The sequence below is a fragment of the Podarcis cretensis genome (genome assembly GCF_951804945.1).
Source record: "Podarcis cretensis genome assembly, chromosome: 15".
Lineage (NCBI taxonomy): Eukaryota > Metazoa > Chordata > Lepidosauria > Squamata > Lacertidae > Podarcis > Podarcis cretensis.
This window is the reverse complement of record NC_137185.1, coordinates 25,549,855-25,694,033: the sequence shown is the minus strand read 5'-3', so window position 1 is coordinate 25,694,033 and position 144,179 is coordinate 25,549,855. Positions and strand designations below refer to the sequence as shown.

At 43.8% G+C, this 144,179-nt stretch overlaps 3 protein-coding genes across 10 annotated transcripts in view; 1 reads left to right on the top strand and 2 right to left on the bottom strand.

The window, feature by feature from the left end:
* The window catches only part of CFAP68 (cilia and flagella associated protein 68), a 13,847-nt gene extending 4,905 nt beyond the window's left edge, over positions 1 to 8,942 (bottom strand). The window contains exons 1-3 of one of the 4 annotated variants that reach the window (XM_079954882.1): positions 6,547 to 6,783; positions 5,679 to 5,730; positions 5,114 to 5,341 (exon numbers count right to left, since the gene is read on the bottom strand). In XM_079954882.1, the coding sequence (XP_079811008.1) occupies positions 5,114 to 5,341; positions 5,679 to 5,730; positions 6,547 to 6,602 (336 nt within the window). In that variant the 5' untranslated portion in view covers positions 6,603 to 6,783. Of the gene's footprint in view, positions 1 to 5,113; positions 5,342 to 5,678; positions 5,731 to 6,546; positions 6,787 to 8,087; positions 8,182 to 8,822 lie in introns of those variants that run through there. The other 3 variants (XM_079954880.1, XM_079954881.1, XM_079954879.1) reach the window with 3 other exon arrangements.
* On the top strand, positions 8,900 to 41,907 carry LOC307203713 (alpha-1,2-mannosyltransferase ALG9-like). 4 transcript variants are annotated; one of them, XM_079954724.1, is made up of 18 exons: positions 10,437 to 10,631; positions 11,547 to 11,703; positions 12,398 to 12,601; positions 13,475 to 13,633; positions 20,651 to 20,789; positions 21,102 to 21,236; positions 21,897 to 21,967; positions 22,984 to 23,072; positions 24,557 to 24,692; positions 25,715 to 25,802; positions 26,423 to 26,528; positions 30,224 to 30,346; positions 32,928 to 33,082; positions 33,748 to 33,877; positions 34,816 to 34,963; positions 37,275 to 37,404; positions 37,930 to 38,060; positions 40,899 to 41,907. In XM_079954724.1, the coding sequence occupies exons 1-18, from the start codon at positions 10,448 to 10,450 to the stop codon at positions 41,020 to 41,022; spliced, it is 2,409 nt and encodes an 802-aa protein (XP_079810850.1). In that variant the 5' UTR covers positions 10,437 to 10,447; the 3' UTR covers positions 41,023 to 41,907. The 4 variants fall into 4 exon arrangements, with proteins under 4 accessions (XP_079810847.1, XP_079810848.1, XP_079810850.1 ...); XM_079954723.1 differs by lacking the exons at positions 10,437 to 10,631; positions 11,547 to 11,703; positions 12,398 to 12,601; positions 13,475 to 13,633 and adding an exon at positions 18,988 to 19,218; XM_079954721.1 differs by lacking the exons at positions 20,651 to 20,789; positions 21,102 to 21,236; positions 21,897 to 21,967; ... (9 more) ...; positions 37,930 to 38,060; positions 40,899 to 41,907 and adding exons at positions 8,900 to 8,968; positions 9,528 to 9,785; positions 14,229 to 15,599.
* Positions 41,908 to 53,893: 11,986 nt separating this feature from the next.
* Positions 53,894 to 135,825, bottom strand: SIK2 (salt inducible kinase 2). 2 transcript variants are annotated; one of them, XM_079954662.1, is made up of 15 exons: positions 135,127 to 135,825; positions 124,041 to 124,157; positions 118,166 to 118,229; positions 92,924 to 93,085; positions 85,640 to 85,764; positions 82,307 to 82,430; positions 75,980 to 76,200; positions 73,882 to 74,034; positions 72,034 to 72,198; positions 63,530 to 63,758; positions 61,455 to 61,739; positions 60,190 to 60,353; positions 59,345 to 59,458; positions 58,936 to 59,024; positions 53,894 to 58,172 (listed from the first exon to the last, which is right to left on the bottom strand). In XM_079954662.1, the coding sequence occupies exons 1-15, from the start codon at positions 135,613 to 135,615 to the stop codon at positions 57,605 to 57,607; spliced, it is 3,069 nt and encodes a 1,022-aa protein (XP_079810788.1). In that variant the 5' UTR covers positions 135,616 to 135,825; the 3' UTR covers positions 53,894 to 57,604. The 2 variants fall into 2 exon arrangements, with proteins under 2 accessions (XP_079810788.1, XP_079810787.1); XM_079954661.1 differs by having other exon boundaries at positions 58,936 to 59,027; positions 135,127 to 135,824.
* Positions 135,826 to 144,179: the final 8,354 nt, after the last annotated feature.

Genomic DNA, 144,179 nt, shown 5'->3' with positions numbered 1-144,179 from the left:
ATTTTACCGGGGATAGTAAAAGCAACTGACATAGCCGCTATAGAGTATCTACATCAAGATGACTGCTCGGTACGAGCACTGATTACCTTTTTAGATCATAATCTGGCCAGCCTTATTTTTAGAGCTAAAAACCTATTCAAAAAAGAAAGAATAGTCCTATTAAGAATATTTGAAAACAGAGCACCTTTAACCTCTCTGATGGGGACCAAGGGCATAGGAATGGAAGTTCACAAAAGGGAAAAAACCAACTACCAAAACCATCAAAACAGAAAGCATAAGTTCCAGCAGGATCATCTCCTTCAAACAGTATCAAATGATAAAAAGGAAGCTCCACATCCAACTGGCATTTGGCCTCCCACGTGTGATAGTGAGGACTCCTTTTTGGAGGAAGAACTCTCGCTGATAAAGCGATTCTGGTCACTGCATCCACCAGCTCAAACTGAGATCCTGAAAAGACTTGATTTACTTCGAAGCAGACTAGAAAAAAAGGATGACCAAGGTGAGACAATGAAGGACCTTTATGTGCAGCCCATATCTCCCAAATGTCTAGTGGATAAGAAGACAGTGGGAGGCACCTTTAAATGCGTAGACGTGGAACTACAATCTGAGCCCCCTGTGATGTACAATAAAGTAAGACCAAATCAAGGTGTGAAATCTCAAAGCTCCTGGCACAGCTATCTTAAATTGTCTCCGAATGAATTAGCTTCCCCCCCAACTCCAAAATCTAGCCCCAAATCACCAAGAAGAGAGGACCACTACACTCTCTCCAAGCAGTCATCCTCGAAAAGAGCCAACGGGTGTGTTTTTTTTTTAGACACCAAAGAATTGCTGGACGTGGTGGTGACATAGACCCAGCTCCCCGAAGGGCCCGGGGCCTAAAAGTGCTGTCTTGGAATATCGCGGGTTGGCACGCCAAGAAAAACACTCAACAATTTTTGTGCTACCTTAAGCAATTTGACATCATCCTCTTTCAGGAGACATGGCAGAATGACCCTATATTTCTCAATGGGTATAACTGCCACTACCTGCCTGCCTCTCCATCTCTAAGGGGCGGCAGATCTAGTGGTGGCCTAGCTTGCTTCATTTCCACGGAGCTGGCGCACTCTCTAACAGCCCTACCCAGCTGCAATTCTTTAGCAACAGCCGCTCTACTTAGCTTCAAGAGAACTACTCTTTTGCTGGTCAATGTTTATATTCCCCCAGGCCAAAAAAACTCCGTGGTCAAGGCTATATGGGCTGAGCTAGAGGCGTTTTTAGAGCCTCTCGAATCTACTTACCCGTCTGCCCTGACTATTGTGTGTGGAGACTTTAATGCTCGCATAGGAACAGATGACAACAGTCTATACACTCACTTCAACCTATTTATGGACCCTGAAGAACTGACGGATATTGGTGCGACACGACTGTCCAAAGATAGCAGAAGTAATTTTTCAGGTCTCTGCTTAGTGCAGGCTGCCAGACGGAGGGAACTGCTGATATTAAACGGCAACATAGAGGGGGATCGCCCCGGGGAATATACCCATTTCTCCAAGGCTGGGGGAAGCGTTATAGATTATATTCTAATCTCAAGATTTGCTCACAGCTTTGTAAGGAAGTTCCTAGTGGGCCACAATACTCTGAGTGATCACCTACCTCTAATTTTAGAGCTTGCAGGTCGGCCTTTTGACTATTCGATTGCCGAGCCACAATATATACCTTCTGTAAATTTGGGTATACCTGCTCCCAAAAGACTCAAATGGTCCCCAATACTGAATGAAAACCTAACCCTCCTTCTTCAGTCAGTGGAGTTAAAGCTTATTCGCTCCGCTATTGTGTCAGGCAATTCAGTAGATGTGATGATGGAACGCTTTAAATTACTTTTGGAAAGACTGAAATCCCATTTAACAACAGTGATACATAGCGCCGCTACAAAAAGGGCAAAGGACGGAGCTAGCTGGTTTGACCTGGAGTCCAGGCAAACAAGGAGACAAATGAGAACTGCCTACCAGAGATATAGGAAATCAGGGACTGCCCCCCTACTTAATGCTTATATTGATCTGAGACGGTCTTACAAACAATTACTAAGGAGAAAGAAACTGGAAGCTGAAAGAGCCGCATGGCACAGTTTGGTTAAGGCATCACACGAGAAAGATACCACTTGCTTTTGGCGAACCATATCTGGTCTACTGGACCAGGAGCGTACTAATTCCATCTGTACAGTGGAACCAATGGAGTGGTTGCGCCATTTTCAATCTGTGTTCTATGACCAGGAAGCCCAACATTACAAATTATGTATTCAATTGGAGGACCTACCTCACTGGCCACCAGTAACTGTTAAGGAAGTTGAGAACTTAATCGCACAATTAAAGAACAACAAGGCCCCAGGGATTGATTACATCCCTGCCGAACTTCTGAAGTCCAACATTGGCTGGTGGGCCCCCCTGCTGGCGTCTCTATTTTCTTGGATCGACTCAACGGGTTTACTTCCAGATGGTTGGACTGAGGCAATAGTTATTCCAATCTACAAAAAAGGACCTACGCCAGACCCGGCGAGCTATAGACCAATCAGCCTTCTGCCTATACCCAGCAAACTATATGCCAAACATCTTTATATTAAGCTAACTAGCTGGCTGGAAACTGAAGCTATTCTAGCGGAAGAGCAAGCGGGTTTCAGGCAAGGCAGATCCACCATAGACCACTGCTTCACCCTAGCCTATTTAATTGATAAATATGCCAAAAAATCCCGCGGGGTGCTATATGCAGCCTTTATCGATCTAAAGGCTGCCTTCGATTCAATTCCACGTGCAAGACTCTGGGATAAATTGAGCACATCAAGTATAGACAAAAGACTATTATTCCTGATCAGCTGTCTATATAAAGACACGGTGCTGCATGTAAGAACTTCGTTAAATGGCCATCTTATAGGACCAGTTCCTGTCAGCAAGGGGGTCAAGCAAGGTTGCATCCTGGCCCCAGTTCTATTTAACTTTTACATCAATGATATGGTCAACTGTTTGTCATCTCCGGACTTCCACGCCCCCAAACTGGCTGACAAATCAATATCAGTACTTTTGTATGCTGATGATGCGATACTCCTATCTCGAACAAGAATAGGCTTAAATAGGCTCATAGGTGAATTTTCAGCATACTGTAGGAGAGAGCAACTGGCAATAAACTATCAGAAAACCAAAATTATGGTTTTTGCAAGGAAACACAGACAGTACAGCTGGAGGATGGATAACCAGACAATTGAACAGGTTAAAGCCTTCAAATATCTGGGTATCGTGTTCCAGTCGACCGGGTCCTGGGATGTCCATCAAAAATGTGCCAAAGAAAAAGCAGCTCAAAGTATTAAGATGCTGTCCCGCTTCTTTTACACAAAGGGGGGCAGATACATCCCAGCAGCCCTTGAAGTTTTTCAAGCAAAACCTTTGGCGCAGTTACTGTATGGGGCACAAATCTGGACGGGGAACCACTGCTCCAGTCTTGAAACTGTTCAGTCTAAATTTCTAAGGCAGATATTCGGCGTCCCCCCCTGTGTTCCAAACGCAGCATTACGACTCGAGGCCTGCCTTCCATCTGTAGAAACTCAGACTTGGCAAAGAACATTCAATTACTGGCTTCGTCTTAATCTAAACCCACCTGGTCTACTGCCTCTAGTAATGCAAGATTCTCACAAAAGCAAGTGGTTCAAAACTGTGCATCAAAAACTCCTTACATGCGGTTTGCATTCACAGTCCCTACTATCAATGGGCCTCATTAAAGCAAAGAGTCTAATTGGCCAGCGCCTGAAAGACATTGAACGGCAAAACAACCTGACCATCTTAAAGAAACTGTGCCCATGGTATACCTACTTTCCCCCTTCTCATTTTGACTCCCCAGCCTCATATTTGTCTAAATTAACCATCCCAAAATACAGACGTGCCTTTACATTGGCTAGATGGGATGTTCTTCCTTCTGCCGTACTCGAAGGTCGTTACCAAAAGACTCCATCTGAAAAACGACTCTGCCCATGTGGAGATGGTAACACGGAAACAGTGTCCCATGTCCTTCTATCTTGCCCTATTTACAAAGACCTAAGGAATGAGATTATTACTCCACTTATTCTCTCCAACCCCGGCCGTTCACCAGACATTACACTGTATTTTCTCTTATCTGATACGGATAGTCAGATAACAGAGAAGGTCGCGAGGTACATCGAGAGAGCTGTGAAATTGAGGGCCACCATCTGAGTGACAGACTTGTTCATCTGACGGACCCCCTTTTGCCTGTTCTTTTCTTCTTTTTATTCTTATTTTTATTTTTATTTTTAATTCTTGTCTAGCTGTGGCCTGTTGGCTTTGCTAATAAAGTTTTGATTGATTGATTCTTCCTTGGAGCTTGGAGCAACAGACATGAACTCCTAGGTGATGCCTGATTTAGGTCAGCCAAGCTCCCCTTCAAATATAAAATACAACAGAACATTTATATCCCACCTTTCCACCAAGGGGCCTACATGGTGCCCCCGCCTTTTAAATCCTCATCACAACACTGTGACATAGATTAGCCTGAAAGAGAATGATGGACTCCAGAGACCAGTAACTACCGAGGCCGAACAGGAAAGTAAAGCAGTTCAAGTATCTTATCTGCACACTTGCTCTTCTAAAGCTGGGCTGGAATCATTCAACAGGTTATAAGATAAATTAAACACAGAGTACTAGAGCAGGGGTCAGCAACCTAAGGCCCATGGGCAGGAAGTGGCCCGTGGAGCTCATTTGACTGGCCCACGAGCCACCCCCGAACTGAGCTGCCTGCTCGTGCGCTGCGCTAAACTGGCACAGCGCAGCGCCTCGCTTCCGTGGCACTGAAAATCGCGTCTGTGCAGACGCAGACGCCAAAAATCATGGGGGCGCACGCTCACGCGGGCGCAATCCAGCCCAGGCAAGATAAACCTTGCTGACCCCTGTACTGGAGCATGGGTGGAGGACCTTTGGCCACCAGATGCTGCTGAATTACATCTCCCCTAATCCCTAACTGGATGCTGGTGTTGATGGGAATGGAAGTCCAAGAACATCCAGAGGGCCGCAGAGGGTTGAATATTTCACTTTACGTTAACAAGCTAACAAACAGGGCAATGTGAATATGGTACTCTGACCTGGGAAGGGAGAGGCTTGGGCTGCAGTATTTTCCGAATGTCATAGCGCTCTTCGTTCCAGTTCCCCAAGAGGGTTTTGTTGGTGTAGGAGTCTTCGTTGGTGGTGCACCTCCAGCCATACTGGAAGAACTTGGCAGAGCTGTTCCAATCTGTCCACACTTCTCCATGACCATTGGCGCGTAATAAACAGCCATGATGGGGGTTAAAGAAGCAAGACAGGGACATGGTCTAGGAAGAGGCAGAAAAGTCAAATGAGGACAGGAAACAACTTGTATTAGGGAAGGCACAACTACACTACAAAACTATCAAGTGCCATGTCTTCTCTCAGCAAATTCTGGGAACCGTATTTGAAGATGTCCTGAGCTGCCTTCTCAGAAAACTCCTAATACCCCCTAAGGAAGTAACTATTAAAGGAGGTTACGGCTATAATCCTAATCACACAAACTGTATGCCCCAATATAGTGGTTTACATCAGGGCAAACATGTTCAAGATGACCTTTTAACACTGCAGACCCATACACACTGACTTACTAGACAAAGTTCAGTTGAAATCAGTACAACTTACTTTTGAATAAACCTGCACAGGCAAATATTCCTTGTCTGTTGTGTAGGTATGTCTCAGAAAAAAAGACAGTATTAATCACTGTTCCTAAAATTATGTTTCTCCTTTAATACTACTTTTTAATATTTATTTTATACCACTAATATGGTACATACTCCTCTACTACACCTCTTGCAATCTAATTATAAACTTGTGTACTCCTGAAAACCCACCTTTAGTGGGACTTACTTCCTCATCACTTGGGACGCGGGTGGCGCTGTGGGTAAAAGCCTCAGCGCCTAGGGCTTGCCGATCGAAAGGTCGGCGGTTCGAATCCCCGCGGCGGGGTGCGCTCCCGCTGCTTGGTCCCAGCGCCTGCCAACCTAGCAGTTCGAAAGCACCCCCGGGTGCAAGTAGATAAATAGGGACCACTTACTGGTGGGAAGGTAAACGGCGTTTCCGTGTGCTGCGCTGGCTCGCCAGATGCAGCTTTGTCACGCTGGCCATGTGACCCGGAAGTGTCTCCGGACAGCGCTGGCCCCCGGCCTCTTGAGTGAGATGGGCGCACAACCCCAGAGTCTGTCAAGACTGGCCCGTACGGGCAGGGGTACCTTTACCTTTTTACCTTTACTTCCTCATCACACTTGGGATTTAACTATTTCTACATTTTAGAACATAACTTTACATTCTTTTAAAATTTGTTTTTCAGCCCTATGCTTCTCCAATTCTTTCCCCACATCAAAATCAGTCTGATTCCCTGACACTGGACAGTGATATTAACTGCTGAAAGATCTTATTTTAACCAAAACATATGGGGATGGTTTCATCATGTGGATAGGTTAGAAGGATGGATTGTGCTGAAATTTGGAACTGGAGTTCAGTAGGGGAATACCTCTGAATCAGAAAAGGTTGTAGCTGATAAAACTGAAGAACTGAGCTGATCCACATTTTCCCACATTTTCTTGCTTATTTGTCTTGGTTTCAATTGTAATTTTGCCTCAGGATCTCAGCCAAAATGGGCAGCCTCAGTAGAGTGAAGTTCAAGGCTGTAGCTGATGTTAAAAAGTGCTGAAGGTTTTTTTTGGCAGCCCTTACAAAGGAAGGTGGCAGGAGGAACTGGAGCAGGCAACCAGAAAAACTGATTGCTTTTGTTTGTGATGCAACTTCCTGATCATCAGCTAGTCCTGATGTCACTGGTTTCTGAGCATCCATGGGGTGAGACACTTTTATCCAAAAATCAGTATGACCGGACCTTGTCATCAAGGAGGTCAAGCACTAAGATGCAGCTGTATTCCTATACAGCCTCACTAGTGAGTAAGGGCCATTGAAATAAGCAGCATTTAGATTTGCATAAACACACTCAAAAGGTTGCACTGCATAATAATATGCAGGCAGAAATACTACCAAATGTTTGAAGCAGCCACTTCAATTGCATATTGATGAGATTTGAAACCTAGAATTATTTAAAAAATGATTTGTACAACTCACCGCTCGAGTTCTCTAGAACCATCTTTTTAATTAAGGGTAGTATTCAGTGGCCCCACTGAAATTAATATACATGTCTAAGTTACATCCCCTAATTTCAATGGAACTTCTCTGAATAAAATTTAGTTGAATACCACCCCAATGCTACAAGCCTTGTATCTTAATATCTTAAAATTAAATAAGCACAATATTGCCTGATATATTTATTTTCCCAGAAACATTATTAGCACAAAGGTGTGCATATGAAATACTGCAACACAATCCTGCCATACACTCAGGGTGTGTACCTGAAAGCTCTCACCTCCCTTTTGATAACGCTGGTTTTGATGGCTCAGAAACAAAATGGAAGGCAATCTGTGCATGCTTAAAGGCAGGTTCACTCCCTTATTGCTCTTTTGAAAAAGCTTTTAGGGATGAGCAAGTTACCTGATTTGAAAACAGCCTACAGCAGGTAGCGCCGTGGTCTAAACCACTGAGCCTCTTGGGCTTGCTGATCAGAAGGTCAACGGTTTGAATCTCCACAATGGGGTGAGCTCCCGTTGCTCTGTCCCAGCTCTTGCCAACCTAGCAGTTCAAAAGCACGCCAGTGCAAGTAGATAAATAGGTACCGCTGTGGTGGGAAGGTAAACGGCGTTTCCGTGCGCTCTGGTTTCCGTCATGGTGTTCCGTTGTGCCAGAAGCAGTTTAGTTATGCTGGCCACATGACCCAGAAAGCTGTCTGCGCACAAACACCGGCTCCCTTGGCCTGAAGCAAGATGAACGCCACAACCCCATAGTCGCCTTTGACTAGACTTAACCGTCCAGGGATCATTTACCTTTTTTTTTACAAGCCTATACACACTTGTAAGCACCATGGAGGCTATTAGGACACACTTCTAATAAATGTGCATTGAACAGTACTGCACACCCCTACGAGCAATGCATCATTGAGCCCAACCAAAGAATCACCTTGCTGGATCAGATGGAAGAGTCTGTCAAGTGGAAGAACTTTGGCCAGTCACTCTCAGGCTAATCTTCCTAATGTAGTTGCTGTGGAGACCTATGTCCACATGTGTGATATGGACATGTGTTTTGGATATATTAAAAAGTTCCCTTATTTTGTTATTTAATTTTGCTGCTTCTGAGGCTTCCGTGCTCTCCTGTTAGCTGTGATGGCCTCAATAATATTGTCCAAAAAATGATTATGATGGCATAAATCATTGAATGTTATTTTTAATATTGCAATTGTTGTATAAGGGATTATCATGATCAGAATGTAATTGCAATTAATAAGATTTTGGAACGCAGAAATAAAGAAAATCATCAAAGCATCCATTCTAGCACACGGGGGGCCACCTAAATTATATCATTCGGTATTTGAACGATTGGTATTAGTAATTGTATTATAAATTGGTATTGTTATAATGTGGCTGTTATTGGAATGTAACTAAAAATTAATAAAAATTATTTTATAAATTGTCCCAAAAAAAAAAAAAGGAAGGAAGGAAGGAAGGAAGGTTAAGAACAGGAAAAGATGGTAGGCTGCATCTGCATATGGTGGCTCCAGTTCAGCAGCATCCCTAAAGACTCCTTCTTTCCTCAGCTCCCTTCGCCAGGTGGCCCCTTCCCTTCCGCCCCCCCTCCGCCCCGCTCCATCCTCTCCTCCTCGGTCTCAGCGGAGGCCGGCCCTTTCCCTATGCCCACCTGATAAAAAGGCGGAGTAAGGGGAAGGAAAAGCAGGAAAGCCGTTTCCAAGGCAACCGCCCAAACGGCGCGCGCCGGAAGCGAAGGCGCACGCTGGCGGAAGTGACGTAAACATACCACGACGCCGGCTTCGGGAGAGTGGAAAGGTGTGTTTGCGGGGAGACCTAAGTGGGTTAAAAGACCCGATGAAGAAGGGAAAAGGCGGGGGGGGAGCAGTAATTTGCCTCCTTTATGCCCTCTGCGTGAGGGAGGGTCCTAAAGAGAGGGACGTGGTCAATCACATGCCACGCCCCCTAGGAACCCCCTATTTCTTTGTTTACATACAGTCACATAGCTGTCAACTTTCAGATTTGAAAATAAGGGCTCAGCAGCCTCGAAAATAAGGGATCAGCAGCTTCACCTGTCCCAGGGAGCCTCGAAAATAAGGGGTCAGCAGCCTCACCTGTCCCCGGGACAGTCTACGGGTTATCTAACAATCTGGGATAGCAGCAGGAAACGGTGCTGGAATAAGGGGATTTCCTGCCAAAAAAGGGAACGTTGACAGCTATGTACAGTCAGTGCTTTTTTTCTGGGGGTACGCATACACCTAAACACTTTGTGAATCTTTGCACTTTTGTCCGTTTACTGTTTTTATTTTCCCGATATGAACTATAAAATGGTGATTTTCTTGAGTCAAAATGAGAATAACCCAAACATTTTTTTTAGGAAAAAAAGCACTGCATACAGTATATCCTGCCAGTTCGTGAAGGAGCTCCAAGGCGGTGTAAACATAATTCTCTCCCAGCTCAACCTCCTCCAGCTTGTTCTCTCACAACATGCTTTAAGGGACTGGTCAGGAATGAAGGGGCATCATAGTCCCAGCAGTGGCTGAAGGGCAGCAGAGTGGAGTGGACTAGCTGAAGAAAGGTCACCTCATGGCTTCAGGGTATTGACCCTGGATCTCTCCCCTAATCTTAGTGTGAGGTACTGAGTTACTACAGTCTCATACCGACTCACCACTGCTTCAAGGAGGGGGGAATCTACTCACCTGTATATCCAACCTTTAGAGAGCCAAGAGGACTCACTTTTCTAAATTTACTAATTTTTTAATGCTCAATCTTTACTGTACTCTTCATTATTGGTATTTAAAAAAAAATTGTACAGAATATTTGCAGTGTTGGGAGTATAAGGAATGAAGGTGTGGTAAACCACGGCATTGAATTAACATGATTAATGAAACAATCTAAACCGCTTGCTGCTAGTTTGATTCACATCTTGGCTTTGTCTCCAGCTTCCTGTCACCATACACCTTTTTTCAGCATGTATTTGTGTATGTTAAAGTAAGATTAGAATACTTGCTTGCTTATGAACTTGAATTTTTGACCTGCACATTGCTGTCATGGCAGCTAGGCTGGCCTGGTGGATATTATTAGCAAATGCTGCTTTTTCTGACTGGAGACAACTCTAGATGTTTTTGAAACCAGCCTGATTCCTATATTTTTTGTTTTTAATGCCTGACATTTTATTATGTTTTTATATGTGTTGGAAGCCACCCAGAGGGGCTGGGGCAACACAGCCAGATGGACGGGATATAAATAATAATAATTATTTTTATTACATTTCTCTCCACTTAAGGTTTTGCCACCATGAGGCCTCTGCCTCACCAGCCCTGTCTCCTCCTAGTTGGAGAAGGAAACTTTTCCTTCTCTGCCAGTGTGTGTGAAGCAAGGAGTTGTGAGGCTCACATTGTTGCTACTTGCTATGAGAGTGAAGCTACTGCAACTAGACAAGCTGTTGCCAAGTCCAACATACAATATCTGAGGGACAGAGGTAAAAGGAAGAAGAAAAATCAAAAAAGAAAACTTGTTTGTTGCATAATTTCTGATGGCTGTTGTTGGAGAACTATTTTCACCAGAGCAAATTGGCTTCTTGGGACTCTGATAATGGGCTTGCTGGGATGCCACAGGATAAATGGGGTTGCTAGGATCCTGCCTAGACATGTAAACCTTCTAAATAAGTAACTGGAAGTCCATCTGTCCTCCTCTTTATAGCAAGTTGGACTTGCCCTGCAGTAGGTCAGATGGAAGAAGCAGGATTAAAGGACCAGGGAAATGAATGGTGTGCAGAAGCCACGGTTGCATTTTCACAATATCTGATTAGAGCAAGTTGAAGAAAATTGAAAATAAAAACATTATTAGAAACTGTAGGAGGTAGAGGAAAAATTGGATTGTGCTTGTGGAAGTTGTTCCACTTGTTCAGTGACTTCCCAGAGCAGTTAAATGAAAACAAATCATGGCTCCACCATAGCCAGGCCACAGTCACACAGTCAAAAGGAATCAGTTACAGCATTGTCATCTACATTCTTGGCACATTTAGAGAGCTGGAAAGGATCTTGTTTCAGTCTAGCTTGACTTGCTTCTTGAGTCACTTGAAGCTATTTATTGTATCTGCTGTGTACTTGTGGGCACAACAATCAGGTTTAGGTGAATTAATTTGTGGAAGACCTTGTCCTGAAGCAAGGAACTGTGATGTGGGTATTGGGTGAGGACCCTGCAAATTCAAGCCTAAAGAATATATAAATTTGCTTTCAGTTGTTACCTTTGTTGCATTGGGAATACCCTTCCAGGCAGTGTCTCATTAAGATAATGATAATAATAAAGATTCTGCCTTTTTCAAGTGCCCATTAAAGTGTGTATTGCATGATCTCCTAGTATCTTACATATCATTTTTCTTTTACCATTCCAGGGGCTAAAGTTCTCTTTTGTGTTGACTGCACAAAACTGAAGGAGCATTTTTTGCCAGCTGATTGGAAATTTGATTGCATTTATTTCAACTTCCCCCACTGTGGGAGAAAAGCTGGAGTGAAAAAGAACAGGGAGCTTCTTGCCAGGTTTTTCTTTAGGTGAGGCCAAAATGAACCATGTCAATGTACTCTTGTTACTGGGAAGGTGGTGTGTGTTAATTTCAGTTGATGTTGCTACCTAACACCAAAACCTGTCTTCAATATAAAATTGATATAAATGTGAGCCAGCTAAGTTCAGATGTTCTGGTTTTATACAGGCAGGCATATTTAGTTGATGCGCTTTCTTTTAAACACTATATACAAATAAATGCTTTGTTGCAATTGGCTGTTTTGTGCAACGAGGCAGTGTGGTAGCAGATGGTCTGTATAAGTAGGGGAAATGCACCAGGGTTTTCATGCAAGAGGTGATGGGCAGAGAACTAATAATTCTGCGCCTTGGAGTTCCTATTCATTTTTGCAAGTTTCCCAGCACCTCCTGTTAGAGGAACTATAAAGATCCTATTTGGAGCTGATAAGGTCTAGTGAGAAAATATAAGCACTATGTGTTTCCCTCTCTTTGTAATCTTTCTTTTGCTGAAAGTTTCTTGTCATACCTGCCCAAGCACAGTAACCAATCATATAACACACTCTTTCCCCTCTCAAAGTGCAACTCTCACAATCCTTCCCCCACCCCCTAAAATATTGCTAAAAGCAACACAATCCAAGGACTTCTTGGAAACAGCTCAATAAGGCAGCAGAGTGTTGCCTCAGGCACAAAAGAATGCTACCCATTACTCCTCTGTTCCTTTTCCAGCTGTGCAGAGGTCCTGGCAGAGAAAGGCAAGGTCCATGTGGCACTTTGCAGAGGGCAGGGTGGTACCCCTGCAGACCAGCCTGTGAGGGAATGGCATAACAGTTGGCAAGTAGTGGCTATGGCAGCGGAGGCAGGATTTATTTTGAGCGACATTCATCCATTTAACATCGGGGATGCTTGCGGATATAAATGTACAGGTTACAGGTAAGTTGCAGCACAGCACAGCAGATGGTGGCATTCCAGATGTCATTGTGGGTGTTGCCATGGTAACCAGCATATTAGCATCTGCTCTTGTTTCTGAAGCTGCCTCTGTGTTTAAGAAACAGCAAGGAAGTTTCTTTGCTGAATGTTGCAGTATAAGATTCCTGCCTCTAGCAGAAAGAGTGCTATATTTTATACCAGCCTTTCCCAGTCTGGTGCCCTCCAGATGTTTTTGACTGCTGACTCCCACCAGCCCTGACTCACTGACCTTGCTGGTTGGGGTAATGGGAGTTGAAATTAAAAATTCATGGAGGACACCAGGGTGGGGAAGGCTGCATTTTAACTGTCTTTGGTTCTCAGGACTTCTATCAGGTTAGTTGATAGAGGGAATGGATTGGATCTCAATCTCCAGTTCAGTGCTACAGAGACGCTGGGGGAAAGAGTCAGCACTCCAGTAGTTTCCCATGCCTTCCTTCCACCATTTACTTTCAGCCAGCCTGGCATTTATGCCAAGGCCCTGAATCTACAGTCGTACCTCTGCTTATTTCCCTCTGGATATGTAAACTTCGGGTTGTGAACGCGGCAAACCCGGAAGTAATATACTTCCGGCTTTCGCTGTGGATGCATGTGCAAAAGTGCTCTGCATGACACATGCATGTGCAGAAGCGCTCAATCACGCTGCGTGCGTGCACAGAAGGGTGCCTCCGGTTACAGACTTTTCAGGATACGGACAGGCCTCCGGAACGGATCCCATCCGTAACTAGCGGTACCACTGTAATTGGTTTACTGTTGATCATGTAGCTCAGCATAGTTTGGTTTTATGCTTGTGCAAATAAGGAATGTCTATTTAACCATTCTTGGCTTGTTTGTTTGCAGGAGTCAGGATAAACCTTTTCATGTAGAAGGAGCTTTGAATCACATATTCACACAGAGTGTGCCTTTTCAGCATCCCAAGCCTATGATCTGTCAAACAGAACTGGAAGGAAAGTTGGTTTCCTTCCTTGTTCCAGAGATATTTCTAGATAAGATTAACAGGTATGTAACTGAGTTTCAGCACCCATTTGAAGTTAATAAATATACAGCATAGTCACTCAGTTGAGGACTGGAAAATTCAGTAGGCATCTTATTTTCTTAGCCCTGGGGTGATCTTTAGACCAGTCCTCACAATGTTAATTTTGATACAAGTTCCATTGACTAGTATTTACTTCTGAGTAGGTATGGTTGGCGTTAAAGTCTAATCTTAATCTGAAGTTTGTAATATATAAAATATATTGTGGTTTAATGGATGTTTGCTGAATCCAAATCCTGGGGAAAGCTGCATTCAAATTCTGCTTCATGGGATCTCTTTGTAGCTTTGAACTACTAGAGACACGATATCCTGCTGCCGTTACTGCTGGAAGGGGGCTCCAGCTGTCAAAAGACAAATAGTCCTGTCTGTCTTGGATCATCTGGAAGAAATATTTGCTGCCAGATGGTCTTCCCACCTGCAAAACTCACTAAGGATCATATAGCTCCTTTGCACATTTTGGCGCTACATGAACAGAGTGCTGATCTTTAAAATACAAAATCCGAGCTTAATGACTTGCCTAAGAATATTGCTTTCTGTTGTTTTTTCCCTGTTTTTAAATAGGGGGTTCCTGGATACAAATTCGGAACATCCTATAAGAACAATAAACGAAAAGCTCACTGATGAGCTTGGCAAGTCTTTCCCAGTTCAGAAAGTGAGTGCTTCTCTTTCCTTGATGTTCCAAGATTGTCACAGCTCTTCTTCCACTCTGGATGCCACTTGGATGGTTCCTGCTGCCCAAAGTAACCCAAAAGCCAAGTCTGTGGTTAATAAAACTGCAGTGGATACAGAGGCCTTTGCCTTTCCTTCTGGCTTTCCTGCCTGGGATGATACAGATCTGGGTGGCAACTTGATCAGCTGGGAAAGAGATTGGATCTTTGGACATTATTGTCTCCGACCTTCCCTTCTTGTTTCTCTTCACAGAACTGTACGAGACAGAGAGCTTCCTCTGGGGACTTTCCTGGTCCTCAGTGGGCTGGCATTTAGGAAATGCAAGCTCTCGGCTCATGCTCTGCCCATTTTTCATGAGTCCGTTTTTATCTGTGTGGTTAATAAGGGCACAGAAGAAGCGTGTAGCCAGTTCCTCGCAGAAAACCTTACAAGTACTTTATGTGCTCTGCTCCAGCCTTCAGGCTTCAAGCTAGACTGTACAGCGGACAAGCCAAAGACACAGCTAAATACTTTTGCGAATCCTGAACTTCAGCTCCTTAAATCAAAGTACTTTTTCAGTGTGACCCCTGACACTTCTGACCCAGACCCAAATAAACTTTGTGTAGGGACCGTAAGTACAATGCCGTGGCAGCCTATAAGCATTGATCGAGAAATTGTTTGTGCTTCGCTGAACCTTGATCTTCTGGCCATGCATGTATGTGAAATCTTTGACTGGCGCATGCTCTGGACTTCTGACGAGCGCTTCCTAAATCAGTTTGCAGGAGGGCATTTAGGTCCGTTCAAGAGCTTTTCCCTCTACCCGGTCTCCTACGTTCATGACGTCAGCTTCTGGGTTCCGAAACCAGAAGAGTTTAATGAGACCCAGCTCCATGCCATTGCCAGGTGTGTGTCTTCTGAATCAGTGGTGTCTATCCAACTGCTCGACAGCTTTCGGCACCCAGGCACAGGGCAAATCAGCCTCTGCTACAGGATCACTTACCAGTCTTGTGACAAAGCACTGAGTCGCCAGCAGGTGGCAACGATGCAGATGAACCTTAGGAAAGAAATACAGCGCTGTCTGCATGTGACACTTAGGTAGTTCTTTATCATTCTGTGCAGACAGGTTTTGTTAGACTCCCTAATTCAAATTAGCTGTGTGTGTTAACATCAGGCCAACCATAGCAAGCCTTTTATAAAGGCTGGATGGGCTTGAAGGTGGTGCATACCCCACCTTTTTCTATTTTCCTATTTAAGGCAATAAAGTCAAGCACTTTATAAACCTTGTTTAACTCTTGTCACTCTCGGTGAGTTCTTTTTGGAAGAGGTTATTCATTGCAGGCCGATGTAATTGTATCCAGCTCCTGTTCAAAAGCTTATGGAGGCTGTAGCTGGTCAGAGAAAATAATACAAGGCAGTTTAATTGAGTCCCATCCACTCTTCTTTTGCTTATTTGGAATGGCATAAATGGAAACGCTGGAGATGTAACTGCAAGGTACATAGGGTTAAGCCATGGGTAGGCAAACTAAGGCCCGGGGGCTGGATCTGGCCCAATCGCCTTCTAAATCCGGCCCGCAGACAGTCTAGGAATCAGCATGTTTTTACATGAGCAGAATGTGTGCTTTTATTTAAAATGCATATCTGGGTTATTTGTGGGGCATAGGAATTTGTTCATCCCCCCCCCCCCAATATAGTCCAGCCCCCCACAAGGCCTGAGGGACAGTGGACCGGCCCCCTGCTGAAAAAGTTTGCTGACCCCTGGTTAAGCTGTTCAGTTTGCATATCAGAAGAGGTAATATTTCTGAAGTGGAATTCCTGCAAAGTCTTTAGGATAAACTAAAAAAGAAGAAGTTACATTTCAGTTCTGCTACCCTGCAGACAGCCTCATGGCAGTGCACACAATTCAACCATCACAACAACCTGCCTAGGCTGAGAGATGGTAACTGGCCTAAGTTCACTTAGCAAGGCTTGTGGCTGAGCCAGGGACTTTACCTTGGGCCTCCCTCATCCGAGTCCAAAGTGCTGAGTGCAACATTAACAGCAGCTTCTATACAGGAAATTCTGCTACAGAAGGAGTGGGGGAACTTTTTCAGCTGAAGGGCCACTTTGCTTTCTGGACAGCCTTTCAGGGGCCACATGCTAGTGGTTGGGGGGGGCAGATGCAAAAGTGAGTATAGCAACGAAGGTGAATTTTACCTTTATACAATTAACTACTTTCTTCTCTCACACATGCCCTGCCCTGTCCACAATCCAGGCAAGCAAGAAGCAGGATTAGAGTTCAAGGGCACATTGCACCCAGGCAAAAACACTCAAGAAGGGTGCAAAGCAAGAGTGGAGAGGGGTGTGGACTGGGGAGGGTCCCATGGGCCAGGTAGAGAGGCCTGGAGGGGCACATTTGGTCCAAAGGCCTGAGGTTTCCCAACCTTGCTGTACAATGTCACCATGTTGACTCGGCCATGCCCACATCTTTAGGTGGTGGAATGCAAAGAGTATGAGTAACAAAATGCCAACATATTTATAATCAGGTCTGGCAAAGACCTAAATCAGCAAGTGCTGTTTCTTATTTTTAGAGAGGATTGTCACAGTTGTTTCTTTGGTTAAAATAAGAGACTGTTACAGAATCCTGAGCCCTTTGAGTCTGCTAAGCTTGTGCAGGATAGCTGGAAGAAGGGAGAATGGGTCTTATGCCAGCCAAGCCTTAACTAATCCAATCAGTCTGGATGCTCACAAGCTTGGATGAGCTCAGGTCTTATTTAAAACCAATGCAGTCACTTCTCTGCTACCCTGCTTCATATTGGCACACGTGGTGCACAGTGATGTTGGTGAATTCAAGATGCACATACAGTGATATTTACTGCCAATGTTGTAATACTAAACAGATAATAAGCCCCACTGAATGCGACCAAGTAAACAGGCATAGCGTTGTTGCAAGCTTATAAAGACTCGTAAGCTCCATTACATTCAGAGGGGCTTGTGAATAAATACATAGGAACAGGGTGATGCACTTTTCAGCAAACATGCATGAAAGATGGAGACAAATTCTATCCCCCCCCCTTGTTCATTGGTTTGCTTCAAGTGGAGTGTGGAAAACTTTTGAATGCAGTAAGAGCAAAATCATGTAATGATGGCTGGTATGCAAGATCCAGATAAAATTTAGGCAATGCAAGCCACCCTGTGTTGTGGTAATCTACTGAAAAGCAAGTCTTGTTCCAATAAATGGGTCTTGCTTGCATGTACGTAGAATCTCAGCCACAGACTCACTCTTGGCACAAAATAAATTGTAAGGCACACACTGAGTGTTAATTTAAAAAAGGCACAGGAGGGTAGGGAGGTTAGTGAGGTAAGTATTAGTCCTGAACACATTTTAAGGTAAAGGTAAAGGTACCCCTGCCCGTACGGGCCAGTCTTGACAGACTCTGGGGTTGTGCGCCCATCTCACTTAAGAGGCCAGGGGCCAGCGCTGTCCGGAGACACTTCCGGGTCACGTGGCCAGCGTGACATCGCTGCTCTGGCCAGAGCCAGAGCCGCACACGGAAACGCCGTTTACCTTCCCGCTGGTAAGCGGTCCCTATTTATCTACTTGCACCCGGAGGTGCTTTCGAACTGCTAGGTTGGCAGGCGCTGGGACCGAGCAGCGGGAGCGCACCCCGCCGCAGGGATTCGAACCGCCGACCTTTCGATCGGCAAGCCCTAGGCGCTGAGGCTTTAACCCACAGCGCCACCTGCGTCCCATGCGCCACCTGCGTCCCACATTTTACTCAGCAGTAAATCCTACATACTTTGGGCATGCAATTATAGGATTTATCTGCCAGTGCTGAGTGGGGAGAGATAATGAGTGCATTTGTGCAACTGGAGCATACTGTAAAACTACCATCTTGTGCTCAAGTTGCCAGCTGTGTGCGCACATTTGCAATCTTCAATTACTTACCTGGAAGCAGTTTTTACTTCAATAAATACTTACGTCTGAGTAAAAACATGTCCAGGATAGCAAGGGCACCCTAAAGGTGAGACATTTCCCTTGTAGGCATTGAGGGTGAGAGACTGAGTACACACTATACCTTTAAAGCACATCCAAAGCACATTTCCCTCTCAAAGAATTATGGGCACCGTAGTTTACCACTCCCTGAATTGCAATTTCCATCAATCCATAGCCAACCACAGTGTCCATAATTCTTTGAGGGTGAAGCTGTACTTTGAATGTGCTTTAAAGGAACAGCTGTAAGCAGCCTGAGAGGGAAGGGAGCAAGCTGTGGCATGCACCACGTGGAAAACCTGAGCAGCCACCCACAGCAGTGCCCTACTTGGTGAGTTAGTGGAATTCTGGATTTTGCTGCTAAAGACGGAAGGGGTCACAGTTTTGAATACTACTTCCCGTTCACATTTATATATGTAGATAAAAAGCCCGCATCCCTGCAAGGAGAAAACTAGCGCATCAGCGAGAGGCTCAACATTTCTCTGCTAACTGATGACATACAAGGGATAATAAACAACATGAAAGGGCACGTTCAAAAGCGACCCTCCCACTTGGAAAGTGAAGTGGTACAGTCTGAGAATGCATAAGGTAACAGCTGCGGCTCCTTTCTATAGAGTCTTCTCGCCCTGAGAGAGGGAGAGACACGTTTTCCTAGCGGCCGCCGGCGCCCCAGCAGGGAAAGAGACTGCGCTTGCGCGTGTCTGTTTGCCCGGATCCATCATGGCGACCGCCACCTTCAGCTCTGACGTGTCCCTCTCTTGACTGCCGGGAGGAGCCTGCCGTCGAGGCCGTTCTCGTGCCCACACTCGGCATGGCGGCCAAGGGGCCCCGGCAGCGGCCTCGAGGGGGAGGTGGGGATGCGGCAGCGGCGGCTGCCGTTTCCCGCCAGCGAGAAGAAGCGCCCCCGCCGGCCACTGAGGAGACCAAAGCCGAGTAGGTGGCAGATAATGGGGTGGGGTGAGCGAGGAGGATATGGGGGGGGGGGGCCTGCCATTAGGTGGTGACTTGGAGGCACGGAGACACTTTCTAGGGGGGAGGGTTGCCTGAGGTAAATGGGGTCCCCTCGAGGAATTTGAGGGAGGGTCAGATAGGGAAGTCTCCTTTCGAGGTGGACTCGTGGGGGGGTGGGTCCTGTGGCGCCTGAATTACTAGGGCCTTCCTGACTTTTTAATTTTTATTTTATGGGGGCATTGGGCTGAGGGAAGCTTCCTCAAAGGGTCATGAGCTGTGGGGCTTTGGAAATGGAATTTATGGAATTCTCTTTTTGTTTTGGCTGTTGGATGATTGTAAATTTCAAAATTTGGAAAAATTAAATGAATTTGAAAATTTGAAGAAGAAAAAGGAAGTGGAGCAGGGGTGGGAGACACTTGACTGGCTTTAGGCTTTGTAAAATGCTGTGTTGCATCATGAATATAAGCCATGTTGAGATACAGATTGTTGCTTGGAAGTAGAAGGACTCCCACAAAAAAATTGCACCTCTCAGAATCGTGTAACTCCCTCCCTTGAATCTCTGTCCACCACTGTCATATTCCACACACGTAAACAAACACATCCCTCAATCCTGTAGGAGACATGAAGCAGACTTGAGGACATTGTCCAGAGGATAGAGTCTCCCTATTATTTGTAACTCCCTCACCCTATTCAGCTGCCTCCCCACACTGCAAAAAACAAAACAAAACCACACATGTCCCATAACAGCATCATATAAATAGACAGGGTCAGTAGTATTCACACACACACACAGAGGAAGAGCTTTGTGGGACTCTCCCCACTTCTATGGAGACTGCATCAAGACCAATAGGATGTGTTGCTGTTCTCCCCACATATAAATGGGATGTTTCATGGGGGATTCTGAAGCAGAGAGAGACACACTTCTTTCTCTCTAATGCCACAGGCTCCCATTTGGGTGTGTGTAGCTTTGCATTCTTGTACATAGTTTCTTGAACTGAAGGCAGGATACTGCCTCAAAGCAAGAAACTAACGCAGTTCTTGTTCCTGCCAGCAGCCATGCAAGAAGGTATTTAGAAAAGAACCTATAGCAACCCGTGGGGTGGACATGACATCCTTCTTGATTATAGGCCAACCAAAGTTTGGGCCGATCAGTATTTTGTCAGAAGAAGAATCTGCACTCACTGATCAATGTGCAAATCAGTGAGAATTGATCTGCAGTCGTCTCCACAGTGAGAATTTTTAGATGTGTGCAGTATTTCTGGGTGTTTAAAAATGCTTCATTTTTAAAATGGAATGATTCCCTGAGCACCCTTCCCTTCTCTCAGCTTCAATCACCTTGCCACTTCGGTCTAATCCCCTCACCTTATCATCCACTCATGGGGCTAACACCTGTCTTTTTTTGGCTCTCCCCTAGGTCGTCTGGGAGCAAAGCAGGACATGTCTGGGCCCCTGAAGGATCTACAGCTTTCAAGTGTCTAATCTCAGCCAGGTTCTGTGCTGCACTGCTGAGTAACATCTCCGACTGCGATGAGACATTTAACTACTGGGAACCTGTGAGTCTCGTTCATGTCTGTGAAGTGCCTTGTTGGGGTGTGAAGGGGGGTACACGTTCAACCCAAATCCTTAATCACTCCTGAATTGAGTAGTAGTGGTATCCAGGGTATACCCTGTGGTTTGTTGTGATGCAGGATCACGATCCTGCAGGTTCATGTTTCCTAAGGGTGACACTGCAAATCCTTTGCTCTTCCTGTTAATCTTTTGCTCATAACTGGCTTAGCTTTTAGCATTGTGTGTGTGTGCGCACACATCTTACTAAAGCGAGAATTGGAACACCTTTTGACTTGATTTTGTAACACGTCCTACAGATGCACTACCTTGTTTATGGTAAAGGCTTCCAGACATGGGAATACTCTCCTGTCTATGCCATCCGCTCCTACGCATACCTGTGGCTCCATGCCTTACCAGCCTTGTTCCACGCCAGAGTTCTGCAAACAAACAAGGTAATGTGTATACTTCAGGAGTCAGGAATCCCAGGCCCAGGGCCAAACACAGCCCTCTCTCTCTGGCCCTTGCTATCACCCAAGGCCACACACCCTCACCAGCCCTATGTCATACCCTCTTTGAATGTTTTTGCCTGCCTGGAATGTGTCACTGAACTTAACTAATGCCTCTTGATTGTGTGGAAACTAGCTTAGAATACAAAGACATTGCTCTGTCCACCTCTGCCTCTGCCATCACCTACCGCTAGTATGTGATGCCTAGAAAGTTGCTCAGATGGTTGGGTAGCCCTCAGTCTGAAAGATATTCCCCTCCCCCCATGGCATACCTTGACTTCATCTATGTGCTGGGTGCTTCCTCCATGGCTCACCCAAGCTTCCCCTGTCCCCAACCTCCTTCCCTCCCTTCTGCTAACATGGACTCCTATATCCTTGGTGCAGTGTGGGACACCCAATTTGCACATTGCAAAGGGTCTGCCCACAGTTTACTGGAGTCGAAAACAGCCTAACATTCTGTTTGTTAATCAAATATCCCTTTCTTTTTTAGTCTGGGCAAGTCCATCTTGGTGAAAGCTCTGGCTTTATGAGTCCTTACTCATAAGGACAGGGGTATGTGGGTTTGACTCTGTCTGCAAGCATTGTAATTGTAACTGTTCATCCTAGGTTCTCATCTTCTACTTCTTGCGCTGTCTTCTGGCCTTCCTGAGTTGTGTTTGCGAGCTTTACTTTTATAAGTGAGTACAGAAAGTGCTTCCTCTATTACCGTTGTGAATACTATGATCATTGACACAGCTGTCACTGAATGGGAATTTGTCAGTTCATCATATAAGAAATGTGCCTTGATAAACTACTGGGCAAGTACATTTCTAGAGATCTTGGGCATGTTTTCTGTGTGCATATCTTACATTGTAAGCCACTTTAAGGATCTGATTCAGTTAGAAATCTTAAGAGCTGGAGCAATTTTGTAGGTTGGCCTAGGATATAAATCATTATTAAACTGTCAGATGAGACAGTCTTGCCATTGAGCTGCCATTCAGCATTGCTATCTGTACAAAACCTGCTTCTGGTATCCCTCAGCACACCAGTCTCAACTGGCATGTAGCTGGGAGACTCCAGCAAAAAGGCATAAGGGGGCAGAGGTGGTAGGGGTTGAATGGAGAAGTTCAGAAGACTTATTGAGAAGGAAATATAAAGCCTGGTACTATGTATGCTGGTAGCTGGATTCATAGTACAGAACTGGCCAGAGGTCATAAGCCGTTAACATCTAAAGCTGTGTTGTATTCATCATTTATTTATTGTAAGATATTTTTTTCTACTTTTCTGGCAAACCTCACCAAGTGGTTAACATAAAAATGTTAAAACAGTATGCATAAATTAAAACTACATAATTAAACAGCCAAGACAAGCTACAAAGGGTGTGGAAGCTTTCTGCAAAATATATTTTCTTTCAGAGCAAGATGGCTGCTTTAGTTGAGGGAGACGCTACCTTGTCTGGAGCTAGTCTTTGGCCTGTTTAGCCCACTCCTGGGTCTTTCCCAGCCCAGACTCCTAAGCCCCCCTTTAGCTGCATAAAACACACCTCTGCTTTGTCACTAAGTTACGTGATAGGTCTGAAAACATAGCTGCCTTATTCTGAGCCATGCCTTTGGTCCATATTGTTGTCTGCTGTGCTTGCAAGTTCTTGGCTTTTGCAGGTCATGGGACTTTTTATGCACTGGAACTGCGCTTATTTTACCTTCTACTTCCCCAGGGCTGTGTGCAAGAAATTTGGGTTGCATGTGAGTCGTCTCATGCTGGCTTTCTTGGTACTCAGCACTGGGATGTTCTGCTCAGCGGCTGGTGAGTTAAGAAGTGAATTGCTTGAGGGTTAGGAACTGATTTCATATTGACTTTTGATGGGCAAGGATATTCTCCTGCAGAATTTGCATTTTTGGGTAGAGATGGGTAAGAGGTTGCATGAGAGGTAGAAATTATATGGTCTGTATAGGCAAATCTTTCCTTCTCTCTCTTTCCAACTCCCTGTATGCTGTTTGAATGATTCACCTAACATTCACATATACCAGAGCTTTCAAAACTGTGTGTCGCAACACATTAGTGTGTCGGCTGCAGTGTGTAGGTGTGTTGTGTGAACACTTCCTGCACTCCTCCCAGGCCTGGATAGGGGTTAGTTTAACCTCTGGTTTTCTAGTAAAACTGAATTACGGTGTTGCGAAATGATGCATGTCTAAAAAGTGTGTCACCAACATGAAAATATTCAGGTAGGTAGCCGTGTTGGTCTGACGCAGTCGAAGTAAAAAATAATAAATAAATAAATAATTGTCCAGTAGCACCTTATAGACCAACTAAGTTTGTTCTGGTATAAGCTTTCGTGTGCATGCACTCTTCTTCAGATACACAGACACACACTTTAGACTTCAGACACACTTCTGAAGAAGTGTGCGTGCACACGAAAGCTTAGTTGGTCTTATAAGGTGCCACTGGACAATTATTTATTTATTTATTTTTCCAACATGAAAAGTTTGGAAAGCTCTGGCATATACTTTTCAATCTTTTCTTCATACCAATGGGGGCTAGAAACTTGTAACAAAAATAAATACTGAGATGTTCAGGATTCTGAAAAGGACATTGGATTTTGCACTAGGTAGTCAGTGCAGACTTTTGTGCATCCAGATTCTGTGGAATTAGCAATGCATAAGGACTGTTTCTGGTTTTAAGATCAGTAGAATCAGAACATGAAAGGCATTCACTTTGCTTACTGCAAGAGTCCTCACTATTTGTTGGATCCTCAGGTGTAACTGGAGTAAGGGACTTGCCTTGCTCCCTGAGCCCCTTGCATCTTGGCATAAAAAGAGACCATCTGTTGCAGAACATTTCCAGAGATGAAGAATGAGCCTCCAGTTAGCAAGAGGTTGCTTAAGAATCACCTTTTCCAGCAGAAGGATTCCAAGCGTTATGTTGGTTCATATATAACCTCAAGTACCCCCACCCCTGCCAATCTGTCTTACATTGTGTACAGCCCCTGACCCATCTAGCCTAGTACTGTCTACTCTGACTTGCAGCAACCTGGGCAGAGAGGGTTCTTTCCCCTCTTTTCCAATCTAATAGTTTTAACTGGAGACTGAACCTGGAACCTTCTGCATTCAAAGCAGATGCTCTTCCATTGAGCTACAGCGCCTTTCCTATGTCACATGTTCTTAGGTTTGTGCTGAGAAAATCTCCTGCTGATAAGGAATCCTGAAATGACCCCAAGTCATCTGTGGGGCTCTGAATGCTTTCTGCTTTCTCCCAAACCCTGATTCCTTTTTGCTTCTTTTGCTTTTCAGCCTTCCTCCCCAGCAGCTTCTGCATGTACAGCACAGTAATAGCAATGACGGGGTGGTACATGGATAAAATCTCTCTGGCGGTCCTGGGCGTGGCTGCAGGAGCCATTGTGGGCTGGCCTTTCAGTGCAGCACTTGGGTAAGCAAAAGGAAGTGGGGAATGTGGAAGCATTCAGGGACAGGTAGCTCTAGGTGGGCCCTAGCCAGCTGCAAGGGCAATGATGTCTCTCCAAGACTGATCAGTTTCACTATTGTCCCCAGGTTATTATAGCTCTGTGAGTAGGGCTGCAATGTTTGATTTGCTTGGGATTGTAGCTGCGCAATTGTTGTTCCTTGAAGAAGTGTAAATGTTGTGCTTTGGAACCTGGTTGTTTTGCATTCCATTCAGGTGCTGTGACACTCAGCTATTGAAAACTCTTTAATTAACTTCCTAGGCCCCATGGTGGCTAGAGGAAAGTTTCAGAAATATGTGGGAGGTACCGTCAAAATTAGCGAGAGCTTCCATTAGTTAAGAGTAAAACTGGAAGCATTCAGCTATTATTGCAACTGGAATTGTTCAAGTTAAGAGATTATATCACCATGTGATTTATAAAATTCTGAGCAGAGAACTTTGCATACTGCCATCACAAGTGATACCTTAAGACACTGCTTTGTAGGCACTAAGTAGGTTTCTGTAGCAGTAGTGCTTCCCTAGAAAAGAGAGAGGAGAGATAACAGGTAGCTCTTATCCTGCTATGTTCACCATGGAAAGGGGATTCCCTCTGTTACTCCAAAAGGATTGCTCTAACTTACCTCTCTCCGCTCTTTGCACCCCTCCCTTTTTTGTCCTCTATTTCCAAAGTTATCCAGCCAAATTGTTCCAAACTATGCTTTTTCTATTTCTGTTCCTTTTGCTGCTCTGTGTTACAGTGCTATTTATCTATTCCCATGATTCATAAATGTTACTCCCTACTCCCTCTGCTGTTCTTAGGGGGAAAAAATGAATTCCTTTGCATCCTTGATTAATTTAGAAACAGGATTATATTCAAAGGTAGATGGGTGGGGCTCCACATAGTTGGTTTTGGGGGGGGGAGGACTAGAGTGAGTGTGCAAGAGTCAACTGATAAATGTTTTTAAAATACAAGTTGAGATGGGAATATTTTTGGCATCTCCTTTTGCCAGGCTTCCTATTGCCCTGGACTTCCTCATCCTGAAAAGAAAGTGGAGAAGCTTCCTGAAATGGTTTCTGGTCGCACTAGTAGTGTTTCTGGTGAGTTTTCCAAGTTATTTGTGGAGAAATAACTCAGAGGGGAGTGCTGTATAATGGGAACCGAGTTCTTCCAAAGGGGTTACTGAGGAGGAAGGGTCTTTTTCCCATAGTTCTTGCACTTCTGACCCCCCACTCTTCCTTCCAAAGGAGTATTCTGCTCAGTGAAGTCATGTGGGCATATCCCATTGTTTTCTGCATGGCTTTCTGGACAGGAAGGTATTTTCTCTATGGCTAAAATAGGCACCCTGGGAAGGAGCAGTAATGTTCATGTCTCCTCCCATATTGTGGCATCTTCACAGTGTGTGTTTCCAACAAGTCTCCCTTGACAGCAGTAGATAATGTGTTGGCTGTGGGAGGGCAACATACACTGCAATGCCCTTCATGGTAGAAGTGATAACTACAGCGGTTTTTTTTTTGGGGGGGGTGCTGTATATGTGCACACACACTTGATGGGAGGATGCTATGTTCAGTGTCAGCCTTGCATCTGCCACAGCCTGTAGTTGTGCCCTAAGTTCTGGTCAGCATCGCTGTTTCACTTGGTTTCCAAATGTGGGAAATGCAAGTGCTGTCCTGGAATTGAGACAATCTAGAAACAGCTGTGTTCTTCTTGTTGAATGAAGGTGCCCCTGGTGGCTGTTGACAGTTACCACTATGGGAAGCTTGTGATTACTCCTCTCAACATTGTCTTGTACAACGTCTTCACACCACACGGACCGGATCTTTATGGTGAGTCCACACCTGTAGGACATACATAAATATTTTGGGGTGCTGGGTAGGGACCACAAAAGCTAAGGTGTGATAATGGTGCACAGTTTTATGGGTTGTTCCCAGAGCTGGCCCTGTTTGCAGAGCTTCCTCTAGCAGCTATACCGTGAAACACTTGGGTTGTGCAAGCCCCAGCAGCCTCTCCGAAGGAATCCGGGAGCAAACCTCTTAGATTCAACTCAAGTCCTTAAAATCACAGCTACTTCAAGCAGACTGCATGAGTCGCTGATACAGTCTTGCGGCCTCTGAGGGATCAAGGGACACCTGAACTTGCTCTTAGTTTGGAACTTCTTAACTTAATCTGAAGCATAAGAAGAGATGTTTTACCTTGGTAAAGAGATGCACCACCTGCAGGCTTGAAATGGGATTTCCGCCATGCAGACAGCTGGTCTCATTGAAATATACAGCAGGAAGCAGGCAGGCAGTATGTAGTTATGGGAATTTGTGGACTATAGGGGTTTTGGTGAGTCTAACCTTCTCTGAAACTGCCGGTGAATAAGTCCAAAATGAGGACATTTATGCAGCGGGTTGGGAAGCAAATTTAGTTTCCTGTGAGATGTTTCGGCTGAGTTGGTTACTGCCTTCATTTATTCCTTTATAAGGACCTGTCTTACATTGGGGTCATACTTTTTGGGTTCAGCTAGCTCCATACTGGCTACTCTGTACTGACAGTGGTTATCCCAGGTCTTGGAGGTGTTCCCCAGACTCTGAGTGGGAGGCAATGATGTATGTAAGACTGCAGCTTCTGGCTCTGTGGCTGTGACTGTAACAGCAGCTTGATCTTTGTCCTTCTGTGAGTCCTTCATCTCTGCACAATGATTCCAGACACACATCACTGTTGGACCTCGGAGCCTCTTCTCTCTGTCACTGTATTGAGCCTGACCTTTACACATTCCATGCATGAGCATGAGCTGGCTCTGCTGTCCTCAGGGGACCAGTGAAATTCTGATGTGTCTTACTCAGAATGACGCTTATGTAACATCTTCATGCTAATGAGAGAGCTGCTTTAATACTGTCTCGCCTGGAAACATGATGAAGAGCAGAATACTGTGTGCGTTTAGACAGTGTCACCGAGGCACACACTCAAGGATGACTCAAGGTCGGATGTGTCTGGATGGATTTTGTTTGTTTGTTCTGACTTTGAAGTAAGATTTCGTGTTTGTCTCATCCATCTGGGTTCAATGCTCAGGCATGGAATCTGGCATTTTAATTTTTGTTTTTAAAAAGCAAGTTTCTAGATCTCATGGCTGCGGCTAAATGTTTGCAAGGGGAAACAAAACAAGGCTTGAAAGAGGTCTTCTGATGGTCAGAAAAAGAAGACTCTTTTCCTTTTCCTGTAATTATTCCTCAGGGCTGGAATTTATATTTGTCACCAAGGCTGTGAAAAATGCGACGCCAGCACCTTGGAATTTGGGATATGCTGCTGTCATCTGTTCTTGCTGCCCATAAACCTCATCACCATGCTCTTGTTTTGATCCAGTACATGCAACCCGTTATTATCCACTGTCACCTTGCAGAATCCTGAACTGGTTTAATGCATCATACTTTCTACTTCCAAGATAAGATTAAAGGGTTTTAGCCAGTGCCTGTGACGGGGTGAGCTCCCGTTGCTTGGTCCCTTCTCCTGCCAACCTAGCAGTTCGAAAGCACGTCAAACTGCAAGTAGATAAATAGGTACCGCTGGCTTCCTCGGCCAGTAAAGCGAGATGAGTGCCGCAACCCCAGAGTCGGTCACGACTGGACCTAATGGTCAGGGTTCCCTGTACCTTTACCTTAGTCCTACTCAGAGTAGACATGGCTAACATAGGCCCAGTGTGGATCAGATATAAATTTTGAAGAGAAGCAGAAGCATAGCAATTGACAGAGGAGAGGAAAATGGAGACAAGGAAGTAAGAAAAGAATGTAATCTTGGGTTTAGTTTCAGGAAGCAATGAGGACTAAAGTGAGTGTGACCTTGGCTCTTGGCATTACTGGAGTGCTTCTTAGCTTCCATGCTTCCATGCTGCTTGATAATCCACATAGCAGTGGCAATGCTCTTACCTTGTGCTAGAACCGTGTTGGGTAACGTGGTGGCCATATTGACCTAAAACTTAACAAGCCCCACTCCAAAGATACAAAAGCTCATAGCAATTTGCTACTGAAGAAGCCCCCCAGGAGACGAAAGCAAGGCAAAGACACACAATGTCATCCTTTTTACTCTACTAGGCGGCAGGTGGTACAGGCCTCTGTTCCTAGAGAATGTTCACCCGCAAGTTCAGAAACCCCCACAAATAGATGACTGTCTTGCTGGCCTTTGGGCTGTTGACTTTGCTCTGTTGGGGATCATGACTTCCCCAAATACACACTGGCCTAGGAAGGGTGCAGAAAACCCCATTTTCCCTCCAGCAACCTTCTGCACCTCTTTAAAGGGGGGGGGCTGCCCTTGTTCTTGAGAGAGCCATGGGTCTTAAAGGAGAAGAAGAGATCAGCTGAAGCAAGTCGTGAAGGTTGTCTGCTTCACAGGGCTGTCTGCAGCCAGCTGCTGGATGAATCGTTCTAAATTGAGGTGGAACCGCGATGTCTTTTGTTCCTTGCATGCTTTTTATAGCTCCACTACGCAATGCAGCGTTACCCCAGAACTATTCTAATCCCTTGAATCTCCTGTGCCTCTGCCAAGCCTTCTAAATTGGGAAAGCACCTTTGCTAAAGAATTAAAGGGGTGGAGGAAGAGAAAGAAGAACCGTTCGTTCTTTGCCATGGCAGGTGGGGGGAAGGTCAGCTGCCTTGGAATTGCTGAGGACCCCAAGAGCAAGGCACCCTTTCCCCTTTCTGCATGACTCTGTGTGACAGCCTTCCCCAAACTAGTGCCCTCCAGATGTTTTGAAGAACAACTCCCATCAGCCCCAACCGGCATGGCTGTTGCAATTTGAAGCATCCGGAGGGCACCATGTTGGGGAAGGCTGATATGTGAAGAAAAAGGAGCAATGATAATTATGGCCAGCATGTTACAGGACGTATTAACCTGTTTTGAGGGGAAAATAATATTTGGACTCTTGCTACCTGTTGCTTCCTGGTTGAAATTTGCAGATTGTCAGTTGTCATTTCAGGTGTTGCTGAGCAAGGAGCCTGTATTTACTATGGGTTGTCCCCCCCCCCTTAAAAGTGAGCTGCAGTTCATCCCTGCTCTCTTGACAAACATCTCTGTCCGATATGAAAGTTCACACCTGAACGTCACATTTACATCTTAGGTGAACACTTAAAATAAGCAAATAAGCAAGGAGCTTAAAAAATAAAAAGTAATGTGTGAGGAGGATATAATAGCTATTGGTTTTGATGACTATAGGAAGCCACCAATTCTAGAGGCAGTATATCTTGAAATAACGGGTGCTGGGGAGGAACCATGGGGGAAAGTTGTGGCATTCAGGCCCAGCATGTGGGATTCCCAGAGGCGTCTGCTGGACCTTTTGGCTAGAGGGCTGCTCTTTATGTTCTGGAGAGGCCAGAGGAATTGCTGGGTCCAGAACTTTGCTATTGCCTTGGAGAGTCTCTGTCTCAAGTGATAGGCCCTGACTGCAGAAGGGCATCACGAGCCCTCTTCAGGAGTCTGTATGGAAATATTACACCTTTGCAACATTCCCCCCCCTCCCAATTTTCTCTTCTCTCTTTGCCTCCCTTAGGTACAGAGCCCTGGTCTTTCTACTTCATAAATGGCTTTCTGAACTTCAACGTGGCCTTTGTGCTGGCACTCCTGGCCTTACCCCTGACCTCCCTCATGGAAAGTCTGCTGCAGAAATTTCATGGTGAGTGCTGCGGTGTGTTTTTGGGAGCTCAGCTAGAAGCTATGGTATGACTGTCAGGCGACAGCTTGCTTGCAAGCGCAACTTCATTAGGTGGAATTGGCCAAATCCTTCCTGACTGCAAGTGTTCAGAGCAGCCACAGAAGGACAGGGCAGCCAGGGAACCTCAGGCGGAATTTTGTGTGCCGAGAACCTGCTATTACCCGCCACAAAAAATTGAAGTAGGATTCTAGCCCTTATGATCGCCAGAAAAGCATTAGAAGTTTGAGGTGGCTTTTGCTGGAATCCTGGAAGTCCAAGTGGAGCTTGAGCAGGACTTTCCAAAGGCTGGGGAGCAGGAACTTTGATGTCTGCCTGCAACTCCTTGTATCTTCTTCTTTGGCTAGTGCTGGTGGCTGTTACTCACCTTGGAAGCTTTTTGTTAAATTTAAAAGCAGAGTATAAGTACTTAACATGAATGAAGTGTGCCTTGCTTATGCAACCTCGCTGCTTTCTGTTTTCTTCTCCCCCCATTCTGAAATTCTTGTTCTGTATGTCAGTGGCTATGTGCAATCAAAGGGCACCAGTTCTCCAATCAGGACTGCTTTTTTAAAAAAAGCATCAAGCCTGCCTCCACAACCCCTGCCTGGTCCCCTACTGCCCTGATGCCTCAGAAATGTTTATTTTACTTTTTTAAAAAAATAATTTCTTTGCTAGCTGCAGGCTTGCTTATCCAGTATTTATAAAAGTTAAACAACTTGCAAATGGCAGCAGCCCAGCTTTGCCACAGGGCAGACAGGCAAGTTCCTTCTTTGCACATTTTAGTTTTGAAAAACACCACAAGGATAGAGTAACTCAAAACATACCCCAGCCTGGTTTTCCACAGGGGTGGGCTGGCTTCACTCTGCTGTGGCCCAATGTATTTATTTGTTACCAGCATCCCTGGAGGTCACTGATGTGAGTGAATTTTTAAAGGTGGTAGCATATACTCCGGATCTCTAAATGGTTAAGGCGTAACTTGTTCCTGCTAGGTGTTCCTGAGAAGGCTCACCTGCTTAACAGCACAAGGAGTGCTATTCTGGATCAGACCAAGCTCTGAAAAACTCCAGCATTCTTTGTTTTGAAACAAACAAACAAAAAAATCCTAGAAACCAGAGGGGCACTGGGGAGGGGGGTGTCTGCCAGATACTAACCAGCGGTCCACTGGTGGACCATGTTTGTCTTTCTGTCTTGCCCATCTCTGAAATGAAGGCTTGTACTTCCAGGGATGTCCACTAGAGTGCACTAAGCGCTCACGTTTTGCAGAGGGCGCCGCATGCACTGTGGGAACCATAAAGGCCTCTTGCCAGCCAAGCCCAGTAGTGGAGGCTGCTGTAACTACCCATTTCATGCCTTTCTGCTTAGCAGATTGTGTCCCGAAGCGGCGGCAGGGGGGGTCCCTTCAGTTGCACGCCTTGTTCTCACGGGCTTTGTGAAGCGCTGTGCAATCCTGATTTGCTTTAACACCCCAAGCTTTTCCTTTTGGGGGCAATTCAGGATTTTGACATATATTGAGCTGCCTCTGCAGCCCTTGCAAATTGAAGTAATTGCTGTTACTTCCAAATAAATGACTTCCTGCTTCATTCGAGGGGAGACAAGGGAGGTGGTGCCTTGGTTTTGTTTTCCTTCAAGACAGAGAATGTGCGTTCAGAGTTCTCGGTGTACTCTGTTGCTGCCGTAACAAAGCGTTGGAGGTTTTAGAAGTGCTCGCCCCTAAGCAAGCACATTTTTCTTTCAACATCTTAGGCTCCTTAGAATTCCCCCTTGGATGAACTTCCACAACACCTACCAGGTAGCTGGTAAATCAAAGACTGTTCTCGTTTTTCCTATCGCTCTGCTTATAAGCCTGGGGGAAAGTATTTATTTGTGAAATTTGAGGTATATGCATTAATCATATACCTTTGCCCAAGATCGGGTGGCTTTGAGATGTATTTAATAGCTGTGTACCAGGCACTTCCACTGGCACAGAGGAGAAATGGCAGAAGCCCCTGTACCTATGCAGCTCAGGGTTCACATCGGAGCTCCATAAAGCAAGCTCCATAAAGCTGGGTCATGCCTGATGATAAGGATGCAAGAGGGGCATTGCTGGATTAGGCCAAGGGTTTCCTTAGCCCAGTTTTCCATTTCTAGCAGCAGCCAGATGGATGCTCACAAACAGAGCATGAAGGAGTGATCCTCCCCTGCCAGTGGTGGTCTTCAGAGTTACAGTGCCTTCATGTGTGACTGTGTATACCTCTAAAGCACATTCATTATTTCCCTAAAAGAATTATGGGCACCCTCCCAGAGTTACATTTCCCAGCAACCCTTAACATATTACATTTCCCAGAATTCTTTGAGGGAGAAAACATTCATCAAATGTGCTTTAAAGGCATAGTGTGTACGCAGCCTATGAAGCCCGCATCAGATTTCCCCACCCAAAAGCCCAACAGAGAGCTGAAATAAACAGCAAAGTGCTGCATTCCAAGATAAGGGTGTGGTGGGGTCCTGAACCAAATGCCTTGGTTGTCCTTGAGCCTCTCCCATTCTGGAGCTAACCCCCCCCCCCTTTTTTTTTTGTTTCTTCCAGTTCAGAATCTGGGACGGCCTTACTGGCTGACGCTTTCTCCCATGTACATCTGGATCCTGATTTTCTTCAGCCAGCCTCACAAAGAAGAGAGGTTTCTGTATCCCATCTACCCCCTCATTTGCCTATGTGGCGCTGTAGGACTCTCTGCCCTTCAGGTGCGTTTGGGGGTGGCGATGGCTGAGTATGGGTGCAGGTGGAGAGGGCCCACACCTAAGCAAAGCCATGTTCATGCTAGGTGGTTCCCCCTTCACCACATTGCTCTGAGTTCCCTTCTTGACGCATGAGCTTTCCATGTATCCTCAAGAGTTGGCATGAAGCAATAGTAAAAGAGAGAGAGAGAGGTTTGCAGGAATCTGTGCTATCCAGGAACACACAAGGAGCCTTTTTCTTCCTGTGGTCCCAGCTGCAAACAGGAGTCCTGGGCTGGGAGCTCTCAAAATTGGTCTGGGGTTGTGCCAAAAAAAAAGTATAAAAGTGGGCAGCTGGCACCAAAATAAGTCCACACTATTGTCTCCCAGTGATGCTCCAGTGCAGCCTTTGCCAACCCAGTACTCTCCAGAGGTTTTGAGCCACAACTCCTTCAGCCCCAGTGGCCAGGGATGATGGCAACATAAGGAGAGCGCCAGCTGCACCATCCCATTCCGCTTTGTATTTCCCGAACTTGTGCAGAAATATAATCTTATGGAAAGGCTGTTAGAGGCTTCTTTGCAGCACCCACCATCTTCCACCACTGGGTTATTGAAATGAGCTCTATTCCCCCCTCCCCTTGTTGTAGTCTAAATGACATTCATATTTTACTTTTCTCTCTCCCCTTCCTTAGAAATGTTACCACTTCATATTTCAACGTTACCGCCTGGAGCACTACACGGTCTCTTCAAACTGGCTGGCCCTGGGGACCATCTTTGTCTTTGGGCTCCTGTCCTTGTCGCGCTCTGTAGCTTTGTTCAGAGGTGGGTTCTGGAGAGGCTGCCCTGCTGCTTATTAGTCCCAGGTGGACAAACAAACATCGTTATGGATTTCAGGGGTAGCTTACTCCTCCCTTATCCAGAAACCATGGAGCAGGAGACACCTGACCATCAGCATGCCATCTGCGGAGAATGGCATTCTTGGTAGCTGAATCACAACTTTGGAATTCCCATTTGCCCAAAGTCTGAGCCTAGTCATCTTTCGGGAGTCTTTCAGGCCTTTTGGTCTGTGCTGGTGGTTAATATTGGTGGTATCCATGGGATTTTAACAACTCTTGATTCTTTCTCTCCTGCCCCTTTTTTCTTCTCTCCTGATTTAAGGATACTGTGTGCTACCCAGAGCCTTTGGGATTTAATGTAAAATCCTTCAGATGTCTTCTGAAATTGGGTAGCTAACCTAGGATGCTTAGCAAAGCACATACAGGAGTCCCTTTTGAAGTTAAAAGGCCTTATCATAAGAGCTGGTGTGGCATAGTGGCTAAGAAACTGAGGAAGTCCCTGGTTTAGATATTGTCTCTGGCATTTCAAGTAAGACTGGGAGAGTCTTGACTTCTGACTGAATGTTGGAGAGCCACTGCTGGTCTGAGCCTGTTGGACTCTGACTCCCATCAGCCCCAGTCACCATTACCAATGGTCAGAGATGCTGGGTGGTATAGTCCAATATTTGGAGTTCCAGGGGTTTTCTATCCCTAGTAGATAAGATGCTGAGCTATATGGGCCAGTGGCTTGGCTCCTTACAAAGCAGTTTCCAAAGTGTAAATTTCTGGTTCTCTTTGGTGAGTGCAAGGGAAGGGCATTTTCGCAGTTCATCATAGCTCAGGGAAGCTCATGCTGACTTGAAGGGGTTCCTAAAATTGTTTAGGCACAAAGGCACAGCCAAATCTTCTTCCTTTTTTTTCACTTGCAGTGTCTCTTCCTCTTAGGTTACCATGGGCCCCTTGACCTGTATCCAGAATTCCACAGAATCGCCACTGATCCCACAATCCACACTGTGCCAGAGGGGAGGCCGGTTCACGTTTGTGTGGGGAAGGAATGGCACCGTTTCCCCAGCAGCTTCCTCCTGCCAGATAAGTAAGTCAAGACACAAACAGGGTTTATCCCACAAGGATGCAGGTGCTGTTCATCACAAGAGATAACCAATTAGAGCATAGAGCAGGAGTAAATAGTTGGGTGGACCAGTGTCCATGCCAGCTGCTCAACACTGTCAGCCTTCCAGGTCATTTATGCCCCATCTTCCTTCAAAAGCGCATGAGGTGGCTTATACAAAATTAATGCAGCACAAGATAAAAGTAAAACCTAAAAACAAGAGAAAATGCTGCTTAGAAACAAAAGCAAACTAACTAGCCAAACCAGCATCAGTTAAAAATAAACAAGCAGCAGTTTCCCCTCTGAATTCCAGGTGCTGGGAATCGCAGGAGGGGAGAATGCTGCTGCTATGCTCATGTCTTGCTTGAGAGTTTCCCATGAGGATCTGGTTGGTCACTGGACTAGATCTTTGTCCTAATCCAGCAGAGCTCTTTTTACATTCTGAGTTTTCAAAGCAGATCACACAGCAACTGAAGACTGAGGACCATGGAACAATGTCCTCCTCTGGCTCCCAGGTTTGCCAGCTTTTAACTAAGGTTGCCTCTTAACCAAGATTTGAAACCAGGATCTGCTGCTGTTTTCCATAGTTTGAGAGAGAACCTCATTAACAGCTGCAGTGGCCAAGTTCCCCCAGGCTCACCGATGGTGATGAGAACTGGGTTGCTTTTGGCCGCTGCAGGAATCAAAGGAAGGTGTTGAGGCCGGTGAGATGGAGAGAGTACCTGGACATTGTGACATAAACACTGGGCAGTGTTGTGTTGTGTTGAGATTGCAATTTTGATGTGTTTTTGGTTTATTGCCAGGTTTAATTTTTCGAATGTTTCATTTTATTTTTTTACTAATATATTTATTGCTCAATTCTTTTTGTAAACCGCTTTGAGCATGTTTGTTTGTTACAATCAAGCAGTAAATAAATTTATGAAACAAGTAATTTTGCAGGACTGCAGCAAAAAAAATGCAGAATGTGGAATTAGGAGCAGAATTCAGTTTCCTATAAAACCCACTTCAGGATTAAAAAACCCCACAAAGCAAGGTTTCTAGGTCTCATGGCTGCCGATAATACAAAGGGGACAGGAGCTTCTGTGAGGTGCTTGTTCCCCCCCCTCATCTGCATCCATTATGCAAATAATTGCAGAAAATGACTTTTCAAAAGATGAGACATGATTCAGATTTGCTCAGGTAGTGCAGATGGCCAAATCCAGCTCCTACAGTAATGTACTTTGATTTGGCTGAAGACAGAATTTCAAGTGGGATTTTTTTGGCTGGGTGTGTTGTGTGTGCTACTGATTAGCACAGCTTTGCATTTAGCTTTTCATGGTGACACTGATGCTCACGTCAGGCTGCGCTTATGCCTGCCCCTTCAGCTTCAAACCGAGGCAGCTTTGCCTGCACAGACGTTACTGTAGCTGTAAATTCAAGGGTTTAATAACCTAACGGTACCTAGACCATAATGCGCCAGATGGATATCTCTCCCCCCCACCTTTAAAAAAAGAGAGAAAGAGAATGAGGCATTAAATCCCAACACCGTCACAAGGGATTGATGATTAAGAGGAACAAAACTCGCCCAAGACTACGTCAAAACTGCTGCAGCATTGCAAGAGCTGGGATTAGCTCTGGCCTTGCCAGTGATTAGGGCTCAGGCAGCAGCCGAGGGCTGTGTTCTTGGAGTCACTGGAGCATGAGTTAAGGAGCATCAAGGACAAAAAGGCTTTCTGGATCTCCTGCCCCACTGAAGCACCTTCTGCCAGGGTTGCTCTGACCCTGTTGCAGCAGATGGGCTCCGAATGATACCTGAGCTGCAAACTTTCTTGGCGCTTGTAGGCAAAATGTGAATTTAGCAAGGCTTTGTACCTACAGGAGCCTGTTTGTTTTCCTCTTTTCCTGATTCTGGCCTTTGTTTTCTTTGCACTCTCAGGAGTGCTGCACGTTTCCCCCTATCACTGCCCCCCTCCAATGGCCTGTCACAACTGTAGCATTCCATTTCCCCATGGTCTGCAGCCCTCTGACGAGGGAAGCCCCTAGAATATGTAACATGAAGAGCAGTTAATGATAATGGGACTGTGAACATGCATACACACACACCCCACTCCCAAATCCTGATTCACCCATGAAGGAATCACAGGCACATCCTCCTCCTGTGGCCTGCAGATTACGGTGAGCTGTTCTGTAGCGGACAGCTGGCAACCCCAAGCTGTGTTCACAGTCTTTGCCTTGCTGGGTTATTGCTGTGGCGTTTTGCTTGCAAGTTAAAAGCCCACAGGGTTTAATATCACCCCCTCCCTCTTACTCCCTGCAGTTGGCAGCTTCAGTTCATTCCATCAGAGTTCCGGGGCCAGTTGCCAAAACCATTTGCAAAGGGACCAATGGCCACTCGCATCATTCCAACAGACATGAACGACCAAAACCAGGAAGAGCCCTCCAGATACGTAAGTGGCATCTTCTCTCTCTCTCTCTCTCTCTCTCTCTCTCTCTGGTACCTTGGACAGGACACGCTTGCTGTGCCCAATGGGAAATAGCACTCTTGATTTCTTTCAGGGCAGAACTTCTCTTTGGCATGTGGGGGATTCCTACGTACCTGTTTAAACATAAGCAGCCATAGCTGGGGGACGCCACTGCATTTGGACAAAGCTGTTTCCGTGATAAGTGCCTGGACACTCAAGTATTTTAAGAAAACAAAACGTAACTTCAGTCACCAAGTTGTCACAGGATGCAAGCAGAATAGACACACCCAGGTCCTAAAAACATAAACTCTTATGCACAGTACAACCTGTGGCCCAAATGTCCATATGTGAGACAGCTGTAATGCAGAAAAGCATCCCAAGTGTTGTTCTTCTACTGATGAGACAGGCAAGGAGATGTTGTCCCTGCAAAGAGTAGGAGCCTTAATGCTGTGTGAGCTGCATCCCTGTAGGAGATGGGAACCAACCCAAAATGTCCTCTCTCCCTTCCAGTTTGACATTTCCAAATGCCATTACCTGGTGGATTTAGACACTGCAACCGAAGCACCCAGGGAGCCACGGTATGCAGCCAACAGGGAAGAATGGATCAGTATCGCTTACAAGCCTTTCCTGGATAGTTCAAGGTAAGATGCTGAAAAGCACAAGGGGAAAAGGAGGGCTATAGGGGGCGCATTCTGCCTAGTTAGGGATCTCTGCAAAACTCAATTCGGGAACTTGCATCTTTTGGGGAGGGAGGGATGGAAAAGTCGTTACCTGAAAAAGGGAGCAGTAGTCATGTGTGTGTGTGTGCATGTGTGTGCGCTCTTAATCTGCACAGGCAAACTGCACCTGCTCTGTCTACTCCTTATGACAGTGGTGTTTGGAATGGCAACAGCCTGCACTGCTGGTGGATTTTCAATAAAGTTTCCTTTTGGGATGACTTGGCCCAGGGTTTGAGTCATGCTAGAGGTCGAGAAGGAAGGAATTCCCCCCCAGCAGGGAGGACTGTTGGCAGCCAGCAGCACCCTTCTTCCTTCCTTCCCCCCTTTCCCTTGCAAGTGAGTTGTAGACTGCTAAAAAGATTACTGAGGTGTGAAGTTAATCACATCCCCTCACTTCTAAATTTGCAGTTCCCCTGTGTCATCCTCTTCCTCTCGGCAACTGTTCTGGCTGAAGTTTTGCTCCCAAGTCTACTGGTCCGAGGGGGGCTCACCTTTCAGGAAAGATCTGCCAGCCTCATGAGACACTGAGGGTGGGATTTTGGGTCCCATGCAATCCACTTCCTCTTCCCCTTCCAGCCTCACGTTGATGGCTGCGACATGTCTGGCTCCTCAGAAGTGTTCACAGCTGTCTGGCTTCCCCAGCACTCCCCACGCTTTTCTCTTTATATATTTTAAAAGATAAGAGCATGATCGAGAATTGTTATTTTAAAAAAATAAATAAAAAGCTTGATCAGTGGGTGGATGGGAAGCCAGCTCTGTGAGAATTTCCCCAAGGAAGGTGGCAGTGGGAGATGTGTTAATAGGTTACCAGCTTGCTGGAGTATCTCAATTGGCAGCTCGGGGGGGGGGGGGTTGGCAGGAAGAGGTTCAGCTGACTGTGCTGGCGACCCAGAGAGGCAGCATCCGAAGCAGCTGCTTCCATCCTTGGCCACTTCTGCCAATACTGAATCTGAAGAAATTACATGGTGTTAAATATTCCATAGCTTGTGCAGCCTGGCAATAATTCTATGTGTGATGAAGTGGTATTTTTCACTGTGGTTTGGCTTATTCATTCGCAAAACATATTTGTCTCACTGTCAATGCATATCTCCAGTGCTTTAGTTTCTGAAAAGAAAGATATCTGACCTTAAGTCTGCCCTCCTCACCTTGGGGAAATCCTTTCCTCAAATGTCAGATGTGTTTGTTCTGCACACGCTCAGAGGAAGTGTCACTTTCATTATTTTATATGTTCCAAAGGGAAAAGGGAGGTTTAAAAACTGAAAAGTTACTGGGGCTCAGTCCTGGCATAAGTTTAATCCCTGAATATTCTAAGCAGCAAGCATGAATTGAAGCCCTGAGCCCTTTCCACTCCTTCCTTTTTATGGGAACCTGGTGGAAGACCCTCCATTGACTTGCCTGTAGCAGTGACAGCTGGTTACTGCTTGCTCCTGGTTCAGAGGGAGGAAGAGCGAGAGCCGGGGGCATGCTGGATTTTGGCAGCCTCTAGATCTGGCAGCTGCTCCGTCGATCCAAACATAGCGGTTCCAAAAAGAGAGAGTGGCGGGTGTGTGCAGGGGAATGGATCTGTTAATAGCTATTGGCTGTTTTCAGAGACTGGAATTTGACCGAGGAGATGGAGGGAGAGGGGAGGTCACGTGGCTGCTTGCAAACGGACTCGAACTTCTGGCTGGCTGCCCCTCTCTCAGCCCGGCTGACCTCCACTGCAGCGCAGCCAGCTGCCTAACTCCTGAACCCTCAAGGGGAGAATGCGGACTAACAACTGTCTGTTTCTCTGCCCCCCCTTTGTGGTCTCCAGGCACTGTGTAAATAAAAAACCACCAGCCTGACCATGACCACTGCTCAGTGTTCTCAGGGAATTTCTACATGGGTGGGCCTTAAGTTTAGCTGCTCCTGCTGCATTCTGTACCTGAGAGTGCCACAATTCTGCTCTTGAAACTATTTGTGAAAATGTAGTAATATAGCAGGGCTGTAGCTGAGATATGGGTTTTCAAGTAACATTTTGGGCTTGGAGGCTGGGGTAGGAGGGACCAGTGCACAAACACAGGAGAGCCAGTGGGGGCTGCTGCTTTGGGCTGCCACTCTGCGCCTGCTGCCTGACGAATGCGTTTTATCTTTCTCACAACTACTGTTCCTCTTCTCTGGGAAACTGAATGACCCTGGCTGCTCGATTCATGCTTGCTGAACCAGAGGCTTCTGGGACACAAAGAGTCCCCCATTGACGTCAGCCAGTGCCGTGGTAACTCTCAGTTGGCTTTGATAAATGGTGCTGCTAATTGAATTAGAGAGCACTCAGAGCCATCGACTAATTATGCTACTCAGGCAGCAGCTTTGTCTGGGTCCATTTAATTCTGCATTGGCTGAGCGCTCCAGTTCTGGGGGAGGAAAGGGCAGGATGGATTAGGGATCCCAGCTGAGGCAGCAAAGGCATGTGCCAGCACTTTTAAACCAAGGAGACCCTCCCCATTCCCCACTAGCCGCCTTAGCACTTCCCCACACCCTCAAGCATACAATAAGCTACCAGGGGCTTTAAGCAGGCCAGCCCTCCCTGTCAAATTCTTTTTTGTTCTCCTTTCCCTATAAGTGATGTTCAACTGCCCTTAATGTTCCAATTTCCCCCTGCATATCTAGGGAGTCTTAGAAACCCTCACTTTCTCTGTGGGTAGGCCTGTTTTGGTGCCTTCCCACCACCAAGTTTGCTATTAATAGCTAGCAATGCGTGTGTCATACATTTTATTTTCAAAAGCTTCCTTGGTTTTCCAGGTCCTCAAAGTTCTTTCGGGCCTTCTACATCCCCTTCCTGTCCCACCAGCACACAACGTACATGAACTATACCATCCTGAAGCCTCGGCGCTTCAAGCAAGCCAGGAAGAAAGCTGGAGGCTAGCTCGAGCCTCTGGGGATCCAACGAGAACCGGCCGAAGATGCTGGCTTCTTCTTCAGGTGTCTCAATCCCACCTGCCCACTCCCATTTTTTGTAAGAGTGGCAGTGGCAGTGGCTGTGGTGGGTGGGTAGGGAAATGCTTGGGAAGGTTTCCCTTTTTTGGCTGGCTGTGCTGCAATATTACTGACCACCTGATCTGCCATTGTTTGGGGGCTCTGCTTCGCTTTCAGGAACTCCTGGAAAGTATGAGCAAGGCGTCATCTTGCTGAGGAGTAAACAGGAGCAAAAATCTTGGTTTGTGCGAACGTTTACCAAGGTCCTGGCTGAGAGGTAGCCTGGGGCTGCTGTGGGTCTTTCAGTATTTCCCCTCCACCACAGAACATCTCGCCAACCCCAGAGGGAAGTTTTTATTTTGGGAGGGGGGTGTATGTGTGTGTTTTAAGAGGCCTTTTGGAGAGAGAAAACAGCCTCACCAGCAGGAATGCACAACGCTCCCTGGTGGGTCTTCAGGGGAAAAGGCCCTCCTTGACTCAGATGGAGCAGAAATAACTTGCACTTTCGAGAACTGTGACTCTGTTAATTACATAATTTAGTGAAACATTGACTTGTGCATGAGTGGGTTTTTATTTTAAAAACCTCCATTGTCTGTCTTGTCAGCTGCTGCCAAAACACAGGTTTGTGTAGGGTGTTTTTTTGTTTTAAGTTTCCTTTCACCCACCTCTACATTCTAGCTTCTTTGTGAAATGTCTGGCTTTGTAAAGTGCGGAAGGGGGATCTCCTCCTCACTGCACACCTTTCGCTGTGGAATACAGTGGCTTCTCATTCAGTCTGCACTGTATGTACTATGAAAGTGTGTCATTAGTGATTAAAAATTAGGCTTGTACCCCCCCCCCCAATGCAGTTTTAGATGTGGAAGGAAAGTGCGTGTGTTGGTCTCTCTCTGTCTTTCATGCACCCAAAGCTCCAGTCTAACTGCATCATCCACAGCCTCAAAAGTAGATGAGAAAAGTGCTGACGACATGTGAGAGCAACAGGTGATTTATTTCATGACGGGAAGGCCAAGGTCTCCCTTCTGAGGCTAGAGCTGACATTTTAAGCATCCAATGAGACTATCCTTCACCATGTACAGCTAATGCATCTAGCCGGGGGCCCTGAAGAAGTGGGAGGCAGCAGATGATTTTTCACCCTAAACTTACGCATGTTAAAAAAAAATCACAAAACATGTTATTCTGAAGAAATGTTTGAGGAAGCCAGTCCCAGAAGCAAATGAGTTGATTTTGGTCACTTGACCTTGTTCACCTGAATTGTAAGGAAGAAAATGCAACGTAACTAAATATTTCACATGGGAGCAGGGCTGCAGGCTGAAGATTCATTGCCACCAGGGTGGCCAGAAGTGGGATTGAATGAACATCTCCACCCCAACACTGGAACAACACACAGAGGTTGCGAATCTGGAAAACTGGCGCATCATCCTCACAGGAAGGGCAGGAGATGTGGCTGGGCAAAGCTGTGAAGAGGAGAAGAGAAAGGGTTGTGTCAGAAACAGACTTAAGGAGAGCTGCTAGCCTCTCCCTCCACAGCTGAGTCGGTCCCTATTTGGAAACAGCAGAGGCTGCCTGGGATCTCCAGTGTGGCCTGATTCAGAATCTGGTGATTTTTTTTTTCCCTTTTAACATACTTTAGAGAAGAAATAGGAGAGTGCTGGTCCCATTTAAACACTGTACTTGCTGATTGCCCTTTTAGTCCTTCTAAACAGCACTGGCTTCTCTCCTGCCCACACCCCAAAGCTGTGCTCTCCTGTGCCTTGTAACAGCTTTGCAAAAGGCAAAAAAATTCAACCCTCCATAACAGCTAGGAATATCTTGCTACACAAAGCAGGCTGCATGAAGGCATATCGTCCTCACCACAAGAGCTTTTGCACATTGGTGCAACCGTGCATGCGTGGCCTCCGTCCCCATTTGCTCAGTAGGGCAAAGAAGAGGCTCACGTGTGCCTTGCTATGTACAGAAAGGCAGAGAGCAGCTGAGAGTTTTGTTAGTCACGATGTCTCGAGCTGATGTTCTGGAGACTGGAGCGACCCTTCCAGCTGGTTTATGCAATGCAGCATGAATCATGCCATCAACAAGCTCGGGGCCTATTATTAGATTAGGAAACTGCTGCCTCAATACAAGATCTGCTCATAAAGATCAGTTATTTTTTGCCACAGTTCTCAACTAGGGGGTGCTGGCCAGAGAAAATAAGAGGCTCTTTGCTTCTTAGGAATTCCTCTTCTCCTGCAGCTCAACTAACCTTTGACATCCAGTACAGAACTTTGTTGTTGCCCGAGTTTTAATATTTGTCACTATCAGGAACTTGCAATAAAAAGCTGACTTTGCATGCTTCAATTAAAGCTTGGGCACACCCCCTCCCCGACTTCTGAGCGATCACATTAATGACCAAAGAATCCTTTTGCAGCTAAGACCTGGAGCCAGTATTTCCTTCCTGCTAGTGACCCAGGTCCACTGATATGAAGCTGCCATTGACCCATCTAGTTTAGCATTGTCTACACTGACTAGCAGCAGTTCTTGAGGGTTTCAGGCAGGGTGACCTCTAGTGGAGGCTACTCTGTTAGGGCTAACAGGGCACAGCCTTAAAAAGCTCTGACCTCAGCTAGTCTGCACCTGCCTACCTTTTTGCTTGCAACCAATCAAGAGATGTCTCTACCTGCCATTGGCTCTGGCTGCGCTGCCTGTTAGCTTTGTTTCTGCCCTAATGGTCTCAATGGGCATCAACCAGAACTGGTTCTCTCCTGACCCTACCTAGAGTTGGGAGGGACTGAACCAGGGCCTTCTGCATTCAAGGCAGAGGCTCTACCAATGATCTATGACCAAATTTTCTACACCTTTTTCTCAGTGAGAGAAACCTCACTGCAGGGCTGCCCAAAGGAGGTCTTACTAAGAGAATCAAAGTGTGTTTTACAACAGGGTGTATTCAGCCTAATGGGTGAAACATTGTGCATTCCCTCAGGGCTGCCTAACATTATTAAGCATAACAACAAAGCAGCTGCATGTGGATTACGAATCAAACTGACAGACCCTGGAACACAAGCAGGGTGGGGTTTCTGGACCAGCACCAAATTCTGAGGAGGTTCCAGGTTGTCTCTACAGCAGTTCACACACCAGTTACAATCTATTGTGCCCACTAAGCTTGTGAGTCAGCATGGCAGGCATCAGCTTGTGGTGCAAACATATCGCTCCAGCAGAGCTGTTGCCTCCCCCAAAATACCTACCCTCTGCTGTTCTATGGTTGCTGGATAATGTTCTCTCTTCTTGCAATACAACTTTTCAATCTCTCAAAAAAATATCAAGATAACTTACCAAAGAGTCACCCTCTTCAGACCACTATATATATATATATATAAAATCAATGGGGAAGCTTTTGCTGGGTTGCATATCCCAACTGAGGCCAAGGGTGTGTGTCCAGGTTTTAATGTCCCTTGTGGGGAAACACTCTCAACTGCATAGAAAACTAATTCATCCAGAGAAAGCATTGGATCCAGAGGTTCGCCCTGTGGATTTCTTAATCTCAAAGAAGAAAAGGCGAAGGCAGCAAAATAACACGCGATAAAATCTCACAGCTACTGAAAAATGTGTTATCTATGGATAATCCTTTCCCCTTAACCCCACTGCCTGACACTTTCCAAGAGCCACTATGTCTGTTGATTTGCAGAGGTCAAATCACTCCCATCCCGTCCCTCCCCTCATTGGGCTCACTAGGGGACAGAAGTAATCTGGAGTTGGGGAACTAGAAGGGCCAGCCCTAATATCGGGTAGAGGGAGGAAGCTGCCTCGGGCAACACTCGGGTGGGGTGGGAAGGGAAGGGGGTGGTGGTGGTACTGGAGGACAGAGCTATGTGGACCATGAGGTGTGACAGGTGCTCTTCATCCTGCCTTCAGGTACAGCAGAGGACATTGTCAACATTGAAAAGCCACCTGCCAGTCTGTGCATGGAAGGGGTTGTGAGCAGTAGAGGCTGCTGCATTAGGGGAAAAGGGGGCACTGCCCCAGCAACCTGTCTGCTTTCAACCTACAAGAGCTCAGGGTGGCTCCACTTTCATTGGCTCTGGCGCCACCTACTGTTGGTCTCCCTGCCTTCCACCCTACAGGCGTGAAATATGCAATTTGTCCTTCCCCCTCTCAGCAGAAGTTCTCGGGCCTGAGAACCAGCCAGCACTTGTCCCCTCTGGAAAACACCCTATGCTCAAAACACACTAGGCCATTGGAATAAAAGGGGGAAATCCCCCTTCACTTCCCACCAAATCCACCTTTACAGCACTTGAGAGGCCTTGCCTCCTTAGCACGGTCTTTCGTCACCCCCTGCCTGGCTTCCAGAAGGAGGAGCCTTGACCTCAGTTCGCCTTGGCACCGCAAGGGTCTGCTCAGGGCAGGCTCTTTCCTGGGCTCACTCCTGGCAGTAAACAGACAACGTTGCGTCACCGTCAGGCTCACCTTGTGACCAGGCAGCCGCCAGGAATGCAGCGACCCTTTCTCCAGGGAGCCTGAGGCCTTGGCGTTGGTTTTGGCTGCCTCCCAGTTGCTGCCTCAATCTGCGTTCAGAAGAGCTCTTGTTTCCCTCTGGATTCGCATCCGAGAGAGCGCTGTGACAACTTCAGCCCGCTCACTCTGCAGGAGAAAAACAGACAATCCTGCTCTCTGTCCACAGGTCACCCTGCCCGGCTACCTCTCTCTGTCTGAAGCACTAACGTTGACTTTCCAGTGACGACCTCCCCTCCCTCTTTATGGGGGCGATGAGCTGGTGGGTGAAGCACGGAGGGAGGCGAGCAAGCTGCCTCTTTGCATTAATCCCCCTGCTGTTGCGAAGCCTCGCTGTAGATGGAAAGAATGAGTTCGCGCTGGGCTCGGGGCTGCAGCAGCTTGCCAGCTGGAAACAGCTCGCAGCGTGCAACTCGCCTGCTCTCTCACATAAATGACAAAGGGAGGAAGCTGCCTTATATATGCCGAGTCAGAGAATCGGTCCCTCCAGCTCAGCATTGCCCGCACTGGCTGGCAGCAGCTCTCCACAGAGTTTCAGACGGGAGGTTTCCCCAGTCCTAACGGGAGTTGCTGGGATTTGAAGCGGGACCTTCTGTGGGCAAGCAAATCCCCCCTTGCTGAGCTATATGGCCCTTAAGATGCAGGAAGCTGCCATTTACCAAGCCAGACTAATGATGCATCTATCTCAGCCTCACCAGCACTGACTGGCAGTGGCTCTCCAAGGTTTCAGATGGGGCATTCCCAGCCCTACCAGCTGACACCAGGGATTGAATTAAAGGGTAAAGGGACCCCTGACCATTAGGTCCAGTTGTGGCCGACTCTGGGGTTGCAGCGCTCATCTAGCTTTATTGGCCAAGGGAGCCGGCATCCAGCTTCCAGGTCATGTAGCCAGCATGACTAAGCCGCTTCTGGCGAACCAGAGCAGCGCACGAAAACACTGTTTACCTTCCCGCCGGAGTGGTACCTATTTATCTACTTGCACTTTGACGTGCTTTCGAACTGCTAGGTTGGCAGGAGCAGGACCGAGCAATGGGAGCTCATCCTGTCGCGGGGATTCAAACCGCCAACCTTCTGATCGGCAAGTCCTAGGCTGTGTGGTTTAACTCACAGTGCCAGCCGTGCCCCAGGGATTGAATTGGGGAGAAGCAAAAGCAGCAGTGGCCCCTTCCTTGCCTCTGCCAGGGGGCCACCACCTTTCCTTCCTTTAAACCATTGCTCAAATGTCCCTTTATGTGGGGAGCCCCTTGCATAAAATCCCTCATTCCTGGCACAAATTGGTATAAGGGTATTTGCCCATGTCTACTTCCCTGGCTGCCGAATGTTTGGAAATTTCTCGAGGCAGAGGCTTCCGGTTGCTAATTTCACTGAACGGCACTTGGTGTTTTATTATACCTTTAATAGTTTATTCGTGGCATCGAGAATACCAGATTCACTTTTCGTTTCGTTTTTTAATAATGTGAAGAAGTGGGGTGTTTGGGGATCGTACTGTGCTCCCCAATAAGGGCTTGCCATTTACCTGACCCCTATTTTTCAAAACACAGCAAGTAATAAAGAGGTCTGGCATGCATGTTAAGTAGGGAACAAATAGGGAGAAGGCGAGCTGCTCAACCTTCGCTGCTCCTCATGAGCAACTGTGATGGGATCCGCGCAGTGCCAGAATAAATTCTCCTTGGTACCACACAAAGAGAACGCTCAGCCCAGCCCTGCTGGCTGTTTATCAAAAATGCGCTTGTTTTTGAGGGGGGGGGGAAATGTTAACAAAACAAGACTGGAAGGTTTTGGACTTTGAACTGGAACAAGGATAAATAAATATCTGATAAAAGAGAGGCAGGAGCAGGAGCCAAAGGGCTTTGAAGTGCATCGGGGGCACGAGGCAAGAATTGCAGGCCGAGAGCCGGAGAACACGCAGAGACAGGAATGATCATAATATTTTGTAACTGGTGGTACGAAGAACACCCCCCCCCCCGCCCATATCCACATAATTCCTTGCTTTGTAGAGGTGGGTGCCTGAAAGCTTACAACATTAAGATGACTTGGAAGGATACTGGCTTCCAAAGCATCCCTGGGAATTTTGGTATAAAAGGGAGGGTTATTGTGAGAACTCTTGTTAGCAAAGGTGCTTGCATTTTCTAAGCAGCTGCAGTTCCCACAGGGTTCAGATTTGAAAAATCAAACACTGATGTAAGCCCTTTGGAGAACAAGAAAGAGAAAATAAAAGCATACTGGCACAGAGAGGAATATATGTGTCGGACACACGTAATGTACGAATGGCCTTCGGAAAACGAGGGACTGCATTCATCAAGTCCAGGAGTCAAGTCACAAAAAAACAGTGGCTGAATCCTACAGACAACCTCTTACCACAAAGTGCGTGTAAATTGCTTTGCAGGGTGGTTTTGTTTTGTTTTTAAAATCTGGATAACCAGCCAGAGTACTACTGGGCAGACCCATACCCCAAATTTATGTGGTAAGACAGTGGGAATCACAGGATGCTTCTGAACAACTTGCTGGCTGAGTACTCATCCCAATTTGTGGGGAGATTAGATGAGGTTGCCTCAAAGCAAGGGTCGGCCTGCACTTTCCAAGATGTTTCCCAGTCACTTCCCTTACGGTAAAAGTCTGATCATCAACCATCAACCGTAATTGTACAGCCGGGATTTGGCCAGTTTGTGATGGAAACCCACACAAAAATAGCAACCGCCTTGGAACGCCCAAACGGAAGGGTGAGAACAGAAATATATCGGGTTTCCAACATGCTTGAAATGACTTAATGTTATTAATGGATTAATGGATCCAGTATTTGTTTCTAGATAAAGCTGGCTATAAGGCTGTTTTGACTCGGAAAGTTTAGTCTGCCATTGTAACCCCACTTACCTGGGAGAAAGCGTGCATTGTCCTTCCAGTCTGAAAGGCTGCTCCTTCAGGTAGTTGACTCGATACCTTTCTACGATTCAGTGACAGGTGACATGGCTGCCCCTACCCATCCATCAGGGACAGCCAAAGCAGAAGCCTACTTACTCAATATGCCAAATGCCCCCCCCCCTTTGCTCACAGCAAGCCTGCAGAGGCAGCCACTGACTCTCAGGACAAACATGTTATGTTGTTGTTTGGAGGGGTTAGGATGCCAGCCAGGTGTTGTCCAAGATACCAGCCCCCACAGTGGCAAGAAAGGGAGATGACGGATGTGCACTTTGTTAAATTTCCAAAGAACGTGGCTTTGATAATAATAAAAATAATAATAAACCCGTTTCCTTGGCAACTGCTGATGTCAGGCTTGCTCTGGCAGGGAGTGTCGGCTGTGCGGACCCTTCAGAGCTTGAGGCTAACTGGAAGAAAGAGAGGAAGGCAAGTGTCAATAAATAACCCACCTCAACCGGCAAGTCACAAAACACTTCCTGGCCATTCACTGGTCTTGAACTCAGACCCCTCTGCCGAACCAAAGAGGCTCACTTGAGGTAAAACGTTTTAGTAGTTGTAAGGTGCTTATTGTCTTTGCAATCACAACAGCAATGTGAGAGGTCATATATTCCCATTTTACAGACGCAACATTGAGGCCAAGAGACAGCAACTAGGTCAGTGGCCAAGACCCCAGACTTAAGGACAACTCAGGACAGATGTGGGCACGTAGCCTTTTCTAGTCTCCTTTCTAAGTTCACCTCCTCTGCTTATTCATTATTGGCTTGCAGGTATATAATCTCCATCAAGGTTCACAGCCAGTATCTGGAAAATTGATCTCTTGAACTCTACATGTTTCAAGTCTCAGCCGTCAGATTTGGGAGCTGGTGCAGCGTCAACAGCTAAGAGGGCAAGTTATGTATGAGTCGATATGTCTGCGCTTCAAACCTTGTGTCTGCTGTGAGCTCACCAGTGGGATTTTCTGTGTCAATTAAGTAACGCCCCCTCCACGACAGGGATGACTGTGGTCTACCTTACAGTGTTCTTGTAAGGTTTACTGAGCCAACACATATACGCTAAGAAGTGCTGGGTTGAAAGGCTCTCCTAACACCTCCCAGTTACCGGTACATCAACAACACAGAGATACCAGTGTTAATTGTGACGGGTTGATTCAGCCAGAACAAGAATCTTGATACATGGCCAGACTGAATATCAACTGCTTTCTTTGCTTCTTCTGGGAACAACCCCCGCTGCATCCAGTCCCCAGGTGCATTGTGGCTGCTGCATGCAAGGCTGCAGAGATAGAGATTTATGCATTATGCACACTAATCTAAGTGTGGCTGTAACCGTAACCTGGGGTGGGGTGGGGGGAGAGGGGGCCGCAGCTTCTCTTCCTGCACAAGGTGACTGTGGGTCAGGCACTGGCAAGTGCGAGCAGAGCGTCTCCTTGGAGCCGTTGCCATGCCAACACATCTGCCTAGGTGATTGCCACTTGTTGAAGGTCGGAGATGAATTAGCAGCTGGAGGAAATGGCAAGGGGGAATTAGAGAGCTGGAGGGTTTAACACTCTCCAGCCAAAGGGTTTGACACCCAATTTCTCTTGCTAAAAGGGGCACTCTAAAGGAGCAGGGGCCCTTTCTCTGAGACTTCTACACTGCCTTGTAGATGCAAATTGAAGTGCTGTATAAGCAGACTGGTAGGGACGCGGGTGGCGCTGTGGGTTAAACCACAGAGCCTAGGACTTGCCAATCAGAAGGTCGGCGGTTCAAATCCCCGCAGTGGGGTGAGCTCCCGTTGCTCGGTCCCTGCTGCTGCCAACCTAGCAGTTCGAAAGCACGTCAAAGTGCAAGTAGATAAATAGGTACCACTCCGGCAGGAAGGTAAAAGGCATTTCCGTGTGCTGCTCTGGTTTGCCAGAAGCAGCTTAGTCATGCTGGCCACATGACCCAGAAGCTGTACGCTGGCTCCCTCGGCCAATAAAGTGAGATGAGTGCCACAACCCCAGTCGGCCACAACTGGACCTAATGGTCAGGGATCCCTTTACCTTTACCTTCTATCCAGAGAGCCATCAGTCACTAAAAGAAGAGAGGCCTGGGGGGCAGTGTCAATCATTACTTGCTCCCCCAAAGCAGATATAAAGTAAAGCAGCAGCAGTCAAACACTGAGCTTTATGGATTCTTTCCCCAGGAAGCACAAATTCCGAGATCCAAATTTGTTAGGTAATATTTAATATTGCTTTAATTTATTCTGCTTCCACAATCTGGGTTAACTAATAACTTGGAAGTTATCTGGAAACTTTTGAGGCTAGAAACAGGTGAGCAACAGAGATGTTTCCTTGTTATTTTCCGGGGTTAAATGAGAAAGAAGCGAGGAACAGAGATGTGCAGTCTTCAGGGTGCTGAATTTGGAAATGGGTGGCCGGCTGATTCTCCGTTTTTATATGGCCAGTCCTGAGATAAACAGAAAGCAGCCAGTGAAAATGTCTCTTGCCCAAGGTGTTTCCACGCTGAGCACGGGCAGATTTTGTTTCTCCAGGCACCTTCCCCCTCTTTTCCGCTCCTTTGAATTCCTACTCTGTACAAAAAAAGGAGAAAAGAAATATACTGCAGAAAAAGGCATCTGGCCTGTGCAGTTTTCTTTGCAGTAGGATGGCCTCAGCAGGGCCTCGCTGAAAGGGTAATGCATACTCTGGCAATTTCAATGCAGGGTATTATTTACCCAGCTGACGTCATTCAGAGCACATTCTCCGCTTCCATTCTCTCTAGAAGCCTCCAGGATATAAGGCACCTGATCGTTTTACTGGCTTGAAAATGCTGGCTAGCCCTTTATATAGAGCACAGTGCATGAAGCAGAGGAAGGAAAGAGAGAGAGCGCGTCATCTTGGACTATTTAGGAGAGTAAATAGCCTTCCCGGTTTAATTTGCTTCCTTCTATGCTCCTTGTTAGGGACGCAGGTGGCGCTGTGGGTTAAAGCCTCAGCGCCTAGGACTTGCCGATCGAAAGGTCGGCGGTTTGAATCCCTGCGGCGGGGTGCGCTCCCGCTGCTCGGTCCCAGCGCCTGCCAACCTAGCAGTTCGAAAGCACCTCCGGGTGCAAGTAGATAAATAGGGACCGCTTACCAGCGGGAAGGTAAACGGCGTTTCCGTGTGCAGCTCTGGCTCGCCGGAGCAGCGATGTCACGCTGGCCACGTGACCCGGAAGTGTCTCCGGACAGCGCTGGCCCCTGGCCTCTTAAGTGAGATGGGCGCACAACCCCAGAGTCTGTCAAGACTGGCCCGTACGGGCAGGGGTACCTTTACCTTTACCTTTATGCTCCTTGTTGCCAATTCTCCCCCTCCCCAAAACTCTAGATGGATTATTGCAAAAAAAGACAGGTTGCTACTATTTATGTTCCAAAATCTGAGGGAAAGGTTTCAAACAACTGACATGTCTGTCCCCTTCAAATGTAGACATTAAATCGCTTTTTTAACACATGGAGGATTTTAAAAGAACTCACATGATATGGTCATTAACAATGATGTGTTCAGAGAAAGAGCTCAAGTCTACATACTGCATTTTTCCATGTATAAGACGCCCTCTATTTTTGGGGACTCAGATTTAAGAAAATGGGGGAGAGATGTATCCGTGTATAAGATGCCCCCTGATTTTTGAATTCATTTTTTAGGGAAAAAACCTAGTCTTATACACAGAAAAATATGGTATTCTTGTTTCAGAGAAAAAGTCTCCTTCATCATTTTATCTTAAGAGCAACCTTCCAAAAGAGCAGTTTGTCAGGATAGCAAGTGCATTTACAAAGCCAAACAGTATGAATATGACTGGTTTGTCTTCTTCTCGCAAGCAAGTTCCAACTAGGAATGTGTAGATAAAGCCTGTGCTCATCACGCCATATTTATTTGCCAAGTTGGTGAAGGCTGCTCTAAGGTGTTCCGGAAAACCTCTGCTTGGCTAGCTTGTTAGTAAAATGAGAGCCTGTGCTTTACAAATGAAAACCCATAACGTATTGCAAATATTCCCCCATAGGCAAATGTATTGGTGGGAGGTATACACAGTGATTCACACACAGCCATCTTAAAAAAACCCATCATCCACTGCAGCCAATGAATGGTGGAACTCCCTGCCGTAGGAGACAATGGATACCAGTGATAAAGTAGGACAGAAATGGGACAGGGGCATTGCTTTGCAATTAGTAGCCTCCTCAGGTCATGCCTGCCAATGCTGTGGGGCTAAAGGAGCCACCATGTACACAGTTGAACTCCTGACCTGTTTAGCCTGCTATAAATGTATGTTCCTGTGCAGATTACAAATGGTTAATATTTTCTTCCTTCAACTTCTCAAATCAGTTTCTTCCATCACACACATTACTGAGTAGAGAGACCTTAAGATTTTATATAACCACACACAGATGTTGTTGCTTATCAAATGTCTCAGATTTGCTAGACGTAGCTTCTGATTAGCGTATGACTTCTCTGCAAAGCCTGGCTCTGGCTTGCACTGAAAAACAAGTCTGAATATAGTCTTATTATTTTTTAAGTTCCCCAATTAATCTATGGAATCCATTTGCAACTCCCATCGTATCCGGCAAACAGAATTATTTATATCCTAATGGAGAGAAAGTAGAAGAAAAGGAGAATCATTGCAATGACATCTTGTAATGTTGCTCCTGTTTTTCATCACCATAATATCCTCCCCCTGATGTCAACAACAGAGCGTGAATTGAACAGGGCCGCTTGACACCTTGCTGAAGAAACTACTTTGGCAAGAAGGTGGTTTGCTTTTCATGTTACATATTATATATTCTGCAGAGTATATGTCTGCACTTCCCTGCCAGTGGTGGCACCAAAAATATATTAGGAGGGAAGGTCAGGGCATGGCAAAGGGAGAGAAACAGGGGTGAGATTTGCTCCACACATTAGATTTCTGAAAGGGAAACAATATATTTCCCATTAATGGTTTGATCCTAAAGGTAAAGGGGCAGAGGCACTCCCTCCTGCCCCAGTGCTACCTAGGCATTCAGCCGTCTCCTAGCTTTGCTCTACCCCAGGCAACTTGACAATTCCACAAAGACTGCTCAAAGTCTATTGCAACTTAAAAAGCCTGGTTATTTTCCAGGGGTGAAGGTGTGGAGTCCCAAGAGAGAAAATGCCTATGCAGTAGGTGCTTCTGCAGTCCAGGACATCACTCCTTGCTCAGTCTCTTTCTGGCAAGCTGCCTGCAAAGTAAAAACTCTTCTCACTGTTTGCTTCCAGACCCAAAGGTGGCTGACTATTCTTACAGGACTTGGGAAGGAAGCCTTTTGAGAATCGGGTTTTTCAATTTGTTGCCTACAGGTGCCTTTTGCGTGCAGAATCTCCTCCAGGGGAAAGGCTACCAAACATGGCATGCAAAGGAACAGAGAAGGCCACTGCAGCTCACCAATTTTTTTTTTTATGTGTATATATATAAAAAAACCAGAAGGTCCATGTTCTTTATTTTGCATTAATACACGGTAATTGCTTTTACAGAGTCCAGCATACCAACTGCATGTTGATTCTACAGATGGATGCGCCAAAAACCGGCGCTGACCAAACTAGTGCATTTCTCCCAAAGCGAAGACTAAAACCCTTTTAACTCTTCTTAAAAAAATACATTAAAGAACGTACCACACACACATATTGCACTTGTCTCCATATGAAAAATTTGTTTAACCCCCCCGCCCCGCCCCATGTACATCTCACCAAAGTCTCTTCAAAGGAACCTGTATTAAAACTAATAAAGCTAGTAATTGTTATACAGTAGTATACACAAATCCTCTAACAACAGACATCAACAGCAGACTCGACAGAAGAAGCGGCTATTCTGAAGGAGCAGTTAAGAGAGAGAGAGAGAGAGAGAGAGAGAGAGAGAGAGAGAGAGAGAGAGAAGGCAGGCAAGTGCGCTAAGGATATGTAGAGTTAAGAAAAATGGATTCCTCTGTTGTAATATAAATGACAACAAATGTTCCGAAACACAAGCTGTTAAGCAGAAGGGGTTAGCTATGCCTGATATAGTTCAACATTCAGAACTTCTGCCCCATCTGCTGAGGTACAAAGCGACTGCCAAGGAAAGTGATGCTTATCACTTCTCTGCACCTGGATATGGAGCTACAGCCACCTCCTGAGGCTGGCTACAGGTTGTGCTCTGGGTGCCCCCGCCCCACCCAGGGGAAGGAAAAGCTGTGCAAGCCAAAGCTATGTTATTCCTTGGTGGATCTCTGCTCTTTGGCTGCCCTCTGCAAGGACGTGAGCTGGGATCCTAACAAACCTTACTCCCCAGTCGCCACGGAGTAACGTATTGCAAAGGAGACGCCAGCTCACGAATCTCCTGGGCGTTAAATCAAGGACCACCAACATACAGTACCAGCGCTTATATCTTCCACGCACAATGAAAGCCTCCTTCTATTGTGGGAAACAGCTCCGGAGACTAAGAACATGGGGTGTAGAGTAGACAACGCAAGGTCTGAACGTGGCGTCCAGCCCATCAAGGTTTTGGCTAACACAGACCGTTGCTGCAATGCCCCCGGTGAAAAGCCTCTGTGGGCTGGACAGGGTCCAAAGGCTGAGGTTGCCTTCTCCACAGAGCAAAGGGGAGAGGAATGGCTGACCTAAGCTTGCTCACAGCACCACCACCATATGCAAACTGAATAAAGTAAGAGGTTAGCAGCTGGGTGGGCAGGTCTCAAGGGCCAGTGGGGGTTCCTCCCACTGCTTACAAGGAAATAAGGCAGTTGGCGTCAGCTTGGCTGACCTCTCCTCCCCACCCAAAGTGCATAGGATATAGCAGGAAAGGATTTCCTTGCGGGAAAAGCACCTTAAGTCAGCGTGCTTCAGCAGTTTACAAGTCAACGGAAGGTTATTAATTCCTGGCTCGCCTCTCAAGAACCCAAAGGTCCCGGTTCCTAAGGGCAAGGATTGTCCACAGGAAGGAATTCCGCAAGGCAAGAGGTCTCTTCAGGACACAGCTCCTTGCTGAATCAAAGCCTGTCTCCAAGTCACTCATTTCTCTGAGAGTTCAAAACTTGGCTGAGGCGGGGGGGGGGGGGGGGATTAATGGCAAAGACAGCAGCTAGGAGCAAACAGTTGGTGTGGCAATTAAAACGGGAAGTTTAAGCATCGCACAGTGTGAATGCGGCACATGGACGAAAATGGGTCGGGAGGGGAGGGGTAAAGTTTCCCCTTGAAGAAGAGAGGCACAGTTCACACCACCAAGCTGGGCTGCACCATTTCAGACTGTAGGGGGGGGTCAGGGCTGGAGGGGGGCTGACAGGATGGAATGTTCCCCCTTACAAGCCCCCTCCAAATTAGGGCTGAACTGGAAGTTCTCCGTTGGGAACCTTTTGTTTAGAAAACTGGGAAGCCTGACAAGGCACCATTTCAGCAACTTGGGGAGTGAGAGGGCTTGAGGTTTGTGCTTCTTTTCTTTAAAGCATCTGAATATCTTGAAAACAGGTGGTAGCTGCTGCAGAGGTCCTATTGCCAGCTGCTTCCTGTCAGCTGCCTTCCCTCTGCTGCCCCACACCCAGAAGGGCCCAGATGGGGCACGGCCACACCTGCAGCCCAAAGTGGTGCAGCTCAGGTGCCAGTTGAGCCCCTCAGTTGAGAACCAGGCCTACATTTGTCTTCAGCCAGATCGACTTTGCTAATCCATTGTTCTTTGTGCTTAAAACAAATCTGTGTTGTGCTTAAATCTTCATCTGCTCCCAGCAGGATGCTCAGTAACCCGTAGTGCCTTTCCTAACACTGTCACGGCATTTATTATTATCTAAATCCTCTTACGTGACAAATTCAAGGGATCCTCTGTATTCTTTCCTATGGTTCTGTGGCCAGCGTGTCATGCATCGCAAAAGGTCTCGGCCAAACTCTTGATAGAGCAGATTGCCTGTTGAAGTGGTTACAAGTCAACAGTTATTGATCCTAAATATTGCTGTAATACTTTTTAACATTTCAGATATACTAATGATGAACAAGTCAGAAACACTTAAGGAGAACGTTAAACCTGCATTCCACATGGTGGAATTTGAGCTCTGAAGGGACTTTGGCGTCAGCATGGACATAAACGGGGGTATTTTCTACTTCAGAAAAAGAAAAAGAAAAAGCGTAAGAGTCTCAAAATGAACCCAAAAAGGCACAGCACTATCACTTCACATGGGTTTTCTGATAAGCTCATTTTGTTTCGTCCTTAAAATGCTAATTCCCTAAATAACTGTCGAAATATACAAAGCCTAAGAAACCAAAAGCAATACACACTGCTTAGTCCAAAGTAAAGTTGCTTCTTCTTTTAAAACAGAAAAGCAACAAAGGGCAGCTTATAACTACTTCTCCAGTGATCACAGCTCCCCCCATGCTCCCCCAAGGGGCAACGTTGTATAGCCTCCCCACACACCCCTGGCTTTCCCCCCCCCCACCTCCCAATTCTTGTCCATTGATCTCTGGAGGGGCTTCCAACACACACTTAAGTTCTATGAAAATCCTGGACGTCCAACTCCAGCCTTCTTTTGACAACGGTATATGGACCCTTTCGTCACAAGATCCAGGGGCTTGTCAGGGTTCATAAAGATCAGGAATTTCCTGGCGAGAGTCAACAGAAGGAAGTGGAGATTGTGAGAGGCGCCATGTGAGTCCTATGAGGATCAGCTGCAGTCAAGTTCTACACCAGCAGCTCAGAGAAAGGTTGTTCAATCCCCAGCACGCTACATTCCTGATTTGCTTCAATATCAGCGCACAACTTTGCAGCGTTCCAATGAAAAATGTATTGCTTTTATTGCCAAGTAGCAAGGTGTCGTCCCATGTTCGCTACTCTTCTTGATCCCTTCCAGGCTTCCTCCGACAGGGGCTGCATGGTTTGCAGATCTCCTTCTTCCCTGCAAGTGTGTCGCCTCTTTCCTTTCAAAGTAGTCCCCTCTTCTATCGAAAGTGCAGTACCTTGCCTCCACAACCCCTGCCATCGAGTTTCCTTGCAGAGCGAGTGATGCTCAGTCATTTCCCTGCTAGTACCAATTTAGGAGGGTTTGTATAGTCATCTGTTAAAGTCAAGGGTTGGGTCACAAACCATGAATTTTAGGGATGGGACGTACATGGAAATCCACATGCATTTCCGTCCTTCACTTCAAACAATCCACCTTCCATCTGCAACACTCCAAAAACTTGCTAGTTCACCAAGACGTAGCCACCATGTTGGGGGTCAACAGTCTCCATCATTTCACAATCAAAGAGCCCTGGCAGCTCCACCAGGCCTAACGCCTCGTAGCTAGACTGGGATCCAGGAGGGTCAGAACTCCGCCGGCTATCGGTCATTGCTACACTGCTCTGCTGGGTCGGGCCCAGGGGATATTGATGCTGGCTGGCATAGTCTGGTTCAGACGAGGTGCCAACGGGCAATTCGCAAGTCTGATAGGGATACTGCTGCTGTTGCAGGGGGATCTGCGAGGGCAGTCGAGAGGAACCGTGGATCGGGGGTGAGGGTGGCTGGTCAAGTTGAAGCTTCTGGTATTGGCTAAGGAAAGGGTCGTATTGCATTTGTTCGGCAGAAGGCTCCATGACGGGGCTCAGGGGCTGCACCAAACTGAACTGGGGAGGGGGTGGTGGCTGCTGCTCCTCGTGGCATGTGAGGGACAGCTGGCTTGGTCTGGGGTAGGTACTTTCCGCTATTTGCATCTGGTTGAAATACGCCTGCAGCTGGGATTGCTTCTGGAGAAACAGCCGCTTCTGGTGCAACCTGGATCGAGAGAGACCAAGAAAAGTTGGTTCAGCCAGTTTCTTAAAAGCCATGCCACTTTCTTCTCCTCTAGAGGCAAGGATTCTAGCATCAGACATAAAAAATTGACATCCAGTCTAAACCTCCACTTGGAGCAAGGATCAGAAAACCTACCAGCTGCACTGCCCCCAGATTAATTCAAACTAAGTCTTTTTAAAAACGTACTTCAGTTTTTGAATTATTTTCTTTAAGGATCAAGGAAACCAAGATAGACAAACGAGCAAACACCGCTGCTCTAATTCTATGCAATACGCACTTTTACACACAGATTTTAAAAGCAGGAAAATGTACAAAATGAGCTGAAGGGGGCTTTGGGAGAACCTTGGGGTGACAAATTTTGCATTGGAAGTTTCCAGGTCTACAAGGCAGCGCCATCTCAGCCTGAAGCAAGAAGCAAATACATGAATTCCTTCCCTGCTTTTCGGACTGGCTCACAATTCAATCTGGAGAGAAACACTGCTGACAAGGAGAATGGGGCAGCACACCCACGACAATTCAGTGCTGCCTGCATACATGCACTGAGCAGCAACTGTTGGAGATCACCTGGGAACCATCCACCCCTCTTATGCTATAAAGCATTGCATTCTTGTGAGCCCTCATCCAAAGACACATTAATCTGGAGGTGGGTGGGAAAGCAACCTAATTAAGCTCCCCCTGACTCTTAAAGCAAGCTTATATATACCAGCAGGTCCAAACCAGTGGGCGCTGCTGCCTTCTCGCTCACCTGTGTTCCTGTAACTGCTGCTCCAGGCTCCGGGGTAATTCCTTGCAAAAAACCTGGCAGGCGTTTTGAGCTTTTGAAAGCAGACTGGGCTTCTGAAACAAGGAAGACTTGCTGTAACATCATATGCACAACACTTTATAGTCCTGCTATAACACTGAAGTAATGTAGGGACTGAGCTTGCGGTTAAGCCCACTGCTCCCCATCACAACTAGTTTTGCCATGATATGTGCAGCCGGCCACGAGAGCCCCATGGCTTTGTTATTTGAAACCCTGGAGGAGGGGAGAGTAGTGTGTCTTATATCTCGACCCATTTTAGTGGGGAGACGAGAGTGAAGGAGAGGCAGCAGCACTCCCTATAAACTTCTGTGTTGTTTGAAGTGGCCTAACCCTTCCAAAGGTGGCACCATACCTGGAGTCTGTGCTGCAAGTACTGTGTTTCTAAGCTCTGCCGCCTGGAGAGCAACTGGGGATGGATGCCGTTAGCAAAAGCAGAGGCAGCGTCTTGCTGTTGGGGTGTTTCCTCCTTGGGGGAGAGAGAGAGACAGACAGACAGAGAGAAAGAGGGAAAGGATGAATGTGCTGTAGAGACCTTCTGCTGATCCAGAGGCCACATTTCCCACTTAAAACTCTGACAAGGAGCAAAGTCCATCGAAACAAGAGCCAGATCAGGAGCCGGGCAAATGACCTGAATCCAGGTCCAACCCTCTGCCATCCAGCCAGGCTGGAAAGAAGTTTCAAAATCCCCAAGTGTGGTCAGCAAGCCTGCATGTTTATGAGTGATGCCTGCTTCCTAGAGAAATCACAGGTTGCTGGTGTTATCCAACTAACTTCTACTTAGAGTAGCTCCACTGAAGTTAATGAGCCTGTCAGCCACGTCTATTTATTTGAATGGGTCTCCTCTGAGTAGGAATCTTTTAATGACTCATGCTTTGCAAATGCCTGGCCCACAGAGCTCCCAACCCCTCCCACACAGCCTCCTCATTCCTATACTCCAAACGCCAATCAAACCCACCCCGGCACCAAGAGGTTTCAGATTTGGAAATGCAGAACTTAAGATGGTAACAAAACCCAGATGAAAGCTAAGAAATTACACCCAGCTCAGATTTGTTGGCTTCTTGTGTGGCAGGTGCCCCAGTTAAGTTTGCTCTCTCTGCCTACCGACACGTCCTGACTTCTCTGTGCTGCTTCACAGAGGGCTGCAAGACTACATGGCTCACAAGAGATTATGGCAAACATGCTCCAGAAATGGCGTACCTGCTGGGGACCACTCCTGAGGTCTTGCAGATGGGGAGACGTGGAGGCCAAGGCAGGCTCATCTTCTGACCTCATCTGTTCATAGAACAGCTGGACTTTGTTAAGCTCCAGGATTCCTTTGGTTCGGGCTAGATTCTGAAGGTGCTGCCTAAATGCCACAATTCCTGGATTGAGGACAAGGCAGAGCAGTTTTTAGAAGGAAAGCAATCCCTGGATGTTAAGATTGTAAGCAGCCCTCTGCTTTGAATTGTTAGTTTATTTTTGGGTTTTGCTCATTGCACCTGTGATGTACATTTCCAGGACATCCACATACAATTTCTAAAAAGCGGAAGGTATATATAGAGCAGGGTTTCCTAAACTTGGGTCTGCAGCTGTTTTTGGACTAAAATTCCCACCATCCCTGACCACTGGTCCTGCTAGCGAGGGATGTTTGGAGTTGTAGTCTAAAAAAACAGCTGGAGACCCAAGTTTGAGAAACCCTGATATAGAGGCCCATGTACACTAGGGCAGTGTTTCCCAACCTTGGGTCTTGAGCTGTTTTTAGACTACAGACCCCATCATCCCTGACCACTGGTCTTGCTAGCTAGGGATGATGGGAGTTGTAGTCCAAAAACAGCTCGAGACCCAAGGTTGGGAAACACTGCACTAGGGAACACCAACAGGTTGAACAAAACAGATGAATATGTAGGCTGCAATATTAAACACATTTATTCCTAGGAATAGCTCCAATTGAACTCAATAAGGCTTACTTGTTAGTAGGTTGCACTGTGAGACAGTCCCACAATCCCCTCCTCTCCTTCCCACCACCAAAAAGAAATAAGAGCATAAGAAGAGCTTGCTGGATCAGGACTGTGGCCCATTTAGTACAGCATCCTGTTCTCACAGCGACCAGCCAGACGTTCACAGAAAAACTACAAGCAGGACCTGAACACAAGGACGCTCTCCCCTTCTGTGGTTTCCAGAAACTGGTATTCAGAAGCTCTGCTGCCTCTGAACATGGAGCCTGGACATCATGGCTAGTCGTCATTGATACCTTTATCGTCCATACGTCTAGCATCTTTGTTGTATAGCTCTTGCTATATGCTGAAGTCATATCTTATCTGTCAGTTTAGAACTGGGGCAGTTCAGGACTTCCTGGCTGCCAGGACAACTATGGGGCCACCCCAAAAGCCATAGGCCTAACCCAGGTAGCAGGGCACACCCCACCCAGACTGCCTGCCCCAACAGCTGCAGCCCATACACCTTGATTTCTTAACAGAAGGTACCTTGCGTTAGGGATGTGTCTGACGCTCTGCGCCCCTCTCGGAAGCTGACAGGGGAACGGTTGTGGGCCTCTCGTTTGTGGGAGGCCAGAGCCTGCATGGCGGGATTAGCGGGTCTCAGGCCTATGAAAGGAGGCGTCATCCTAGGAGCTGGCTGATTGGCAAGTACCATTTCCTTCAGGGAAGGAGTGTCTTCTAGAAAGTTGAGGTCTCTCTGGATGGATCCCATGTCATATTCAGAGTCGACGCTGCTCAAGGACTGGTTCTCATCCATGGAAAAGACTTTCCCTTTAGAACACAGGAAAATCCATAGTAAGTAGAATGAGTAATTACCTACCAAAGCAAACTAAGCAGCTGTGTCTAAAGCCATGTCTCTAATGGCTAGTTGGAACATGTTAAGATAGCCTCCAAATGAGCAAGGCTGCATTGCTTTAGCCCTTTCCAACACTGCAGAAACAGGCAGGTTCAAATAACGATGGCAGATGGCCGTGTGAATTGGCACAGTCAGACAAAATATGCTACCACCTGGAATTTTTTATTTTCACATTTGAAAAGTGAAAAAGCCGTCTTTTAAGGACAAGTCATTTTGGTTTTCTTCTTAAAATTGCCCAAAACCCACTGGGAGCTGAATACTGCTTTTCTACTACAGCAATTGTGAACAGATATGACACATATTTGGAAAGGAGCACACACAACCTTCTCACGTTTAGAGGGGAAAAATCATGCGAACACTTTCGCATGAAGTCACAAGGGGCATTTGCCAGGCAGTTGCTTCTCTGCGATTCCAGCCTTGCTTATCGCAATATATACACTCACTGTGTACGTGGCGAGGCTGGAACGTAGCAAGGGCATCTGAAGGTCGATGCTCTAAACATTACAATGAAACTCTCCTGTATACTGGTTTACATTATGACCCTTTTGGTGTCTCCACAGACGCTGTTTGCTCAACAGCAATTTTGGCAGAATGATTCTTGCTGCGTCACCACTGTGATTTTTTAAAGCAGATTTGAGGGTGGAGGAATTCCACACACACACACAGACACACCGCAGTTACTGAACAAGCACCAATAAGTTCTCAAGTGATGGTGGAACAGCAGCCTCCTCCCATTTGCACAGGAATGATGGAGAGATGTTCTCCTGGGGGCTATACCACTGGCTCCCAGTGCTATGAAACATTCACTAACTGGTGGCTCCTTAGCTGACACTGTTTGCTCTTCCCAGCCTTTGAACACTGTCATGAGATTGCTTGGCAAAACAAGCAGAAACCATCTGTACATTTATCATTCTTATCTTCCTACAAAGCAAATTCATTGTTGGCTCCAAGGTAATAACTGCACCCCCCGTGCACACAGGGCTTGTCTTTGTTGGCTGCTAAATTCAGTGAGGTATGAAAATTAGGCCAAGACCTCAAAATCCCCCCACCCTCTGCCTCAAGTTGCCTTCAGTGTATAACCAAACTTCTCTCTTCCTGGAAGTCCACCACAGGCCCTTTAAAATAATAGAATCAGAGTTGGAAAGGACCCTGAGGGTCATCTAGTCCAACCTCCTGCAATGCTGGAATCTCAGCTAAAGCATCCATAACAGATGGCCACCCAACCTCTGCTTAAAAACCTCCAAGGAATGAAGAGTCCACCACCTCCCGGGGAGAAACTGTTCCACTGTCAAACAGCTCTTACTGTCAGAAAGTTCTTCCTGATGTTTAGCCAGAATCTCATTTTTTGCAACATGAAGCCATTGGTTTGAGTCCTACCCTCCAGAGCAGGAGAAAACAAGCTTTTCCCCTCTTCCATGTGCACCTGCTCTCAGTCTACAACATACCACAGTTGGAATTAGGTGGATTCACATAAGGAATACTATTCTGACCTAGGGCAGGACTGGACTAGCGCAACCAGCCAGCCAACTTGGTGCCCTTCAGATATTTTTGACTACAACTCCCATTAGCCCCAGGGAGGACAGGACTTGTTTGGATGGGAGCTGAAGCCCAAAACATCTGGAGGGCACCAGGGTGGGAAGGATGAACCAGCGGAGCTGTGGCACCACTCCAACCTCCTAGGCTCCAGCCTGGACCACTTACTTACCTGTGCCCGGCATGACAACCAGCTGATTGGTTACTTCTGCCAGAGTGTGACGCCTTTTCCCACAGCGAGTGGCTTGCAGGGCTGCAAACGCTTGAGCAGGATCCTCTTCAGACTCTCCCTCTGTCTCTATCCCTTCATCAATGGAAGTCTCCATCATACTGCTTGGCAGGGACTGGCATCCTTTCCTCCCCATCATTGGGGGAATGGGATCCAACAGGCAGCCATTCACCTAATGCATTAAGAAAAGGAGGGTGAGGAGAACCACAAACACACAATATCTACTTAGTGGCACTTGTATGCAGAGACTCCATGACATTTGAAATCTCTGTCAAGTGAGAGACAATTATGATACTGAGCAGCATCTGAAAACACAGTAGAGGCAATCTGTTGATTGAATATAACCAGAGTGCTACAAACCATGATGCTGCTTGATAAAATGTCAAGAGCAGAGCTGGCAAAGACACACCAGAGAGAGAGAGAGAGAGAGAGAGAGAGAGAGAGAGAGAGAATGAACAGTGAGAGTTGGTCTTTTCGTACAGGGTCATCTTTTCCTGGTGAAAACAGGCACACTATCTCACCGCACTCCTAGGTAGCACAAGTTAAACTACTGACAGACAACCCTCTCTCTCCATTCTCTGGGGCTTCTCTGTGGCAGCTACCTTCCAGAAAACAACCACCTCCCATGAGCATGTCACAGCAATGAAAAGGTCCAGCAACTTCATACCAGCTCAGGATTACTAGCTAGCTAGAGAGCTGCGCTGCTTCCTCTCAGGGGCTACGGACTAGGGCACAATTGACTAGGAACTCTCCTGTGCAACCCCCATGAACAGGTTTAGGTGCTCTTGCCCATTTGGGCCTTGCAGAGGAGATGTTCCCAGAATGCTGTGCCCCAGGTGCCCTGCTCTTCCAATAAAGAGGCCTCCCAGCCAGCTGATGAGTGACCTTGCTGCTCTTGACTAATTCCCAGACATTTAAGCAGCTGTTCCTGAATTCCATCAAGAAATCTGTCTCAGGGGATCAGCTTCAAAATTAGCTAATTGCTGAACTGCTGAGGTTGGGCCAAGTTCCCGTTTCTCTAGGAGATTGCCCTGATACCTAAAAAATATATTCAAGTTTGACTGCAGTCTATCACACATGGGAACGTATTTTGGATAGGGCTCCAATTCTGGGGTGAGGGGAGCATGTTCCCTGTGACTCCCCCCCTCCCCCCGTGGAGAAACACATTCGGCGACCTCTAAAATGGAGCCTTGGTTGTTTTTTTTAAAAAATGACACCCGAAAACATCTTAAATGATGTCAGCAAAAAAATAAAAGGGAAAAAATAATTTGCATCAACTTTGTGCATCTGCCTCCCTCCCCCCCCCCCCCAATTTCACATATGAACCTGATGACAAATTGGCTCCACAAGGCAGCACTGAAGGTTGACTCTGCAAGGTGTAGAAGCAAAAATCCAGAGCAACTCTGCACCTGACTGAAGGGAACTTTCTCAGGTAAAATGAAACTCTATGTGTTTCACCCAGACATTTGTGTGTTGCGTCAACCCCAGAAATACCTGTTGGGCTGCTCTGGCAACTGATTTTAATGCAAGTGAAAGTACTTCAGATTCTGCCTTATGATGGAGCTACTTTCATCCTTGCTTACGTGCAGGATGTTAAATGCTTTGATATCGTTACTGATTTCAATATGGTAAATCAGATTTCTTCTTGTTGTGGTTGCTTAAAAACCCACCCAGGTTTAAAGGGGTTTTGAAAATCACCTGGCAGAAGACCTCCTTGCATCTGTTCAGGCTCCTATAGCTGGTGGCTACCTCCCTAGGATGGGCAGTGCCACAACTCCCTTTGAAACATATGCAGGGAACCTGCTCATCTCCACATGTCATCTCCATCAGCACCAGCAAATGCTCAGGGGTGAGAGGAGGTACAGTCTCACAGGACCCAGCTAACAACAGTAGATTAAAGACACTGGTGTCTCGGCCAGATAGCACAATAACATCCATTCCATGACTTCCCTTGGACCCAGAAATGACTTTTGTTTGTTTCCTATACTGAGACACTGAAAGACTAACCAAAGCAACTTCCATGTCTAACAGAAGGCAGTTTTGCAATCTGCCAACTGCAGGAGACAAGAACATTTCAGAGGCAACCCTGATCCCACAGCCGGGTTACGGGAGTGCCGCTGTTTGTTTTACCACAGGACGTCTAGCTGACACTTCCAGCTACAACTACATTTAGGACACAGGGAGGACATTGGTGTTGCCTGCACTGGCCATAGCTTAGCCTCTAAAAAGGAACCTGTGCTGGGAAGAGCATGCATGGCAGACGTCTCTCCCCCCCCCCCTTAAGATATGAAGGGTGGCCTCTGCCTTCATCTGGATTAAGAGTTGCAAGCCTGTACATGTGGAGACATCTCTGGGGGAAAGCTCCTTGCGCTGCTGTCATCAGACCAGGGAACGAAGCCAAGATACACCAGCCCCATGGTGATGACTGCAACAAATACGGTAAACCGTGTCAAGCCCCGCTTGCTAGATTGCATTTGACAATCAAGTACAGAAGAAAAACAGGTTCAGGACAGCACCTCCTGTATAAGCAGGTCTTGGTATTTTAAGAAGCACAGCTGTAAAATGAGAGGGTGAGCTTCCATGTTTCCCTGCTCCTCTGAGGCAATGATTTCTCTTAAGCCCTATAGCTGCTAACTCAGCAATGGAGCTGTGTTATGCTGGGCAGGCTGTTTCCTGGAACACCAAGCCAGCAACAAAAGTTTTGCGGATGGCACCACGCTACCACCCGCATCACAACAAGAATCAAGTTATCCGTTAACAGCCGGGCTGGTTAAGCAGCAGCCAAAGGCATAGACAACTTAATTCAGTCAGCAGACACGACACAGGACAAACAATTCAGCGGAACTTAAGTGCTAGTGTTAAGACAGGTTTCCTAGATTTTACTGTTCAGGTTGCTTGGAGCAAGTAAAAACAACAACAACCTTAATAGCTGCTATAAGAGAAATTTCCTGGATTAAAGAGGGAGGGGTTCCACAATATGCCTGAATGCTTTTGCCACTCCAAACTGTACATGAGATTAGACTAGAGTTTGCCAAGAATCAGGGTATTGTATAGTAACAGCCCTGTTCACATTTATCCAGCCTTATCAGAGGCAGAAAGCTATACTACACCTCACTAAAACTAACTGCTTACAGATCTCTTGACCCATGTATTTAGAAATGGTGGTAAGTCTGAAGCACTCTAAATATCACATCTGAGGAGAGTCATTTTGGTGTCAGGCATGCTGATTAGAAAGGGTATTCAGGTGTCGATCCCTCCTGGTCCCGATGGAAGACTATGGACTGCCAGATCACCTTAGGCAAGACCCTCTGAAAGAGAGGTAACTGACCCCAAGATGCATTTGGGGGGGGGGGGTTACTTCTGATCCCCGCTCCTCTTATTTTAGCACCACAGCATGAAGCTAGCTGTGCGGGAAGCAGCCACATTCATAAGCTGTCGTATAAAAAGCACAGACACGTATTTATGAATGATGAAAGAAACCGAACTAATAATTATAAGCCTCTTTTGTGTCATCTGGTGGTACAGGACGACACTGGGCTAGACAGGCCAAGTACATACTGCTCTTATATATAGAAGTCTCCCATCCTGGCAAGCCCTAAATCAAGGGTGTCATTTGAATCTGATGGCATAAAACACACCAATATTAATGAGGCAATGACTGTGCAAGAACAGAACGTGTCATTACGTAGGTATACACACACCACAGAAACGTGTTTCTGGCCTATTTTGTGCTCTTGTCGTCACAAAGGCTCCGGAATATTTTTCTCCTGCCAGCTCACATCCATTCTGGTTAATTCCCACTTCCCTTCAAGACCCATCACCACAGACCTCTCAGCTTGATGTGTGAATGTGCAAAGCTCACTGGAGCAACTGTACCTTTGCACAATTGTGGATCTGTCACATCCGATTAGTCAGGTTTAGTGCCAGCCTGTTAGCGGCAGAGGAGCACAAAGTTTATGCAAGTTTTCTTGCATTAACGACAGGAGCCAAAATCTAAAGGGACTGCAGCTGAACTAGTGATTCTCCGGAGCAGATTGTGAATTTCGACTTACAAAGTGGGAGAATAAAAAACAAAAAAACCCCAAAGGCTTTAGAGACAGAAGGTCTCTAATATTTTTTGACAACTTGAAGGTCCCAGCAAGCTTGTTACTGCTCATGAAGTGAACTAAAAGCAAACATTAATAACACCATTTCAATTAAAGCTTTGCTGCCTGCCAAGTTTCCAATATCACATAATGTAAACAGGCAGGAAAACTGCAATTACAGCTGAAAATTAACATGGAAATTCTCAGCTTACAAGGAAATTTGGGGGAGGGGGACTCATTTTGCAACTGCAGTCAAGCATACCTGCAAGTTTACATAAAGAAGTCTAAGGCTGGCTGCAAATTTGCAGCCTCAACACTGTGAGTGTAAACTAAAACTCATGAGGGTCCTTGTCAGCATAAACAGCAACGAGCCTTGCAGCACCTTAAAGACTAACAGATTTCGCTTATGCCATAATAAATCTGTTAGCCCTTACGGTGCCACAAGCCTCTTGGTTGTTTATGCTGCAACAGAGACTCCACACAGCTACCCCGCTGGAAACTTTTCAGCAGAAGGCTTCATATCTGCAAGGACCGAAAAAGCCTATATGTGACAAGCACTGGTTAATTTCTACTAAGTAACAAGGCTGACTGGGTAACCCAAAAAGCAGGGCAAGCTCCTTCCTGGCCCATCTTAATATTATCATCTCACTGTGCATATAAGGTAGAGCTGTCCACTTGGGAGAGGAAGCAGTTTGCAACAGGCCTGACTTCTTAAGAAGCTGTTTTTTAGCCAGAGAGAACGGGTGCTGCAACTGCCCCGAAGTCAGCTGAGTTGTGAACACACAGTCAGCTGCTTCAGGCACCCTGTTTATCTTGTGGCATAGGAAACCACACCACTGTGAAACGCAAGGGCCTTTCTGCACTGTCCACCCTAGGAAAATGCCTGCGGGTCTCCCACACTTCCTGCTGCTGTGAAGTAGCCAATAAGCCCAGTTCACACAGGCCTCTGTTAGCTGCCCACTTCTGATAAGTGGAGACACCTCTGGTGGGAAACCACAGTGAGGACGATAGCCACACAACCGCCATCAATAAATGGGGAGCCTTCATGCACCACCACAAGCAGATTGTGAAAGGCAAAAGCAAGCACAGCCCCCCCCCCAAAAAAAAAACAAGAGCTGACTTTTTGCTCTGAAAATTTCTAGGAAGATTTCGTCCAAGCAGCTCATTGGATCAATTAATGCCATAACCACAGAAAATAATAAGACATATGAACACTATACAAAACCTAACAGGAAGTGTAGTCAAAATCTTTAAATACCACTAAATTCCAGGGTGAAAAAAGCAATACGAAGTCGGTGCCTAGCAGGTAGATATAGGGATTTCCTCAAATGAGGGGCCACCACAGAAAAGGCATTCTCCTTCACAGCCACTCACCAATTTTTAAAAGTGGGTCAGGCAGAGCAGGGGCTCTGATGAAGATCTGAATGCTCAGACAGAACTTTGCTCAAAAGTAGTAGCCAGTGAAGATCTTTAAGTCATACAAGTTCACAGTATTAGTTGCTATATTCTGCATGAGTTTAAGTGCCTAAACTATCTCTCCTACAAACGCATTTTAAAGGACTTAGAATGCTGGTCAACTAAAGGCCTGGTTGAAGAGGAACTTTTTTGCCAGGCGCCTAAAGGTGTATAATGAAGGGATCAGGCTACGCTTCCTGGGGAGAGTATTCCATAAATGAGGAGCCACTGCAGAAAAGGCCCATTCTTTCTTTTTTTTAAAAAAAAAAACATTAATTTTTTAAAAATACTTATACATCATACAAACAATCATTGAATAAAATGAACAAATAATACAAAAACAGAAGATACAAAAACAAAATTACAAGGATGTAAACATAATAACATAAACTACAATCAAAAATATAAAACATTATATTCTCCTAAAAAAGGAAAAAGAAGAACGAAAAATAATATCAAGAAGAAGAAGAAGAAAAATTGACTTTCAACTAACTCCATGTGGATCTTTATTCCTCAAATTACTGGTTGTCTGTAATGATTAAATTTATGGAGAAATATTCTAATTATCGGTACCTGTGAGATTTTTATTCTAAGCTAAACCAAGTATGAATCTGGGAATCAGTTCTCTTTATATAATTTATAAAGACTTCCCACTCTCTCCTTATTTTCTCATTAGAATAAATTTCTTATTAAACCTGAAAGTTTGGCCAGTTCAAGATATTCTGACAGCTTAAGAACCCATTCTTCTTTTGTCGGTGTTATGTTACTTTCCAATGTTTAGCAATTATTATCCTGGCCGCCGTTACTGCACACAAAAATATTCCTTTGGTTTCTTTTGGGATGTCTGTTGTTAATAGGCCCAATAAAAACATTTCCGGTTTTTTGGGGGAAAGTATGTCTTAACATTTTCTTTAATTCTTCATAAATGGTATTCCCAAAATTTTTAATTTTAGGGGAATGTCCACCACATATGGAAGAAATTCCCTTCTTTAAGTTTGCACCTCCAACACTTTCCACTAGTGTTTTGGTACATTTTAGCCAATTTTGAGGGTGTAAGATACCATCTGTACATCATTTTTTTTTAAAAAAAAAATTCTTTTATTGTATAACATGTCATAAATCTTATGTCTCTTTCCCATAAATTTCCCCATTTTTCTAATTCAATTGTATAACCAAAATCTTGTGCCCATTCGCCCATGACATCTTTAACCTCTTCGTCTCTTAATGCCAATTTAATAATAGTTTATACATTCTGGATCGATTTTTTATCATCATTTATAATCAATTCTTCATCTAATTCAGATAATTTCTTATCAAATCCTTTTACTTTCTTGTCTTCCTCAAAAACTGCATTTAATTGATGGTATTGTAACCAGCCTACTCCTATATGTCTTCTTGTTTCATATTTTTTCATTTGTAATCTATTATTTACTTCCTCTAAAAGATCTTTATATGTCAACCAATTTGAATCCATATGTTTTCTTTTTACTGCCTCAACCTCCATTGGTTACAACCATCATGGGGTTTTTGGTTCTAATAATTTTTTGTTCTTTCCCCAAACTTCATATAAGGCTTTCCTAATAATGTGATTTAGGAATCCTTTGTTAATTTTTACTTTATTATAGCCCAGGTATCCGTGCCACTCCACTATATTATCGCAGCCCTCAATATCCAATAATTTGGTATTCTTGAAGATCATCCATTCCTTGAGCCAGACCAGGCAGGCAGCTTCGTAGTAGATCCTAAAATCTGGCATTCAAAACCCTCCTCTGTCTTTGCCTCCTCTGTCTTTGGTGTCTGTTAATAATTTAAATTTAATTCTAGGTTTTTTGTCCTGCCAAATGTATTTCACCAAATACCTGTGCCATTCCTTAAAATAATTTAAGTCATTACGAACTGGAATTTATTGAAAAAGGAACAGTATTTTTGGTAAAACTACCATCTTGATTGTAGAAATTCTTTCACACAATGTGAGTTTTAATTTGCTCCAGATTTCTAAGTCTTTCTTAATTTAATGTTTTTCATGGTTATCCAAAATCCTAAATACTTTGCTCTGTTGGTGATTTTAAGTCCTGTTTCTATTTCTAACTTTACTTTTTCTTGTATATCTAATTTTTTTTACCAAGAGTTTTGTTTTTCCTTTATTAACTTTAAATCCTGATAATTGTCCAAATTCCTTTGTTTTCCCCAATATTGCTACAATACACTCTGGTTTTCTGTTGTAATTATTAGATTGTCTGCGAAGGCTCTTACCTTAGAGGCCCTTTGTCCCAATTTAATTCCTTCTATTCTAGGGTCTTCTCTTATTGCTTTCAAATATGCTTCCAGTAAAAAAGAGGAGAGGAGAAAGAGGGCAGCCCTGTCTTGTTCCCTCAGAGATACTAAAAGCTTCTAATGTTTCACCACTGATAGTCTGGCCTTTTGGGAATTATAAATCACTTTTATACTACTACATATTTTCTTGCCCAAACTCATAATTTCCAAAGTTTTTTGCATGAATACCCACGAAACGTTATCAAATGCTTTCTCTGCATCAACCAAGGTCAGGGCTGCAGAAAAGGCCTATTCTCGTGTTGCCACCCTTGGGACCTGTTGTGGAGGAGGTACACAATGAAAGGCCTCAGGTGATGGGCCTCACTGGCACATGGTCCCTGGAAGGATGCCCACAAGGGGATTTGGCCCTTGGGCTGAAAAAGGTTCCCCACCCCCGATATAAGCCTCTCAGTCTTTTGTAGATGCTTCCTGTGCTAACAAACAGCTCACTATTAAGCTCCTTAATGCTTAGCTCAGTTGCTTCAGCATTACTCGGCTCAGCTATGAATCTAACTCCTCCTCCAAGCACCGATCGCGGACAATTCCAAAGGTCTAGGAGACTTAAATATGGCATGTGAGAATTGCAGAGCTTACCTTTGGTGTGTCGATTCTCTCTTCCTCCATGAAAGCCGATTCTGCCTGGCAGGCGGAAGGGGGAAAAGAGAAAGCTTCAGCAGTGGAAGTTGGTGGGAGGCCAGGAGACCTTAGCAGCCTGACATTCTGGGGGCGCAGGTTGACGGGAGCTACGGAAGCCTGGGCCTACAAAGGGTAAGAGAAATAAAGAACAGTTTGTTAGAAGGCATGCAAAGAAAACAGAAATGAAACCAGGAAGTATCGGACATGAGATGGAGCACAACAATAACAACCCCTGGAGAATAACAGAAGTGGTGGGATCTCAACCTGTGAGGCAAAACTAGCCTAACATAGGCGGGGAAAGAAGAATGACCAATACACAAGACTGAACTGCTCACACCAAACGTTTCTCAGAGAAGAACAAAGAAGGGAAGTGCTGGTCTTGCATTTTAGAGCCAGAATGCTTTTAGCAAGACCTTCTTGCCCTGCCTAGAGCTACAGAAGGTTCTGCACTTCAGACTGTGCATGCCTAGTCACACTTGTGGGACTGTGCGGAGGCCATAAGGAAGAATGAGGGCTTCTCCAAGGGCTAAAAGCTAGATTGTGCCTTCACTGTTATTTTAAGCGTGTGCTGGTTTAATGCTCACTTTATTGGCGTCATGCTGATTAAATAAAGAGTCAGAGGCTGTGAAATGCCTGCCAGCAAGGGGATTGCAACATCCACAACATTAACCGTCAGTGTATATTAAACATCTCAAACCGCCAATGCTAAGCACAACATACTTGGTTTCTATACATTTAAACACAAAACAAAACATGGGAGTTTGCAAAATACCAGAATATTTGGGGATCTGTTGGGAACGACAAACTACTGCCATTTATCATATTCTACAAAGGACAAACTTCAAAATAGCATATTTGTGTGAGTGAGTGAGTGAAGCTCTGATGCCACCCAATGTTTTGCTCCTTAAATGTCTGAGTGACATTCAGCTGCAATCTTATCAGGGCTTCTGAAGCCAAGGCAGAGCCTGCAGGAACACCATGATAAAAGTTCCGCAGTGCCATGCAGTCAACTTGTTTTACCAATGGGTTTTGAAAGCAATTTAATGGCTTGATTGCTTTCCAGACCACCAGCTGGTTCGTGAGCGTGTTAATGTGGGCCAGTGCTTGGTCTGTGGCTTCAAGATCTAACATTGCCTGTGACGTGCCGGTCAGGAGAATCACAACAGCTGCCCAAAGCTGAGCATTGGCATGGGGAAAGCCATCAGCTAAATAACGCCAAATGAATACTATGTGCTCAGATTCACATACATCACAGTCATGCTTAGAATGGTCCTGTATGGAAGGACAGCACTGCCATTCCCATATTGCAGATTATGGAGAAGGTTGGTTGGGTGAGGCTGAGAGAGATATTGGCCAGCCTAAGGTTAGTGAGTTCACAGCATAGGCAAGTTGGGAGACTTTCTGGTTTGTGCTCTTAGCCAAAATACCAGCGCTCATTACAGAGGAATGAAACAACACTTTATTGCCTTTGCTCAAATTTTGGTGCATCTGATCAGCTTCAGGCAAAATCACCAAGGAAAATAACTGCCTAGGTCCCTCTCTTACTGATTTTCCTATTGCTGCAGCAAACTGAACCACTTTCTGGAACTGGACTGTTGTGACTGACTTTTCACCCTTCTTAAAAAAGAACCACAGTCAAAGGAGGCTTCCATGATATGCAGGCCCTTTATATATTCAACTAGGTTCCAGGTCTAAAAATACAGGTCGCTGGTGGGGGTGTGTGTCTGTCTGGGTAGGAAGAAGAGCTCTGTGACTGAACACTGACTGGCTTGTGTGGTAACAACTGTGCCTAGAACAGGGAGTTACCTTGGCGACTGTTTGCTCAGCGATGGTGCTTGGTCGTCGCTGGCGGGAATCGAGCCGCTGCTCCACAGGGAAGCTACTGCGATGTGACTTGAGCCTCTCTATGAGCAAGTAATAGATAGCAGCAAAGTGGTTGTAGCTCTTATCCTGCAAGGACTGAGAAGAGAACAGGCACCCAAAGGTTAAATCAGGACAAATACAGTGCTACCTCAGGTTACATACGCTTCAGGTTACAGACTCTGCTAACCCAGAAATATTACCTCGGGTTAAGAACTTTGCTTCAGGATGAGAACAAAAATCGTGCTCTGGCGGTGCGGCAGCAGCAGGAGGCCCCATTAGCTAAAGTGGTGCTTCAGGTTAAGAACAGTTTCAGGTTAAGAACTGACCTCTGGAACAAATTACCGTATTTTTCGCTCTATAACACGCACCCGACCATAACGCGCACATAGTTTTTAGAGGAGGAAAATCCGTAGGCATGTCACCCATAGGCATTTCCTCCATAACACGCACAGACATTTCCCCTTACTTTCTAGGAGGAAAAAAGTGAGTGTTACGGTGCAAAAAATACGGTAAGTACTTAACCTGAGGTACCACTGTAATATCTGTCACCTTTCTCCAATGTGTGAGAGACTGCCACGGCTATATGCGTACAGAGAGGTGCGGTGTTCCACTGAACAACATTTCCTTGGGAGGAGTGCGAGTCTTTCATTTTCTTTCCCTAGAGTCGAACTGGGCTGCATGTTTGGGACTGGGAGGGAGTTTTCACCTAGTTGAGATAAGCTGGCGAAGGAGGGAGGGGAGATGCCTGCTGTGTGTTGCTCAGCTTTTTGATGGGACTGCATAAATATGTTTTCCATAGGCACATCCTACAGTGTCATTCGAGCGGCTGGGTGGCAGAACAAGACATGTTTTAATCCCTTCTAGCTCCAAATTCTGTTCCCTGCCCAAAATGACAATGCTAATTGGGCCCTGGGACCTCATATTGGCTTTAGTGCAGTTTTACAAAAGTGTCAGTTGCACAAATGAACTGTCAGCAATGCCTGTGTCTGCGCCTGTTTATTAACCCTTAAAAAACAAACACAAAACAGTACCACCTAGCCCAGAGATGGAGAACATTGTGGCCCTCCAGATACTGCTGGACTACAGTTCCCATTGCCCCTGACCACTGGGCCTTGCTTGATGGGAGCTAAACTCCAACAACATTTGGAGGGCCACAGGTTCCTTAACCTAGGCTATTCCACATTTTGAGCCACAATGGGAAATGGAGCCCTGAGCGAAAAGGCTCAAGGCTTCATTGCCCCCTGCCCTTCCTCCTGCCAACTTTCTGGCAGGAAGCATTAATACTGCAGATTCCACACTGGCTAAAAATATCAACCATTTTGAAGGAAGTGATCACACAGACTCCTCAGGGAGCTTTTCAGCGTTTATTTCTGGTAAGAGGCTTGATTTGGAATCCTAGCCGAAACACCAAAAATAAAGACAACTGGCTGCTTTTCTAAGGGGTTTTTTTTTTTTTTTACTTTGTCAGATCTCACATTTTAGAAGCTTAAAGCAAAGTGAGGTCCGTTTCCTGTTTTGCGCCCCTTGTTATCCTCAAATTTCCCAAAACTTGCCCTGTAAATATATAATGAAGAATAGGCATATGTGAACATTTTCACCACTCTAGGCTATAAAAGACAGGAAGGCTTGGCAGTGAAAGTTTAAGAAAATAAAACATTATCTCCAGAAAAATATGAATTATATTTCTCACTTTTAAAAAAGAAGGGGCTACAATATTCCACAGTACAATCAAAGCTGAGTGTACCTTGGCAAAATCAGCTGTGGGAATTACTGGCAAAGTGTCCCTTTCCTGATGGTTTGAGATGTGCATGCTAGAATATACCCATTAAACTCCACCAGGTGGTTTCCCACTCCTCACTCCCTCTACCCTGCAATTCATTTCCCAAAGGCATTAGGCTCATTTAGTCTCGTGTACCATTATGTTACTAGTTTGACCTTCCCACAATAGCTCCAGCAAAGGTGAAAACTTGGAAGATACCAGACAGACCTGTAAAGTAGGGACTGTAAATGAGCTTCCACCCGAACAACAAAAGACTGTTACCTCAATGGTTTTTTGTTGGTCTATTCCCAAGCTGTGCATCAGCCGCAGAACTTGTTCATTGTATTCTCCAATTGATGGCTCATTCTCTTGTCCTTGGGGATAGAGAATAGGTCTCTGAACAGGAACCTCTACCAGCATCCACTTGTGCTCTTTGATCTGAGCAATTGTCAGCCTCTTGGATGGATCCAGGACCAGCATCCTCCGGATAAGATGCTCACACTCTACATGGACAGAGTAGGGGTGAAAAGTTCAGACTGATACAGCTAGTATGGGATCTATCTGCATTGTTAGCCTGTGTCAATGTAAGCTGGGTGACTATTAGCAATAGGAAACTGCTTAATTCAGATGCCAAATACTACTGCTAAAAATAAAAATAATCTTGAAAGAGGTCTTTAATTTGTATAAAGAACAAAACCCATTTCTCCTACAGGTGAGCAATTAGGGGAAACAGCACAATTATTTCTAACTGCAGGCACAATAAAAGGAATAATAGTAATTCTTCATACCCATGGGACTGACTGAATTGCACAAAAGGGCTACGTTTGCATTAACCAATGAAGTTTCAGAACAGAAAAAAACTGTTTTGTTTTTTAAGCTCCCCATTCCAAGTATGTGTTCTTGCAGTTCTGGCTTGCTTGTTGCAGTGCCTACTACAGCTGCAAGAAATCATTGCCCCCTGCCCAGCTGTTATGGAAATTGTGGAAAGGAGCACAATCATGGCATCGTACCGCAATATTTTATTTTAAACATTTTTATACTGCAGGCCACCAAGGCAGTTAAAAAGAAAATGAAATACTCACAAACCAGTTGAAACAATAGCAGAATTTAAAACAAGAGTATTAAAAACCAAGATGAGTAGAAGGAAAACCTACGGTCTCCAATTAAAAACCAATCTGTATGTCTCTGTCAACTGTCTAAAGTCCAGGGATGGGACCACTTTGATCTCCTGAAAGAAGGGATTCCATAACTGGGGTGGTTGCAATAGAAAAAGTCCTTTCCTGCAACCCTACTTACTGAATATTGAATTTCTTTTTGGTAGCAGGACATTTGACAGGGTATAGGAAGATGAGAGGGTATAGGAAGATGATGCAGAATTCATCATGCGAAAGGCTGGGCTGGATGAATCCCTAGCCGGAATTAAGATTGCCGGAAGAAATATCAACAACCTCAGATATGCAGATGACACAACCTTGATGGCAGAAAGTGAGGAGGAATTAAAGAACCTTTTATTGAGGGTGAAAGAGGAGAGTGCAAAATATGGTCTGAAGCTCAACATCAAAAAAACGAAGATCATGGCTACTGGTCCCATCACCTCCTGGCAAATAGAAGGGGAAGAAATGGAGGCAGTGAGAGATTTTACTTTCTTGGGCTCCATGATCACTGCAGATGGTGACAGCAGCCACGAAATTAAAAGACGCCTGCTTCTTGGGAGAAGGGCAATGACAGGCCTAGACAGCATCTTGAGAAGTAGAGACATCACCTTGCCAACAAAGGTCCGTATAGTTAAAGCTATGGTTTTCCCAGTAGTGATGTATGGAAGTGAAAGCTGGACCATAAAGAAGGCTGATCGTCGAAGAATTGATGCTTTTGAATTATGGTGCTGGAGGAGACTCTTGAGAGTCCCATGGACTGCAAGAAGATCAAACCTCTCCATTCTGAAGCAAATCAGCCCTGAGTGCTCACTGGAAGGACAGATTGTGAAGCTGAGGCTCCAGTACTTTGGCCACCTCATGAGAAGAGAAGACTCCCTGGAGAAGACCCTGATGTTGGGAAAGATGGAGGGCACAAGGAGAAGGGGGCGACAGAGGACGAGATGGTTGGATAGTGTTTTCGAGGTTACCAGCATGAGTCTGACCAAGCTGCGGGGGGCAGTGGAGGACAGGAGTGCCTGGCGTTCTCTGGTCCATGGGGTCACGAAGAGTCGGACACGACTAAACGACTAAACAACAACAACAACAACAGGAAGATGAGCTCAATGAATGGAGAGGTACGTAAGGAAAAGAGCCGGTCCTTCAGATATCCTGGTCCTGGTCCTGTTAAGAGCTTTATACCTAACCACTAGTATCTTGAATTAGACCTGGAAACAAATTAGAAGGCTGTACAATCTACCTAAGACCAGTGTAATATGATCTTTAAAAAATGAACACTAGAATGGCTATTGCATTTTGTGCCAGCTGTAGTTTCTGAGCATCGTTCAAATGTCCAACATGCTCCCCACGTAGAGCATGTTCTGCTAATCTAATCAGGTGAGCAAAGACATGCATCACTACGGCAAGTTCTGCCTTTTCACAGCTCGCACTGCAGCCACAGCTGAGAAAAAGCACTCCTGAACATTGCAGTCACCTGTGCATCCAAGGAGCAACAGTGGAACCAGGGTACTCCCAAACTGCAAGCCTGATCCTTCAGAGGAAGTCAAATACCATATACCGTATTTTTCGCTCTATAAGATGCACCAGACCATAAGACACACCTAGTTTTTGGAAGAGGAAAACAAGAAAAAAAAATTCTGAATCCCAGAAGCCAGGACAGCAAGTGGGATTGCTGCACAGCGATCCTGCTGGCTGTCCTGGCTTGTGGGATAGCCACGCGCAGCCTCTTCCGGGCAGGGAGAGCCTTCATCCCCCTGCCCGGGAGAGGCTGCGCGCGGCTAAGGCTCCCCCAAGAGCTGCGCTCCCTTTAAAGAGCGTGTGGAGTGTGTGTGCAGCTCTTGGGAGAAGGGCTGCCCTTCTCCCTCCTTGGGGAAAAGCCCCAAGAGCCGCAACATGCTCCACGCGGCTCTTTAAAGGAAATGCTGAGCGGAGCCTCCCGCCTGCATTCACACCATAAGACGCACACACATTTCCCCTTACTTTTTAGGAGGGGAAAAGTGCGTCTTATAGAGCGAAAAATACGGTATGTTGTTTTTCACAAGGCATCTCATTCTTATATGACATTTGATGTTCTGCTTTATCTCACTCATGTTTTTTGCCACCCATCCTATCAACCACCCCATGTTTAATGATGAATTTGGATGGCAGGGAACAACATGGAAGCTGTCTGTTCACATGGCACAACGAGTGGCACTGACCTAGGGTCTTGGCCACACAGTTAAGCCCGACATTTACTGCTTCCCAGGATTTCTGAGTGACAGTGGAGGGCTGGTGAAGCTGTGCTTAATTAACTAACTGTGTGGTCAGAAACGACAGAAAAGTTGGGGAGTCCTACAACACCAGCTGGTAAGCATTTAAGCAGTGGCTGTGTCTTTAGGTTCTCCAAAGTTATATCCCTTGGATACCTGACAATGCCATGTCTACACCCACACATCCAAAAAGGCTGTTACTGCACTAAGATTTTATTTCTGCATTCACAGTATACTAATATATAGCAAAGTTAACACTGGCATTGTGGAGGTTGTAGAATGAGTAGACCATGTAGGGGACTAGGATGCTCCCAAATGGAAGTTTATTGTGCTATCATTGCTGCTCACGTTTAAGAGTTTTTGCATTGTTTAAACAACGTCTTCCTCATCAAAATGTCACCTTTGTACTCCCCATGTAATCCAGATTTCATCTTAAGTAAAAACAACCCATTATACCTGCTGGTATAGAAGCTCCTCTGAGCATTTTTCTGACAGGGGGTGACTGGTTTGTATGGTGATGTTCCTGGCTGTGGCTCCTACCACTGCAACCCTATTTCTGTTTGCTCTTCACCTGAGAAAAACCTAGCCATTCTGTTTCCAGCAGCACAAATAACACAACTGTGCCTGCTTCCACTAATAGCTGCATGTGTAGTCACATCGAAATTTCATCAACTATTCTTTCAAGGTCTTGATGCATGTAGAATATTACCTTGGAGACTAATCACAGTCCCCAACAGGACTTCTTTCTATTTTTAACCCAAGTCATGTGCAAGACCACTTTGCCAGGATTGCAGTATAGCTACATATCTGTCTTGCACAAGACGTCTATATGACTCTTTTTTTAAAGCCACCAAATGACAACGGATCCCCTCCCACAAAACAGAAGTATCCAATTTGTCCATAATGAAACATGACAACTAGAGGCTGGTTCTTGCACACCTCCTTTGGAGTAAAAGCATTTAAGATCTGTACGCAAATGTACAGAAATACCTGTCCATGCCCACAAGGGGAAGAGGTAGTGAAGGTCAGGGGAGAAGTGACTGAGGGGGTCAGAAAACAGCACAGAAACATTCCATCAAGAACTACTCAGTCGTGTAAACAGGAAACAGTGGTATGCCTATGAAAAGGCTAAAACTAAAAAATAGTATGTGGATTGTCATGTACTAATCACACACACACAGAAAAATGAGATCTGAACAATCTATTGGCAACATTAATCCCCTATCTGGAATCCCGCTTGATGGTTTGACACCAACACTAAGAGCCTGAAACAAAGATTCTGATAGGAGGCAGATTTTGGGTTTTTTCAGAAACAAAATATGAAGACACCTCCACGCTTTTTAGCTCAAGATGAGCAGAAGCATAGATAAACGAAGAAGAAATGGAAAACATGAAGTGAGGAGAGGGAGAAATGTCAGAAGGGAAACATAACAAGGTGTTGATCACATTGCTTTGGTAGTGCAAACAAGAGTTTTTCATGCAAATAAGTGTTGTTGTTTTTTGTTTTTAAAAGCCACAGTACTGGAAAGACTACAAGTGATTAAGATTAAGCACGCAATGGACATGCAAATAAAGGGATGTGCATGTAGTTTTGAAGTGAGTTAGATAGGTCCATTCCTTCCTGCTTAGCATCATGACATCCTAGCTGCATTCCATGTCACATCAAGCAGCTATCATATACCAACCTAGAAGACTTAGCAGTGGCTAGAGCACTGCTGCTCTAGGATGCTGCTCTGGTCAATGCTAAAATCACGGGACAAACATCCTCATAGCCTGTTAAACACACATTACAGCTGGCCATCCAATAGCATTGTCTTACATACTGATGTTTAGGCATCATCAGGTTATCATGTGTTAAAATGGCTGCATCACTAAGCAATTGGATAACAACTTCCCCCATGTGCAAGCAGCTGTTTTATACTATTACTGTACACTCAATGATGGTTTTCAGGCAAATTAAGCCATAAGGTAAAGGTAAAGGTACCCCTGCCCATACGGGCCAGTCTTGACAGACTCTGGGGTTGTGCGCCCATCTCACTTAAGAGGCCAGGGGCCAGCGCTGTCCGGAGACACTTCCGGGTCACGTGGCCAGCGTGACATCGCTGCTCTGGCCAGAGCCAGAGCCGCACACGGAAACGCCGTTTACCTTCCCGCTGGTAAGCGGTCCCTATTTATCTACTTGCACCCGGAGGTGCTTTCGAACTGCTAGGTTGGCAGGCGCTGGGACCGAGCAGCGGGAGCGCACCCCGCCGCAGGGATTCGAACCGCCGACCTTTCGATCGGCAAGTCCTAGGCGCTGAGGCTTTAACCCACAGCGCCACCTGCGTCCCATAAATTAAGCCATAGTAACTGTGAAATTAGAAATAACTTGCTGTTTTAGTCTAAATCTCTGCACTTTTTTGCCATAGGACTGAAACGAATATTTCTTCAGGACTTCTATCACCTTCATCACCAGCAGAATACAGGAAATCCTTGCTTTGCACGGTGGTTACGTTCTGAACACTCTCTCTTTTTAAAGATTTTATTGGATTTTTACAATTTATAGTCAATCAAAAACGCAATATAACATTTGTCACATAAAAGAAAAAGAAAAAAAACCCTCCCCATGACTTCCCTCAACTTCCCCTTCTGCTTCTTGAAATATTTACTACTTCTGCTTAATTATTATCTTATTTTTATAATCTTATACCTCAATACTCTTATTTTCTTATCAGTTTTATACCAAATTTTCCTTCATGTTTACATATTGCAGTCAATTTCATTCCATGTTATCCTTACTCAACCTTTGATTTTATTTTCTGACTTGTGTTTAATCAAACCCTGCTAGTGAGTTGGTATCTTTACAGTATTTCTGACGTTCTGAACTCTCTCCACACAAACATACACTGCCCATTGGTGGGGCCCACAAAAAGTGTTCTGCCCTTTTAGTGATGCTTTAGTGACATTTTCGGGTCACTTTCAAGTTCAGCATCGTGTGTACATGGACATGCATCAATCAGTCATTGCCTGTATTATAAACAATAGGAAAAATTAAGGCAAAAAGCCTTACACAAAACTGTTTAGGGAAGTTTATTAATGTTGGATCTTTTACTGTGTTTTTAATATCCTGCTGGAAGCAGCCCAGAGTGGCTGGGGAAACCAAGCCAGATGGGCGGGGTATAAATAATAAATGATGATGATGATGATGATGATGATGATGATAATGTTACCTTCAGACATGAAATAAGGGATCCGGAACCTCCCTTCCAGAACCCGTTGCCTCAGGATGGGCAGTGTAGGTCCGTCAAAAGGCAGTGCTCCACATACTAAGACGTACAGAACTACACCCATGCTCTGAAAGAGAAAGAGGAGTTTTAGACTTGACTTTCAAAACATGCGGACAACTGTACCTTGCTCCATAGTGTGCTGGCAAAACCCTTATATACTAATGTTTTCTTTCCGGTGGCTTTTCACTACATCTGAATGTTTCAGTATGTAAGCAAGGTATATCCAGAATTTATCCCATATATATATAACACAGACTAGCAAGGCCTACAAGCTGCTGGTAGCAATAACACCATTAACCTTTAGAAGCCCATGCCTAATTTTTCATCAGATTTATTTAACACTTGGTTGTAAGAGAACCTCTTATGTGGTTTAGAAAAGCATATTTTTTAAAAAAAAACTTTAAAATTATTGATAAACAGTTAAGAGGTATTTTAAAACATTCAACAGATCATTAAAAACAACAGTAGCTTTAAGAAAAGGATAAAACACATGTATCATCTGTACATATACTGCTTTTTTGTCTTTCAGAAGTCTGCAAAAAGCCTTTCCATACATTGTACCAATGAAACACATTTCTATAACTTGGCTGCAAAAGTTGGGATGCTGACTTGTTGAGGAATCAAAATAATTTGGCCAGGACTGTATTGGTGAAGCATCTCTTGCTTCAAGCATTCCTACTAGGGAAACAGGGAGCCAGTTTTTGACACCAAGCAGATAAGAGAGGAAGGAATCCATTCCAAGTCACTATGGCTGAACTGCAAACCAACTCAGAACCTAGTGTAGTGACTTCCCCATCGTCTGCACGTTTGTGTTCCAGCAAGCCAACCATGGGTTCCATTTTATCAGCTGAATCTGTTTAGAAATGACTTCTCAATACTAGTTCTCAATTGCAGAGTTATGATTTTATTTGGAATTATTATTATTTGCCTTCAAGTTCTTCCATTGGGCAACATCCAACTGAACTTTTGGGCAGTAAAATGCACACCTCTGGAACCTGCACCTTCCTTAGATCACTTTAAAGGACAGAAGTTCTATCTGCAACTCTGGAACTGCAAACAAGACAGGACCCTGAGTGAGACTGATAAGGGAGTGTGGGATCTACTAGCTAGCTTTACTCAATAAAATATAAACTACCTTCAACAGATGCACCAATATCCTTAATAAACACACCTCCTCTCCCCCCTCTTCTGCCACGACCCTATACTGCATACAACACTATTGTCTCATATCAAATGTAACTGATTTGTAGAAAGGACTACAACCTTTAAAAATGCACATACCAAGAAAATCTTGAATAGAAATTACTTAAAAAAAAATCTGAATCCCACCCTGAAGTTTGCTTGAATTCTCTCTGCTCAGAACACAAAAGTGTGATTCTCCCTAGTTCCCAACTTGCAAAAGCTTACGAGAAGAAATCCCTGCGAAGGTCAGGATAAGAGCCTCAGATCCTGATTCTATGCAAAGCCTGTTAAGATTTATTATGTAAGACGGGGGAGGGGGAAAAACAAGGGAAGAGACAAAATCAAAGTAGCAGCAATGTGCTAATAATGACTGAGCCTGCTGGAAAGTATGCACAATATTTGGTAGCATTAAATCTGCGGAACAATGTAATGCCACACAGAGATGGGGTAACACAACAGCAACAAAAGACTTATCTTTTCTCCTTTAAATGGAGAGAATCTGTTTCCCAATGGCAAATTTTGGGAGCCTAGGCAGAGCACTTTTCTGAGCTGTTTTTGCCGCTAGATTTTGAGGGAGAGGAGAAAAGGCACCATTCTCACCATAATTGTGAGAATCACTGACCAATTTTGTAAGAGGCACAAATTTATTTTTCAAAAGAAGATTTGCATTGTACAGCCAGTGCTTTTCATCTGGTTTTGAAAGGTATTTTTGTTAGCAACCTAACAAAGTCAATAGCTTCCACAAATATTTTTCAAAACTCCTGTTGATCTGGCACATCCCCACACAGCATTAGGTGCTGTAAATCCTTGGGTGTGTTTGAGGTGTGTACCGAGTTCATCTGGAAGTTAAGAGGACAGCGGGCGCAATGAGGCTTTAACAGTTTCCTCATTAAAGGGGAACTCTTGTTGAGATGTGTTTATTTGTAAAACAACGTGGGTGTCTTCACACAGAAGAACGCAGCACTAATGTCTGCACCCTGCCTCCTTTCCAAAGAAAACCAAGACCGAGGGCCAGTTCCAATATGACAATTTTCACTGCATCCATAATGCGAATGATAACAAAAATATAAATATAGCAAAATATGCTTGCCATAAACAGTCTGAAGGTATAGACTAGGGTTGCCATAGTTCAAAAGGTGAAAATCTGGACACAAAAGTTGTTGAGGTTGGGTTACCATACATTCAGATTTTTGTGGACATTAAAGCGATTTCCACCAGGAAATTCTGGACGGATGGAAACCCTAGTACAGACCAGGGGTCAGCCGTGGGCTGCATAGACCTTCTGATGTTACTGTTTTCCTCACTGAAGTAACTTGTAGGCTCAATCCCATGACTAAAAACTGGTGCCATAAATGCTGCGAGGCAAGTTTTAGCCCCTAAACTGACAAGTTTTAGCCCCTAAACTCTGGCAACACAATGGACAGCAAAACCATGCTCTGGAAAGATTGCTAATACCAGGAGACACTATGACCCAATTACCCCCCCCCCCACCAAAAAAACTGGAGAGCAGCAAGCCTGGCACTGCATTAAAGGAACCTGGATCAGCACATCCTCTCTCCTGTATGTGCTTTGCAAGATTTTCTTGTCACCCCTATGTGTCCTTTCCCATTAGAGTAGCATGAAGCAAACACACACACACATACACACTTTTTGGTTCAGCCACGGGCATCTGCCTGCAGCAGAATTGTTCAAAGCAAACTGTCTTGTCCTCTCAACTGAAAGAGAGGATGGATAGCAGCCATGTGCAAATGACTCAGACAATCCCTCTGGCCATACAGAGAATTTAGAATCTTAACTTTGGTTTGAACTCCCAAGAAGGAGGAATTAGCAAGCTAAACTGCAGCATAGACATAAGTGCATAGATTCAGTAAGAGAGGACCAGATTTCCGCATTGGCCAAATTGTTTCCTCTAATACAATAAAGACAAGTTTCAAAGGAACTCTTACTTCCCATTCTCAAAGCTACCGAGGCCTTTATGACTTGTCTTTAAAAGCAAGACCAACTTATCTACCAACTAGGAAGAGCAATATAACACATTAACTAAAATTTAGCAGTTTATTTAAAGGGACACTCAATTTAATACAATTAAAATACCCATATATCCAGCTGCGGACCCTCGTACTGCTGGCCTTCAAACACCTCAGGGGCTGCATATGGGGGGCTTCCACACCATGTTGTCAGAGGCTCACCACTTTTGTAGAAGTTGCCAAATCCAAAATCTGGAGAGAGAGACAGAGAGAGAGAGAAAGAAAGAAAGAAAGAAAGAAAGAAAGAAAGAAAGAAAGAAAGAAAGAAAGGGTAATGGATAATTTAGCTATATTTTTAAGTGCAGGCTGAATGTATTTATCTGGTATGCTCAACAAAACAAAATGGAACCTAATGTATATTAAGCCCCCAAATCCCTGTGAGCTCTTTGCACTTGTGGGGGCCCTGGTTTGAGCCCAAACGATATACAAAAACACTATATCCTTGTTCACATCTTAGCAGCTCAAGATATTTTCTCTAACGCCTCTATAAGAGTTTGGGCTCCAGCAAAACAGTTCAAATCCCGAGGAAGAAAATCCAGGAGCAGACTTCTCCCATCATGGCATTTTAACCAGACCCCACACCATGAAGGCAAGTCATATTAACTTCATACTGGTGCACCATGCCCTGTTTTGCCACTTGAGGCGAAATGGCAACATGCCCTTGCTGCCACACTTCTCTTACCCACAAAGCAACAGCAGCAGTGGTGCCTTCCACTGAGATCTTGCTGGCATCTCATGCCCTCTGGAAGTGGTAGGATGGGTAGCAGAGGAGAGATGGGCACTGCCTCTTGAGCTTCCACTGCTTGGGGCGGGTGCCTCACCCTGCTCTGCCTTATCAGTGGCCAGGCCTGGTTCATACCAAGCACCATCAAAGGTTAGACACAGAGTAGTACAGGAAATACATCTCCTTCCCTTCCTGTTACGAACTAACGTTAGGAGCTGCACTGAACCATCAGTTTATGAGTTTCCATTAAAGGCTGCTTGTGCTGTTGGTGCTCCTGAGTACAATTAAGTACTGTGACTTCACTGTGCAGGTACTACGTATAGCCCCAATTATGTTTATATATCAATCAGAGATGTGTAACTCGCACACAGCTAAGACAATTAGCCTAAAGCTATAAAGACACTGTAGAAACAGGGTACAATTTTACACAATGGTGTTGTCCATGGTCACTCATTTTGTTTGATCCTATGAAAAAGATTTTTTTTTCTGGAAGACATGGCTGGAACAATCACAGGTGTCTGTGATGATGGTGTTAGGAATCTGCAAGCAGTTTTTAGCCTTGATCCTGACAATGCGGGTGGGGTCTGGATTCCTGTTTTCCTACCCCCTTCTTGTCACTCTTCTCTGGGTACTCCAAGTTCTGCTCAGCATGGGGTCTCTGCCATGTGATGAAAACTCTCAGCAGGAAGTTGCAACTGTGTTAACTACTACCAGCCCACCTATATGCATTGCAGATCCATTCCCAAGAACCCTGAATGTGAGAGCCTTAAAATGAGCCAAAAGATAACCTGCATAGTAAGAACAGCTTCAAGGGCAGAACTCACAGCTGAAGAGCAAACGCAGAGGTGAACAATTAAGCAGCTTGGTGAAGAGGACACAATGGAGCGAATGCAAGTGCCCATTTGTGCCCTTGTACATTTTAATGTCACCTGCAAAGCTGGCATGATAGCGGAAACAAAGGATCCTAAGGGTGCCAATGTGAACCAGTATAGTATTCTTGGTTTAAAAGCCTCCAGGAGACAAGCTAGTGTATGTTTCCAGTTCTCTCAACACTTTATTCCGTCAAATACTGCTGTCAAAAGTTTAACATACAACGTTTGCATAATGTTTGTAATGCAAGATTTGTACAGCATGACTTCATGCACACTTGCTATTAGCATAGTAAGGTGCACTGACTATTACTTCATAATGGCCTCTCTAAAAGAGCTGCTCTTACTACTTTTCCATGGAGCACAGAGGGACACAAGCTAGGTTTCCAACTGTGTCGTTGCAAAGAATCACATCTCAGACTAACAAGCCTCATATATTCTTGAGCATAATTGTTCACTTGTGAAGTTTCATAAACTTTGAAGCGAAACTCAAAGAGAGTTTGGTAACAGAGCTGTTTGTTTAGTCTTATCTCCCAACTGCATAGTTCTAAGCCAAGGCATGAAAGTGCCATGTGGCATTGGTCAGCAGACGGCATGACTGGATAAATGCTGCAGTTGTACAGGCATCATAGAGACTTTGGTCCAGTGGTGAACACACTGCATTATGCTGGAGAGCGAGCTCCCAGTTTACCTTGCATGACCTGTGCTACTAGAAGCAGCTTGACATGGACTCCTAGTGTGATGCGGACAAACTCTGCCTCCCTATTTCATTCAAAGGTAGGGGCCTTCAGATGGCCCTAATCACACACCTCAGGGTCCAACGTGTCCAACACTGGAAACAATATACAAATGAGGAACTGATTTCCAAGCAGTTCTGCACCTGCACCTCAAATATAGGAATACAGACCTAACCAACTGTCCACTTAAAAACAGCCTTTTAAAAACCATTCCAAGAGAACAGTACACATCACTATTTTCAAATTTGATATGTCAGAAGAAAAATGCCAGTGGTGCAAGAAAAATAATCTGCTCTTTGACCAACTAAGCAGATAGTGGCCTGGTGTGCATGTAATGCTAGACCAAAGTTTAGCATTACAAGAATAAGCCACACACAGTGAACCTCAGGCTTGTCTCCTCCTTGGGCATGGTTGCGAAAAGGAGACTGGAAGGTTTTGCTTACAGGTTTTTGCCTGCTCACACAGTCAGTGCCAAGCAAGAGTGGTTTTTGCTTCACTATTTTTCCAGGGTATGTAATTGCTTGTTTTACTTTGGATGGTGACTGCTGAGATTATGTGTTATAAATTTTGTGGCCCACCAAGAGCCTTAAGTTTGAGTTATTTAAGAATGTTAGATATAGATAAATCCAACGCAAAACCTAAGAGGCATTGAACAAAACGCATTGAAACTGTTTTAGCCATAAAAGAAGTGGGTGGCTGAAGGGGCAATATGCTAAATATTCACACACATAATGGCTGCTTTAAGGATGGCTATAATAAAAAGGGATGTCAAGAAAGGAAGAAGAGCCACAGAATTAATTGCAAAAGGGATCTTATGAAGTCACTAATAGAATAGAAATAAATTAAATACTTGCTGAGGGCTGTAAAGGTATTGATCTTTTTAATGGCAGGGGACTGGCTAATTTACTTTGAGGTCTTTCCCAGCCGTGAAGTGATAATCTTCTAGTAAGGAAGAAACTTGTTCTCCTTTTATTTGAACACTGCTGGGAAACCCAGATGGCTGTTCATGTCACATTTCCCCATTCATTCTATCTTCCCTCACCCTAGAAGCTGGATAATTAATCTATTATAACTAATGCCCTCTGTTAGTCAGTTTCTACTACCGTCTTTGTTGTGAACTTTTCAAAAATTCACCCTAGCAAACCTTGAAAAGAGATGAAGCAAATTCTTCCCACCTTGCTTCCTATGCAGGTGTAAAGACCCTTTCCCCACAATTCTCAAATCTGCAATACTGAGCTGAGATTTAAAAAACAACAACACAGAGACAGACAGGAAAACAACAATATTTCCATATGAATTAAAGCTTTTTAAAAAGCATCTTACTTGGGAAATTTCCAAACCAGATTATGCAATACTTTTGAGAAGGTAAAATTACTGAGCCTTGTACAACCAGGGAACACCTGTTGGGCAATACTGCATGTCAAATTCAACCACCCACCAGTTTTCTGTGATGTTTATTATTTAATACTAATGTACGAGATATAGCAATCCAGAGCAAAGGGCTCCAGAGCAAAAGAAGCTCCCTTCCCCTACAGTTTGAAGAATTTGAAAACTCTTTTGTCTAAAAAGAGCAGATGAGTTTTAAAGGGGAGTAATTTTAAGAAATTGGGTTTGTTTGCTAGCAGAAGGCATCTCTCCTCAGCTTCAGGAGGGAGATGTGTGGATCTTTTGTTATTTGGTAATGTGAGCAAGGCAGTAATTGCAAAGAGAGGTGCTGATAAAAGGAAAGGAATGAGTGAGAGGCATAAACCTGACCCACTGCAGGAACTGAATACTGATCACTGATCACCCAGTTCTGACGTCAATGCATGTTACACAGTCCACCAGCAGAAAAGGCTGCTGTGAGCCCTTTCAAAATAACAGTCTCCCGTCCCCGCTTTCCTTCAAATGACCTAACTGCATTCAAATCATGGAGTCCTCTCTTCTGCACAGCATCAAGCTGATGCTCAAACTGCTTTGCTGGACTTAACCCTCCTGGCCTTTAAAGAGGCTAATGTGGACTTTAAGGAGTGGGTCGAGAACACGCAAGATAGCAGCATCTCTGCCAGCTCTGAAGTGCTGCAATTACAATGTCAGGCCCAGACGGTTGCTTCCTTTTACAAAGAGGCCCCACTGAAACACAATTCTGTGTCATCACTTTCACAGCACCTGGACTGCGCCTAACAGTCTTCACAAGCCCCTCAAAAGCTAACCAGAAGGACAAATATTTTCTCAGAATAGCCAACAGAACTGTGTTTTCTCCCAAGAAGTCTGAGAGAAAAATTGCCAGGCTTGCACCAAACCGTGCCCCTCTCCATAGGAAAATTCACATAGAGTCCGTGCAACCATTTATCAATAACAATGACAATAACAATGACAACAACTACAATAATACCCCACACATCTGGCTGGGTTGCCCCAGTCACTCTGGGTGGCTTCCAACACATATATATTAGAACTTGCTTAGAACAGTCATCCAAACCACCCATCCTAGCATTAACAGAATTTTAGCAAACTATTCAGAAATCTGGGTAAGAACCAGGAGTGTAAAATTCACCACAGAGATTATCATTGCAGGAAGTGGCTACATGACCCAACGTCATACGTTACCATATGGTAAATTGTCATATTTAAAGTATTTAAAAATAAGGTCAGTATTAATTTTGGTAATTAAAGGAAGTACAGAGATCTTCAAGCAGCAAGACAGAAACAGTATCACAGACAGTCATTTGAATTTCAAAAGGGAGTGCCCAAAGCCATTGAAAAATACATAGCTCATATACTGAGCAAAAATAGTATGAAATGATGTAGTGATTGACGATGGCTAAAGCAGTTTTAAAAAGAGACAAATTTCTGGGGGGTATAGGCAGGTCAATGAAAACTGAAAAGGATAGCCGAGTCGAGCCTACACTTTCAGAGGCAATGTTCCTGTGATTACTAGTAGTTGGGGAATTAATATGGGAGGGCTAGAGCCTTCATATCTTTGATGTGATCTTTCAGGAATCATCTGGCTAGTCAGCTGGTTTAGATGGGCACTTCTTCTGATCCCAGGACTTATTTGAAATATAATTTAGATTTCAATGCAGTATAGTGAATTTCATGCTGGATTAAAGATAGGAGCTACACAGAATCAAATCCTTGCTCTGCTACCTTGGACCAGTTACTGCCAGCCCAACTTACCTCCCAATATCACTGTGAAAATAAAATGTGTGTTGGTGAGGAGGAAGCAAGGCTATGTGTGGCTGTCATGCATTTCTTGGGGAAAGGGCAGAATAAAAATGTAGTAAGTATGTCAAGAACCCATGGAGTGGAAACTCAGCACAAACTTTGAGCCTTTAGGTCACAGTGTCCAAATATTTCAATTTTAGTGTTCATTTTTACAGTGCTGAAATCGTCATAGAGGATACAGACTCTGACAAGTGCCAGAATTCCAAAGAACATGGGTTGCAACAGAACAAACAAACAAACAAAAAAACATCACCCATTCTGACAGAGGTATGAGAAACCAAGACACTCGATTACCACATGCAGATGTCCTAGACTGCCAGATCCATCTTTAAGGCAGGGACTTTAAAAAGGGACAATGGAGCAGCCCAAATTGATAAATAAAATGCTGTTGCTGCTGCCACACAACAGCATATGAAGGATTCTTGTCACGGTATGAAAAACACAAGTTCATCAATGCAAACAAGTTACACACAGATCTTTTGCTGTGTAGTTTTTCTGTCCTTCAACCCTTTATTTGCTCCCTAAGAGGATCCCCATTTTTCTTAGCACAGCAAACTACATAGTGTGAGGAACTGAACACTTCCCCATTTCCCAACTTCCCGTTTAAAATGTGTCTATTGGAGATGTTTTAAGTGAAAAAAATAAGAAAAAAATATAGTTTGCAGGCTTTTTTGTATGCAAGTGGTCCATTTGTTATAGGGGCAAACTACTACTTCTCTGCCTTCCCTGCAAAAGAAAATCTCATTCCAATATCCTCTTAATATCCTGTTTTTTTCATGCTTTATGGTCCACTGAATTTCACTAATTTCAATAGAAGGAGTAAGTCTTCTGTAATACCCATCAAGCCAGGCTTGGATAGGGTATGTGTGTTGTGTGGGGGTTGGATTCACTGCAGCACAAGTGCATGGGCTATTGCAGTCTTCCCCAACCAGGTGCCCTCCAGAAGGTTTGGAGCACAATGCCCACCAGCCCCAGCTACCACATCTGGAGGGCACCAGGTTGGGAAAGGCTGGCCTCTTGTATCTTTCCCTCCTGTATGAAGTGCTACTGTTTGATACCAGCACTGTATTCTTTCAGAGTGATTTTTAATTTCATGGGGATTTGTTTTTAACAAGCTAACTTTACTGCCAACTTTTTTTCCTTGGTGCAGCTGCTCTTCTTTCTCTGTCATCTATCCCTACGTAAGAAAATGCTAAGAAGCCTTAAACAGTCATTATTCCCTCCTCCTTGAAGCTAACACCATCTGGAGAACTTGCCAGACATCTTTTATTCCAAGAACTCAACTGCTCTATAGAACTCTCAGCAGCTTAAAAATGAGTGTCCCTCATTTTTGAAATTCTGGTCTGGCAATCCAAGGATCCTTAGTATTATACTGAGGGAAAAGAAAATTATCTATTGCAAGGAACATCTGCTGTGTCTAAATTTGTAATTAAAATTAAATCAAGCATGCTAAAATAATCCAGAGAGTTTCCATTTTGAGCTTTTTTATACTCAAGAATTATTTGATTAAATTTGATTGTAACCAGCACATCTGGCAATGCTAACAAGTTGTCATGACACTACAAAAATTCATAAAACCCTACAAAATTACTGCCATTTTCCCCCAAGAAAGAAATACAAGCAGCAGCTATTTTTAGTAAGAACTTAGTGTCAAAAGCCTACACCACCCATAATGCAAAGGGGGCATATCAGGAAATCCTCTGTCTTTCCACTTTCTCTAGGGCTGCTATAGGAAGTTTGCCAAAGTCACTTGGAGGAAAGAGGAATGTATTCGCCAGGCACTAGGACAAAAGGAAAAAAAAGTATTGAGGTACCTGCTATTTTAATATTCATGTTGTTATCAAGCAGGAGGTTTTCAGCTTTGAGGTCACGGTGCACAATCTTACGGCTGTGACAGTATTCAACAGCGGAGAGAATCTGCCAGAATTTACGCCTGGCCTCCGACTCACTCAGACGGCCATGGTTAGCAAGGTAATCTGTAGAAAGAAATATGGGATTCAATGAGTTAATCACATTGAAAAAATCATCTTCAGGCTCTCCAACATGCACCACAGGTAGACATCAGAGATAGTATGTTATGCTCTCCCCAAGTTCACTAGCAAACTGCATTGTGATAGTTGCCCATTATGTGAGGTTAACTTTTCTGCTCCAAAGTTTAGTCACTAGGAGAAAGCCTTGCACATTCTTGTTTTGACAAGAACAAAAAACAGTAACCTCCTCATCCACCAGAGACTGGATGTTTCACTCTTCCTTCATAGTACATTCTGTCCTGACTGTTTACTAGAGTAACCAGAGGTGATGTCTTTGCTTGGGGCTTGCCTTGAGTTTCCTATATATGTGGCACAAAGACGCGAAACAGAGCAGGTAAAGAGAGGGGAAGTAGACTGAACTACTCATTTCCTCACAAAAACGGAAAGCAAAAATATACAGCCTTATAGGTTCCAAGAAAAATAATAAAGACAGCAATCTGGTATGTTTTCTTTCTAGTTAAGGATTCTGAAGTAAAGGACATCTGTAATGGTGCAAACCATTTCCAGGAGTCAGTATTTCCGAGGCATTTGGGTGACCCTCCACTCTCCTTTGATTTACACTGCTATAGAGTGGGACTTTTTATTTAGTTGGCAAGTACAGTAATAAGTAAATGTTAACATAAATTTATGGTGGCAGCCCAGTAACGGGGAGCAGTAAATTGTATAAAGGCCAGTTGACCAAGCCAAAAGCATGAACATTAAGGATGTATCTTAACTGGAAAAATGATATCCACATAAAAAGTAAGCCCCGAAGAAGGGTTTTGCGCATGAAACATGGCCGAGGACAGTGTTCTTCCTGTCGAGTGCAGAAAAGAGAACCCCATTCAACACATGCTGTGTGCTCTCACTGCAACATGAAGACAGATGCATCTCTCCCTATCCCCTTTCAGAAAGGAAATGGTAATGTGCTACTTTCAGAACCAAATGCCTTGCTTCTTAAAGGAGGAGTTGGCAATGCAAAGTCTGTGGCTATACTAGGCCCAGAAAAGTTTTCTCCCCAAAATTATTCTCCTTGTCCATCACCCTGTCTCCCGACCCCAGCCCCAACCACACATTCCATCCTGGCAAACTGACATATAAAACACAGTTGCAAAGAATCAGGAAGTAGACTGACAAGAACCTGGAATATGGCACTGATTTGTTGATTAGGTGGCTTATTATGAGAAGTGTTTTTTGGCCTTTTTTTAAAAAAAAAGTAGGGACACATATTAATGGACTATAGATTCACAGTTTTGGACCAGTTATTTGCAGGATGGCTGCATCCATCTTAACCTGCCTGGACCTTGAGGTTGGCCTCAGATGCCCTGCCATCAAGAACTCTTAGGTTTGTGAGACAAGGGTAAAAGAGACTTCTTGGCAGAATTCTCTTTCTCGATTGTGAATGACTCCTACTCTATTGGTTTATAAACTGAGCTTGATTTTTTTTTTTTTAAATCACATTTCTTTTTAATATGTGGTAGTTGGTATTGTTTTAACTGCCTCTGTTTTCAGGTTATAAAGTTTTAGTTTTATATTGCAGTTTTATTGAAATGGTGCAGTATGTTTTTGATGCAAGCTACCTTGGGAGAGTTTTGCTCTGGAAGGAAGCACATACACATTATTGAAACAAACAAACAAACAAGCCTGCTCAATAGATCTGGACGTGACAGATACAGATTAAAGCATATAGTAATACAACATTCTTGTATGTAATTTCCTTAGAGAAGTGGAGAACTTACCTATGTGAACTGTATTAATCAATAGTAATAAACAACTACTGATCAAAACTGATTTCACCCAAGTGCACCTTTTATGGAAGTAATGCTGACCATCTAATATGTAATATGCTCTGCATAGATAAATTTTTCAAGACAGAACATGAAATATTTCATTTACACCTCTTACATCCCCAAATGGTATCATCAACAACATACTTAGCAGGACAAGTGAATTGGAATAAGACAAAAATGAGAAGTAACCAAGTCAGTTTGCTAACAGACCAGCCAATACATTCACTACGATAACAGTTATGCCTTTATTTAGCCACTACAGCAAATTTGGTCATGGAGCAGAAAACATCTTTGTTCCTTGCAAAAAGTATACATACTTATAGGTTGCAAGGAAAATAGCAAAATAATAAAGATAGCAATGTAGTATATTTTAACTCCAATTTCTGTATTCTGAAATAAAGGGCATATTTCTGTTCAAGCAGGGCTTGATGTCCACATCTACTTATGTATGTTTGACTGCTAAACAACTTATGCATGTTTAATTACTTTATTTCCCCTTTGCATTACTATGACAAAACTCTTTTAGATCTGTCACATACTCCAATGCAGCAATGCACACTTTGAAAAATTCTGAAACAAAACAGCCAACCTCATGCTATGCTAGTGTAATTCACTAAAGCTCCAATTTACCACCCAAGTCAGCAACACTTCACTTGCAACAAATCTTTTAAACTTTATTTTTCTGAAAGATATCCAGCTGCAATTTTAAATCCCATGTTAGATAGCTGCCTACCTGTATGGCGAGACAGATGGAAACTATCCTTAGTGTTCTTAATGCTGGGGCTGTGATGTCAATTAAATTGATCGATAAAACTTAAAATTAATAAGGTCTCCTGTAACAAGTTGCCATTATTATTTATTAATATTTGACTTATTAGTTGCTTAGTACAAAAAAGGCTCTAAGCGATTTACAAAAGTCAAAAGGGTGCAACATAAAACAACACATTTCCATAAAACCATTCTAATAACCCATAAACAGACCCATAAACAAACAAACAAACTACAGCAGCAAAAACATTCCCATCAAAGGAATAATCAGCCAGCTTGACATACGCAGTCTAATGAAGACCTAACAAAACATTAAGTATTATGTCCTTTCTTTGGGTGGCAAAGTTGAAGCCAGCTGGCTGGTTCCACTAAGAAAAGCATACTATATAGAGAGATAATGTCTGGGGTGACTGATCAAGAGAGTTGTTCTGACCTTTGTGGGATATCAAATAGAACCCTCCAAGTGCAGAAGCACTATATGTGATTTTTTTTTTTTAAAGCTTCAAATGTGATAAAAAGCACAACAAGCTAGAATTTAGCCATACTCTAGCCATATCAAAATCTATGCAAATATAAAAATCAAATGAAAACGTCTTTCTTATTCAGATGACAGACCTAAATCATTCTGCATTACATTTTGCCTGTTACTCTCAACGAGCTCAAGAGCGTAAGGTGCACCCAGTCCAGCATCGTGTTCCCACAGTGGCCAATCAGATACCTATACTCACATGCTGGATGCACTCAAATTCATGTTCTCCAGCAACTGGTATTCAGAGGCATACGGCCTCTGATAGAGGGTAATGCATGCCAATCATGACTAATAGCCATTGACAGTCTTTCCTCCACAAAACTATCTAATCCCCTTTTAAACTTGCTCAAGTTGGTCACTATAAGCATGTCTTGTTAGGGAATTTGTGGTAATGAACACTCAACTGAGCAAAGTACAGTTGTACCTCAGGTTACAGACTCCGCTAACCCAGAAATAGTACCTCGGGTTAAGAACTTTGCTTCAGAATGAGAACAGAAATCATGCGGCGGTAGCACGGTGGCAGCGGGAGGCCCCATTAGCTAAAGTGGTGCTTTAGGTTAAGAACAGTTTCAGGTTAAGAACAGACCTCCGGAACGAATTAAGTTCTTAACCTGAGGTACCACTGTACTTCTTTTTCTCTGCCCTGAATCTCCCACCATGCAGCTTCTTCGGATGACCCTGGGTTCTAGTACTGTATTATGAGAGAGGGTGTTAGCTGTTCTTGCTTTTCCATTCACCCGCAAGTGATGAATGAAGCCTTAACAATTACTAACTGATGACTGAAATACTTTTAAGATGCTACAGATAGATAATGGACAAGGGCTGCAATCCACACTTTGCTGGAGGGGAAATTTAGCAGCAAAGAAAAACAGCATTCTACATCTTGCAACTTGCACAATGAAACTTAATACACAGGGAGTAGGAACAAATATTTTCCTCCAGCAATATTTCAAATTCAAAAAAAGTCAAAGAACAAGTCTAATTTACAGTAAGCTAAGCTGTCTGTTTATGGAGTTTAACAGAGTTGGCAAAGAACCTCAAGGAAAAAACTCTGAAATCTGCTTGCTATAGAATAATTGCACTGGACTTTACTGCATCTATCCCAGAGCAGGTTGCTATAAATTAGGAGGAAACAGAGAGTCCATTATATGTTGCTTGAAAATAAATAATCTTTACTGAACATGTGGTCATTCTTCTAATCTGTTATCAGCATACACAAAAGCAGAATTCTGATCTTTCAGCACAAATCCCAAGAGTATTTTTCTGGGGGACATTTAGATTTCTCATAAGCATATATTTAGTAATAAGAATAACCACAACTACACTAGATTGGAATCTCACTAGAGAAAATCTATCAGGGATTTCCCTGAATGTCAGACTTTCAGTATTCCTCTTTACAAAGTGTTTCTCAAGCCAAAGCAGCCCTTTGCTCACAGTACCTTTACTCTGTTGGTCCTGAAGGCAGGGTATGCAGAGAGTGGTTGCCTTCCAGTAACAACAGGCCAATTAATTCATTTGAACTTTTTACAGCAACGCAAACATTCTCCCCCTGCCCCGTCTTTCTCATGTTTACTGCATTCCCATGTCATTCCCCATCACAGTCCTTCCTTGCACATTTTTGCAGATAAATATGCATATTTATTCAAGTGGAACACACTGAGTTGTATGCAGTGTTAGTCATACTCAGGGAATGGACCCATTGAAATGAAAGGACATGATTCAGATCCACTCATTTCAATGGGTCTACCCCGAGTAAAATGTCATTGGCGACAACCCTAACATAATATTTCATCCAAGTATCAGCCACAGTAGTGGAATTTTTAGAAAAATAACATCTACATCAAAAAGGGTTCAGCTTCAGTAACAAATAATATTTCAATAGATTACAAGAGATGTGGATCCCCATTTAGAACCCCATTAGTATAAGCACTTAATGAATAAGACAGTTTCCACCATCGCCTTGACATGTTAGAATACAATATACATTACAATAATCAATCTAGAAAAGGGGATGTGTTTATGGTGCATGTACATGAGGGAGGGAGACTTGGGTAACAATTACGTAAGAAGATTTTATAAACATCTTAAAATTAGGGCAGTTCTAAGAGGCTGCAGTGAGAACTCTCAGTTAGTGTCAGCGCCCATTCAAAAACAACATTAGTCTTAAAGAAGGAGTTGGGGGGGGGAGAGAAGGGATGAAATGCTGAAAGCACAAGATATCCCACAGGGCATTAGTTTTTTAAAACGTCTGTTCATCAGTTTACTGTTAATGTGATGGACTGGAAGAAAATGGTATCTACAGATGTTTCCCCATGCTTAGCGCTCAGTATTTGAGGTGAAATGATAATGCCATGGCGTTTTGCAGGTTATCAAAAAGGCAGCTCCCTGGCAATCTAAAAGGGCTGGCAATCTGGAAGTTCAACATAGGAGAGACAATATATCAAGGGGTGGATAATGGAGGTGAGTGTAAACAAGGGAAGGATGCATGCCATTTGGTTACATGTATTTAGCAGGGGCTCAGGACAACCCCCAACGGCATCCCAGGAAAGGTGGGTCATAGACAATGGCAGATATACACTTGGACTCAAGGGCAGAGAGAGAGGAGGGTCAAGGCCACAGGGGGCTGTAAGTATGTATGAGGAGTTTGTGCCAGAAGCGTTAGCAAGCCAGCATTCAGATTGAGGGAGGGGTGTCACATGGTTTGATTGACAAGAGAAATTATTTTGGCGGTAGAGTTCTGGATAGGGCTGAGACATGACAAGTGAAGGGCAAAGAGAAGGCTGCAGTTGACCATGTGGAATATGAATGAAGTGTGAGCCAGAGTTTTCCCTGAGGAGGAAGAAGAGGAAAGGGCAGTAGTAGTTTTGGAAGGCTCTGCAGAGGGAAGCAACACAACGTAACAGACTGGATATGGAGAACAAAAAAAGAGAGGGGATTTAAAGGAAGGAGCCAAGGGTTTCTGCTTGGTCAACAAGGTAGATGGTGACTACTGCAAGTGCATGAGAAAAGGAAGGCTTCAAAAGAACTATAATAAGTCTTGTGTTGGACATATATGCCCAATTATTCTCTAAACAGAGTGGCTGTATTACAGACACTAAACGGATGCAAAACCTATGAATCCCACTGAATTGAGCTGAACTTCCAACCCGATAAATATGCTGTACGTGTGACCATACACAAAGTGCTGTCTTCCCCCATTATATATTTTTGATAGAGCCACCCTTATTTATGCTCCTGTGGGTAGAAGGGACTGAAGCCACTCTGACATAAAACACACACAGCAAGTGAAAACACTGACCTGGCTTCCATGTCACACTAAAACCACAGTTTAAAGCAAACAATGGTTTACACTATAAAAGTGCTGGTTTAATGTGATGTGAGATACTGGTAAGTTACATTAGTCCTACAAGAAACAGTATCACATATACTGAAAAAGAAAAGTGGATTGTGGGCTAGTCCTTTTGAAGTGGGGTATCTAGTTGTGTTATGCAAGTTGCTCACCTGTTTTGCCAACCACAAGTATAAGGCTTATACATCTTTCAAATACCTAAAGTTTCCTTAATGAATCATCTTAACCGACTTTCTCTTAATAATAGGACCTACACAATAAATTACAAGTAAAAGTATTCTACTTGTAGAGTGTAGTTTCAAAGCAAAACCAAGGCCAACATGTGCAGCATTATGCTGAATAAATTGTTTGCATCGCCATGAACACATCTCAAGCTTTGCAGCAATAATTTGCTGACTACTTCAGAAAGTTTCCTTAATTCTCTCTCTGCTCACTCTGTAAGACACGACAAAGAGCTTTGTCAACAGCACTACTCATCGCTGCCTTCAGCTTTCAACAACTGAAAAAAAATTCATTTGTTGTTTCTTTCGAACAACTTCAAGTTCTTATTTTCTTTGCAACGAGGTGTTATTTTGCAAAGTGTAAAGACAAATTACCTAAGTCAACCTATGTGGTGGCAGGCACTAAATCCTGCTCTTTCCCAAGAAATAACATACACAGAGAGCACGCATACGCACCAGCCATGTGACACATCTTTGCTAAATAACCATTGCCTACTCTGATATCCTGTGCAGATTTTTTTTTTAAGGGAGCAAAGGTGTGGCAGCTTCTTGTATTCCTGGTTCAGCACTTCAGCAATAACCTAGAAGTGAAGGAAGCATTGCTCTAAGGAGCAGGTTCTCCTGAGGTCAAGGTTCTCTGCAGAGGCTTAGACCTAGTACAAGCCTGCAATGCTCAAACCAATTGCTTCCCCACCCCATCCCCTCATCATAAGAACAGGCAGAGAACCAAGGTCAAGCAGAGTGAAAAAAACGCATGCATGTGTATGTATATACACACAGAAAGACAAAGATCTCCTTTAGGGGTTTTAAGCAACAACTAATAAACACATGGGACGCAGGTGGCGCTGTGGGTTAAAGCCTCAACGCCTAGGACTTGCCGATCGAAAGGTCGGCGGTTCGAATCCCTGCGGCGGGGTGCGCTCCCGCTGCTCGGTCCCAGCGCCTGCCAACCTAGCAGTTCGAAAGCACCTCCGGGTGCAAGTAGATAAATAGGGACCGCTTACCGGCGGGAAGGTAAACGGCGTTTCCGTGTGCGGCTCTGGCTCGCCAGAGCAGCGATGTCACGCTGGCCACGTGACCCGGAAGTGTCTCCGGACAGCGCTGGCCCCTGGCCTCTTAAGTGAGATGGGCGCACAACCCCAGAGTCTGTCAAGACTGGCCCGTACGGGCAGGGGTACCTTTACCTTTAATAAACACACAGGAGCACAGGAATCTGCCTTATCCAGTCAGACCATCAGTCCATCTAGCTCAGGATTGTCTACTACACTGACAGGCAGCAGCACTCCTGGGTTTCAGACAAGGGTCTCTCTCACGCATCCCTGCAGATGCTAGGGACTTGAACCTGAGGTCTTTTGCATGCAAAGCAGATGCTCCATCACAGCTCTTCCCCACTTGAAATATTTGAAAAGATTAATCTGCAGCAGACCAAAGGTTGTTTTTCAAGAAGATTAAAAAGGAAATAAATCTGTGTTTCAACTACAGTTTAGTATACCTACGACTGGAATACCCAAAATGGATATACTATTTTCACACGTTAGTAAACAAGTGGGATGTGGGTGGCACTGTGGTCTAATCCACTGAGCCTTGCTCGGTCCCAGCTCCTGCCAACCTAGTAGTTCAAAAGCACGCCAAGAAGTGCAAGTAGATAAATAGGTATCGCTGTGGCAGGAAGGTAAACGGCGTTTCCGTGTGCTGCTCTGGTTTCGATGTTCGGTTGCACCAGAAGCGGCTTAGTCATGCTGGCCACATGACCCGGAAAAACTGTCTGCAGACAAACGCCGGCTCCCTCGGCCTGTAAAGCAAGATGAGCACTACAACCCCAGAGTCATCTGCGACTGGACTTAATTGTCAGGGGTCCTTTACCTTTACTTTTAGTAAACAAATATTTCTTTCACTAAGAAGGAGCCAGGAAGTTACGGGAACTACATTAGCTTTATTGATGTACTATTTCTGATTAGCATTTAAAAAACCCCACGAACTGTTGCTTAATACCAATCTACAACAGTGGACAGAGAAGATAAATAAAACATCAAACTCTATACACCTCTCCATCATTGATGCTCATATTGTATATTAACAGAGAAGCTTATTGCTTGTGTTTTGCTTATTTGTACAGATTGCCAGAAATATTTTATTGAACTGAAATGATCAGAGAGCCTTCTACAAAGAGGAAGCAAGTCAGGGGTCCTTCATTGATGAAGTCTATGCAACAAACTCCTAGCATTATGGTACAGGTTGTGATGATTAACATAATGGTGACTTGAATTAATTTGAATTAATTTGAATTAATGATGTTTATCTATATACACAGTGAAGCACACTTTGAATTTAACAAGGTGTTTTTTTTAATGCTAATTATTTAAAATTGCCTTTGAAAGCATTTTGGAAAAAAATATCTGCCACATACTTTGGGAATAGAAATTCTCTTTTCCTTTTAAAATATACTTAATTAACTAGACATGGGTATTCTAGCTTGAAAAATACACTTTTATAAGCAGTATTGTATAAACACAGGGCTCTGATACTAATACCAAGATAGGAATTTCCCTGCACAAAAGCTCAGATGAATTCACACAAAAAGCATTTGCTTTTGATGTAAATGAAGGGAGATGATGTAATGATGGCTGCAAGCCCTGCTTCTGTTTGTAATAATCTCATCGTAAGATCTGATTAATGGTTTTACTTACAGATTTTAGTCAAACAGGTTATGTAATTGCAGTGGGCCAAACGGAGCTGGCCTAGAAAATTTAATTTCTCAATAGCGACAGGTTTGGGAAGCCTCAAACTAAGCAGGGCAATTTTGACAGGATTAGTTCATTGACATGCTGTCAGAAAAGCATCTTTCCTTGCACCCTCACATTTTTTGCTTATTGTGTCCTTTTCCATTCACCAGATGAGCTATGAAGACCACACAATTTATCAGACACAAACTTTGAATTAGGGGATGCGAAAGATAGGAAATGTCCATTTTCCCACCAAGCAAATGTCTAAGTGTTGCATCTGTACTTCTTCGCCAAAAATATCAATTTTGACTCGATTAGATGAACCTCAGCTCTGCAAATTCCTCTTCTTGATTCCACCAACTCCCCCTGCCAATGTTTACTTCCTTGCCTATACCCCAGGCAGTGAAAACATTGCCAAGTTAGGGAAGAAAGAACATCTTTGAAAGAGGATCCACTGCTAGGCCACTATCTGCCTCTCTCTACAACGCGAGCACCCTGGCCGTGCTGTAGACTGAAGCTTCCAATAAGTACATATGGCAGTTCAAACAGTAATGCTAGGGCCATTTCTACATTTTCCATACAGGCAGCTGTGTTAGTCTGTAGCAATAAAAACAACACAGTCTTGTGACACCTTAAAAGTTAACAATTTTTATTACAGCCTAAGCTTTCCTGGGCTAGAACCTATGCAACAAAATTGTTAGTCTTTAAGGTGCCACAATACACTGCTGTATTTTCTATACCTGTGATGAAGCACTCAGGCCTGCTGTTTGTGGCTTCTTGGCCCTGAAAGCGCTTGAAATATGTAGTGTGTAGCAGGGATGTCACAGCCAGTATTCAGAGTGCCTTTGCACAGCTTAAGCTTGTGCATCAGCTGGAGAAGCCAGGTCAAGTCAGGTCATTATTAGGCATGACATGAGCCTCTTGGTTCCAGCAGTTCCTGGCATGATTTGGCAGCCAGAGATGCAGGAGGAAGGAGCCGAGTTCCTCCCCTTGTGTCTATAGATGTCGGAGGAGGAAGCATATCTGCCAGCTCTCTCCCCCACCCCTTCTGCCAAGCACAGAGACTCACTTGGGGGGTGCTGAACAGGAGGTGGCAAGAGCTGGGGGCAGAGGGGCATCAAGAACCAGCTGCCATGTTCAGGTGACATTGGAAGCACACACCCAGAGCAAGTGTGTATGCTTGCAAGTAGCAGACTCATAGGCATAGCTGTCAACCTTCCCTTTTTTTGCGGGAAATTCCCTTATTCCAGCGCTGTTTCCCACTGCTATCACGGATTGTTAGATATCTCGTAGACTGTCCCCGGGACATGTGAGGCTGCTGATCCCTTCTTTTCAAATCTGAAAGTTGACAGCTATGCTCATAGGGCAGGAGAGTCCTGCATGCTGGGTGGGGAGTGTCAACTGTCAGGGTATCTCCATAGCTTCCATTCAGTTATGAAACTCTTGCCTTGCTCATGTATCTTGGAATCTTGATTTCTGGACCTTGTACTTGCTGCTGCGGAGCCTGTACAAATATATTTTTCTTACTTTCAACCGAAATATTTTTGCCTGCCTGGAATGTGTCCTTGCATTCTGATGATGCCTCCTGCTTGTCCGAATGGAGCAAAGAGAGGCACATGTTAACGTACTGTACAAAGGTAAAATGTATATAAATTGCTGTGTCGTAGCCCTTGAGCTGAAAAAGGTTTTCCATTGGTGTGCTACATGATTACATAGACAATGTTAAATGGCTGTCTTTTCCCACCTGGACCAGCCCACTCTTTGAGTTTGTCATCTTCCTCCACATGCTGCTGAACTGGCCAGGATGCAGGACCAGCACTTTTGCTGTAGTGTTAGAAACTCATATATATAAGCTAGGCACCAAATGGCTCCTTAAAACAGGGCTACAGTTGCCGAACAAATTTCTAGTTGCCATTTTGGGGCCAGACAACTTTTTGGTTCCTGAAATTATTTCTGATTGTGCAGATAAAATACCAGGGGTAGAATTCTACAGAATGCCTTGTTAGTGTGAAAACATTCAAGATCCAAGGATCCCAAGCATATGCCTCCTGGCTCCAGGGCATCTTCATTTGGTCACAAGTGGCCATTAGCCAAGTGCAAAATGTGCCTGGCGCCTGGTCAAATTTTGTACACTGCCCACAGGTTGTGGAATTCTCTTCCACCAGGAGTCTAATTAGTCACCTTATTATTGGTATTCAGATAAGCTTTTAAGACCTTTTTAAAGGTAAAGGTAAAGGTACCCCTGCCCGTACGGGCCAGTCTTGACAGACTCTGGGGTTGTGCGCCCATCTCACTTAAGAGGCCAGGGGCCAGCGCTGTCCGGAGACACTTCCGGGTCACGTGGCCAGCGTGACATCGCTGCTCTGGCAAGCCAGAGCCGCACACGGAAACGCCGTTTACCTTCCCGCTGGTAAGCGGTCCCTATTTATCTACTTGCACCCGGAGGTGCTTTCGAACTGCTAGGTTGGCAGGCGCTGGGACTGAGCAGCGGGAGCGCACCCCGCCGCAGGGATTCGAACCGCCGACCTTTCGATCGGCAAGTCCTAGGCGCTGATGCTTTAACCCACAGCGCCACCTGCGTCCCCAGACCTTTTTACTCCACTGCAATTCATTAGTTTCCCTTGTCTTTTATGTCATGACTCTGTCCTGCGAAATTCTGTTCCAGTTCTCATTTTATCCTTTATGTTTTATTATTGCAGACTGCTTTTATTGGCATTGTGAGCTGCCTTGTAGGTCTTTGGGCCAAAAGGCAGAGTTGAAATATTTTAAAAGGAAATAAATACTGGGGACACTAAAGAGCCAGATAAACAGGCTGATGTTTGACACTCCAACTTTACATCATGTTCCTGTATCAGAATTGTTCTGTTTCGGGCTATGGTTCCTGCCTAAAATCATCAATATACATTTATTAGATGCATTAGATGCTACACCAGAAACAGAAACATTAAAATACAGACAGGGACAAAGGCAGAACTATAGGTTAGGCTGTGATGAAGGCATAGCAAAGATTGCTGCTAAAGGAGGTTGCAAGGCAATTAAAACCTAGCCTGACCATTTGCTTTAGGAAACCAAGCTTCCAAATGCTGTTGGTGCTTTTCAGCTTCCAGTAGTATATATAAAATTTCCAGCTGGGATAGAACTGTTGGGTGTTAACTTGTATTACAAGTACAATTGAACAGGATTCTAGACAGAAGCCAACTAGAAGGTGCTGATGACAAGCAGCTACTGCTCACCACAGGCATTTTTACATACCAGCTGGACCTTGCTCTTAAGGAGATTTGGAAGAGCCGACTGCAAGATAATAATTTAAGCTGCAGCTTTTCTCCAAGGATGACGGCTTGCTTATTAGGGATATTGTAAGACCAAGTGAAAGAGCCGATTTACCAATATATGCAGGGGGGGAGACATCTTAAGGGGGAAACATGAAGCAAACCTCTAGCAACCATGTTTAGTCATACACTTAACCTGCAGCCTTCTGATGGGTGGTATGTAAGATTAAAAAAATAAACAAATTCAGTATAAAGAGGAAATACTGTACTTGATATGTACATTTTCCAACTGTACACTCGAAAATCAGTGACTGCACCTTCCTTTGGCCTGGCTTATTAGCAATCTTCCATTGTTTCTCAAGACAGACGGATGCCAACAAGTTACAACAAGTACGAACCCTGCCCAGCAGCTTAACCATGGTTTGTTTACAGCCAGCAAACCGCAATCTGAAGCCATAGTATCTTGTTGAGGAGAATTAGCAAGGTCAAATTTTCCCTATCTCTCTCCCAACATACAGGGCAACCAAAGCAGCTTCTGTGCCCAAACAGGGCCTGATCAATTTTAACTATGGTTTGGAACTGTGTTTGAACCCAGTGCCCTGTGACCACCGATGACACTTAATAAACTACAAAGGCATGAAGCAATAGCAGCTAGAAAGTCAAGTCTGGAGAATCAAGCCACTGTTTGTTTGTTTGTGGTTAACTTGTGGTATGTAAATAAATGGTGGCTTAAACAAACCATAACATCCTATTATGTATAAACCAGCTAGTTGGTTTGTTGCATCTAAACTTCTTTTCCTTAGTATTTTATTCTGAGAAGCCTCAATACTGCTGCTTTACACTTATATTACAGGCACATTTCACCTTCCTTATGTAGTTTTATTTAGGGTAATTCAGCAGAAACTAGAAATCTCCTCAGACCTTAGAGAGAACAATAGCTGGAACAAAGAGGCCTCTCACTTGGAAGCAAGGCAGTTTCCTGTATCAGCAGCACGCTCCTATGTGGAGTAGTCAAACATGTGGAAGAATTTGGAATAAGCCAATATTGCAAAGCACATCAACTGACAAAAGTGTTTTACAAATAGTGGGCCAAGATTTTCAGGTGGGCCTCAGTGCTACTGCCTGTTGAGTACCTCCTCATGTGCCTGCCCCATTTCCTGGTCATGCCATAGCCTTTTGGCTGGGTCAGTGCAAGCACCAAAAACTTGGTGGGGGAGGATAGTAGGGTAAGATGGAAGGAATTAGGAAGTGAATGATTGAATTTACTTTATTTGGTCACAGACCAGCATAAGCAAAACATCTAAATAAATAGTATGAATCTAAGCGAATAATTATTAAGTAAATGAGAGCAAAAACCAACCATGAATCAGAACATATACATAGAATACTTGATTAAGCATAAATAATGGGTGAATAAAAACTAATAAGAAGAATTTTAAAAGACCAGTTAAAACAGCTATACAGAATCTGGGGACTGAATATGTGACTTGTGGGCTTTTGTCTTGTAATAATAGGGAATGTTGTGTTGTTCTGATCGCCCTGGGAATCTATATAGGATGGGCTGGATAAACCTGGCTCGAATGTCTATATAATACTGGCATTGAAGAAGGGCATGCTCCATTGTTTCCTGTTGCCCAGAGCCACATGGGCATTTCCTTTCCTCATATGGTATCTTCCTATAATGGCCTTCCTGAACTGCTGAAGGGAGGGCCTGACAATGGGCCAAGGTGAAAGACCTTCGCTGTTTTGGTATTTCAAGATTAGCTACGTATGGCATTTGGGAAGTCAAGTATCTTCTAGTTTCACTAATTAGAATTTTTGGGGACCTGGAATTAGGAAGTGAGATAAAAGAATAACCATCACCTGGGAAGAAGAGGAAAGTTGTTTTTATTTATTCATCTATTCATCTATCTATCTATCTATCTATCTATCTATCTATCTATCTATTTTCTATACTGGTGGCTACTAAGCTGTGGAACGCTCTCCCCACAAAGCTGTTTCTGGCACCTTCTTTATACAGCTTTTGAAGAATGCTGAAGATGCAGCTCTTTACCCTGGCTTTTAATACTTGGGGTATATGTTTTTGGTTGCATGTTGATTTAAATTGTTTTTAATATTGCGTTTTAATGCTACAACCTGCCCTGGGACATTAGGGTGAAGGTGGGAAATACATACATAAATACATACTGTACATAAAATGGGAGGCTGACTCAGGAACCCCAGAACAAAATTCCTAGGTACTGAATGACAATCTGAAGGTCTGGAAATGTTTGGTGGTGGCATCCCTAAAACTGAAAAACACTGCAAGCTATGTTCTCTTACATAAATTTCTGGACCATGACGATACCAGTTTTCATTCTGATTATGTTAATGTGGAGTAGGAATGACATATTTAAATATTCAAGGCAGGCTGGTTTAACTCAATATATCTGATCTGATGTTTTTACTCTGATTATGTTTATTCCTTTTTTTACTGTGTTACTGTATTTTATTCTTAGAAATAACTTCAGGTCACTCAGTTGTGAGAAGCAATAAAAGTAATTAGCACTATGATTAATGGATACAATAAGCAGTTAAACTGGACAGTTTCATAGTCGCAATTAACGTCTTTTCAGATAACTATGCACCTAAGAAATATCCCTATCTCAATGAAGTCTTGGTGGCAGCGGGGCATGTTGCTTTACTAGTTCTTTTTTTTTTTTAAGTGCTGTGCACAGTCCAACTACAGACCACTTGTAAAAGCAAAGCTGAGGACAGAAATTCTCTGCTCTGAATCTTGGCCAAAAGCAACATGTTCCGCTGTCAACAGGGATTCACACTGTAAAATAAGTTTTAAGTCCATAACAACACAATCACAGTATTATTCAGACTCAATTCAATGTCTTATGAGACTGACATGCTAAGGATTTCTGACAGGGAAAGAAGTTGACCATTCTGACCCTGAGGACATTGTATAAAAACAGCATAACCATAGCAAACAAGTATTGGTTAAATTTCATTTGGAGTAATGGGGGAAACCACATAAATGGGACCTCATATATTCCTTGCCCATTTGCTTCATGTACACCCCTCTTACGGTTCCCTCATTTCTATGACCAAATAACCAAGCTATTGAATAATTATGGAATTTGCTACCACAAAATATAGTGCTGGCCACCAGCTTGGAGAGCTTTAAAAGGGAATTAAACAAATCACAGAGAAGCAGTCAAAGACTAACAGCCAGGATAGCTATGTTCTCTACTCCCACTGTCAGAGGCAACATGCCTTTGAATTAGTGTCCAAAATTAGCCAAGTGCATTTTGCACCTGGATATTGACCACTTGCAACCAAGTGAAGATGCCTGGGCACCTGTATGGCTCCACCATCTGGAGGGGCATGCCTGGAGATCATTGGATCTTGACTGTTTTCAAACACTAATACCCCTTCCTGTAGAATTCTATCAATTATATTTTATGTGCATGATCAGAATGAATTTCAGGAACCAAAATGCTTTTCTGTGCAGCCTGCGCAGCAGCAGCGAACGACATTCTAGTTAACTGTTGTAGCTTATCTTCACTTACCCCACCGCACTGCCGTGCTCACAGTTGTGAAGGATATTCTTACGTTATGAATGGTGTGTGTCATCATTAAGAAAAAGAGGTAGGAATAGGTCAATATATATGTGGACTGTCCCTAGATAATGTGACTTTTCTTCTTTCAGTTCTCAAAGTTCTTAAACTAGCTCAAGATTGTCATCTGAACCAGCCAGATGTTTAACTGATAATCAATCACATCCAGTCCATCATTTGAAAAAGAAGACTTAAGAGCCATCTTGCCCCAAAATGGCAAGTAGACTTTCTGTTTTGGAAACTGTAACCTTGGTTTAAGGAGCCATTTGGTGCCTAACTTATATATTTGAGTTTCTAACACTGCTTTGAATACCAGTTGCTGAGGATCATATGCAGGAGAATGCTATAATGCTCATGCCCTATTTGCAGGTTTCCCATTGGCATCTGTTTGGCAACTGTGAGAAAAGAATGCCTTTGGTCTGATTCCTATCTTCTTATGTTTAGCAGAAGGTGTATTTAGAATACGGCAATTTGTAGGTTTCTTCTCCCAAGTGAAATAGCCAAACACTGATGGATAGATCTGATGATACATTACTGCAGAACAGACTCCTTATAATTATCAGATGACTGAAGGCTGGCAGCAAAGGAAGAGATTTAAATGATTTTTTAAAGTTTCAGGTAGAAGAGCTGGAGAGAAAGACATAGAGGTCAACTTAAGAAACAGAAGATGCTGTTTAAAAGACCCTTTGCAAATGTACAAAGACTATTGACTATACAAATGTCTAAGTGTCCAGTTGCAATGGCAAAAGCCAGAAAGCTAAGCAGCAGTTTTGAGTACTGTACTTAATACACGACATGAAGTAGGGCTGCATTTCAATGGTTATATATGGCAAATTTATTTTCTTTTAAATCACCCAATTAAATACATGGCAGAAAACAAGGAAGTCTTTTGCCTGCAAAAGGCAATTTCATTTTTATTTGCTGTCTTGTTATCAACACCAGTTTTCCTTTTTGGCTCTTACACAAAGTTTTAGTAGACACTTGACTGACCAACACCCAGGGCACTGACAAGCACAGCTCAACGATAAAGTTTTAGAGAAAATACAGACAGACTAAAACAGACTTTAAAAAAACCAAACTGCTGCAAGTTCAGCCTCGCTTAAAAGCCAAGCCACTAAACAAACAAGATGGCATCATCAGCCAGCCACCACCTCCTCTGTTCTCCAATCATTGGAGGTCTCATTACCACAAGCCAGTGAACTTTATTCTAGCTCCTCTTCTTGGCAACCAACGGGCTCCCTTTCTACCGAGCTAGGCCCTTCCTCACCCTTGACAACTTGAATCACCACCAAGTGCCTACAAATTATAATAGTGACAGTAAGTTAACAATGATTTTATCTCCTTACTGCTGCAGTGTCACTTTGCCCTTTCTAAAATGTCTAACGTAGATCAGCAAGCAAATAGTTCTAGACATGAAGCCAATTTTGAGTCACGATTTCTGGAATGAATTCTGATTCTATCCAGTTCCTGGATGATGTAACTACATTCTTGATCTGCGGGAGATACATAAAGAATAACTTATTCTTAAAAAGATGAACAGCTTTTTGTTAGTCACCTCCACTGCATCCAGTTCTTTGCCTAATGAAAAAATAAACCCTACCAAGAGCTTTTTAATTTAAAAAATTACACCTGTGTGTAAAGAGAATTTGTGTGTGTGTGTGTGTAGGGGTGTATTTAATTTGGTATGATACAACTGCCAGCATATACAGCTTATTAAGCCATTCCTTGGATACGGTCTTGAAAGTGAGCTTTTTCATAGATTTTTAAAGGCGAGTTATAATAAAATTGACAGATAAGTATCATGATCCAAAGAACAACTTCATATGTACCAAAGGGACTGCATGTGACAGTGTTTTGGTTGGGGTGCTGTTGTTGTACAAAAAGTCTTATGTTTAAGTCTAAAGTCGTATTTTATGAGGAATTGGTTGCATGGTTGTTAGTTTAGAATCTATATGCAATTTTTTAAATCAAAAAGGTTCAAGTTTGTTACCTTATTCAAGAGCGTTTATTTCAGTGTACTTCATAAAGATACCATTCCAACACCTCCATGATTGAAACATTGGAGGGCAAAATGAAAACACAAAGGCATTATCTCCCTTCACACTGGTTGCCTTGCCCCTTTCTACTTGTATACATGCAGCCAGCTAAGCACATTCACACGATGTTCAGCAATTATAGAAATACAATATTATTGGTAAATGTAAAGGTACCCCTGACCGTTAAGGCCAGCCGCGGACTCTGGGGTTGCGTACTGATCTCGCTCTATAGGCTGAGGGAGCCAGCGTTTGTCTGCAGACAGCTTCCGGGTCATGTGGCCAGCATGACTAAGCCGCTTTTGGTGAACCAGAGCAGCGCACGGAAATGTTGTTTACCTTCCCGCTGGAGCAGTACCTATTTATCTACTTGCACTTGACGTGCTTTTGAACTGCTAGGTGGGCAGGAGCTGGGACCGAACAAGGAGAGCTCACCCTGTCACGGGGATTCGAACTGCAGACCTTCCAATCGGCAAGCCCTAGGCTCTGTGGTTTAGACCACAGTGCCACCCGTGTCCCCATATTATTGGTACTTAACCTCATTAAATATAATTGCCACTGTGCTACAGAAGAGATGAGGAACCACCGGCCCACTGAGACTCCAGACTTGGTCCAGAACGCCCCCTCCTTGCCCCACCACCAACTGAACCCAACAGGAGGGTTTCTTGAAACCTGTATTTGGTGTGAAATACATTTGATGGGCTGCAGTCGGGGATGGAAAGGTTGGCCTATGACTTCTACATTGAAAATGCACCCACATTACAATCAGACTTGGGGGGGGGGGGACTTCCAACCATATTTGTGGTGGTGGGAAGTTGTACACCTAGTGAATGGAAGTGTGGGTGAGGAAAAAAATGAATGAGGGGCGCAGGCTTTGTGGATGTGTGAGTTAGCCCTGCCCACTACCAGTTCTGGCCCTGCCCACTTTGGCAACGCCACTTTGGGATCCACCCCCATCGGCACGCTCCCCCTAGAAGGCTGGCTACAAGGGAATGCAGCCTTTGAGTGAAAAAGGTTCCGCACCCTTGAATTACAGGAAATCTCATTTACACTACACAGATATAATCTAACTACCACCGCTGCAGAAAGAGAAACTGATCAAAAATAAAAGAACATGAGCTTTGTCCTCGCAAACTGGAATTTCCTCCCATGGGATTTTCTGCTAAGCACTGACGATACAGACTGCAAAGAAGGGACAGCAGGGACTTGCTCACATTTCACACTTCAGGGCACAGAAAGCAAGGAGTACTACACACCAGGCTACCTTCCTCGTAGTGAGCCAGAACCAAGGAATTCTGCCTTCCATACTATGCCAGAGAAGCATGTGATATATACTTAACACAAGTATGCACAGTAAGATTTGACCTTTAAAGAAGGAGTGGGGAATCTTGGGTCCTCTATACATTGTTGGATTCCAACTCCCATGTGCCCCAGCCAGCACTGCAAATGGTCAGGGATAGGATCCAGAGGGCCACACTGCCATATTGGAGGATATTAAAGGAGTACAATACCACAACATCCTCAAAACCAGCAAGGGACTCCTGGAGTTTACCCCATCCTGCTGTTGAGGTATGAAAGTTATAACTGAAATTGTCCCAATTTAGGCTACACAGAAACTGGTGTGAACGATTTACAGTGGTACCTCGGGTTACTAACTTAATTCGTTCTGGAGGTCCATTCTGAACCTGAAACCGTTCTTAAACTGAGGTACCACTTTAGCTAATGGGGCCTCCCGCTGCTGCCGTGCGATTTCTGTTTTCATCCTGAGGTAAAGTTCTTAACCCGAGGTACTACTTCTGGGTAAGCGGAGTCTGTAACCCAAAGTGTTTGTAACCCAAGGTGTTTGTAACCTGAGGTACCACTGTAAATGGTTACATCTAACACCGAGAACATTATGACAATAGACTATAAATAAAATCGCCACATATCATTGTGCTTTCCCAGAAGAGCTCTCATTTATTTCCTTATTGTATTTTATCTCTGCTTCTTGTATTTCTTGTATTTCTTGTATTTTATCTGTACTTGCAAAGAACTCAAGGCGGCATACATGGGTTTTCCAACCACCACCATTTTATCCCAACAATCCTGGGAGATAGGCTAGGCTGAGAGATGGCAAACTGGCCCAAGATTACCCAGTGACCTTCATGTCTGTGTGAGGACTTGAATTTGTGCCTCCCAGATCTTCATCCAACATTCTAGCAGCTATACACCACACTGGCTCCAGTAAACCAAAATTGCTACTCTGAAATTGAAGCTACCCAGAACAGTCCATCTGCAGCAATTTTTAACTCACAATTATTCATTATTCAAACCATGGGCTTGGAAGCATTGTACTGTAACGCATGCCTGAGATGCATGGCATATGAGGAAGTTTCAATTAGCTGTATCATCCATCATCTGCCATATTTTTGCCCAAACCAAATGGAAGTCTGGAAGGCACCCAAAGGGTTATCCTATCCCACCACCACACACGAAGGTGGATTAAGTAGATTAAAGTCAGCTCAAAACAATGCTTCAACATCTTTCCCCTAAGAGCTTCCATAACTTTCTTGTACAACTAGTGCTCCATTTAAGCCTATGCTGCTGCAATAAAAATCCAGCAAAATAATACAGTATTCCTGAACGTATGCAGTGCTTTTCTCTTACCACTAACAACAATCTGCCCTCATACATCTGGAATAAGGCAATGATGGGAAAGTGTTTCTAGGTCAGATAGGCAGGATTCACACAGAGACATAATCATCATTTTAGAAATCAAATAAGCACTTTAGAAATTAAATAAGCATGGTTTCAAATTCACCTAGTCTCTTCTAAGACCACCACTGCCAGAACATTTGGTTTCCAGAGAGCTTGTATTTGAGTTTAAATCAGTACTGAATAATGACCAGAGTTTTCTGAGTTTCAGTTGGTGATAACAGAGACCCTGACTCAAATGTGTGCTCACAACAGAACATCTATCTCACAGGTTTTTGTTTTATCAGGTTTTAAAGAACCCCACAAAAACTTGCAAACAGCAACAGAAAATAAACCATGGAGCAAAGAGACTGCCATCTTGTTACAGAGGTTGAACAATCTTTTTTTTTTTTATAAATATTTATTAAAAGTTTTTGAATACAAATGCAAATGTGGTCAACAATATAGATATCATGACAAATTTTCAAAACCTCTTTCGACTCCCTCACATCTCCCGCTCCCATTTACATCTTCTTAAATTTTAACCAGCAAATTATCATCTTATTTATATTACTAGGTCCCATTCTTTTAAACCTGATCTACTCATTCTCCAAATGATTTACATTTCCCTCAATCTACTTATCGTCCTAATTCCATCTAATTTAATGGTGGTCAATTATTTATGATCTAGCATCCTTTAACATTCAACCAAATTACAATACTTTTTAAAATAAATCTTAAATTTCTTCCAGTCTTCTTCAACCTTCTCTTCTCCCAGGTCTCGGATTCTGCCAGTCATCTCGGCTAGTTCCATATAGTCGATCAGCTGCATCTGCCATTCTTCCAGTGTGGGTAGATCTTGGGTTTTCCAGTGCTTAGCAATAAGTATCCTTGCTGCTGTTGTTGCATACATAAAAAATGTTTGGTCCTTCCTTAACACCTTCTGGCCGACAATACCCAAAAGGAAGGCCTCTGGTTTCTTAGTGAAGGTATACTTAAATACCCTTTTCAGCTCATTATATATCATTTCCCAGAAAGCCTTCACTCTAGGGCAAGTCCACCAGAGGTGAAAGAATGTTCCTTCACTTTCTTTACATTTCCAGCATTTATTATCAGACAAATGGTATATTTTGGCAAGTTTTACTGGGGTCATGTACCATCTATATATCATTTTCATTACATTTTCCTTCAAAGCATTACATGCAGTGAAGTTCAACCCAGTGGTCAACAACCTTTCCCAGTCCTCAAACATAATATTATGCCCAATGTCCTGTGCCCATTTTATCATAACCGATTTAACCATTTCGTCTTGTGTATTCCATTTTAACAGCAAGTTGTACATTCTTGAAAGTGTCTTAGTCTTAGGTTCTAACAGTTCTGTTTCCAATTTCGATTTCTCCACCTGGAACCCTAACTTTCTATCATTTTTAAAAACTTCGTTAATCTGAGCGTAATGTAACCAGTCTCGCACTTTATCTGAGGTTGAACAATCTTATTCAGCACCAATCCTGAAAATTCACATGGACCATGTTTTCTACCATGGTGTGAGTCATCAATGACCACAACTTACTTACTAGAACATGAGCTCTGATTCTTTGGTGGAACTATTTCTGGCCCACTGCTCCCTAGGAGGAGATCCTGTCACTAGGACATGGATAGACTTCAATAACTAAGCTTGCTATACATGCAAGATCAAGTGTGGGGACTATACGACTATCTGCCTGCTGGATGCAGTTGTGGGTAGGTGTTCAGTGCAATAAGCTCCTGGCCCACAGGGAATGAGTTTGTTCCCTTGAGGCCAAGGTGGTTGACCTGAAGAAGCTGATAAAGCCAGAGGTTAGTAGCCAAGGCCTTCAGGGTTGTGATACCTGCACCCAATTCACAAGGTGAAAGCTTCTCTGCTGTTACAGCGAATAATGGTCTCTGGGAGGAAGATTTCACTCTCAGGAAATAATCCCAGGGTTTGGGGGATAGTCTAAGCAGCTATCCTCTCACACTGACGATAACCTTCTCATTAGTGGGTGATTTGAACATTAGGGACATAATTAGATAAGCAATGGGGGTCAATGCATAGTGACTTGCCTGGCTGGTGTGAAGGCTGCATATGTTATGAGTTGTTTTGATGGCCTGTTAGACAGTGCTGGGGAGGAGTCAGTGCTTATGGTGCCTCTTGGCACCAGTGATGTGGGGAACTGTAATCATGCTGTCCTGGTGTTTAGAAAAACAAATCTAGGTTACTAGATAGGAGGATGAAAGCCAGCAGCTTCAAGGTAGCTTTCTCAGAAGAGCTAACTGTTCCATGCAGAGAGCAAGATACACAGCGGTGCAATCTCAATTCATGGGTGGGATGGTGGTGTTAGGAAAAGGTTATTGATTTGTTAGGTGCTGGCTTGTACAAAATGGATGGACTCCACTTGAACCAGGATGGAACCAGACTGTTGGTGCTTTGAATTGAAAAGGTGGCAGAGCATCTTTTCAACTGATTGGAAAGCCAACAGCAGCTGAGGAGCATCCAGTTCAGAACAAATTATCCTCCAGGGATGAAGGTGAAAATGTTCATGATTGCTCAAAGGAGAGAGAAGAGCTAAGCATTTCAAGTGCAAGGGTACATGATAGCAATTCAAAGATCCCAAAGGACCATAGGGTAAACACAATGCCAAAGCTAAGATTGGCCAGCTGAAGTACTTGGTACTAAGAAAGAGCACAGATATAGGGGGAATTAATGGAAATTTGGTGAAATAAGAAAGAACTAGTGGGACACAGTTATCTCTGGATACAAACTCTACAGAAAGAAAAGGGAAGGGGCACACTGGGGGTGGTGTCATTGTACATCAGAGAAAATATCGTCAAAGTATAAACTGCAAAAGGGGCAGACTCTGCAGAATCACTGTGTATGGTGATACTGGGACCCGACAGTAATTAAGTACTGGGAATGTACAATTGCCTCCCTGACTAAAATGCAGAATAAAAACAATGAAGTATCCAAAGGAAAGGTAACAAAAAGCTATTGATTCCCCAGAGATGTCAACAGGTTCTTTATCCCAATATACCAGTTCCTGAACTCTGCTCCTGGACCAAAATTATGTATCATTATTCAAAAAAGCCTTGGGGTATTGTTGGAAGCAGGTAGGGGAAAGAAGAGGACTTCTTTTTACACCACTGTTCTCCCAGCACCTCCAGAAACTTATTCCACCAAGAGTTCTGGGAGCCAGGGGCCAATGATAACATCTGTGCAGGAAACCAGAAGCCCTTCCCCTCTTTGGACACTAACATAGTGTTAGTCAGGCCTGGTGCTTGGCAACAACCTTCTAAGGTATGGGGCTATTTTCTTCCCTATGGAAACCCTTCCTCATCTCCAGCAGGTTCCTCCACAGGTTTGGAAAGTCAGGAGCTGCTGAAGGAACAGGACAAATGAAATTGTTGCCCTATTTTATTATGCAAACTGCTCTGAATTTGTTGTTGTTGAAAAGTGGTTTATTCAAATATTTATATGCAATACATATTCAGGACAATTTATTTTCAAAGCTACCACTTCCACTTATGGATGTTAAGTTGCCATCTCGAGAATAGCCCTGTCTCTAAAAGCTCCACAGCATTTCCCTGACAAGCTGCATGGCTAATTTCTGGATTGTGAACAGACAATCCTGCCACTACACAGTGTCTTACAAATTTATCAAAAGCACAGGTCAGTTTGTACAAATGGGGAACTTCTATTTGTTCAGTGGCAAGGCTAAATGATAAGAACTCCATATAAGAAGAATAATAGATAAGTGGAAAGACAAGAAAACCAGTTTTCGGATTGGAAATATACTAATATTTTAATAACTTTCAACTGCCAAGAGTCAACACTATTGTGAAATGACAAACTGGCCTACAACACATTTTATTTGCTAACCTACTGAACAAGAGATGACGTAATGCTCATGAATTAGTTTTATATGAAAACCTCGTTTAAAAGAGAAGTGAGTGCAGTAAAAAGTTGATCTAAAGCTTCTATTTTTAGAATGAAAACAATCTTCCCACAACTCACAGTATTTAGCTGCTGAAATAAACTATCAAGCTATTTTTAAGTGAAAAGACTTACCAAATATTTCTCCATTTTTGGCATATTCTGTCACAAGGTACAACATGCTTTTGGTCTCCATTACCTATTGATGGAAAAATCACACATTAGTTTAATAGGTGAAAAGAATTTTAAAAACAAAATCCTAGAAATTTCTCAATAACACCCCTGCCTCCCAAAACACATCACAGGTGGCCTTTAAAAGCCTAATATTCTCATGCTACAAATATTCTAATTTAAAAGTATGATTAAGCAGCTCCTTAAATTAGTGCCTAGACAGTGTCTTTGTTTCTTGGCCATGAAGTTCGTTAAGAGGATGTTGAGATTTCCCAGGACCAATTTTAAGACTTAGTCTAAAGGCAGTAGGACTTCGGCCAATATACCCAAGCAATTGCTTTGTTCAACTCCTAAATTACCAGGAGACTAGATAGCATCTGGGGTCTTAGCATTGGTGTTCATGATGCTCTAAGGTAACTAACAGATACTGTGGGAGGGAAAAAGAGAAAAAACAACCACAATGCAATGTGTTCTTAATCTTAGAGACAGGGTCTCAAGAGTTTGATGAATCATGAGAGTCCACTTATACAATATCAGAATCATTGTTCTCTCTGGGAAGGTCAAGTTGAGTACATACTGTTACAAAACAGCCACATGAATGTAAATCAAAAGCTATATCTAACAAATGGGACCTTATTAACAATGTACAGTAGTGTATACGCATCCCCTGGTAATGGGAATGCTCCTGTCTGACAGCCATGTTCTCCTACTTGGTATTATACGACAGTCAATGTGGTGCTCCACCAGATGCTAATGGACAATTCCCATCGGCCCCATCCAGTATGGCCAATGGTGAGGGATAATGGGAGTTGTCATTCAACAGCATCTGGAGGACACCTCATTGGCTACCCTTGCTATATGAGTATGATGTGAATGCACATGAGATCGCTGCCCTGCTGAAGCTAGGCAGGTCTGCAAGGGAGGTCTGGGTCAAATCAGCACCTGGATGGGTGGCCACCTGGAAACCACACATACACCATCTTGGGTTCCATGACAAAGGACATTAACATAAGAAAGCAAAAACAAATAAATGATTGGAAGTTCAAATGGTGCATTCTACTCTTCATTCATTCATTCACACACAGCATGCTAAGTCTTCCTTGTGCATTTTTTCCTACTTAAGTTTATTTATTTTTATTATTTTTGTTAATTAAAAAAAGGAACTCAAATATCTTTACATACATATCCAAGGTATGTTGACCCCTGATTATCCTCTCATTACATTGTTGTCTTTTTCCTGGACACTTTCTTTTAAGCCTTGCTTTGTCAGTGGTTGTTGTGAGCAACGAGACAAAACACAAAGTGAGCCTCAAAGTTCTCACCGAATAGGTTATCTGGCTGGTAACTTTTTTAACAGCTCATAGAATGAGATTGCAGAATAAACTCTCCTTAAACTCTGAACTCCTGATCAGGATTTTCCAGTCTTGAAACTAAGATTCCTTTTTAAATTGGTTATTTTACAATACATATTCTTAGGCATCCACATAAACCTAAGCAAAAAGCTAGTCTACTAGCTCTGATGCTACAATAGATTTTAGCTTTTTGTATCTTCGGTTAATACATCCTCTCTACTCTTTTATGAAGCTTCTTTTACCAGGGGCCTTAACTGAATACAAAAAAATGTGATGTTGGCACCTAGGAACGCAAACTATTTTTCAGCTCTGTGCAGGGCTAATGCTGTGGAATTGTATCATCTCCTGAGAATTTCAAATACTTTTTCCAAATCTGGCCTCTGCCTCTGCTCAATCTAATACAGATTGCAAACCATCATGACAGAGTGCGCACTGCTGGCACTAAATGAATGTTAAGTTCATTTAATGTTAAAATATCTAATGGGCTTACCAATAAAAGTCAAGATAGAAATGCTTTTAATAATTGTAATAAATTGTATTAGTGAATTACCAGAAGTCATAACATTATTTTGTACCACCGTCAACAAAACACGACCAGAATTTAACCTGGATTCCGTAATCAAGTTTCATGTCCTGCCCAAAGTGAACACTTTTGGTATCAGAATACAGGTGGCAACCTTTTTTACTGCCAAGGTAACTGTGCAGCCACCCTCTGGTAAGGGTGACAAGCAATCAGTCACGCCCCCAGATCTGAAGCTGTAGAGGTGGGTAGGGATCATCCCAATGCTTAAGCAGCTATCTCTGCCCTCTCCCCAGTTCCAAGACTGGGAGGGTTTGGTTGCTGGAGGAGAGATACTTCAAAGAAGTCAAGGTAGCAAGCTCCCCACCCTTCTTGCAGGAAGGTTTCTTGGCTGCTTGGAGGTAAGGTTATACCTGAAAGCTCCCCAGTGGCCTTTCTCAGGAGAAAAGTGAGGTGGTGTGGTGCCCAAGCTGCTAAGTTTCCCCACTAACTTAGCTCCTGCTGGTCTCTCTTGCAGGTTTTCTTGGGCAGTGCTAGGAGATGCACCAGGTGCCTCCGTCCAACAGAGGGGCAGGTCAGTATGTTTTCTGCCTTCCTTTCCTGCAGAAAAGGCTAAGGGGGGCTACCTTGGAGGGGAATGATTCACAGGCAGATAGAAACAAAAAGGGAACCCAAAGCGGTAGGATCTATCTGCTATGGTGTCCAAAGCAAATGGAAAAGGTCACATTAACCTTGCCATTAATCTAGCCTATTCTCCCTTCCCTCTTTTAAATATGAAATCATTATATAAGTATATAATAGGAATGAGTGTGATACCCTCTCATTATTGCTCAATATGAGATTAGTCACCATACATTTCTTGTTTGCATGCACATTTGGCTCCTAGCTGACCTGTGAGCAGTAACGTCTACCTGCAATCCCAACATGCATGGGAGTTTTAAAAGGAGGTTGCTTATTAATAAAAACTGCAAATTCTTGAAAAGTGGTGATTGTTTTGGGGTGGGGAAGTATGAGTGGTGGTAACTAGCCACTTTTACATCAAGATTGCAGACCACAAGACAGTTATTATATTCTCTTGACTACTGGAACAACTCTCCTTTGTGAACTCCAGGTTAATTTAAAAAACAACAACCCAAAGTAACACGTTTGTTTCATACTATTAGAATTGTATCCCTTGATTTATAGGTTGCTGTCAAGATTAAGACTTGATTTAATAAAGCTGAACCACTAGACTATTTCTGATGGTAAAATTAAAACTAACAAGACAGACCTCATTAAATCAAATCTTCCCTCTTAAACAGCAGGAAGGTTCCTATTTTGCTTGAGGCATCAACACTTAATGGGAACAATCCATTAATGTCACTGGGAGACAGAGCATACAAGATAGCTCAGAACTAAAACTCCTATTTAAATTTACATTGGATATAATCTACTGGCATTTTATTCCACGCAGATATGTTCTGGAATAAGTTCTGTTCAATTCATTAGGCATAGTTCGGGAAGCATTCTTGAACTGTATCCTTTATCCACATATTCAGCATCTATATTTGATTACGCGTTTACTGTATGGCAGGGTCAGCCAACAAGATGCCCTCCAAATATCATTGGACTCCATAAGTCCCAGCCAGCAGGGCTAATGGCTAGTGGTGATGGGAGTTTAAGACCAACAACATCTGGCACTACATTGGCTACCCCTGCTCTATTATGATGTTCAGCTCATGTAAGGCACCAAATGCAAAATAGAACGGCAAAACCTGAATGCTTCAGTTTAATATTTTTTTTCGCATTTCAAACAGCTACCTACTCAAAATAAAAGCTAAGTTCACCAAACAAACAACACTGATTTAACTTTGATATAGAGATGAATGCTTGATCACATAATAATTTGGACCGATTCCTGCATGTGCCCTACCATCAGACATGTGAGGTTTAATGGAGGGCATGTGGCCTTTGAAAAGCTTTGATGGAGACTTAATTTATGCTTAACTTGTGCTTACGATGAAAATCTTGCCTGTGACACTGGATTGTGTGTGTGTGTGTGTGTGTGTGCGCGCGCGCAAAGAAGAACAAACAGTTTAGGGCATGTAAACATTTTAAGCAAATTTAATGGCTCCCCATAAGGAAGCTGAGAACTAGGGAAGCCTACAAAATAGTTCTCAGAACCTTGACAAACAACACTTCCTGGAAACTTTGGGGGAAGCAATGACATTAAAAAACAAATCTATACTAGTCACATCTGTAGCATAAATGGGCCCTTGGGTTCAGATTTAAGCATTAGCAACCCAAACACTCTAGCAGCATCAGGCTAACACATTAAAACAAAGCGATGGAGTCATGCCTGAAAGAATGATTTCCCACCTTCACACAATCAAGGTTTACAGCAAATCAAGTACCATAATGGGGAAAAGAAAATCAGGTTAAACCAAGCAGATTTATAAAAAAAAGTTCTCCAGTTAAAACACACATTAGCAAAATCCACATCCAAAGCTTTAGCTCAGTTTTAGACAGTTCTCTTTTCCACTCTAGGAAATTTATTTTGTAGATTGTACTACTGTATTGAATTCTCATTGGCTGTGATCACACATCACATTAAATACAGTGGTACCTCAGGATGCGAACGGGATCCGTTCCGGAGCCCCGTTCGCATCCCGAAGCGAATGTAACCCGCGTCCACGCGTGCCACGTTTGGGCGCTTCTGCGCATGTGCGTGACGTCATTTTGACGGTCTGTGCATGCGTGCACAGCGAAACCCGGAATTAACGCACTCCGTTACTTCCGGGTTGCCGCAGAGCACAACCCAAATTTGCCTAACCCGAAGCGTATTCATCCCGAGGTATGACTGTAAAAGCAGATGCAAGCAAGCGGTGGGTTTGTACACGCTGCTCAAAATTCCTGCTTCACTCTTCCCCTACTCCTGGATAAACCTTGGCTTACAGCTTGTAGTTTGTTTGGAGAGAAACAAACCAGAAGCCTGGATTAGGTGACACAGCAAGCCATAGCTTGTGGTCTGTTGCTCCCCATGTGGCATGGCCAGGAATAGGAATAGTGTGAAGAGGGCACTTTTAAGCAGTGTGCAGAAGCATGCTACTTATTCTCAGTAAATATAACTATGGTTTGACATAGACATAGGCAACTATTTTCTGCCAGAGAACCAGATCACATTGTGGCCAACCCTCCATGGGCCACGTCTGATGAATGGGTGAGGTCACCCTTTTGACATCATCAGGTGACTCTGACCCCCAGGCAAAAACAGGGTGGCTTCCCTTTGGCACCAAAGTTAAACAGCACTGACTGCAAGCTGAGCTCGCAAAGGAACAATCAGTAACTGTAGGGTACATTCTTAATTGTTCCTTTGCAAGTACAGCTTGCATTCACACTGTTTCACTTTGGCTAGACATCAAATTCACTTGGAGCTCCTGATTGTGATGGGCAAACCTGGCCATTGTCACAGAAGCATTCAGGTCAAATTGCATATTTCATAACAAACAGGATGCTATAAAAGATGAAATAATTCTGACCCACATGGACCTGGCCTTATGGTGGCTATGGGAGAGGCAATATCATCAAGTGACTGAACTTCCACACTAAGCAGATTCCCTGCACTCTAACCTAAAACTTACTGGGTGTCTGTTCCTGTCAACGAGGGTCTTGGGCTGACTGGGGAATCTGTCAGATGTCTAGCTTTCCTTGTCTGTGGCTGTTCCAAGTTAATGGGAGTTCAGTCCCCGTTAATTGATGAATTATTCAAAACCATTCTGATGTCATTGTTCACAAACAACCAAGTAAAAACCTCCTCTGATATATACCGATTTTTAATTATTTCAGATTTATAAAACTGCTACATAAAAACTCCAACCAACAGCAACCAGAAAAAACTTACAATACAGGACTTCATGGGACACAGGGCTTAATTCTCACAAACTCAAACCCTTAACATGAAGGTTTGGCAGAGAATACAGCTACATACCTGATAAAGCTTGATAATGTGTGGGTGGTCCAACATTTTCATTATCTGCACTTCACGATAAATTTTCTCCAGGTTCACCGAATCTAGCTGGGATTTGTCAATGATTTTTATTGCCACCTAGAACCAATTACAAGAAGAAGTTTTAAAGTCGGCTTTGCCAAACCAGGTCAAAAAAGCAGTATATAGGTTATGACCCAATTTTTTCTTTATTTTTTCTAAGAGAACTACAGTGTTATACTCACAAAACAAAGTATTTGGAGGGAATTTGAAAATACTCTTAACATGTTAGCATGCAGGTGCTCAACACTTCCTTTGTAACAAAGACACAAGAAGACACAAGAATTACCCACTCGAGAAGAATGGCAGACGAAAGTGATGAACTATATGGAATTGGCTGAGATGACTGGCAGAATCCAGGACCAAGGAGAAGAGTCGGTGGAAGAAGATTGGAAAAAATTTAAAGTATATCTTCAAAAATATTGTAAAATTAAGGACTGTTAGAAAGATGTTGGAAAAAGGAAATTAGGTGGTTTTGGTAGAAATGATATAAAGGATTAAGTAAAAATGAGTTGATGAAATTGACGAAAGAGAGGACGTTAAATTATAATATATTAAATTAAATTACTTAAATGTAAATAAGGTTGGAAGGATTGGCTGAAATAACGATTTGAACTAGAATACAAAATTGGGAGGTGTGAGGAGGTCAAGGAAATAAATAAAGGAAGAAAGTTATGTAAAGGTTTAATCTGTTCTTTTTCTTTTTTAAGTGAATATATTTTTATATATTTTTTTCTGTTGCTGTTGTATTCTTTTTTTGTATTTTGTATTGTTCTTTTCTCTTTTTGTAACTTTTAAACTCCAAATAAATATTATTTATTAAAAAAACAAAAACACTTCCTTTGTAACAGAAAGAACAAGTTCAGACACTTGGCCAGAACTTTAGTAAAACATGATTACATTTTATTATACACAGGAGAGTCTACTTTCACATTTTATGCTAAAGAGGAACAAGGTGTTTCAAAACAAACAGGACCCCAATAGGAAAGTCCCAAGGGCCAGCATGCCATGGAAATGAAGATCTCTATAGCATTTTCCCTGTGCCATTCCATTCTATCTGTTGCTTTCTAGTAATAGATATGAATAGAATTTTGCACTTTGTCTTGATGTTGTCTGAACCAACTTTGCAAAAACTCATAATGTTAAAGCAACTTCAAACCATGGTTCAACATCCTGGCTTGTTCCAAAGCAGATATCTATTGTGGCCCAGTTCAGACAAACCAGGAAACTGTAGTTAAGAAAGGCTGTAGCATATGCCTTTGCAAAGACAAAAAGACTTGCACACATTTTGGCTGAAGAAGGCAATATATGATCATTCACAAGTGAATAATAGATATTGCAACTCATTCTGCAACCTCAAGGCCACTTTGAATTAGTGCACCTTGAGTAGCAGTCCACAGGATAAATAAGAAATCATTACTTATTGGGGGATGTTGCAGGTTGGGGGTGGGGGTGGGACCGCAATCAACAAACCAAAAGCTAGTTGGCACATGCAAGTTTTCCTAAAGTAGCTTTCTGCATCCCAGCCAAATTGCTTAAAAGCTTGTTCCCACTAGTAATAGTCAACTTGATTTTTTTTTTAAAAAAATCTCGTGTGCCTACTTAAAAAATACTTAAATAAGAACCCCCATAGATGTTGTTAAATACAAAAATACAATTTAAGCAGAAATTCGCATAGTATTTCATATTTAGTACAAAAACAAAATCAATGTAGTTTGAATTATTACATACACTTTATTTTAACTGTGATTAACGTCTCATACATAAAGTAATTTATAATCACACAGTTAGGACTTGAGAATAAACTCTCCTTAGGGAAACTCACCCCACTTAAATACAGCTCAGCTTATCTACAGTGTGGGCAGTTTGTTGTTTTTGGTTGTTATTATTGCACATATTTTTGAGTTTTTCTATTGTAAACTGCCCTGTGATCTTTGGATGAAGCGAAGTATAGAAATTTCATTAATAATAATGATGAAAAAATACACTCTAGTTTTGGGCTTGAAAACCCCCAATTCTCAGGCAATGGTGTGGAAGGACTTATAAAGAAATGCAGTAATGAGTTCACAGATATATTTCAAATGAAAATGAATGTGTGAATGTGCAACTGAAAATACTACATGGATCAGTGGACAATCTTGCTTCAGTGCCTGAGCTGAATGACCTCTGAAAAACTGTAGCAATGGCTACTAACAACATATACAAGCGTGGCACAAAATCTTTGTGGCATGGAATTGGTTTGATATGGAAAGCATGGACACTACAAGATTGGACAAAGATGTCTTCTCAGCAGCCCCTTCAACAGCAGAAATCCTTCTTCTGGCAGGATTCACCCAAGCCCCAGGATCTTTCAGAATCACTGTCATTTGTTATGATGTTTAAATATTAAGAACCTACTGGGTTGTGGGGTGTGTGTTAATTTGTATTTTGTGTTTCTACTTTTTCCATTTATTCCTATGTCTACTTTTTTCCATTATATGCCCCAAGCATTTGAGATGGTGCAGGGCAGAAGACTGAAGAAAAAGGAATGATTATTGATTGCTTGAATGTTCTGTGTTTGTATTAGGTTGTTTCTTCTCCAGTGGACATCTATTTTGATTGCTGTGAGGCCCTTGCTATTATGATATACCATATCATCTGGATTGATCTCAGACTGCTATATTAAATAATACATTTTGTTTTAAGGAGCAAGCAGGATCCTGATTCAGTGCAGAACTTGATCTAGAAATGGATCTTCAGGTCTCTTATAATCTTACAAATCTACTATGAAATCTTCTTGATCCAAGATCTCCATGAGAACCGATTCAGCATGTTGGAGAGATCAACTTCCCTTTAGCAGTATAATCACAGCAAATTTAGTTGCATACCCACAGCAAATTAAGAAGACTTCACTCACTGAATTTAGACAACTATCTGGTCCTATATAGAGACCTATATCCTCCCATATATATGTGAAGTGCTACAACTAATAATAAATGACTTAAGTGACCATGTAACCAGAGCTTAAAGCTCCAGTCCTGCAACAAGCTGCTTAAAGCTTCTATTTTCTTTGTTTAAGACCAAACAGGCATTCAGGAAAAGTGAATGTCAACACTCTTTTGAAGAGGAATTAAACCCACACTTCCTTTGTTTACCCAATAGATAACTAACCTGTGAAAATGTCACAAAGTATCGTTAAGATTAGCAATGCTTTTAAAGAAGGGTGAACAACTGATGAATCATTGAAACATAAAAACTTACTAGAAACAGAAGCTAGTAGAATTTTTATCCTTCCTAGACACCTCAGCTGCCATGCAAGTGTATAAAGGTACATTAAGCTACATAGCCCTATTAAAAACAATATGGAGTCAGATATTGTCAATAGTAAGGCAAGGCACTGACCGTCTCTAGGATCTCAAGTAGACAGCTTTTCCAGTCCTGCTACTATTGTGCTACTAAAGAACATTTTAGTTAAACTAAAATCTGGGGGCATCCTCATCTCTCACCCATACACCACTCTCCTTTTTGCTCACTCATTCAGAAAGCAGGAATTCTTCTTATCCCACCCCAGCCATGCTAAGACACCGCAAGAGATTTTGAGACTGCAGGTGCATCTGTCGTGCAAGTCAAGGGTAGTCATTGATAATCACGACAGCTCACCCTCTTCATCATGCATAAAACCATGCAGCAGCATTGACTTCAAAGTGGTGACAAGCCAAGGAGGGACTCAGAAGGCAAACACAACCATTTCTTCTTGTAACTTTGGAAGCAGCTCCTGGCTACAAGGAAAACAAATCCTGACTGAGCAAAAAGCTTAATTATTTATAAATGTTTGGCACAACAGTTTATTCTGCTACAGCCCAGTATTTCCTAAAGTGGGAAAAGGATATGTCTATGTTTTCTATAATGTTTAAGAATCAAACTCAAAGAAGATGTGGTGTCTTCAGAACATTTCTCCAAGAGCCCATCTAGCTTGAAACAGTACAAAATAACTAGCTGATGGCAGAAACTTCAAATCAGGTTAACTCCCAAAGATGTGACCACAAGTTTAAGCCACAATTTAGAAAGCTGATTAAGTACAAAGGAGAAGTTCAGGTTGGGGAGGCACTACAAAACTGAAATTCGGTTTAAAAAGTGGTCGGGCAGCTCAGCAAGGATCACAATTGTTGAAAAAGAACATATGGTGACTTGGCAATCATAGCTGATCTGTCCAAATGCATTTGAGTTGTATTTCAATTGTTCTTTATTTCAATTTAATAAAAAGGAAGATCTTCCTTTTCCTTGATTTATTTGTGGCCAAGAGCACAATGAAACTCCAGGAAGAACCTCCAGAATAGAGACCACATTTTTAAAAGTGTGGAAATACTTGCAATTTTCCTGTAAACTTGGTTCCAGATTCAGAGTGCTAATCCATCTTGCTGCTACTCCCTCATTCTGTCCATGCTATGGATATCTGCTAGCAATATAACCTTTCCAAACAATGATGAAATAAATTATTTCATTTGAAGGTCTGGAAGCTATACAGTTCCAAGAAATTTAGTTTTCAGTAAGTCAACCAAGTTACTTCCCTAACTTCCACTTACGGTATTTCCTCTAATTCTGAAACATGAGAAGGGAGGGGGAAACTGCATACATTCTGTTGTAGTTCTAGTCTTCACTGCCAAATCCTTTTTACAGAACACTTTGTCACCAACACCTATAGTTGCGGATTGTTAATGCTACATTTCAAAAGTTCATAGTGTTTTGGTCCCCTTCTGATTTCTTTTGAGAAAGATTTTAAGATATCCTTGAATATAATAATTTTTCAGCCTTAATAAAGCAGCAAAAGTTAGGAAGCAAAACTTATGCCAGTTATGAGAAACACAATACCAGATGCTTGAACCATAGCAGTCTAGTCTACCCAATCTAAATACAATTCACCACTGTTAATACTTCTTTTGGATATGCATTCTAAATCTTTGCTCACAGAAGTTTATCAACATGATTATCAAAGGAGTTTTGTCCAAATCTATTTCTTTCTCTTGTTTCAAGTTCCTCTCCCTTGTAGAGGCAAACCAAAGCATATTGCTTCTGTCTCTTTGCAACCCTAATTGCCACACACCTTTGTGCCATAACCAAAATGTGCCTCTTTCTAGAGATGCTGTGACAGCTGCAAATGGTAGCATACAAATAGGAAGAAAAAACTGCAACCCACTGCAAATCATTAAAGTAGTGACCACCATCCATAAAGATACTGGGTAGATGAAACAAAGACTGATTTATCAGGCAATTTCTATGTTCTTAATAATAATACAGTATGAACTAAATACTTGAAACAGAAACATTATCTCAAAGGGGCTTCCTGCATTGCGGAAAGCAGAACTGGGAGTGGGGAGATAAAGTGGAGCCATGCACGGTTTTGTACAATCCTCTCTCACCAATCCAGCAGTGCCAGCAGAGCTCATGAATCCCTCAAGTTGTTTACCGTACTTTTTCGTGTATAAGACACCCCCGTGTATATCAAGTTATCAAGAAAAGTCATGAGACAAGGTGATCATGTTCCATTTCAGCAGAATTTTAAAGTATGGAATTATAAAAAGGAAAACTGAGTGCAGAACAAGAAAATAATTTCAAAAAACTACCACCAGGATGGCATAACATTGTAATCTCTTGACTTAACATCAGAAACAGAGGTGGATTTCTTATTTGAAATTTGAACAAGGTGCATGGCTATCACCATGAAGAAATGCCATTTGAATTTATGATCCCCTTTAGCAACAGAAAGCTTCTTTACAAACATCTATTTTTACACATTTTACACTCTGAGCCTTGTTGTGTCCAACAACTACAACTACAGAAGCCAAAATTGGTTCTTTCCATTCATACATCAATCTCTGGCTACTCATGCATCCTTGCTGTATCTGACACTTTCTGTGCAATGTCCTGTAGGTTACAGCCAAATCCAATCTTATTATTGACAGATATTAAAAATAATGCCAGGTATTTAAATAAAAATTGCAAGTGCTCAGAGAGGTGTTTTTATTCATGGATCTTGCAGTCTCCAAGTAAAGTTATTTACAACGTAACATTTTTCATTATTTTCAGCAAACGTTGAAACCTCCCCTAACAACATTACATTGGTACACTAACTAAAAAATGGGGCTGGCTGAAAAATGTAAAACAAAAATCAAGCAGGGAATAATTTGTACAAAATTACCTAGCAGTCACTACAATGTAATATGGAAAGTGCAACCCAAAGTGAATGAATTAAGTGAATAAAGCATTATGTATTAAAGGCATTAAAAACTCGCTAGTTTTCCGCTGTTTCTACCTACACAACATAATGCTGTAATTAAGTTAGCCTTCCCACCAACTTTACTTTAAAAATGTAAGTAGTTTCTCAACTGTTTGGGTCCTTCAGAAAACATAAGCTAAAATGCTAGGAACACAGTCAAACAACTATAAAGATGCATAAAATCAGCTAAGGTACTAGCCTCTATTAGGAACAAACTTTTCAGTTGCTTAAATAAAATCTAGCATGTTTTAGATACTTTAATAAAATCCCACAAAAACTACTTCAGTCATTCATTTAATGCTTAACCAAGCTACCTATTTATCCAATAAACTGTAATTACGTGTACCCTCTGCTTTCCCCCCTTGAGACTTGCATCTTCTTTAATGTGTAGTTTGCATTCAAAAAGATTCTCATGGCCTTAATTTAGTACACAGACAGAATGATTCATATGATTGGGAGGTAAAATAGAACCATCCTTCTTTAAACTGACTCCAGGTCAAGGGAACTAAGTTTTGTGATCTCTCCAAAATAGATGGGAGCTTAGCACTCTGAGGTTTGACTTTTGTGATTTGCAAAAAGATAAATAACAAACCCAGCATCCAGAATTGCTATCATTCTCATCCAAGGTATAACTACCGAAGAGTTGAGACAAGTAAATGTCTCATACCACCTCCCCACTTCCAAGATGCAGTCATGGAATGAGCCAAGGGGATGCTGCCAGGGATGTCTGCATGAAAAATGGACTAAGAGCAAAAGCAGTAAAGTTTGACAAGGTATCCCAGCATGTTTTGCTTTGAGAGTTCTTCTGAGTAGTAGAAAAATAAACTCTCATTCATTCTTCTGGTTGCAGAAAAACTGTCAGGTGCCAACATTATGCCAGGCCTGGGCTAACTTCTTAATCTCATTTGCTGCTGGAATGAAAAAAAAAAAGGGGACAAAGGAAGTTACGCTTCCCCATCACATTCCCAGTTACTGGAAAGGAAATGACTGTGGTTGAGGCTACAAGGACAATAGCAGAGTTCAGTTATACCACTGAAGATCAAAATCAGCTGAGAGCAAGGGACAAGATACCCTGCTAGGAAATCCTCCTGAGTGCCAGGAACCATTCTGATCAGTTTGCTTAGGCACATGACTGACCTTGTTACCTCATTGTGCTCAGGAACTCCCTTCTTTTTTAAAAAGCCATTTTTTCATACCATATCCTACATACCAATCCCCCTTGTTTTAAATTACAACACCCTTTCTCTGCTACAACCCCCCCAAACCCACTCCTCAGGTAAACCAGTGTGGTGTAGTGGTTAAGAGTGGTGGACTCGTAATCTGGTGAACCGGGTTCGATTCCCCACTCCTCCACATGCAGCTGCTGGGTGACCTTGGGCCAGTCACATTTCTCTGAAGTCTCTCAGCCCCACTCACCTCACAGAGTGTTTGTTGTGGGGGAGGAAGGGAAAGGAGAATGTTAGCCGCTTTGAGACTCCTTCGGGTAGTGATAAAGCGGGATATCAAATCCAAACTCTTCTTCCTCTTCACGTCTGTGTCCCCTCTTCTTCCTCCCTGTATATATGCCTACAATTATCATAAAACTGCCTTTTCTTTAGGTGCAGCCTCCCTTCCAACCCCAAATTTCATGAAGGGAAAATATAATCATGTTCACCATGTGATGCCTAAATGCCAGTTCCTGCTTCCCAATGGCCTTATTTGACTCTTTTCCCCAACTCCACTGCCCATTTGGAAAGAACCACCACAAAATTAGCACAGCCATGTCCTTCTGAGAGCCACTTTTAGACGTGTCATCCATTTTCAGAATACTCCAACCCACCCTGCACAACAAGGAAGACTGGCATCTCTCTTTCTCTCTCTAATCACACTTTCTTGGGGGCTCAGATGTTGTTGAACTACAACTCCCATCACCCCTAGCTAGCAAGGCCAGAGCTCAGGGATGATTTGAGTTGTAGTCCAACAACATCTGGGGACCCACAGGTTGAGAACCGCTGCATGGGTAAGCAAACTAAGGCCTGGGGGCCGGATCTGGCCCAATCACCTTCTAAATCCGGCCCGCGGACGGTCCGGGAATCAGCGTGTTTTTACATGAGTAGAATGTGTGCTTTTATTTAAAATGCATTTCTGGGTTATTTGTGGGGCATAGGAATTTGTTCATTTCCCCCAAAAAATATAGTCCGGCCCCCCACAAGGTCTGAGGGACAGTGGACCATCCCCCTGCTGAAAAAGTTTGCTGACTCCTGCTCTAAACCCATGCATATGCTTGATGCCATGCTCCATTATTGCCCATTAGCCCTTTTCTCGGGATATATTATGTTTTGCTTTTACTTTGAGGCAGCACCCTCCAATTATCACCCTGTTATGAACAACCTTTATCACATACTTTTGAGGATCAGGTCTCCTGTGGGAGGATATTTCAGAGTGCCATGAGACTTAAGCTGACTCCACCACCCTTTCCCTTCTGCCGAGGCTCATTTCCTGGACAAAACGATCAAGGTCTGAAGAAAGCTGGGGGGGGGGGGGGTGACACTCCTACCACAACTTCCTCTAAAAGACCACCCATGGACACTATGTTTCAAGAACACATCAATAATTTGTGTTCACTACAAGCACTTCCTTTGATATAATGCTCCATTCTCCAAGGTGAGAGGAAAGATCATCCTCCTAGTGAAAATTTCGTTTTATCACAAAAACCTCTTTTCCAGGGTGTGGTTCTTCTTTCTGGAGGGGCAAGTCATGACAAGCAAACACCTCTTGATTTTAATGGGGGGCTTTATAAGAAGACACCACTTTTGGATCACCACCACACACACCTTCTCAGAACTATGTCCTGCAGCATTAATGAAGCCAGCATCCTTCTCATGTGTGTATACCTGGAAGGAGTACATTTTGGAAGGGGGGGGGGAAGTATCCTTGTGGGGATGCACCTTCTCCAGTGAAGGCAATGTTCTTTTTAGGAAACCCAAGGCTGCCTTTTATTAGGCTGGCTCTCATTTCATTACTAAACTGCCCCCTTCCCTTGCAGCATTTCTAGCATCATTTTCACGTAATACTTTCTAAAGTGGTGAAATGGGAAGGAGGGAGAACCCTGCTCCTCGCTTTTTATTATTTACTTGAAGAATGTATACACTACCTTTTAAGGTAAAGCCCTCCCAAGGCAGCTAACAAATTATAATTAATGCAGTATGAAACAAATTTTAAACTACTGTACATTCAAAATGAGTCACTTACAAAACTAAAAGCAGCAGCCGTTTAGAATCTCGTCACATATTTAGAAAAATGAAGACTGAAACAAAAAAGTTTTAAAGGTATGTTAAAAGCTAACATACATATTTCTTTCACAAGCAAGCTCCAGACATATGGGGCCACCACTACAAGTGCCCCATCACTAGCTGATGGACCTTGATGACTGGCCTGTGAGCAACCTTAAAGCCCAGGCAGCTAATATAGGAGCAGGCTTGGGACTAGGTTATAGCTTTAAATGTAAAATGCAGCACTTTAGAGCCCATAAATAAGTAACCCAAGATAACTGGTATAGTATCAGTCTAGTATGCTTTGACTGCCATCCCTCCCACCCACCCTGAAATTCTTGCAGCTGAATTCTGTACTTGTCGAAGTTTCTGAGTGTCTTTAAACACAGTCCTAGGAATTGTGCATTAGTCGGAATATAGCCGAAACACGTGTAACTGTTAAGGTTTGTTTTCTCCAGATATGGTTGCAACTGGGAGCCAGCCTAAGCTGGTAAAAAGGCACCCCTAGTCACTGGCAGGATCCAAGCTCCCAGTGACAGTACCAAATGCAAGAGAACCCCAAAACCACATACTTGATGTTTCAGGGGGAATGCAGCCCCATCCCAAACTGGCTGCATATCTCCATCCAGATCAGCATATTTCCCACCCCACACTGCCTCTCTCTTTATCCTAATTCAGCTTCAACTAGGCCACCTGCATCCATTCCAAGACAGCCTCCCCCTAGGGCTTGCAGGTAGAGAAGAGGGGTAAGGCTGTGTGTCATCTGCATAGGAATGACATTTAGCCTGAACCTCACGATGACTCCCCCCTCCAATGGTTTCTTGCAGATGTTAAAGATGACAGAGAAACAGGACACAACCTTGAGGCACCCCAAAGGGCAAGGCCATGAAGTGGAAAAGAAGCTCCCAGAGCACCCACCGACCCAAAGACTTTAGTACTTTTAGAAAAAGGAATGGGGGTGAGAGAAGGAAAAATACCACCTTCTTCCTCTTGTTAATATTTGTATTATGGGTCACCCCCCAAAAAAGGACCCACCACAATCCCTTCCCCTTTCCCAGAATCCACATTATTATAGTTTCCCAAGGAGAAAAGACACATGGATGCAGAAAGAAAGGGGGAGAGAAAGGAGCATTTACCTTTCTTTCATCAACACACCTCAAGGAGAAGGGGGTGGGGAAGAGAGAAAGCAAGAGATTGATAGAAATGCTCCCCCCCTCCACCCGTGGTTGGAGAGAAGGAAGAAAATAAGGCGGGACACAGCTCGATCCCCTTCAAACATAACCTCCACCAAGGGGAAAAATAGAGAAACGCCCCCTTGGTTGGAAGAAGAATGGGGCGCCCGCGTTCACACGTTATCCTCACCCAACACGCGTGTTGTTCAGGGGGAAAAATCCCCTCCCCTTTCTCAACGTTGCCAGAGAAAGGTGAGGGTGGGGGGCTCGCCATGCCCACCTCCCTTCTCTCTCTCAACCCCCCCCCCCGCCACGACCGCGCTCCCCTTTTCCTCTCAGGCGCCTCTCCCCACCTCGCTCCGCGTGATGCGGTGCCGGCCCAGCTTGACCACGGCGAAGTTGCCCTTGCCCAGGGTGCCCTCGATCTCGTAGAAGCCGACGCGGACGGGGCCCGACCCTCCGCGGGGCGGCTGCAAGAGCAGCGCCGCGGCAGCAGGGGGAAGCCGCCGGGGCTCGGCCATCACCATGCTGCCCGGGCGGCTCCCCGCTCCTCCTCGCCGCCGCCACCTCCTCCTCCACCGCCGCCGGGGCTGCTTCCCCGCTCCTTCCCCTCCGCCTCTCCCTCTCGCTCTTTCCCTCACGAAGGACTGAGCAGCCGCCACTGAAGCCCGGCGCCCTCCCAGCCGCCGCCGCCGCCGCGCTCGGCTCCTCCCCCTTGGCTCCTCCCCAGCTCCGCGCGTCACGGCGCGCGTCATCGGAGAGGGAGGGGCGCGCGTCGCCGCGGCAACCAGAGCCAACCGCGGGCGAATGTTCCAACGGCCATCTCCTCTCCCACCCGCCATCGCTCTCTATCCTCCCGCCGCGCGCGCGCGCGCGACTTCCCAGTTCAGGGGGCCGTTCCCGCCAATTGGAGGGGGAGGGGGGGAAATCCCCATCAACCCCCGCGCGATACTTGAGGGGCTTTCCTGCCAACTCCACCCCTTTTTGCCTTCCCGTTTTTGTGGGGCTGCGCGAGGTGTTATCGCCTCTCTCAAACTGTGCTTTAGCACCGAGCACCCCTCGCTGTTGCCAAAATCATGAGGAGAAGGGGGAGGGGCAGGCGCTCTTTTGTTGACATTGATAACCTCTCTCCCCAGTTCCCTATCGAGTCCGTCCCGCGAGGGACCGTTTTCCTTCGCCAGCCACGTCATTTTACCACACGTTCACTTTGTGCCACAGAAAACGCGGTTTGCCTCGCGTTTTACCTCACGTTCTGTGACATAATTTTGCTGCACGCATTTTGCACCTGATGCGTGTGGTCACCATCTCCCTCGCCGCTTGGCACAATGGGAGGGCAAATTGTGTGACGTGAAAGATTAGTTTCGTTGTTCCCTTTCTTTTTTTTTTTTAAAATAAATTTTTATTAATTTTCCAATTTTATAAAACATAACAAAAACAACATACAAACAAACATACAAATTCATAATTTCTTAACCTCATTTTCATAAGCCTCTTTTCTCGGACTTCCCCATACCTTCCCCTTTTTGCATCCTTTTTTTTTTTAACACTTATTCAACAACCCTTTTAACCAATTAAATTTAAATTCATTCTCTTTTTCACTTCGTTGTTCCCTTTCAATACCGAAATGTTCGAATGTGGTGAGCTTCATAACATCAGAAGAGCCTCATTGGATCAAGCTAATGGCCTGCCTAGGGACGCAGGTGGCGCTGTGGGTTAAAGCCTCAGCGCCTAGGACTTGCCGATCGAAAGGTCGGCGGTTCAAATCCCTGCGGCGGGGTGCGCTCCTGCTGCTCGGTCCCAGCGCCTGCCAACCTAGCAGTTCGAAAGCACCTCCGGGTGCAAGTAGATAAATAGGGACCGCTTACCAGCGGGAAGGTAAACGGCGTTTCCGTGTGCGGCTCTGGCTCGCCAGAGCAGCGATGTCACGCTGGCCACGTGACCCGGAAGTGTCTCCGGACAGCGCTGGCCCCTGGCCTCTTAAGTGAGATGGGCGCACAACCCCAGAGTCTGTCAAGACTGGCCCGTACGGGCAGGGGTACCTTTACCTTTACCTAATGGCCTGCCTGATAAATGTGCCCAGTGTACTTTTATGGACACATTTTGGTGCATATCCATTCTACAGAGGGAGAAGATTCTTTCTCTTCTACTGTTTCCCTCACAGTGAGATGCTTCAGTATACGCTAATGAAGTTGGAAACTTTGTTTTGTCCTGGTTAAGATTTTCGGGTCATCAGGAAAGCTTGTGAATGGGATTCAACTGCATACTGGCAAATTCAGATTGTACAGTGAAAGTGATTCGGTAAACTGCACACACACACACCCACCAGCCTTTTTGCAGCAAGGAAAGTGATTTTAAAACTGGAAAGTGGGACACTAATTACTAGCCTTGATGCCATGTAACCTTGCAAACATAGGAATGGGTGCCCAATAAACTGGGTTGGGTATTGTATATAATCTTGCAAACTTAGTGCAAACAAAACCGGACAAATACTCATTAGGCAGATTGTTTGGAAGTGATCCGTCTGCTTCCATTAAATGGGAATAATAAATAATGCACACAGTGAGCTGTTTTTTTTAGGTGGGTTTTTTTTTTTGCGAGCTATGTGCTGGGTAATCCTGGGTTTCCTTGGAAACATAGATTCCTATATGAGAACTCAAAACTTGCATTTTGTGATATTTTAGTTGAAGGTGCTGCCCTAAGAATGAATTTTAGATTTCCCCCCTCTTAATAAGATCACACATGGAAGACAACCTTTCCCAATTGCTGAAGTTGTGTGTGGGGGTTAATGGTAAAGCCCAACAGGCTGAGGACCAGTGCCCCATATACTGTGTGTGCCCTAGAACCTTCTTCACAACTCTGCAACAAAACCACAGACCAACATCCTAATCTAAAGCAAAATTGCAGACTTGAGGGACAATAGTTACACCTTAGGAAATGCTTCCTGCATCTATATTGTATTTATACTACAACGTAAATACCAATCAGTGTGGCCATGGCATTATGGAAAAGGAGAAGGAGCAGAAGAGGGATTGTCTGCTTCTGACGCTGAAATGTATAACTGGTGATATCGCTGACATAGGTCAAAGAGATGATTGCCTAACAAAACCAGTCTCCAAGGTGCCACCGTGTCTTTTATCTTCTGTCTTGATCCTATAATTCCCCCAATTTACTCCTGGCAGCCTATGGGGACTCCAAACTTACTTGGATGATTGCAAAACCATTCCTAATTATAAGGCAAAACTGAGCTAGCGCTGGTTTGGAAGATATTAGGACAGTCTGGGCATGAGAGGATATTGAGTAATAGAGATATTTCTGCCTTTTAATCCAAAATAAGTAGCTAAAAAGATACTTATTTTGATCCTGCTTTGTTTTAAATCTTAATAACTGTGCAGCACTTACTCTGATTATTGATTTATCATACCCATAATTGTTGAACTAGATGGGAGGGTGGTAGATGAACAATGGTATGGTAGCTACTAGCCAGTGCCACCCAAACAGAAAGAGTTGAAGGGTATTTTTGAGCCTGAGTTTTTTTTAGTTAATATGGAGAAAAGACAGATTCTAGCATAATCCTGTTTCTGGAGATAGAACTAGTATGAGCCAGAGGGCAGACTATATTTTTTGTGGATCCTACAACAATAAATTTAAGTTACTTGGTTTTAACGTGCTTTGGGATGCCTAATTATGTACAGAACCAGGCTACAGTTTGTGTAGCTGATTTTTTTTAGCCTCAGTTTCCATAGTAGAAATCATAGTGGTCTGTCTTGTGTGACTGTTGTGAGGAGAAAATCTAAATAACTAATAGCTACTTTCAACAGCTTTAGTTCTCATGTTTTTACCCATGTCTGACTTCAAATTCTTATTTAATCTATCCACGGTCATTACTGCAGGATGTTAAAAGCCTATAATTAATTTGCAAGTGTCGATTTGTTTACATATCTACAACTATGAGCCCTGGACACTAAGAGCAACAACAAAAACCAACCGGTCAGATAGCAGCTGGAAGTTTTATGTGGGGCAAACTTCAGGTGATATCCACCTCTGCAACCTTCGTGCTACAATTAACCCTTCTGTAAAGGGCTATTTCAGAGGGGACTTGGCACCCAAGATTCTCTGTTCTGTACACCGTGATGCCTATGGTCTACCTCCACAGCTGGAGGCAGTATTCCTATGAAAGTCAGTTGTTATGGGGAAAGCGCTGTTGTACTGAGGTCCTTCTTGCGGGTTTCCCATAGGTATATGGTTGGCCACTGAGAACATAATGCTAAGCCGTAAGTTTGATCCAGCAAGCTGTTCTTACACCATATGGATATATGATTATACATTATAAAAATCTGAATGAATTATAAATTTAGTGTGACATTCTAAGGCATCACAAAGCTGAGCAGGTGAAAGGATTTATGGATCTAGTTGTAAAATAAGTCCCTCTACATCAAATTTTAAGCTGAACATTGCCCTGTTTTTTGGTTTTGCTCTTCTCCTTGCCGTCTGGGCATTCCTCCCACCCTTGGTTCAGTGCTCCCAGTTTTGGCAATTCTTGTGACCTGTGATATTTGCCAGAGCTTCTGGCTTTTCTGCTTAACTTCAAGTTTCCCTGATGATTAAACTGACAACTGTTTTTACCCCAGCAAAAGATGTGCTCCCAAGCTAGTTTGCATCTGAATACAGTCAAATTAACCACTTTCTGGACTCTGGTGCTCAGTAGCCATCCAGTCCAAAGGTTTGGAAGCAAGTATGGTGCCACAAGCAGTTCTGGTTAATTAGTTGTACTATACAATTGGCCAATGACAGATTCCAAACCACCACTGTCTCCTATGGATTGCCAAGACTTTACCAGAATAGCCCCTCTTTGGTTTTCTTCTCAGGGTTGAAAAACGCAAGACAAAAAAATGCACATACTGTACAGGTAAAAGAAACCAGAGCTGACATGCCTCAGCCATCTCCTAAATTCCACCATACAACTCGAATAATGTTACAGCTGGTTGCCTGTTGTCTCTGTTGGGTTTTTTTTTTTTTTTTTTTTTTTTTTGCATATTGAAGAACTTTCATTTTCAATAAGCCTTTTGAGTCTGTATCTGTATTGGATTTCAAACTGTTTTCTTGTTAATCGCTTCAGGATGTTTCATGGGAAGCAACAAACAAAAAGGCAGACAGACATGATGCCCATGTTGTAATGGAATCAAAGTGGAGCTCTCTTCTGCCCACTCTTCCCTTAAACATGTGGGCTCAGATAATTTTTCATCTGGGCGTTTCTGTCAGTACTTATTTTATATGGCTAACATTTGCTTTACTGCCTTCTAGATTTATCCATTCTGAAAAGTTCCGGAGGATGAATGGAAGCTGCTGAATGGAATTAGTCAGCCATCCACCTTCAGAAATGGCTGATCTAAGCAAGAGCAAGCTAAGAATAGTGCCTGTCATGGTATGATATGGTACCAGATGCTGTACTCTGTTCTTAAACCCATTCATTATCCCTCCTTGCTGTAGTGTTTCATTCATTCACCTGTAATTATTCTCTCATGCTATGAAAGTGACAGAAAAGTTCCTTTAGTAGATTGTCCCCAAACTCAGCTTTTTATGCAATTGTAATACATGCGCAACTGCCTTCCCCAAACATCTCCTGTAGATGTGGTGGACCTAGCTAGCTGGGTCCGATGGGATTTATAATCTCAAACACCCAGAACCGGAGGGCACCAGGTTGGAGAAACCTTTGGTGCACATTTTTAGAACTGATGTCCTTTTATTGGCAGCTAAATCAGCAATAAAAATAGCGGAGCCAACTTTAGCAGGCTGGATGAACTGTTTTTAATGGGTGTGCCCTTTTGTGACAGTGGGGAGGCACAGCTGAGGAAACAGGAAAGATCAAATGATACTTGCAACAACTTTTTCATGGGAGACAGAAAAGGGCCTCCTTTCCACGGGTGTTTTTAATCCCATATAGAATTTACATTTTGCAAACACAGTTCTGCTGCTCAGAACCCTTCACCAGTCAAGTGTGTGGCCTACACTACAGAATGCTCAGGACATTAGTCTCAACTATGCCAAATCTGAAACAAAGGTGCCCTCTAGTGGTGCACATTTTTTCCTCTTCATACATTATTTTTCTAGTTCTTAGGGCTGAGCATAAATGACCTCCCATAATTCTCCACTCTTATTTGCAGGCAGCAGATTTGGGAGTGGGGGGCATTTTGTGGAATGCACATGCACACCGAAATTCTACAGTTCAGAGGCAGAAAAAAAGAAGAAGAAAAAACTCCAAATTTTTATCATAATAAAATCCTCATAAATTTCTGCTCCAATCTACCGGTACTTGGTATGCAGGCTTCAAATAACAAAAATAATACAAGCATGAAAAAGTTGTTTTAAAAGAAGCCTTGAGTACCCAACAATTCCTACACAGATTAAAAAAAAACAGACACTGCAGCTGCTATACTTGCAGGTTTCTGATATATACTGTATTTGCATTTGAAGCATACATGCCACCTGCACCTGGCTTCTAAAATGCTATCTGTTGCAGAGCCCAATTCCTCTCCCTCTCTTGCTCCCATCTCCATGCTTCTAGCCCTGATGTTCCTTATGCCCAGACTAGTCTTGCCTCCTCTGCAATCTCCCTCTTCCTATCTGCTTTCAGTACCTACTTTCCCCCCTTGGATCCTTTCCTAGACTATCCTACCCTTACCTACTCTATAGCTACTGGGCTCTCCCAAGCCTATCCAAACAGTATAAAACCGTCTCCACCATCACTACCATAGATCACCATACTGTCATTCTACAGTACGTCTTTGATATTCAAGAAAGTGGTTAATGTAACAAGTTGTTGTTGTTGTTGTTTTTTATATAAAAAAATACAAGTGCTTATAAAAACTGCAGATGGCAAGCACTACCTTTTCTCTCGCATGCCTCCTATGCGTGCAATATCTGAAAACAAATTATGTTTCTTGCTTCAGAAATATTGACTTTCCCCTATGTAGATTTAATCAACAATTTTATCAACTGATGTATGAAGTGGAACTCAGGGCAGGGCTATGAGGACAGACTTCCTTGCTTCACACAGAATTATATGGGCAACATAAGTGGGCAGCAACCTGATACGCAGTTGGGCATTTAATTAGTGTAACTATGAAATTCAGGAATAGCCATGGACGTAGACAATGGGGGGGGCAGGGGGCACTTGCCCTCGCCCATAATCAAGTAAATCAATAAAAATACTAAACTAAACAAGGTTCTTCCTCCTCCTAACATAAAGCCTATCCCCCACAACCATAAATCCTGGCTATGCCCATGGTAATAGCATTTGCAAGGCTGCCCATCTGTGCCAAAAAAAATCTCTGGAAAAGCAACTTGTGGTGAAGCCACCAAAGAATCTGTGTGTGAAATAGCTAATTTGACCCTTGTGCACAGGCAGCATGTGACCCAAGCCGTCTAAAAATGCTGCCATCCCACTTTGAGAGTGAATAAGACACACAAAGGTTGGGGCCATGGCTTTCCCCAGCACAGCTCTCGTTTCCTGTTTTCCTAAACCAGTAACAGATGATGCTGGACCAGCTAAAAAAGAAAAGTTGAGAATGATTAAAACCTTTTTAAAAAAGCAAAAAAGCAAATGCATCTGACTGCTTCATGAAATGTAGTTAAAAATTGGGGGAACAGCCAATGGCTATCACTCTACCGGCTAACACTTCCCTGGCAGAGACTGCTTAGCTTTGTTCAGGTTGCTTGTAGTTATTTATCTGGCGTTGAACTACCTATGCAAATGGCCGTAGTTTTCCAGAGAATTTTGAGCCTTGCAGGACTTAGCCAGCAGGCATTTCTCAAAGACTGCTAGCTAGGAAGGAAGGAATCACAGAATAATGCTGACCAACTGACAGTGAAAGGCCAGTAGAAACGTAAAAAGGACTACAATGGTTGAAAAATGCTAGGATTCCTTTCCAGAAAACTGGCTGCCTGAAGTGTTTATACTGGCAAAGCAAAATCATAGCAGCATTCACTTTTATGGTTGTTTCATTCCCATGCCACACACATTCTTCTCAAGGCTTCTTTTCGTTCTTTAACTTCCTGGTAGCTTCTGGGTATTGATTTTAATTTTATATTGTCGTTTAGCTACTTTTGATGCAAAATAAGTAGAACCCTAAGCACCATATTAACAATGCCAGTTTCTAATGAGGGTACAGTCACTTTGTAAGCATTACATGTCTGCTGATTTCATGAAATAAGATGGGAGGTGGGCAATTATTTATCTTCAGAGAAGCGGGGGGGGGGGGGGGGGCGGGACACCCTATCCAAACTAAATAGCAGACTGTGATCTTAGGTCTGCTATAGCTCCACAGATGTGCACTGTGCATTTCCTATATCCACCCTCAGGCATGTTTTGATGCCTGTTTCATAGCTGTCAACTTTTCCCTTTTTTAAAGGGAAATTCCCTTATTCCGAATAGGATTCCTTGCAAGAAAAGGGAAAAGTTGACAGCTATGGCCTGTTTACATTGCAATGTAGAAATTTCCTGTGATATGAGAAACTAACCTTGGTATCCCCAATGCCATAACTTGCAAATAAAGAAATGCTAGTGAGATTGATTAACTTTTTAAAAATAGGAATAAAAATTAAAATGCATCTAACTTCTTAATGAAAAAGGTACCTTTAGCACAGCAATTGGGAAACCAAGCAAGAGGCATCACTCAACTAACTACCACTTCCTTGGTGCAACTTGGCAACTGTTGCCTACCACTGTTTTGACTGTTGCTCATGGGCAGCAATCGGGCATTATTGTTGCCTTTGCTTTTAAGCAACACATGGCTGATTCACACATGCATGCTCATCCCTTGCTCATCAAGGAGCGACTTGCATGTGGGACTGAATCATCACAGATCAAACACAGTGCACTTAAGTAGAGGAATTTCACACATTCAGCAATGTGTGCCGACTAATTCAGTGGTGGTCAGGGGGACTCAGCCCACTGAAGTAGATGCTGTGCACATGTTTAGTAACCCTGGCCATCTTAATAGCATGGAGTTATAGTCCAGCAAACAGTTCACAAGCAAAACATGTGTATTCCTTGATAAACAACATATAAGTTTGCATTCAGACATGCAAAAGAGAAACTTGACAGCAGTGCAATAATACCCATGTCCAGGATAACAGGAAAAGTAACTGAAAATACAATGAAGGTTTGTGGCTGTTTGTACACTAAGGTTTGTATATTAAAAGTTACTAGAGTTTTGTCAATATGAAATTTGGAAGGTGCCCAAGGCTATCTCGATACCAATTCCAGGATCCTACTATCCTACATTCCAGCTGGAATCATCTGGAGAGGGAATTTCCACTATAGGGGATTCTCATTCATATGTGGGTTAATGGATTGTGCGTATTCAATTGCTCCTTTTCTATCCATTAAGTGCAGGAAGCAACTTCT

What these genes read in the sequence shown, in the direction of transcription:
- LOC307203713 (XM_079954724.1), top strand. Translation starts at nt 10,448, where the DNA reads ATGAGGCCTCTGCCTCACCAGCCCTGTCTCCTCCTAGTTGGAGAAGGA. An exon ending in CTTGCCAGGTTTTTCTTTAG is followed by an intron (nt 11,704 to 12,397) that starts GTGAGGCCAAAA and finishes TTCCTTTTCCAG; the next exon opens with CTGTGCAGAGGTCCTGGCAG. An exon ending in CTCTGTAGCTTTGTTCAGAG is followed by an intron (nt 33,878 to 34,815) that starts GTGGGTTCTGGA and finishes TCTTCCTCTTAG; the next exon opens with GTTACCATGGGCCCCTTGAC.
- SIK2 (XM_079954661.1), bottom strand. Translation starts at nt 135,615, where the DNA reads ATGGCGGGTGGGAGAGGAGATGGCCGTTGGAACATTCGCCCGCGGTTG. An exon ending in CAAAAATGGAGAAATATTTG is followed by an intron (nt 93,086 to 118,165) that starts GTAAGTCTTTTC and finishes TTCTTTCTACAG; the next exon opens with ATTACCTTGCTAACCATGGC. An exon ending in GTCCGCAGCTGGATATATGG is followed by an intron (nt 82,431 to 85,639) that starts GTATTTTAATTG and finishes TTTCTCTTTCAG; the next exon opens with AGCATGGGTGTAGTTCTGTA.